Source organism: Polypterus senegalus, chromosome 4, assembly GCF_016835505.1.
Source record: "Polypterus senegalus isolate Bchr_013 chromosome 4, ASM1683550v1, whole genome shotgun sequence".
Classification (NCBI taxonomy): domain Eukaryota; kingdom Metazoa; phylum Chordata; class Cladistia; order Polypteriformes; family Polypteridae; genus Polypterus; species Polypterus senegalus.
Window position 1 is genome coordinate 141,536,228 of NC_053157.1, and position 144,179 is coordinate 141,680,406.

A 144,179-nucleotide genomic window follows, 5' to 3' on the forward strand; every position below is an offset into this window, starting at 1 on the left:
CCTTTGGGAAAACAAGTCTTGCTGTGCATCGAAAATCCATTTCTTGTCAAAAATATTGCAGAATTCTCAAATGAAGCCACAAAAGTCTTCCAATGGGCCAGTGCTGCTTCTCTGCAAACAGAGGTAATTGAGCTACAAGAAAACCTAGCACTGCAGGAATCTTACTGTGACCTTGTCACCTTCTGGACAAAGATGGTTACTGCGGCAGGTGTTCCTCTCCTGCAGAAGATGGCCCTTCAAATTCTTACAATGTTTCCCTCAACGTACTGCTGTGAATCTGCCTTTTCCACTATGAATATGGTGAAAACACATACCGCCACACCCTCACCAATGAACATTTACATCAGTGCCTCCGCCTTGCCCTCACACCTTCAAACAGCTGGTGGCACAAAGAAGGTGTCACCTTTCACACTAAAAGGCCTACCATGTCATTTTTTGTGTATAGTTCTAAAGTTTAGGGATTGCCTTTTTGGAGTTTTCTATTTGGAATTTGACCGTCACTTTTCCGGACCTCAGACTGAATGGAAATTTAGTAAGTGGACCTTTCAAATTTATATTTGAGTAGCCCTGGTATAGGCAATTCATTTACCTTTTCAACTGACAGCTTTCAAGTAAGTGGCTGATGCCAAAAAGTGTTGTCAAGCTGAACAGAACTGCAGTGTATCCTGGGAAATGTGAAAGGCAAAGCAGGATTCAGAGTAGCTAGAAAGTGTAGTTTTTGATTCCCTTGGGAACTGACCTTGACTAGTGTGATAAATACTGCCTGCTCTGCCAGCAGAAAGAAAACAAGATGTGTGCGCTTAAATTAGGCAGAAAAGAGAGGAGAGTGGTTGCCTTTAATTAGATTTTTTTCAAAAAGAGTTCCATCAGTTTTAATTCATTTCAGTTGGTGATATGTTTCAAAAATGGAGTGTTTAGTTCAGTAGTTTCTCTGACACTTTTGCAAAGAGTACAGTTCGACTGCAAATATGGACATTTAAGTGGAGCTTGCTATCTGCTTAGCTGTTGGACACATTCCAAAGAGTTCTGCCTCCAGCCATAAATCTTTCTTTTCATTTTTCGTCGTTTTCATCTGGGAAGTATCTTCTTGGATTGAATAAAGACTGCTTGAACCTACACTGTCCGCATAATTCTTTATACTGCTGATATTTGCTGCTATTGTTTTTTATGTAAATAAATATGATAATTAAATAAAAGCTCAGTCCATTTTTGTCTAATTTTTGATATTAGAAAGCCAAGAAACTAAGACTGCGATTTCATTAACTCCTCAAAAGGACACTTTTGGGAGGTCCTGTATTGGTGGTAGACTGGGTTGAAGTAAAGGAGTGAAAATAACAGACAGTCACAGACAGTGAGTAGCCTGCCATTTGAGGTCCAAAGATTACAAACTGCGGAGGCAGTGAGACAAGTAAGAGGTTACAGGTAAAAGTTGTACAGATGGTTTTGATGTTTCTTCCTATCTCCCCTTAAGAAAAGAACTTAAGAGGTTAGTTAGTACAATTCATCTTATGTCATCTTTATGATAAAGCACTGTGCTAATATTAAGCAAGCATATTAAGACTATGAAGAAAATAACCAATTAAAATTAAAAAAATAAACACACAAAAATATCATCACCATAAATGTACAGTACTGTGTGTACACATAATACATATGGTCAGAGTATTTTTAAGACATATTAGCAAGTTTTATTTCTATCAGTGTATTGATCTAATATAAGGTAGCTGGTATGAAAGTCCCTAAAACATATTTTGGTGTGGACTATCAACGGATCATGTCAGTATTTTTTTTTAAATATATGTAGACCTTATTTTGTGAGTTTTCTCTGGTTATTATGCATATTTACCTAATGTAGTACTTATCTTTTACACTTAAAAGGTTACAATCACTGCTGTAATTTTGACTTAATCATAACAAGTACACTTAATCTTGTTCAGTGTCACCAGCCTATAGCAGGCAAGCCCATCACCAATACACACATCCGTACATTCACAAAATCAGCGCTAAATATAAAATCACTAATTAACCTAACATGAACATTTTAGCAATGTGGAAGGACAAGCACAGTTCCCTGAAAAAAACAAAAAAGACTTGACAATTCTGAATCTGTGAGGCAGCAATATTAACCACTGTGCTTTTGTTTTTTATATTTATATAAAAAAGGTACTGGATAAAAAAATAACCTGATAAATTCCACCTAGAAGTGAAATAGACATTTTTTTAGAATTTACAAAGGCAATGATTAAGGTAAAAACACCTTTTTACGTTGCTGTACTAAACAATGATAGTAAACAACCCTTTTTATTAATATCTTAGCTCTCCCAAGTGTTTTTTTGAGAAAACATTTTTGAGAAACTCTCTTTATCTATAGTTGGTTTGTAATAGAAAATTCAAACACAATAAAACACATTGCTAAATAAGATTAAACCCACTGGTGAGCTTGGACCAAAGTATTTTACATCTGTTTACATGTTTCCTTGATGAGGTTGTTACAGAGATAATCTGTAAAATAACAGGTGAATAATTTTAAGGATCTGAAATAGTTCAATTGGTTTGTCTCCTCCTAAGCACATACCCTCATTAATATTGTTCAAGGAAAGTTTGTCAGTTGTTAGTTTCTTGGCAACTTAAGATATTCAAATAGCAAAAGAGCATGCATTAACTCCACAGTACACAATGGCAAGTGAATGACATTCATAAATGTAAACAATGATGCACGATTGATTATGACATAGGGATTGCGGCCCATCATCGCTAACTGATTAGGTCAGACTCTGTTTTATTGCAAGATTGAACATTTTCTTATCCTCATGTGCTTCAGCCAACATGTGCTAAAAAGTGTTGACAGAGTAATAACTAAAGTAAATTTTGCCATGTTTAAGTCATAGGTAATAGAATGACTTGCTTGAAAGTTCTTCACCATGTAATTTGGGAGTGTCCTCATGGTCATTAGGCACCAGGAGGTGTCCATCTCATTGCCACCATAAGGATCCGGTTGTCCTCCATGCGAAGGATGTGGACAGCTATGCAGAGTCTTTGGGGTGTGACAATGATATGGAGTTTGCATGAACCATTCCTTCAAAGTACTTCTTTTTGGGTGATGTGGTTGAAATATCAGATCTCTAGGATCCGATGGAGGCACCTTTGTTGAAAGACATCAAGCTTCTTGTTGATTTTTGCTGACGCCTTCCATGTCTCACTGGCATAGATGGCTGTAGGAATCACGATTGAGGCAAACAAATGGAGCTTCAACTTCAGCATTAGGGACAGTGAGGATCAGATCTTGTCCATCCTCCAGAAAATGACAGCCACCTTCCTGATGCGGTATCTGACATCCGCCTGCTCATCTCCATTTTGGGAGATCACACTGCCCAGGTACATGAGCCTCTCTACTTCCTCCAGCTGCCAGGGTCCGACTAAATAACTAAAACAGAAAAAAAAATCTGTCTCTACCACCTAATCAGACAACTTCACCAGCAGCTCCTGAACATTTAGGCATCTTATATTGTCATCCATATACTTTTTTTCCCAGATACTCTGGAAGTGATCATACTTTTTTGTCACATTCCTAATTTTCCTATAACCTTACTCGAAACAATAAAGGCTTCTTACCTCATCAGGCTTAGGTTCTTACAATGCTAATGTACTCATCACCTAAGGTGGGCAGATAATTTTCTTTTCATTTTGAAGGAAAATGACCTGGAGATGGAGGAATCAAAGAACACAAACAGAAATAAAATGTAATTAACAAGTAGGAGTCCAAATACCAAGAATACCAACCCAAATGTCAAAGCCAGAGTCCAAAATATTTGAAGTTGTAGAATAGCTTCTTTCTACAACTTCAACTATTTTGGACTTTGGCTTTGACATTTGGGTTGGTATTCTTGGTATTTGGACTCCTACTTGTTAATTCAATTTTTCTTAATCCTACCTACACTGTTCAGGTATTTTGTTTAGACTTCCAATTATGATAAAATGCTTGTATAACAAGTAGCTTTGTGTCACCTTTTTATAACGATACAGTAAATCACACAATCTATGTGTTCTGTGAGTGGAAATGGGTTTAGAAACTATAAAGAACAATGCCAAGGCCATGCAGAGTTTGTCAATAAAAGTAGGACATTGTAAAACATAAAATGGCATTATCAAAGTAACAGTAATGTTAATAATTCCATGAAATTTCATGTGCAAAAATGCCCAAAATGTAATTTCTTGAAACAGAAGGATCAAAAAACAAGATTCATGCAGCTGATCGAGCAAAGAGGAGGTTAAAAAAAAACTGCATTTGTTTCCTATTGTATCACCATTTAAGAGGGGTTTCTGAGGAGCGACCACATCTCCTTGGGATGCATTCAGCCCCCCTCTTCACAAAAGCGTGTAGCACAGGCAGGGGCGGGGTTGGCAAACAAAGCGAGCAGGGGGCAAAGCCCCTTAGTTTCTTATATTATTTTGTTACTATTAAATGTCAGTTTTCCATTACCATAAGAGGAAACTTTGTAGGCCTAGTCACATTTTCTGGCACTGTCATGGTGATATGCATTATACCTAATTTGCCTTATAACACAAAAATAAAGACATTTGTAGCACAATTCTTCTCTGAAAAATGATAATAGTACCGAAAGGAGTTCTGTTATTCTGACTACAATATGTTGTGTAAGTGCTGAGACACTATTATTTCAGTATGGGCAGGGACAACCCCAGTGGCCAGGGGGCTCCAAATGGTCACTTGGGTTGCTTAAGCCAGGAAACAGTTCTGTGTCTCCACATTCTGCTTGCCCTATGTGTTCTCTTCCTTGATGCCATGGATCTCCTCATCTTCAATTTCAGAATTAGTGTATTACTTCTAGAGATTAATCAATGCATGATTACCTTATGGGCCCAGTCCTTGAATCACCTTCAGTATCAAGAGTTTCCAGTACAATTTCAAGGTTTCCTGCTTACACTGCAGCCACATGGCCCATGGAGAAACTACTCTTGAGTAATTTCTTTTCTATTAATCATTTGTCTATATTCGTGTGTGGGCTATCTGCTTGCTAGGAGGAATATCTGCCCCAAATGGAATATCTGTCACCTGGTAGAGTGCAGGAGTGTGTGCCAGTCCTCCTTGGCCTTTTCTCACTTCTGCCTTAAAAAGTTCCTTCTTGGGAGACCTCATGCATAGACAGCCTTATTATATATTTTTCTGGACAGACTTGGAAACTTTTAGTATTGTACTCAGCTTTTAGTCATTTTCTTTTTTCAATACAAATAAAGATTTAAAATTGTAATACAGCCATTATAAACACAGAGAGAAGATTATTTTATGTCAAATAAAATGTCACTGTGTCAAAATAACAAAGTTTGTAGCATGTAACAGGAAAGGTATACTATGGCAGTCCATAATTTACAGAAACACAAAAAAGAGAAATACAAATGACTTTAACTGAACACACATTCTGCTGTCAGCTGTGCTTTTGAACTGACACAGTGCACATACAGAATTAATGCTGCTTTTTTTTCCTCTGTAGGTTTTCCATTTTCTTCTTGATCAATGTCCCAGGAGTGGTGTTTGTGCCAGAGTCTGGACTGAATCCCATAAAGATTCTTTGAAGACATTGCAAAACATGATGAAATGTCACTGACTTATTTGTCTAGTGGATAAGATTAACATAATTTCACATACATTTGGGAAAATACACTTCCAAAGTAACACTAAAAATGTATGAAATATTTTTATATAGCGGTGAATACACACCAGGGCCAATGGCGGTTCTTCTTGGCATTGTAGACTATAGTTACAGAAGCTGGCAAATACAGCAGTCCATCAAGACACTAAGTTTTGGCAATAATATCCAATTTAATTTAAATATTCAGTATTGTATTTTCAATTAGAAGCCAAGTTTGCTATAAATGCAAATACAATTAAATTAAAATACAAATATATATGCACATAGAAGCATTTATGAACAGAAAATTAGCATGCATTAGGTACTGTTATAGGAGGGGTCCTTGTGGCTGTCCTCCACACCCAAAAGAACATGCAGGAAGAGAAAGATACAGAAGTATGGACCATTTATTAGCAACAACATAACATGGGGGCAGGGTAATCATGGAATGATCACAAAATATGTAATTATGGGAAGAACACATGAAGATGTGTAGGAAGAATTAATTCTTAGGCAGATTCTGTAGAACTGGACAAAACCATGTGAATGTTAGGGTTGCTCCAGAAGCAACAGTTCCATTTTGTACCTATTTAAAATGAAGGGGACAAATGTATGCCATCATGTAGCTTGGTAAGTTTAATATTGCCAATAACTAATAGTAATAATGAATGTATTATTAAACAGATGTAAAATGCACAGTTTATTTTTTTTCTAAGTCTGTGAAAGTTATATGTTACATGATAAAGGAATTAAATTGTATCATTAATTACTTGTGAATACCCAAATATATTTCATCATATAAGGTGCTGTGGAATGAAGTGCACCATTTCAATGTTTAGTGTCCACAGGGACTGGACTAGAATTTGAAGCCAGGATTCTGGAACCATAACCAGTACACCATCAGCATTCCCTGAGTCAATCAGTTCATGGCTCATGTAAAACTTTACAAAATGGTTACATAGTAAATGTGGATTTAATGTTCAAGCAACACACTTTCTTGTACTATATGTTGTGTTTATTTATGCTGTTCATTGGCATTACAATGTCATAACAATGACTCTTCAATTACGTATTTTTGGTTGCACCATTTTAAATGGAAGATAACAGTATGTGCATTTTTCAACACTTTTAAAATGTATGACAGCCTACATGGACTGCATGGTTGACTTCAGCTATTTTTTTTCTGTTTTATTTTCTTTTTATTAAAGCTCTGCATATAATGAAATAGATTGTTCAGAATACAGATGGATGGTAGAAGTCATCAATGCGACTGTCAAGTTTTTTTATATCTGCCATAATACTTAAATTAACCTCTGATAACTTTAATTAATGAATGTAATGTAATGTTCACCAGCTCTGCTGCCCTTGTACCTGATAATGTATATTGTCCTGAATATGTGTGGAAATAAGGGAGCTTATGGGGAAGGTGTAATTTGGTCAGGGTAAGGTCATATGTCACCTTTTATCGTTGTTAAAAGAAACATGAATTGTTAAGATTTTCTATCAGTAGCAGATGTTCCAATTTCATGACCAAGTAGAATAGACTGTGTAAGAGATTCTCATAACATTTTCAAACCCTTTAAATTCTTGCTTTCCTACAAATTCTCATATATGTTTCTCAAGTAAAGTTTTACACACCAATTCTCACTGCATGCTGTATTTGTAAGGCTCAGTTGTTTATTTAATCTAACACACTGCATATAATACTATTCCTAAATTTTTACCAGCTCTTTATACAGTACCACTACACCTCCCAGAGGATCGGTAAGCTGGTTTCACCTGCTTGCCCAGTCAATGTCTGTTTGGGGTATGTCTTTTCTTTCACAATATTAGACTTTATTGGACTTTTCTAAGAGGTAGGGAGCAGGTTGAGGAGACCCTGGAGAGGTGGAGATATGCTCTAGAGAGCAAAGGAATGAAGGTCAATAGGGTCAAGACAGAATACATGTGTGTAAATGAGAGGGAGGTCAGTGGAATCGTGAGGATGCAAGGAGTAGAGTTGGTGAAGGTGGATGAGTTTAACTACTTGGGATCAACAGTACAGAGTATTGGGGATTGAGGAAGTGCAGGCAGGGTGGAATAGGTGGAGAAGAGTGTCAGGCGTAATTTTTGACAGACGGATATCAGCAAGAGTGAAAGGGAAGGTCTACAGGACGGTAGTGAGACCAGCTATGTTATATGGGTTGGAGACGGTGGCACTGACCAGATAGCAGGAGACAGAGCTGGAGGTGGCAGAGTTAAAGATGTTAAGATTTGCACTGGGTGTGACAAGGATGGATAGGATTAGAAATGAGTACATTAGAGGGTCAGCTCAAGTTGGACGATTGGGAGACAAAGTCAGAGAGGCGAGATTGCATTGGTTTAGAAATGTGAAGAGGAGAGATGCTGAGGAAAAGGAAGAGGAAAAGAGAAAGGCCTAAGCGAAGGTTTATGGATGTGGTGAGACAAGGGTGTAACAGAACAAGATGCAGAGGACAGAAAGATATGGAAGAAGATGATCCGCTGTGGCAACCCCTAACGGGAGCAGCCAAAAGAAGAAGAAGACTATGCATGTTCGCTCACTACCTGCATGCTCTGTGGGAGGTGTGTGTACAGCTTTTTAAATGAAATTACATTGTTGGCAAAGCATTCATAGTTTTGCTGAATGTGTATAATTCTACAGTATTGAGCACCATAATGCAAAAGGGTGACACCACACACAATTGTTATTTCTGTACTTTCAGTGCCCCAACCTCTGAACTGTTATGCAAATGCCTCAAAAAACAACAAATGTGAGTAAACAGTACTTTAAAGCTTTTCAACTGAAATAGTTTCTTCTCCTATTCTCACATTCTCTGCCTGCACAGCCTTCATCTAAAGGTCTTCTCAAAACATTTGCAACATAACATTCTCATCTTTGACATCTGTGATGAGCTCTCTAATTGCTCTTACAGGTTTTCTTGGAAATGCAGTAACGGGCATGAAGCAATGTATAACATCATAACATGATTTTAACATTTTGATTTTCAAGCTTTCAGGATGTCCAAAGTGTTAATTAGGTGGTACCACTCTACATGACTGGAAGGTGTTCACACTCTGAAATGCTGAAATGCTGTGGTGATGCTGCAGTAGATGCTGGACTTCAGAAAATTAATTTCAGCAGCAACTGAACCCAGCCATGCCAGTTTAGTTTTAAAGGTTAATAGTCATTATTGTCACATTCTTTATGTAAACTAATGCAAGTTCCTGATACTGAAATATATTATTAATAGAAGTTTTTTTAAATAAAAATAATAATGTCCCAAGCCTTTTAATTGAATTATAGTTAGGTAGCACTTAACAGTTTTATTTGTTTTCTTAAGTAGTGAATAAAAATTAATAATTTGTTTTTCATTTCAAAAGGTGTACTTATTCAGTCCTTAATATCTGACTGACCTACTTCTCCTTAGAGTCACGTAAAATCAGACAAATGATTTTGTGGTACTCTAATAAGATATACTAAAATAATTATATATATATACATTGTCTATAAATACAGGAATCCTTGGAACTGTAAGGTGAAAGTTCTGCATTTGATTGATACAAGGTTATGAAATTATAAGCTTTTAAATAATTATGTAAAAATTAATAGCAGGCATCTTCTGCCATGCATTTTAAAATTTTTGAAGGGCTTAATTCAAAATTCAGTTTTGGAAAGACTGATACCAATACATTGACAACCTAAGGAAATTAACTTAAGGTGTAACTTAGGGCAGAGGCTTCTGCAACCTGAACTCAAGAAATGAATGTAGTGATGGTTTAATGAAGATGTAATGTTTGTTGATACTATTGAGTTCATATGTGATTCCTGCAGGGAGAATGTCATAGCAGACAAAAAGTTTCTTTTCATTTTTTTTTACGCAGCAAAATCAAATGTTCAATTAAATAAATGCCTCAGAATGATAGAACAATTGACCTAGGACGACAAAATGTGCATAAAACTGGCCTTCCCATTTATGGTGCCTGGAGCATCTTGTAATTCATCAAACTTCTTTTAATGGAGTATAAATATACTCCAGGCACCAATTAAGTGTTCAATAATAGAAAGCTCACTGACCCGTTCTATTACATTTTGCCACAATTACATAAAAACATAGATGCAATTGTGCCACATTACTATTAAGCACAACTTAAGCATCACAAATACGTTTTGACATACCATAGCATAATTGATATGTTTGATTGACATATGTCAACAGGCATTGAACTGTAAGCGACAGAATATAACAATACAGGCAACCCTGAATGATGCCCATGCAACTTAAAAAACATTGTTTATTATGAGCATACACAAACACACTAACAATACATGCACATACTTCTGTAAAAGCATAATATAATACAAAGGTACAGTACCTTTAAACATTATTATGCAACTCATTCCACACAAAAAGTGAGGGAACAGATCTGCACCTGAGGATTTTCATAACACCTGCTACTGGTATAGACAAATTATCGGATTTAAAATGCTGACTACACGCTTTAGTGCGTTTCATGATATTAAAAATATCTCTCTGACTTTTGGCAAGCAATTTACCCTTTCCCTCCACCTTGCTTGGGAAAGAGTGCAAATTTAAAAAAGAGATGCAACATACAAAACTCACAAAGTGTTACACAGAGCCCAGATGTGATGACCTCAATTCAAGCTGCTCACTATAGAATTTGTACTTATTAAAACTCAATCATGAATCATGTGAAGATGTTACTATTGTAATTCTGCTGGACAAGATGTTAAGACTTTGGAACATCAAGATCTATTAATGATTTTACATGCTAGTAAGTATGCTCTGAAAGTCCCATGGATAAAGTCACTTAGAATGATTAACAGTTTTAATTATCCATTTTTAACTTTTTCCTACAGTAATAGCAGCTTATAAAACTGTCAGAAAGCTAGTCCTGGACACTGACATTTCTCCAAATTAAAATGATACTTCATTAAAGTCAGACAAACTGTGATGAACTGTTTACTTTTATAATTAAAAACTGTTGCTTTTAAATGGCTATTACTTGAAAGGATGATTAAACGTTTTCATGGACTTAAGCTTGAAACTGCAAGTTGATATCCTTTATACTTATTTAATGTTCTCGATTCAGGTGGCACAGTGGTAGCGCTGCTGCCTCACAGTAAGAAGACTAAGGTTTGTGTCCTGGGTCTTCCCTGTGTGGAGTTTGCATGTTCTTCCTCTGTCTGTGTGGATTACATCTGGGTGCTCCAATTACCACTCACTGTCCAAAGACATGCAGGTTAGGTGAATTGGCAACCCTAGATTGCACCCTGTTGTGTGTTTGGTGTGTAAATATGTGTTTGTGTTTGCCCTGTGGTGGACTGGGTTTGTTCCTGCCTTGCACTCTATGCTGGCTGGGATAAACTCCAGCCCCAGGACCCAGGTCTGGATTAAGCAAGTTAGAAAATGACGGGACAATTTTCTCAATTAATTTTATACTTCTCTTAACTGTATGCAGGCTAGATCACCTACACAACGTTAAAAATATAGAAACAACTATACATACAATATTACATTACAGCTTTTACAAACATACATACCCAGGTAAAGCAAAATCAGCTTATTTATATTAGTTAAATATAAAAAGTCATGCTGATACAAAGTCCAGTTTACCTAAGTGTTGAAATCTGGCCAGTTAACACAAGAAGGAAAAAATCCAGTTCATAGGATATAAGGAGAAATTAACTTCAGAGGCCTTCACAGCCCATGACAAGCAAAGTCACAGTTGTGTGTGTTAACTCACAGTATTCTGTCCTCTGGACATTCCACAATTTTATATGCATATGTTGAAGTCCATAACTGGTTAAACTGAGTTACAAGAAGATATTTGTTGCAGTGCCAAATCACTATGCTGGTGAATTGCACAAACAGGGAAAGAAGCTTTGTAAAGTAACTCTTGGCTACAAATGCCACAACAGGGCGGTGAAAAAAGAACAAATAACAAATAACTGATAAACATAGTTGCAGTAACAAAAACCTAATCAGCAGTTCTATTTAGATTAGACTAAAGTGGGGATTGTGCCAAGACAGATGTAGGCTTCCTTACTCTATCTGGCAGATTATTCCACAGATTTTTGACCTTGGAGATAAAGGCTTATCCTAAAGGTTCTACCATTACATCTCTATTATCTGCATTGCTACTTTCCACTCCTTTTCATATATATTAATTGAGAGATCTTTTTCCCAGTGTCCTCTTGGATCTTTGAAAGGGAGGGACTGTAAAATGATTTTATATATTGCAGAGATGGTGTCTGAATCCTTGAAATGAGCAATATTTTTTCCAGCATGGATGAGGGTGCAAGATGAGGAAAATCGGGAAGGTTCTGTTTAACAAAGTTCCTAATTTGAAGATAGTGAAAGAAATGTGTAGCTGGAATGTTAAATTTGGAATGTAATTGTTCATAGGATGCAAAGACACTGTCTATATAAAGATCTCTATGTAAGTTAATCCCAAATTTTTTCCAGATATTAAAAACTGCATATGTTTACAAAGGTTGAAAGAGGTGGTTCTCTTGCAGAGGTGCCACAGATAAAAGCTTCTCCATCTTAAAATGCTTTCTACTTTGGTTCCATATTCTAATTGAGTGAAGCACAATTGGGTTATTAGTATATTGCTGATAACTTGTATTTATTGGAGCACAGAGCAGGGAATATAAAGAAGTGCTTTTTATTTTTATTGCGGACCAAGCCTATGTTTGTTCTTCTATTTGTGTCCAGGTTTTTATAGCTTGTATGTTTGCTGCCCAGTAATAAAACTGGAAGTTAGGTAGAGCCATGCCACCTTCTGTCCTTTGTCTTTGTAGGGTCGTTCTTTGGATACGTGGATGTTTTGAGTTCCATTGTTGAATCTAATTGCTTAAAAATGATTTATTGATGTATATTGGGATGTTGTGAAATAAAAAAGGAGCTTAGGAAGAATATTCATCTTAACAGTGTTAATTCTTCCAGCTAGAGTCAGATGAAGAGTTGACCATCTACACAAGTCTTGCTTAATTTTTTCCATGCAGACGGTGAAATTTTGTTGATAAAGAGCTTTATGTTTACTTGTGATGTTTACCCCTAGGTATGTAAACTGTTCTACAATGATAAAAGGTAGGGTATCTAATCTAATATTATATGCTTGAGAATTCACTGGAAAGAGTACACATTTATTCAGATTAATTCTGAGACCAGAGATCTTTTGAAAATCTGTGAGTGCTGTTAAGACTGCAGGCACAGAATTTTGCTGGTCTGATATATACAGTACCATATCATCTGCATATACAGAAATTTTCTGTTCCAGTCTTTCTCTGATAATCCCCTTTATCTGATCAGTATTTAGACAGTGTATTGCCAGTGGTTCAATGGTGATTGCAAACAGTAGCGGTGACAAGGGGCATCTTTGTCTGGTACCACGTTCTAGTTTAAAGTAGTCTGAACAAATGTTTATATAAACTGAAGCTTCTGGATTGGTATACAGTAATTTGATCCATGCACAAATGTTCGGGCCAAACCCAAATTTCTCCAATGTAGTAAAAAGGTATTTCCATTCAATCATGTCAAATGCTTTTTCTGCATCCAATGATAATAATATTTTTGGGGTGTTTGATTTAGTTGGTGAGTATATTACATTAAACAGGCGTCGAAGATTTGAAGATAAGTGTCGGCCCTTGATAAATCCAGTTTGATCTTGTGATATTACCAAAGGGAGCACTTTCTCCATCCTTCTAGCTATGATTTTGGAGAGTATTTTAACATCATTGTTCAAAAGTGAAATTGGTCTGTATGATGCACATTGTAATAAGTCCTTATTTTGTTTTGTAAAAACGGTGATTAATGCTTGGCGAAAAGGTTGAGGAAGAGTTTAATTGTCTATGGCTTTTGTAAATGCTGCTAATAGGAGGGGAGTTAGCTGACCGGAGAATTTCTTATAAAATTCTGCAGGGTAGCCATCAGGGCCTGCTGCTTTCCCGCCTTGAAGTGACTTTATAGCATCTAGTAATTTTGATAGCGCTAGAGGTTTATCGAGTTCCTCCGCGCTAAAAGTGTCTATTTGTGGTATCTGTAATGTATCCAGAAATGCATTAGATTGTATATTGTCTTCTTTAAACTCAGTAGAATATATACTGAATATATATATAATTTATAGTAGTCTCTGAATGTGTGCATTATATTTTTGTGGTTGATGATTCTGTCTCCGTTCGTGTTGGTGATTACTGGGATTGCGTTGCAGACTTCTTGCTTGTGAATTTGTTGAGCTAAAAGCTTATTAGCTTTCTCTCCATGTTCATAGTAATGATGTCTGGATTTATAAATTAGTTGTTCAGTTTCTTTAGTTGTCAAGAGGTTTAATTCTGAATGCAGAGCCTGCCTTTTCCTATGTAGAGCCTCGCTTGGAAGACTGGCATGTTCTTCATCTAATCTAGTAATTTCGCTTTTTAGCTCTGCTATTGTTTTGATTTCTAATTTATTTCTGTGGGAAAGATATGAGATAATCTGTCCTCTTAAGAAGGCCTTAAGAGTTTCCCAGAGTATTCCTGCAGAAATCTCTGAGGATGAATTTGTCTCTAGGAAGAAACTGATTTGTTTCGATATAAATTCTATACAATTCTTGTCTGCTAATAGAAGCGGGTTGAGACGCCATCTGCGAGGTGAGTGTGTGGGTTATAGTAACTTTAGCTCCAAGATCAGAGGTGCATGGTCAGAAATAACAATAGCATCGTATTTGCAAAATGTAATCAAAGGCAAGAAATTATTATCTATAAAGATTGGATTTGTTTTAACCTCCACCAATTCACTTTTTATTGGTTTATTTATTTATTGAACATTGCACTGCACTTTTGAACACTGTTCTGATTTGAGGATTGTTTCAATAAAAGCACTTCTACACATTTACACCTGCCCCTTGCAATCTGTGAGTGTTCTCATTGGCTTGGCTCATTCCTTGGAAAAATTATTGGCAGGTTCAATGGCTCCCATAAGGATCCAGTAGCATGGAGCTGACCTGCACCATCACAGTCTTTCTTTCATTCTAAAGAGGGAGAAGGAGAGAAGACACTGGCACACAGCGGCACCTTTTGGTTTGGGGGATTACTATCACTACCAGTGTGCCCTTATACTGTACTGCCTCCCAAATTCACACACGTGACAAATACACCTTTATTTTAAAATTAAATGTACAGTGACAGAGTGACTTGGTTGATTTGTGTGCCTTCTATTTAACACGATTAAGAATAATAAAAAAAAACATCACATTTCTATAAACCTTATCAAATTGAAATGGTCAGGAATATTTTCTGTCACCACAGTAGACTTCTAGCTTGTCAGTGCATGTGGTCTGATTTCAACAAACAATAAAGCATCACTTTCATCACCACAATGGATATGTGGAGGCAGAATCTATGGCCTCATTCAGGACTAGAGACTTGGCTCTGCAAATGATGATGCTGGGAGAGGTTCTTGCCACCTGTAAACCTCAATTTGATTAAATGGGTTTATGGAAAGAATAAATAAGTAAGAAATATTGCATCATATGGACTGAAGAGAACAAATCATACACATTTTATTGTTGATCAGCTGGGTAATCAGGTTTTTGTGTAAAGCATTGAATGTTATATTTTTGCCTGAAGCAAGCAAAACATAAATCTTAGTTTGTGTATGTATGTAAATGCAGACAGAGGCTATTTATCTGTTCTCATCCTCTTAGATAAGAGTGTCACATTTGATACTATTGACCACAATATTCTTAGAAATCGCCTAGTCAATGGGCGGGTCTCTGGCAGTGTATTAAATTAGTTTGAGTCCTACCTGGCAGGTAGAAAATTCTTTAGATGTGGTAATTATACTTCAAAGACACATGATATTCTATATGGTATTGCACAAGGCTCTATCCTGGGTCCAAGGCTCTTTTCGATTTACATGCTTCTGTTAGGTCAGATTATCTCAAGGCATAAAGTAAGCTACCCCAGTTATGCTGATGACACACAACTGTATTTATCAATAGCGCCTGATGACCCCAACTCTCTTGATTCACTGACACAATGTCTTACTTGTGTTTCTGAATGGATGAGTAATAATTTTCTCAAACTAAATAAGGAGAAAACAGAGATTTTAGTGATTGGCAAATGAGGGTATTAGAAATAAACTTAATCCATTAGGATTAAAAGTCAAGATGGAGGTAAATAATTAAGGGGTAACTATTGACTCTGACCTGAATTTTAAATCACATATTAATCAAATTACTAGGACAGCATTTTTTCACTTAATTTCCAGTTTTGATGTCAGTACATTGGTTACCTGTGTCATTTAGAATTGACTTTGAAATACTGCTTATGGTTTACAAAGCCTTAAATAATCTCGCTCCATCTTATATATCGGAATGTCTGACACCTTACACTCCTAAAAGTGTCTGCTTATAATTCCAAGTGCTAAACTTAAAAGAAGTGGTGAGGCAGTCTTCTGCTGTTATGCACCTAAAATATGGAATAGCTTACCAATAGAAATTCGCCAGGCTAATACAGTGGAGCACTTTAAAAAACTGCTAAAAACACATTATTTTAACAGAGCTTTCTCATAGCTTTATTTTAGCTTAATCCTGATACTCTGTATATGCATTTAATTATCATTATCATTCATGGGGGCTCCGAAATCCCTACTAACCCATACTTTCTCTGCTGTTCTTTCTCCAGTTTTCTATGGTGGCTATCTGCACCACCACCACCTGATCAAAGCACAGTGATGTCCCTACATTGATGGATTAAAGGCCAGAAGTCCACATGAACATCCTCATCAAGTTCTTCCATGTGAACTCTGAATACCATGAGGACTGATTGAGGTCATTTATGTTAGGTAGAATGCCTAGAGGGGGCTGGGCGGCCTCGTGGCCTGGAGCCCTTGAAGATTTTATTTTTTTCTCCAGCTGTCTGGAGTTTTTTTTTTTTTTTTTTTTCTATGTTAATTAGTATTCCCTAATTTTATCTTTTTTCCCTTTTTCATCCTGTAAAGTACTTTGAGCTACATAATTTGTATGAAAATATGCTATATAAATAAATGTTGTTGTTGTTGTTGTTGTGTGTCAGCTTTCTTGAGTTTTTAGTTCTTCCTTGTGTATGAATCATATTTGCATCAGGGTGCTGCAATACCCCTTCTCTAAGACACCAGATTAATTTGAACTAAATGAAAGCTGAGCGGTTGTCAGAAGGTTGCTGGGGGGATTGGTTCAGTGTTCAAACTCTTACCTTGAAGTTGAGAGCGAGGACTCATTTTTGAGCAATGTTTATTAAGATTTTTCTCTGTATCTGACATTTTGGGGCTATGTTTTGAGCATATCACTTTTGGGAAAGGAGGAATCGATGTGATTTGCAAGTAATTAGCAATGCCTGCTGATAACGGCGCCAGGATGTGGTAATGTGTTGCATGATGCTCAGAAAAGTAAGTAAGGATTTCACTGTACCTTTGTATTCAGAGGATTCAAAAAGTATTCAGACCCTTTCACTTTCTGCACACTTTATTGTGTTGCAGATTTGATTTTGAATTGACAAATTTGCCATTTTGTCCATCAATCCACACTCAATAACCCATATTGACAAAGTGAAAACATGTTTTCATTCATTCATTGAAGTAGTCAGATCATTTGCTGTGGCAATCTAAATTGTCATCAGGTGTATCCTGTTTGCTTTAATTATTCTTGAGATGTGTCTAGAACTTGATTGGCGAACTAAATTGAATTGATTGGACATTGTTTATAAGGGGACTTTGTTGTGTATATAAGGCAGTTCACATTGCATGCCAGGATTAAAAAACAAACAAGTAAAGTAGTGAAAAAGAAAGTGGAAGTGGAAGTGAAAGTGATGCGGTCTGAATTCTTTCTGAATCCACTATATGTTACAATAAACTTGAAGGTAAAACTTGTCTGCACTTGACATTATGTACAGTAGTTAATGTATTATTTTTCCATCCATCCATCCATCCATTATCCAACCCGCTATATCCTAACTACAGGGTCACAGGGGTCTGCTGGAGCCAATCCCAGGGCGCAAGGCAGGAAACAAACCCCTGGCAGGGCACTAGAGTAGTATAATGTCAGGCGGCTTCTGTCAAAATTTAATCCGAGTTTGATTGATGAGATTAAACCACGCCCTTTTAATCGAAGACCGGAAGTCCCGCCCCACCCACCATCTGTTGTTAGTTGACCTTTGATGACCTTTCAGGAAGTCCCTCCCCACCACCGGTTGTTTTGTTGACCTTGGATGACCTTGATCAGGGCCCCCTGTTGATTGATGACAGGAAGTCCCCACCCCCAACCACCGGTTGTTTGTTGACCTTTAGCATGCCATCTGTTCCCAGGAAGCTGTCAAGGGCAATTTGATGGATGCCCCCACCCTCCTTGAACCCCCACCACCCCCCCCCTGCTTGGCCACCTGCCTTGCCCCATCTCACTAGGGCAAGTTCAGACATGCCCAAGGGCTGCCTAGGCCCCCCTTGAACCCATCACCAACCCCCACCACTTCCCAGCCACCACCCCTCTTCCAAAGACAAGTTCAGGCATGTTGCAGCCGGTCCCAGGACAAGTTCAGGCATGTTCCTATCCATACCCAGACTGAATGGCCTGCCTAAGCCTCACCGCAGCACATGATGTCTGGCCCCTCCACTTCCTGGGCCATTTTTCGAGGACATAACACACACACACACACACACACACACACACACACACATGCTCCGTTCCTGCCAATATTGCTTTGGGTAAGAATCCTTATATCTATGTAACAATTATTTTTAAAATATCTATCTATCTAATCGATGCTATATCATTTGTATGCCACTTTTTATTTTTTACCTAAGCCCACTTACAGATCAAGCCTTTTCACAGAACAACAGCCATCTCACAGACAGGCTCTGAGTTTAAAAAGCCTTTCAACATCGCACACAGAAAGACAAGCAGTCTCTGCGCAGCCCCGCAGGCACACTGAAATACAAGCTGTCCGGCTCTCAGATCAGACAGCCCCCCGCGCGCTCGCGAAATGGTCAGGGCCGAAGCTCTACGCAGCCTCCGAAAAGATACGTAGCTGTAAACTGCAGCCTGTATGTCCCTGCAGCGCTGACGAGGATTGATTCAGACCCTACTGAAGCGTGCGCGATTGTCTTAACACAGATGCCAAAACCCCACCTCCCCACGCCCGCTCAGCGCTGATTCAGTCCAGGAGCGTACATGCTTTTCATCAGCTGAACGTAAGCCCCCATCCCCATGCGCTTAGCACTCAGATACACAATTCAATCCCCCGACGCATGTTTCTTAAAAAGTTAAAGGCTTTCATGATAACGTGTAAAAAACGTGATAACTAGTTCGCTATAAGTCCTTTAAACATCACACAGTTAAATAAGATGCAGCAGTTCCCTTTTAAAGCACATTGGAGACGTCTAAATGCTAAATGAATTAATATATTTATAATTTGTATTAAAATCGATCTAAAACCAACCCTTTTTCTACCCCTGTTAATCCTCCCCTCATGAAGAAAGGCGTTTAGTTTTTTCTAAAAGTTTGAATGCCTTAATCAGAGCGGATATCTCGGGCTGTGGTCTTTGGGGAATCGGTGGCACTTCCGCATCATAAACGGCCTGAGCCGCTGATGACCTTTAACCTCGGAGCAAAACAGAATGCGTCTGTTTAATCAAATCTACCAGTTACAACGGAATCTATTAATCAAATTCCGGATAACCCTTAACTTTGTGACCGGAACAAAATTTTTGCAAAGGTGAAAAGGTCTTGCGGAGATACGTACAGATGTTTAAACAAATCTATTAACCAAATTCCTGACTTTTTTAGCGTCCGCCGAAAGTGGTGCCTAGACACCGGACAAAGGCCATTATACGGATGTCCGATTAAAATGATTGGGGCACATTCCAAAACACCCAGCTTTTTGGGTCTATAAAAGTGTTCAGACTGGTCCATTACTCAGCAGGCCGTTAATACTGAAAGAGGACACCGAATCTCGTCGGAAACATCAAGGATCACGGTATGGCATATTTTTGATTATTATATGCGCCAAACAAGTATGTTTTTAGAAAACGGATGGATGAACCCTTATATTTTATTCTTACTATGAATAATTTCCAAGTTTATTCTCAAGTGCGTGCGTGCGCGCGTGTAGTACGCATGAGCGCGTATAATATAAGATGTAGCATTTATATCCATCTATCTGCGTGTACGACGATTAATGTACAAATTCATAGGACTGAAGCAAACAATATTAGCTTTTTCATACCGAAAAGGGCTTTACAATCAAGTAGTTTTGTCTCGGCGTCTGAAAATTCAAACAGAGCCTCTTCTCTGAGAATACTCAGGCATGGTTTAAAAGCGCAGGCCGGTTGTGTATCAGCGCTGGCGTAGTAAGAGGTCAGTATTCTGAACTACGTACAGAAGGGTCCCGTTTGTGAAATGCGTACTCTTTCGAATCGGGCTTACTGTAGCAGGGGAATGTCTGCACCAGGGTCCGCATGTTTTAAAAGTCTGGGATATCGAAACATTTTAACTTTATAAACTCTCATTTGTTACAACCGGTTGGAGACAGCCTCCAATGATGAACGGGATCCAGGAGCATATATCGAATCGAATGCTTAATAGACATAAGGCAGCTGTGTTTTCATTCATTTCGCTAAATGAAAAGTAATTATTTTAATACGGAATAGTAGCCCCACAAAGGCCGGGTGATTTTAGACGTGCGAGTAATATAATTAAGTTATTTTTAAAAGTAATCCCACACTGCACAAGAGACAGATTCCACGTGTGTTTTAGGATTTGCTGCGGTCAGTGATGATTTTAATTTTTTCCTTAGCTCATTTCTATAACATAGGAGCCTTTTGACAAAGGAAAACTCTGTAAATACACTTGTGCATTAAAACGGAGATTTAAGAAAGCAGGTTTCTACCTTAAGACAGATTACTCACCTTAACCCAGTTTTGTACGTGCATGTAAAAGCACTCACTGTTGTTACACTAGCACAAAATTGATATTTTCTGTCTACTCAAAAACTAAAATTATTTCTATTAACACAGGTGATAACTGGAAAGCATTTTCACTATTTTTAATTAAAAGTTAAACAGAAAAGCTCAATTATGATTTTTGTTTTGTCATGCTAGGGTCCTAGGGTGACACTTGTGCCCTTTATACTCTCTTATGTAGACCTTAACACATATTCTTACCAAAATAGTTCATCACTTCCCAATTCCTGTAACTTCAGGTAATTAGACAGAGTGAGCTCCATAACAGGCAAGAGAAAAGTATTATAGGTCAGATACACAGAGCCATAAAACAAAAGCACTGAACGCACACAACCTGGTATTGCTAGATGTATTTTGTTACCTGGAGAAAGAAGAAAAAAAAGAAAAAACATTTTTAGTAGTCACGTAAAATGACCAGTTGCTTTAACATGAAAATAAAACATCTTTAGAAAATAAAGCATCTAAAAGCATCTTTGTAAAGGACCGATTTTAAAACATAAGAAAAATCCTTGTTTCCAAAAGAGTTCTGCCCATTTTTTCCAGCAGTTTTCTTGACTGATCTCATTTTAAATGATAATAGCCAGTATAAAGTCCGTAAAGGAACTGGGTAGGAACTGGAGACATCTGATATCTTCTAGCATATCTTTTTTGCGAACAGAGTTTTCATAACAGTTTTAATCGAGCCCTTAACGTTTTTTTGAAAGTAGACCACTATTACCAATATGTCCTTTTTAAAATTAATGATATACCATAGATGCATATTTTATTATAATTACTTAACTTTTATCAACTTTTATCTAACTCAATATTTATTTTTCTAGTATCAGAATGTAGTTCAAGTTATTTTGTTTTCGGTTCAATAGATGTATTTTTCATATTTGATTCTTTGTTTTTTCACATCTTTGCCTTTTTGTTACTTCCCCTAGGGGCCATCCCACAGTTTGAGAACTACGGTTGTAGGGGATTATTTGTAAAACGCTCTGTGGCACTTCAAGCTAAATTAGATTTCCTTGGTTATTCAGCCGTTCATCGGTGTTCCATTTTGTTATAAATTGTATTTAGTCTCTCTTTATTTACTAAACATTTTATATTTTGAATAGAAAACAGTTATTTTGTTCAGGCTTTAATTTAAAACCGCATTTTCATCAACAGGCTATAATCACTTTGGTACTTAGGATGCTTTGTATAATACAAAGTTTTAGAAATTCTGTTAATGCTTGGTAATAGCCTTCCATTTTACATCAGTTATGAACCCCTGAAAATAAGAATGGTTATAGTAGGTTATAGGAGCCTGTACACTACAGGGCCGATGATTAGGCTTATACTGGACACGTTAGGCAAATCAGGATGGACATTTTTTTAGTAAATAGTTACATAATATTATATGTGTTTTACAAGGATTAAAATTTTACTAAAACTTTGTGGTTTATTCTTTCTTTTAGTTAGTCCAGGTTACATAGGACAGCTATCATTGAAAACTGCTTTTCCCTCTGTTTGTGAAAAAGCACCCTTGGTTTTGGTAGCATTCAGGGTGAAGGGAATGTAAGTTTAAACTGTGATTCCAAGAGTCAACAAGTGTCTGCAAACGTCTTGAATACGAGTCAAAGGACCAGGGTTTGTGCAGGGATCATAGTCAGGGGCAGAGTTACGCTAGACATTATTATTCCAAAATGTAACATTGACTCGCCCATATCACAAATATAAGATAGTAAAAACTAAAATTTACAAATACTAAGTCACAGAGGAGATTAAAAACATAATTAAGACCGGATCAACAAGGGATCACCCCAAAATCACAGCACACTACAACAGAACCTACGTTTTCTGAGGTATATTATCAGCTAAACTGTCATCTGTTTACCAGTTCCACGGGTTGCAAAGAGTTAGGGAAAAACGTTATTTAACATCTGCTAGTATGAGGCTGATTAACATGAGCGGTTATTGTTAGAATCTTATCTGGAACTAAAAGTCAGGTTTGTGTTCCTCCTGATTCAGGAAGAATATTAAATATTGGAGTTTAGAATATGAACTAGACTGGTAAGGACATTTATGCCTAAATAAATAAATAAAGTTAATTATGAAATAAATAATTACATGAAAAAGTGGATTTATAAAGGAGTTATTACAATTTGAAAAACTGCTGTGATGTATAAAAAACATTGATAGGTGACAAAACCAGCACGAAAAGAAACCTTTTGAAATAAATAAGCTTTTTTGACATGCGTAGTCTGGAATAGTCTGAATATGTCTTAAAGAGTTCATTTTTTAATAAAACAAAAGGGAAATTAAAAATAATAAATAGTAAACCCGAATAAAACACAGAAGTATCATTTAATGATATCAATTAGTGTTAAGTATTATCAAGCACCGGGATCTATTTATAAGGATTATTTAATTTAGTTATAAACAAAATGATTGGTTGCATTTTGCTTTGAAATTAACAATAGTTTGATACCGCTTTAAGAATTAGAATGCAAGACAAACCTATACACTTAATAACAAATATTGGGATGCAATAGGAGTATCTCGGATCTCTGTTTTATTTTAACCTTTTGACAGGGAAGTATACCACCTATATTGAAAATGAACAGCCCGACATGCTAACGAAATAGATATAATCGAAGATGTTTTAGAATATGGACCTGGGCACTAACCCATGATTCTGACCAACTAAAGGGTCTTTACTTAATTGTCGAACTTCCTGTGGGTGCTATGGATCTCGTAATGGAGAGTGCAAAAGATTCTAGAATCTTTACTCTGTAATGGTCCATATGACGGAGATCTAGCCCTGTGTCCACAGTGTTAACCAGTCATAGGACATGATGTTCAAAATTCACCTAGGGTTTTTCAGAAGAGATAGGACAAGTGCGTGTGTGTTCTGTATTCTCTTTTCTGTATTAACTATTCACAATGACCATACTCCCGAGACCTTAGGTTTTTATGCAGAAGTACATTTCACAGACCCGAATAAGAGACATCCATCAAAATGTTCTTGACACAAAGGAGGCCCAATCAGGCCGGTGGGGTGGGAGTCTCTTTTCAAAGAGTCTTTGCCCCAAGCGCCTGGATTTGTTGGGCTATAAAAAATTTTTCAACGACCCTCCATCCTTGACGCGAAAGAAATTAGGGTTAGAATTTTAAAAATCAAATGGTACTTTATTGGTCATTTTCAAAAACAATATTAAAATTGAAAGTGGTTTTACCAACCATCTTCAAAACATATTACAACTTAACAGCGTGATTAAAAGCAGACAAAAACTGGTGATCTCACGGTACATTCAGTTCAGACACTTCATCTGATTTTCCAGGACGTATACCCATAAAACCTTAAAGGTCCATCAGACCTATTAGGTCCATAAAATGGCGTTTAGAGAAAGTCTCAGCTATTTCAGGTATTTTTGAGTAAGAGTCAGCATCCATGTTATGAAAGGCTTGTACAATCAACTCCTGAATAGACTGTTCATTTTTCCAATCATCGACAGCACTTTGTACAAAGGCGTGAATCTGGTGAAAAGTAGAAAGATGTTGAAGCAGCACAGAGTCTTTATGACTAGACTCCTGAGCCACGGTTTGTGGAAAACAGACAGCCGCTGTTGCTGAGCCGGTCAGTGTCAAACAGACACGTAGGCGTGTCTGGCTGGGTTGGTCTATTAAACATCCCTGCCCGGTACTTTTTAGGTGCCTATGCGTTATTATATCCGGCAGAACTGTAATCAAACTCTTGAACAGCTATTGAGCCTTCAAATGTCTCAATCAGGGTCCGTCAGTTTGTTCAGGGGCCAGGTCTGCATAATCCCATCCTTGGGTGATATGTTCCAAACGGCTGGTGCCTGTACCAGGTCATCCACGGCCTGAATGGCTATCTCCTCACCCTGCTAGGAGCCCTGGAACATCATTAGCAGATACAAAAATGTCAGGTACTGCGCGGTTCTCCAGGAAACGATCCGACCAATACATATCACCATGGGTAGGTACCTGAGGCTCAGGATCCTAGATCTGGTCAGTTCAAGGCATAAGAAGGTCTGGCCAAGAAGATTGGTCTGGAGGTTAGCTGTTAGTCGTAGAGTACTCGGAGTCGGGCACGATAGCCTCAGGTCAAAACAGGCCATCGTAGGTGGCCGTCTGGTCCTTAGACCATCATGCCTGATCAGGAGCATAGCCGGAGAGATGTTGATTGTTAACCGTTCAAAAACACGTTGTTGAAAAATTTTTATAGCCCAACAAATCCAGGCGCTTGGGGCAAAGACTCTTTGAAAAGAGACTCCCACCCCACCGCCTGATTGGGCCTCCTTTGTGTCAAGAACATTTTGATGGATGTCTCTTATTCGGTCTGTGAAATGTACTTCTGCATAAAAACCTAAGGTCTCGGGAGTATGGTCATTGTGAATAGTTAATACAGAAAAGAGAATACAGAACACACACCGCACTTGTCCTATCTCTTCTGAAAAACCCTAGGTGAATTTTGAACATCATGTCCTATGACTGGTTAACACTGTGGACACAGGCGCTAGATCTCCGTCATATGGACCATTACAGAGTAAAGATTCTAGAATCTTTTGCACTCTCCATTACGAGATCCATAGCACCCACAGGAAGTTCGACAATTAAGTAAAGACCCTTTAGTTGGTCAGAATCATGGGTTAGTGCCCAGGTCCATATTCTAAAACATCTTCGATTATATCTATTTCGTTAGCATGTCGGCTGTTCATTTTCAATATAGGTGGTATACTTCCCTGTCAAAAGGTTAAAATAAAACAGAGATCCGAGATACTCCTATTGCATCCGCAATATTTGTTATTAAGTGTATAGGTTTGTCTTGCATTCTAATTCTTAAAGCGGTATCAAACTATTGTTAATTTCAAAGCAAAATGCAACCAATCATTTTGTTTATAACTAAATTAAATAATCCTTATAAATAGATCCCGGTGCTTGATAATACTTAACACTAATTGATATCATTAAATGATACTTCTGTGTTTTATTCGGTTTACTATTTATTATTTTTAATTTGCCTTTTGTTTTATTAAAAATGAACTCTTTAAGACATATTCAGACTATTCCAGACTACGCATGTCAAAAAAGCTTATTTATTTCAAAAGGTTTCTTTTCGTGCTGGTTTTGTCACCTATCAATGTTTTTTATACATCACAGCAGTTTTCAAATTGTAATAACTCCTTTATAAATCCACTTTTTCATGTAATTATTTATTTCATAATTAACTTTATTTATTTATTTAGGCATAAATGTCCTTACCAGTCTAGTTCATATTCTAAACTCCAATATTTAATATTCTTCCTGAATCAGGAGGAACACAAACCTGACTTTTAGTTCCAGATAAGATTCTAACAATAACCGCTCATGTTAATCAGCCTCATACTAGCAGATGTTAAATAACGTTTTTCCCTAACTCTTTGCAACCCGTGGAACTGGTAAACAGATGACAGTTTAGCTGATAATATACCTCAGAAAACGTAGGTTCTGTTGTAGTGTGCTGTGATTTTGGGGTGATCCCTTGTTGATCCGGTCTTAATTATGTTTTTAATCTCCTCTGTGACTTAGTATTTGTAAATTTTAGTTTTACTATCTTATATTTGTGATATGGGCGAGTCAATGTTACATTTTGGAATAATAATGTCTAGCGTAACTCTGCCCCTGACTATGATCCCTGCACAAACCCTGGTCCTTTGACTCGTATTCAAGACGTTTGCAGACACTTGTTGACTCTTGGAATCACAGTTTAAACTTACATTCCCTTCACCCTGAATGCTACCAAAACCAAGGGTGCTTTTTCACAAACAGAGGGAAAAGCAGTTTTCAATGATAGCTGTCCTATGTAACCTGGACTAACTAAAAGAAAGAATAAACCACAAAGTTTTAGTAAAATTTTAATCCTTGTGCAAACACATATAATATTATGTAACTATTTACTAAAAAATGTCCATCCTGATTTGCCTAACGTGTCCAGTATAAGCCTAATCATCGGCCCTGTAGTGTACAGGCTCCTATAACCTACTATAACCATTCTTATTTTCAGGGGTTCATAACTGATGTAAAATGGAAGGCTATTACCAAGCATTAACAGAATTTCTAAAACTTTGTATTATACAAAGCATCCTAAGTACCAAAGTGATTATAGCCTGTTGATGAAAATGCGGTTTTAAATTAAAGCCTGAACAAAATAACTGTTTTCTATTCAAAATATAAAATGTTTAGTAAATAAAGAGAGACTAAATACAATTTATAACAAAAATGGAACACCGATGAACGGCTGAATAACCAAGGAAATCTAATTTAGCTTGAAGTGCCACAGAGCGTTTTACAAATAATCCCCTACAACCGTAGTTCTCAAACTGTGGGATGGCCCCTAGGCTAAGTAACAAAAAGGGGCAAAGATGTGAAAAAACAAAGAATCAAATATGAAAAATACATCTATTGAACCGAAAACAAAATAACTTGAACTACATTCTGATACTAGAAAAATAAATATTGAGTTAGATAAAAGTTGATAAAAGTTAAGTAATTATAATAAAATATGCATCTATGGTATATCATTAATTTTAAAAAAGGACATATTGGTAATAGTGGTCTACTTTCAAAAAAAACGTTAAGGGGCTCGATTAAAACTGTTATGAAAACTCTGTTCGCAAAAAAAGATATGCTAGAAGATATCAGATGTCTCCAGTTCCTACCCAGTTCCTTTACGGACTTTATACTGGCTATATCATTTAAAATTAGATCAGTCAAGAAAACTGCTGGAAAAATGGGCAGAACTCTTTTGGAAACAAGGATTTTTCTTATGTTTTAAAATCGGTCCTTTACAAAGATGCTTTTAGATGCTTTATTTTCTAAAGATGTTTTATTTTCATGTTAAAGCAACTGGTCATTTTACGTGACTACTAAAAATGTTTTTTTCTTTTTTTTTCTTCTTTCTCCAGGTAACAAAATACATCTAGCAATACCAGGTTGTGTGGCGTTCAGTGCTTTTGTTTTATGGCTCTGTGTATCTGACCTATAATACTTTTCTCTTGCCTGTTATGGAGCTCACTCTGTCTAATTACCTGAAGTTACAGGAATTGGGAAGTGATGAACTATTTTGGTAAGAATATGTGTTAAGGTCTACATAAGAGAGTATAAAGGGCACAAGTGTCACCCTAGGACCCTAGCATGACAAAACAAAAATCATAATTGAGCTTTTCTGTTTAACTTTTAATTAAAAATAGTGAAAATGCTTTCCAGTTATCACCTGTGTTAATAGAAATAATTTTAGTTTTTTTGAGTAGACAGAAAATATCAATTTTGTGCTAGTGTAACAACAGTGAGTGCTTTTACATGCACGTACAAAACTGGGTTAAGGTGAGTAATCTGTCTTAAGGTAGAAACCTGCTTTCTTAAATCTCCGTTTTAATGCACAAGTGTATTTACAGAGTTTTCCTTTGTCAAAAGGCTCCTATGTTATAGAAATGAGCTAAGGAAAAATTAAAATCATCACTGACCGCAGCAAATCCTAAAACACACGTGGAATCTGTCTCTTGTGCAGTGTGGGATTACTTTTAAAAATAACTTAATTATATTACTCGCACGTCTAAAATCACCCGGCCTTTGTGGGGCTACTATTCCGTATTAAAATAATTACTTTTCATTTAGCGAAATGAATGAAAACACAGCTGCCTTATGTCTATTAAGCATTCGATTCGATATATGCTCCTGGATCCCGTTCATCATTGGAGGCTGTCTCCAACCGGTTGTAACAAATGAGAGTTTATAAAGTTAAAATGTTTCGATATCCCAGACTTTTAAAACATGCGGACCCTGGTGCAGACATTCCCCTGCTACAGTAAGCCCGATTCGAAAGAGTACGCATTTCACAAACGGGACCCTTCTGTACGTAGTTCAGAATACTGACCTCTTACTACGCCAGCGCTGATACACAACCGGCCTGCGCTTTTAAACCATGCCTGAGTATTCTCAGAGAAGAGGCTCTGTTTGAATTTTCAGACGCCGAGACAAAAACTACTTGATTGTAAAGCCCTTTTCGGTATGAAAAAGCTAATATTGTTTGCTTCAGTCCTATGAATTTGTACATTAATCGTCGTACACGCAGATAGATGGATATAAATGCTACATCTTATATTATACGCGCTCATGCGTCTACACACGAGTGCGCGCACGCACGCACGCACTTGAGAATAAACTTGGAAATTATTCATAGTAAGAATAAAATATAAGGGTTCATCCATCCGTTTTCTAAAACATACTTGTTTGGCGCATATAATAATCAAAAATATGCCATACCGTGATCCTTGATGTTTCCGACGAGATTCGTGTCCTCTTTCAGTATTAACGGCCTGCTGAGTAATGGACCAGTCTGAACACTTTTATAGACCCAAAAAGCTGGGTGTTTTGGAATGTGCCCCAATCATTTTAATCGGACATCCGTATAATGGCCTTTGTCCGGTGTCTAGGCACCACTTTCGGCGGACGCTAAAAAAGTCAGGAATTTGGTTAATAGATTTGTTTAAACATCTGTACGTATCTCCGCAAGACCTTTTCACCTTTGCAAAAATTTTGTTCCGGTCACAAAGTTAAGGGTTATCCGAATTTGATTAATAGATTCCGTTGTAACTGGTAGATTTGATTAAACAGACGCATTCTGTTTTGCTCCGAGGTTAAAGGTCATCAGCGGCTCAGGCCGTTTATGATGCGGAAGTGCCACCGATTCCCCAAAGACCACAGCCCGAGATATCCGCTCTGATTAAGGCATTCAAACTTTTAGAAAAAACTAAACGCCTTTCTTCATGAGGGAGGATTAACAGGGGTAGAAAAAGGGTTGGTTTTAGATCGATTTTAATACAAATTATAAATATATTAATTCATTTAGCATTTAGACGTCTCCAATGTGCTTTAAAAGGGAACTGCTGCATCTTATTTAACTGTGTGATGTTTAAAGGACTTATAGCGAACTAGTTATCACGTTTTTTACACGTTATCATGAAAGCCTTTAACTTTTTAAGAAACATGCGTCGGGGGATTGAATTGTGTATCTGAGTGCTAAGCGCATGGGGATGGGGGCTTACGTTCAGCTGATGAAAAGCATGTACGCTCCTGGACTGAATCAGCGCTGAGCGGGCGTGGGGAGGTGGGGTTTTGGCATCTGTGTTAAGACAATCGCGCACGCTTCAGTAGGGTCTGAATCAATCCTCGTCAGCGCTGCAGGGACATACAGGCTGCAGTTTACAGCTACGTATCTTTTCGGAGGCTGCGTAGAGCTTCGGCCCTGACCATTTCGCGAGCGCGCGGGGGGCTGTCTGATCTGAGAGCCGGACAGCTTGTATTTCAGTGTGCCTGCGGGGCTGCGCAGAGACTGCTTGTCTTTCTGTGTGCGCTGTTGAAAGGCTTTGAAACTCAGAGCCTGTCTGTGAGATGGCTGTTGTTCTGTGAAAAGGCTTGATCTGTAAGTGGGCTTAGGTAAAAATAAAAGTGGCATACAAATGATATAGCATCGATTAGATAGATAGATATTTTAAAAATAATTGTTACATAGATATAAGGATTCTTACCCAAAGCAATATTGGCAGGAACGGAGCATGTGTGTGTGTGTGTGTGTGTGTGTGTGTGTGTGTGTGTGTGTGTGTGTGATGTCCTCGAAAAATGGCCCAGGAAGTGGAGGGGCCAGACATCATGTGCTGCGGTGAGGCTTAGGCAGGCCATTCAGTCTGGGTATGGATAGGAACATGCCTGAACTTGTCCTGGGACCGCTGCAACATGCCTGAACTTGTCTTTGGAAGAGGGGTGGTGGCTGGGAAGTGGTGGGGGTTGGTGATGGGTTCAAGGGGGGCCTAGGCAGCCCTTGGGCATGTCTGAACTTGCCCTAGTGAGATGGGGCTATGCAGGTGGCCAAGCAGGGGGGGGGTGGTGGGGGTTCAAGGAGGGTGGGGGCATCCATCAAATTGCCCTTGACAGCTTCCTGGGGAAAACAGATGGCATGCTAAAGGTCAACAAACAACCGGTGGTTGGGGTGGGACTTCCTGTCATTAATCAACAGGGGCCCTGATCAAGGTCATCCAAGGTCAACAAAACAACCGGTGGTGGGGAGGGACTTCCTGAAAGGTCATCAAAGGTCAACTAACAACAGATGGTGGGTGGGGCGGACTTCCGGTCTTCGATTAAAAGGGGGCGTGGTTTAATCTCATCAATCAAACTCGGATTAAATTTTGACAGAAGCCGCCTGACATTATACTACTCACTAGCCTGCCACAGTAATGTAGTATTATTCAAAGCAAATACTTTATTATATCAGTATGTCGTTATTTAGTATCTAATGTATTGCAGTGAAACAGAAGTTAGTGTGAGTAATTTTAGCCTTGGATTAAGTACAAGTGTAAAGTGTACAAGTACAAGTGTACAAGTGCCATCCATTCCATAATCACTAATTACACATTAAGGTGCATATCTGTCGTAATAATGATTATGTTAACATTGATTTTTTGTGTTAAGCTAAGTGATTGTAAGGCACTAGTCTTTAAACCGCAAGTTTGCCAGTTCAGTTCACCAATGTGCCTCACTTTGTCATCAAGTCACTACAATTGTAAAAAATATCCATCAACAGTTATGCTGTATCTTGTTTTTGAAAGTAACCTTGGACAAAGGTGTCTCCAAATACACAATAATAATAATAATACAAAAATGTTATTTTCATCTACACATAACACAAAGCCATAGAGTGGTACTATGTTTCAGTTTTCAGTATTCAGTAGAACTGAATAATGTTTATGAGAGATAAAAAAAATAAGGATTCCATTTATAGCATCTCAATGTGTTTATACTTCAGTAGCCTATTGGAAGTGTTGAACTGTATGCTGACACATCAAAACCTAATCAAATATATCTCAAAAGAGAATAATAATATATCACACTTATACTGTATAGGCCCTATATGCAGACCATGGACTTTTACAATAGTAAAGATGAGCTAAGAGCAATGTTAGGAATGGAAAAAAAACTGACAGCTCTCTGTATGTCTCACATTTCAATTTAAAAATCTGCAACATGAAGCAATCTAACAGTAACAATCCTACTCACACTCAGCCAACCCAAAAAGGATGCATACTACAAGAATTTACCTGGTTCTATTCCGTAACTAAATGAATGAATGAATGTATTCCATAATCGCTTAAGAACTGAGGGTTAAAATGTGATCCCTTATTTAAGGGCAAAGCAATAAATTGCATATTCAAGAAATGTATATACAGTGGGCACATGAAGAAATAAAATATATATTCCCTTGCATTATATGTGGTATTGGTATTGTGTTTTGGACTGAAATTATGATAAAGATCATCATATTCATAAAGATAAAGATTTTAAAAATATACTTATGACACACAGCTCAAATTTACTTTGCAAATAGCTAAGAGAATATTTATGCCAGCTTTCTGACAAAAAGAGAACAAAGCCATTTGTTTGTACTTTTGTCTCTTTCTAGTAACAAGATCCTATATATAGATATGAATCAGCTCTTTTGTTTTTAGGATTTATTCTTATACCTGTCACTATGTTTCCGGATGCATTCTGATTTTATAGTGTTTAGTCAAGTACCATATTATTACTTGGCAGATTTTTTTTTTAGTGAGTAGTTTTTTTGACTTGGCTAAAAATACAGATGGAGACAGATGGCTTTCTTTGTCACTATACAACCCCAGAGCTAATATCAGCCAAATCGTTTTTATTATGAATGATCAATGACGCTTTTAGAAGGAACAGTTTCTACCCTTAAATTATTCTTGCTTTATGTGATGGGCTTATGCTGAGGAACATTTGATTTCTTTATAATATTATTGTGTTATTATTACCATTGTAGGTTAACTAATTTATTTCAACAGTATGTACTGTATATAATAATTACCAGAGAAAGTTGGAGTCCAGGGGAATAGTTGGGGTGCCAACCAGACAACTTTATTTAATTCAAGGTAACAAAAACAAGTGCAAAGTGGCTCAACTAAAAAAAACAACAGCCATTTAAAGGTCATTTCAAAGCCTTAGTCTGTTAATGTAATGATCGTTCTCTGTGCAGGTCATTTTAGGAGCTGTGTCTTGTAGCAAGTTCTGGTCCAAATGAGACACCTTATTCAGAGGACATCTATTCTTATAAGGGTCTGATAAATAGCATATTTTTCTACATCCTGAAAGAAAATGTACCTGAAATTAGTGGATTCTCAAAATGAATACGACAGGTCTGACATTCACAACATGAGCTAGATGAAACCTTGACATAGGGGATGAAAAGTTATCATGAAGGGAGAGAGTTTCACTACAATGAGGTGCAGAGAGTTTTCTTTTAAAATGGCTGAATATTGCTAATAGTTTGTTTACTTTTTCAAACTCTGTTCTAAAGCAATGTGGATACATGTTTGTGCATATCTGAAAGCATTCTTGCCTTGAAAAAATTGACATATTTTGTAAGATTTCATACACGGACCTGGGTTACCATAAGCTGTATTGTAAGGTGCAAGAACAGACAAGGTATTAAAAAAAAGAAAAAGAAATAGCTTAATTTTGAAACATTAGAACACTATTTTATGTGACAAATTCAAATATACCATGACTGTGTGGAAATAACTTTGATTTGAAAAATACTGAACCCTTTAGACTCTCACCCTTTAAAGCTCTTTATTCCTTCTGGACTGAAATTAAAGACTGAGATTTACTGACATGCTGATGGAAGTAGAAGAATTGCTGAGTGTTTTGTGTTACTGGGGTGTGAGAGTAAATTAAGAGTTGACACATTTTGCTCCTATAAACATTATTTTTTTGGTTGCTGCTAAGAAGCCATGAAGGAATTTTTAAAACTTGTACCATTTAGAAGTTTTTTTTTGGTCCGCACAAGACCAAAAATAGCCGAGTGCTGAGGAAACATTTTGAAAAAGTTACTTATTACTTGTACTGTACTTGTTCTTTTTATTCAAAACTAGTGTTGGTGAGTCAGTAAGCCAAATCAAAAACTGGATAGTCTGTAAGTAAATAATTGCCACCATAGCAACAAATAGTTATATGTAACAGTGATTACTTAGTGGGAAAAAGTTAAAACATATAAAAAATAAATGGATAAAGAACAACCGGAGGCTCACTGTACGTAGACAGGTATCTAGCAAGGAAGCACTAATTAGGCACAAGCAGCACCAAAAACAAAAAAGAGAATATGTAAATAACTAGCAGTGGATATTCAGTAAGAGAGATTTCTTAGTAAGAAGGAAGAATTGTGTAAAAGTTTTTACCAGTCAGGAAAGTAGTGAAATTAAGAGTGTGACAGTTTAAGGGATCATTACTATGAAGGATTACAAATGGTGTGAGTGGAGAGCTTCAAAGTAAGAAAATAATAATAAGGGAACAAAGTTAGAAGAAAAGGCAGGGAAAAATAACATTAACCTCAAAGAAAGACAAACGGTAGTCTAGAGAGAGAATAGGTTCAGAAGGAGTAAAATAACGGTAGTAGTTTTTTAATTTGTTATTTTTTTACTTCATTCATTTAAGTTAAATAATTAAAATTTTGAGCAGTTTTACTAATCCAAAACCAAATTTTAATAATGAAGCCAGTGCCATGCAAGTCCTGTTGGATGTTGGACTTTTTGGAGAACAGCTTGGAGGAGCCAGTCTTCCTTGAATGCTATGACAACAGGTGTTTAAAGTCAATCCTGTACCTTGAGCTCAGAGTTGGCTGGCCTGCATCGTAGTAGAGAACTGGTGGACCTGGCCCAGGCATCCTTTTGAGAGATATTATGCACCCCAGGAGACTCCAGATCAGACTGGTAGCAATAGGTAAATCACGGTGACAAGGCAAAGGGTGCACACTGCCTGGAGGCATCAACACCTGAGTTGGAAAAGTCAAACTGTTCTCAAGTCCTTGCAGACCTGAACAGTGTCTTTGAACACTGTGAGGTGGTAAGCAGGTATGAGGACCCATAAGTGGCCACCTCAAAACCAGTCCCCAGAAAGAAAAATGTTGTGATAGTGGGGGGCGTAATCATTAGGAGGATTGAATCTCATGATTGCTCCACAGGCAGGTGCACAGGTAGGAGATCTCCCTGGAAGCGTAGATAGGCTCTTGACCACAGCGGGACTAAATCTAGTTGTCATTGTCCATGTTGGAATAAATGACATACATAAGGACAGGCTGGCAGTTCTGCAATCCAAATATAAAGAGTCAGGTGCTGGCCAGAGCAGCAGAACTGACGAAATAGTCTTCTCCAAAGTTCTGCCCATGCCACACACTAGTCCAGGTAAGATTGTGGAGATTAGAAGGCTTAATTCATGGCTCAAATCTTGGTGCACGATAGAAGAGTTTATGGACTCCTTTTGAAATAAATGAGACCTGTTCCATTGCGATGGGTTAAATTTGAACCAGAGGAGCACTAATGTATTGGGGAAGTAGATGAGTAGGTTAGTTGAGTATTGTTTAAACTAGGGAATGGGAGGGGGAACTTTAGGACAAGCTAGTTTTACGATGGTGCAGTGGTAGCGCTGCTGCCTCGCAGTTAGGAGACCTGGGTTCGCTTCCCGGGTTCTCCCTGCATGGAGTTTGCATGTTCTCCCCGTGTCTGAGTGGGTTTCCTCCGGGCACTCCGGTTTCCTCCCACAGTCCAAAGACATGGTGGATTGGCGATTCTAAATTGGCCCTAGTGTGTGTTAGGTGGATTGGCACCCTGCCCAGGATTGGTTCCTGCCTTGTGCTCTGTATTGGCTGGGATTGGCTCCAGCAGACCCCCGTGACCCTGTGTTCGGATTCAGCGGGTTGGAAAATGGATGGATGTAAATTGTGAAAAAGTAAAAATAGTAACACATTAAAAATAGCTTGCCTAAATACTAGAAGTATGAAAAGTAAAAAGTGAGTTACAGTTGTATGTATTTGAGCATAATTATGATATTATAGCAATAAGGGAAACCTGGCTAAATAACAAAGATGGTGATCTGTATAACATAGATGGGTACACATTTTTAGGAAGGATAGACAAAACAAAGTCTGTAATGCAAGTCTTCTTCAACTGTATGATGAGCCACATCTCAGTGAGGACATCTGTATTCGTCTTGGAAGCATAAAAAAAAGAGGCCTGATTTTAGAAGTGTGTTATAGACCCTCAATGCAGACTGTAATTTCAATACAAATCTTTTTTAAATAATATTAAAATGCAAGTTTAGAGGGTGATATTATAGTCATGGGGGAATTTACCTATATATTAACTGTGATAATCTTTCAAATGGTGGAGTACAAGAACAGGAACTTTTAGACATAGTCATTGACTGTTTTTAACACAATATATTAAAGCACCAAAAAGAGGGGAAGCCTGACTAGATTTAGTATTTTGTAATAATCAGGATAGAATCAAGGGCGTAGAGGTGATCGAACCACTAGGGTCAAATGACCATAATATAATTCAATTCTTTGTGTTTTGGAAGAATGCACATTTGGAATTAGTAGAAAAAAACGGGTTATTAAAGAGATGAAAAAGAAGCTGCAAAGGAAAACAAACAGTATAAGGTGTATAAGACTAATAACTCCAATGTGAATTGTAGGGCATATGAGAATACAAGGGCAACAATTAAGAAGGATATTAGGGAGGCTTAAAGGCAGTAAAAGAGGAATATAGCAGATAAGGCAAAAGATGACCCAGACATTATTGTAGTATTTTAGTAATTACAGAACAGTCAAGGAGGAGCTGAAATGTATCAAGAATTGCAAAGGGGAATTAAAATAGACAGTAAAATAGTGATTACTCTAAATTTGTATTTTTCTGAAGTCTTCACGTGTGAGAAAATGAATAACCTCCCAGCAGTAACAGGTACTACTAAGGAGGCACTGAGTGATCTGAAAATTATAGAGGGAATGAATTCCAAAGGACTGCAAATTGGCAACTATTATCCTGTTATACAGTATATAAAGGGTGCTAAGGAAGATGCAAGCAACTATAAGCCAGTAAGTTTAACATGCATCACAGGTAAATTAATGTTAGGAATTATTAAGGATAACATTAAGCAACACATGGCAAGAACAGGAGCTTTACTGAATTGTCAGCATCAGTTAATTGAGTTAAGACAAGGGTGGTTGTGTTTTACTAACGTGCTGGATTTCAATGAGGAAGCAACAAAACAATGTAATCAAAATGGTATACACAATATTATTCATCCTGACTTTTAGAAAGCATTTGATATGGTACCACATGAGAGGTTGGGCATCAAACTAAAAGAAGTGGGAGTTCAGGGGATATTATGTAGATGAGTGCAAAATTGGCTAAACACAAGAAGCAGAAGGTAATGGTGAGTAGTAGTTAACTAGACAGATAATGTCAAACAGATGATTGATGACCTTAAGCCCCACCCCAAATAGGATTGATGAATTTAAGCCCCGCCTCAAAATATGAAAATATGATTTATGAAAATATAATTTATTAAAATATGCTTTATGCAAATATGAAACTATAAAAGTATGAAAATATATTTATGTTAATATGATTTATAAGCTATAAACTTACGACACGTGGTTTTGTTTTATAAGCACTAGATTCAAAATTAATATTATGAAATCAAATATACACTTATCTTGCCGTTATAGTTATGCCTATGTGTAACTTTCTGAAAATATTCACACACCCGCACACCAAATGTGTCCGTGTCCTGTGAAAGAAAGTTTAGTTCCCAGCATTTAAAACTGGTGGACAAATGGTGAAGATACATATGGCCGGTGAGGCTTCCTGGGTCTCGATATGCCTATTGGCTGTGAAAGAAAGTTTATTTCCCCCAGTTTTTAAAAAGAGGCACACTTGCGTGGACTTGTCTTACGAGCAGAATAAGTGAATATTTCACTTTATAGAGTTTTTAGAAAGTTATGGCTATGCAGGACTATGCATGACTAAAAAGCATGATAAGTGTTTATAAAATGAGGTCATGTGTGTCGTGAGTTTATAACTTAGTGCAGGTGTGTGACTATTTTCAGAAAGTTAAACATAGGCATAGCTATGACGGCAAGACAAGTAAATATTTAATTTCTTAATATTAATTTTGAATCTAGTGTTTATAAAATTAGGCCGTGTATGGTGAGTTTATAACTTAGAGCGGAGGAGTGAATATTTTTAGAAAGTCACACATATGCATGGCTTTGCATGCAGGATAAGTGTATATTTAATTTCTTAATATTAGTTTTGAATCTAGTGTTTATAAAATGAGGTCGTGTGTGTCGTTAGTTTATAAGCGCGGTTGTGTGAATATTTTTAGAAAGTTACACATAGGCATAGCTATGACGGCAAGATAAGTGTATATTTAATTTCTTAATATTAATTTTGAATCTAGTGCTTATAAAACCTGCGGTGGGTTGGCATCCTGCCCAGGATTGGTTCCTGCCTTGTGCCCTGTGTTGGCTGGGATTGGCTCCAGCAGACCCCCGTGACCCTGTGTTCGGATTCAGCGGGTTGGAAAATGGATGGATGGATGGATGCTTATAAAACAAAACCACGTGTCGTAAGTTTATAACTTAGAGCGGGGGAGTGAATATTTTAGAAAGTTACTCATAGGCATGGCTATGAAAGCAAGACAAGTGTATATTTAATTTCTTAATATTAATTTTAAATCTAGTGTTTATAAAATAAAGCCACGTGTCAAGTTTATAGCTTATAAATCATATTAACATAAATATATTTTCATACTTTTATAGTTTCATATTTGCATAAGTCATATTTTGCATATTTTCATCAATCATATTTTCATATTTTTGGGACAGGGCTTAAAGTCATCAATCATATTTGGGGGTGGGGCTTAAAGTCATCAATCATCCGTTTGACAGTATCTGTCTATTTAACTACTACTATGGTGCTAAGGGACTTATCAGAACCAAATTATGTTTAAAGTGCTGTCCCACAGGGGTCAGTGCAATTTTTAATATATAAAAATGATTTGGATGTGAATATAAATAACAAGCTGGTTAAATTTGCAGATGATACCAAGCTAAGAGGATTGATAGATAATCTACAGTTCATTGAATCATTGCAGAGGAACTTAGCATACAGACTTAAGGAGATTTGTGGTAGAGGAAATTTAATATAAGTAAATTTAAGGTATTACACATAGGAAGAACATTTGTTAGGTTTGAAAAAACCGTGGAATGAATGAAAATTGAAAGTGTGGTGGACGGCTGGGACCCTTGCCAGGCTGGGACACCTGGAGAAAAAAAGTACCGGGAGAGAGGTAATATCTCCCACGGGATGCAAGAGGGCAGTCCCCTGGACTGTAGCTTGGGGTCTGTGGCCACCGTCAGGGGACGCCCAGATCATTCCGGAGCCAAAGACTACAGCACTTCCTCCAAACCAGGAAGTGCTGCCGGAAGAGGAATCGAATGCACCTGGAGTGCTTCCGGGTGCCCATGCAGCATTTCCTGCAACAAAGACTGCACGAGCTGAAGGACCATGCAGCCAACAACAGGTTAATATCCTCAACCAGCGGGGAACTCTGGTTTCTCTCATCCAGATCTGCTGGTTGGAATCCATTACGGCCGTACGCCTCCTGCGCAGGCTCTGTCGGGTGTTTCTCGGGAATAGGGTGGAGGTTCACTGTTTCCGCCTGGCAGCGAGATCTCAGCAACCACCCTTCACCCCCTTACCTGCTTCGTGGAGTGCTTCCTGGTGCTCCACCACCTGCTTCTTCGCCAGGGTAATCCTGTCAGGACAAGGCCCCAGGCACTCACCACGCTATTAGCCTTACAGGCCGATCGTTGTAAACATCCATCCATCCATCCATTTTCTAACCCGCTGAATCCGAATACAGGGTCACGGAGGTCTACTGGAGCCAATCCCAGCCAACACAGGGCACAAGGCAGGAACCAATCCTGAGCAGGGTGCCAACCCACCGCAGGACACACACAAACACACCCACACACCAAGCACACACTAGGGCCAATTTAGAATCGCCAATCCACCTAACCTGCATGTCTTTGGATTGTGTGAGGAAACCGGAGCGCCCGGAGGAAACCCACGCAGACACGGGGAGAACATGCAAACTCCACGCAGGGAGGACCCGGGAAGCAAACCCGGGTCTCCTAACTGCGAGGCAGCAGCGCTACCACTGCGCCACCGTGCCGCCCCTCGTTGTAAACACTTTTTTTAAAATAAATTGAAGCACAGCGGAAAAAAAGGAACATTAGAACAAATCCGAAATTTATTTAAAAATCAACCACAAGCAACCAAAAAAGTAACATTGCAACAATTCACGCTATGAACTGAAAAATTAACTTTTGAAAAATCCGTAATATAAAAACCACCAAGAAAACTAACCTTGCATGAGTCAAGTTCTGGCATGAAGTGAGGAGGAACTGGGTGGAGAGGAGGGAGAGTCTGGCTCCGCAATGGAGGGATGTTTTCCTTCAGGTGTTTTCTCTCTTGTGATTTTTTGGGTTTTTAGCTGTTTAGCTGGTGGGAGCGAAAGCCTCATGCAGCCATTCCAAAAACAAAATCCTTGTGACCCAACCCTTCGTGTTTGCCCTCCACATTACTGGCAGTCTGGCTTTGTTTACATTGTGCTGCATGAAAGCAGGAGGGTTCTCAAATTGGTAAATGAGTAAACTGGTAAAAAGTTTTTCCACCTCTTCCAGCACTTGAAGCCTCTGCCTGGTTAACGCTGTAACTCCTTTTGCAATATCAGCTGCTTTAATAGATTCTTTCTGCTTTAGAATAGTCGAAATTGTAGATAGACACATTAAATAAGTTAACAAGTAGTGTGGTAGATGGGTGGACTTTAGGAGCCTTCAAAACTATTTATTTGGATGAATTATGTGAAGAGGACTGGTGAGCTTTGTTGGGCTTAATGGCCTGTTCTTGTCTGGATTGTTTTAATTTTCTGATGTTCTTATCGTTTAAGCCAGTGATGCTCAACGTTACTCCTGGAGAGACACAGTGGCTGCAGGTTTTTTTCCAACCTAGTTGGCAATAACAGGTCATATTTAATTTCATGACTTGTTAGTGTTTTAACTTTGCAATGTCAGGTCATTCTTAAAATGTAGATTTTTTCCTTTCTAATGATATCATCTAAATGATTTGAAGCCTAAAATGGATGATTCATTTTCAGTTCTTCACTTTCTCTTCAGTTTCCTTCAGAGTACATTATTAAGCCATATAGTGGATGATGAATACACTCAGTTGTAAATGGAAATAATCTACATGGAGAACTGCTGGTCCCTTTGTCATTTGCAACTTTTTGCTAATAAGGAAAGTAAATGCTTTATGTAATGTTTAAGACTAAAATATGAAATTAAGGGTTTAAAATGTTAACAAGTGAGACAATTAAAATGAAGTCGAAAAATGTCACTTGAGCAAAGTGTCATCAGCAATAAATCACTTCTCATGAAGAAATTATGTTGGAACAAAATTTGCATCCACTGCGGCCCTCCTGGACCAATGCTGCTCATCCCTGCTTCAAGCAATGAAGCACACATTGCTCTGCCTGCCATTGTAATACATATAAAACATTGTCTGTTAAGAAGGCCCTGTCCAAACTTGAGACAACCTGTCTCAAACTCTAATGAAAGAAACAGAAACAAAATAAAAAATAATTGGAAATTTTCAACTTCATGTGAGAAATGAAACCGTTCTTAGATAGATAGATAGATAGATAGATAGATAGATAGATAGATAGATAGATAGATAGATAGATAGATAGATAGATAGATAGATACTTTATTAATCCCCAAGGGGAAATTCACCTACTCCAGCAACAGCATACTAATAAAAACAATATTAATTAAACATGAATAAAAAAAAGAAAAGCAGTGCAAGTTAAAAAATGCAAGGTGGAGAGTGAGAGGCAGGTATAACAGACAATATCATTGTATAATGTTAACGTTTATCCCCCCGGGTGGATTTGAAGTTTTGCATAGTGTAGGGGAGGAACGATCTCCTCAGTCTGTCATTGGAGCAAGGCAGTGACAGCAGTCTGTTGTTGAAGCTGCTCCTCTTTCTGGAGATGATACTGTTTAGTGGATGCAGTGGATTTGCCATGATTGACAGGAGCCTGCTCAGCGCCCTTCGCTCTGCCACAGATGTCAAACTGTCCAGCTCTGTGCCTACAATAGAGCCTGCCTTCCTCTCCAGTTTGTCCAGGTGTGAGACGTCCCTCTTCTTTATGCTGCCTCCCCAGCACACCACCGTGTAGAAGAAGGTGCTCGCCACAAGGTGCTCACAACCGTTTAAAAGAACAGACAGGATCTTATTGCAGATGTTGAAGGACGCCAGCCTTCTAAGGAAGTATAGTCGGCTCTGTCCTCTCTTGTACAGAGCATCAGTGTTGGCAGTCCAGTCCAATTTATCATCCACCTGCACTCCCAGGTATTTATAGGTCTGCACCCTCTGCACAGTCACCTCTGATGATCGCGAGGTCCATGAGGGGCCTGGGCCTTCTAAAATCCATCACCAGCTCGTTGGTTTTGCTGGTGTTCAGTTGTAGGTGGTTTGAGTCGCACCATTTAACAAAGTTCTTGGTTAGGTTCCTATACTCCTCCTCCTGCCCACTCCTGATGTAGCCCATGATAGCAGTGTCGTCAGCAAACTTTTGCACATGGCAGGACTCCAAGTTGTATTGGAAGTCCAATGTATATAGGCTGAAAGCACAGTCCCCTACGGTGCTCTTGTGCTGCTGACCACAATGTCAGACCTGCAGTTCCCGAGACGCACATACTGAGGTCTGTCTGTAAGATAGTAGGTATGAAATTACTCCCATCTCTGTCAGCTTGTCTCTAAGGAGCAGAGATTGAATGGTGTTGAAGGCGCTAGAGAAGTCCAGAAACATAATTCTTACTGCACCATTGCCTCTGTCCAAGTGGGAGAGGGATCGGTGTAGCATGTAGATGATGGCATCCTCCGCTCCCACCTTCTCCTTGGTATGCGAACTGCAGAGGGTCGAGGGCGTGGTGGACTTATGGCCTGAGGTGGTGAAGCAGCAGCCGCTCCATGGTCTTCATCACATGTGATGTCAGTGTGACAGGCCTGAAGTCATTCAGCTCACCAGGACGTGATACCTTTGGGACTGGGGTGGTGCAAGATGTTATCCAAATCCTCTTGAACATAAGATTGATGTGACTACGTAGCCTTTTTATATTTAATTACTCAGTGTAGGTCATATGAGGATCTAAGAGGACTGACATTGACTCTGTGGATGATGCATTTGAATTTTATACAGTTTTAACTGCATGAAGGAACATTCTTTTAGTGTGAAGTTCTTGTTAGTTGTGGTTTTATTTCTGCCTTTCTGAACATTAAAGTTTCAAATGCTTTTCCCACTCTCTAGTTTTAAATAAAGTGTGAAAGTGCAATCATTCAAAGTTAGAGTAGTTTGAAGTAATTTTGGCACTACAGAACTCAGTATACACAAAAAAGAATTTAAGAGTGCAGAGCAGGTTTTTGTCATATATCTGCAATGTGTAGGCTCTTCAACCATAAAACTCATCCCAGTGCTGGTAAATTCTCTTACAATCTTAAAAATGTGTCCAAAAACAACATTAGGGATTTTTAGAAGGTTTGGTCATTAAGTTTGTTCTCTGTCAGAAAGTATTCTCTCTGCTTTCCATTATAACAATAACATTACATAAAATATTTAAGCAGGAAATGTCACAGTTGGTGAATGACCTCATACATTTTGCAAAATATTACAGTGAAACCCATTTTCCTCAAATTGCTGGCTATCGTACTAAAGCTTATTTCTGACAAAATTGTGCATTTTTTAACAACTGAGGCACAGACTAGTTATGCAATTTTCTCATGGTCACAATGACACTTAAAGGCAGTGAGTAAACACAACACTCTGCTTTAACGCCCAATACCATAATAACTGGTGATAACTAGATTTACGTTTTAGATATCTTTAATTCAAAGACATGAAACAGACCTCTAATTCTTATCTTTACTTGTCAAATATATGCTTATAGTAGACCCCTTTACTTCTGTGCAGACTTGTGTGATTGAGTTCAGTAAACATAAAGGAAATAAGAAGGTAAGATCAGGCTTTATGATGAACAAAACAGTGGTTATTTTTTAAATAAGTAGGCATTGATGCATAATCTGGTATAGAACGGTGTGGTTATAAATGGCACTAACGACTCCTGCGAAAAGAATCATCATTTCGTCTGCAAAGAGCAATCTGTCATTTCACCTGTTCTTCTGTGGCAGTTATTGCACTGATTGCATACTATTATTTCTGGAATTCATTGAAGGCAAGAGCAGAGTAAATGCTGAAGATTACTTCTCAGACTTGCAGTTGTTTTTGAGCTTGCAAAGAATGTTTTGCATCGGGGTCCAGATCAAAGAATGTAATCTGCATAGTTAACTGGTTCTTACTCTGTAACTCGTAATGATGCATTGTTTTCACTTTTTTCAGGTTTTTTTTAGTGAATATGACACTATTTACAGTTTCCTTTTTCACTTCTATTTGTCTTTTTCTAACATAGGCTTGACAAACTACAGTATTAATGGATGTTAAGTAGGATGCTTTAAAATGGTCTTCTGCCTTTGACTATTTAAAAAAGAAAAAACTTTATGTAATTTTTTTTTTCACAAGAAATTCACATAGATCTTTCCCATCAGCTGGACTGGCACAAAGACTTGGGGGAGAGCAGCATTTTTAACTCATGGGTCTAGTGTCAGTGCTGGGGTTATTTTAAATCTGATGGAGGTTGTTAAGGGAAGGTTTAGAAAAATGAAAGCTTTTTTATGGGTGAAAGGGTGTTTCTTTATAAATGTGTATGTGCCTAATGTGGGCAGAGAGTATTTACAATTGTTTTCAGTTTTGAATGATTTGTTGCTACAGCTTAAGCAGGAGGAGTTTGTTTGTTTGTCGTGATCTTTATTAAACTGACAATGCAATGTCAGATTGGAATGGATTATACCCTCACCCAGTTCAAACATTATCTTACACTCAATTTTTGAAAAGGCTAACTTGGTTGAGATTCAGAGGGTCTTACATCCTGGTGTTAAGCAACAATCATGGATGAAGGGTTCTTCTAACTATATTTCAATAGGACGATTAGACAGGATTTATTCTTTAAATCATCTAAGGAATCTAGCAGACTACTCTGTTCTTTTTCTGTGTTCTCTGATCACAGTTTGTCTGCCTCAAAATTTCTTCTACATTTTTAACTTCGTTTTATTTCCACTGGCACTTCAACAAGAGTTTACCAAAGAATACACATTTTTTATATTTTTTAGAAGAGATGGAGATGACTAAGAGGCAGGCACCTTTTCCTCCCTGAGACAGTGGTGGAACATTTCAAAAGCTGAGCTTAAAATGCTTTGTCAGCAGTACACTGAGAATATTGTTCAAAATTTGAAACAGGGAATGGCAGAGCTTGAGACAGATCTTTCAAACCTTTCATCAGTACTGAATACCTCCTTTGACTGAAGTTTTCCTGAAATATTTAAAATAAAGCAACAGTCCTTAATTGATTTATTTAACAAGTGTGTTCATGGTGCTGTCATATAATTCACAATCAAATGGTCTTCCATACTCAGTATTTTTTTCTTTTTGCTTGGAGATAAAAAAAATGATCCCAAAGCAACGTAATTAATTATTTGAAAAGCAAGGTTGTGTGAGTTTTCAAAGATCCTGAAGCTGTATGGGCTCTGGCATTAAAATTGTGTCAAAAAACTGTGTTCAGCTGACACAGCAGAACACTTTCTGAAACCAGAAGCCTATTCGAAAATCTACCACTGATAAAAAACATCTCCACGGCCTGGAAGAACTGACATCTGCCCTCACCAGGGCCAGGGACTGACAGCTTGCTAATAGAATTCTTGAAAATGTTCTGGATATCCCTGGGTACTAATCAGTTGGCCGTGTTCGATAAAAGCCTAAAGGCTAATGAACTTTGGTTGTTTTGACCAAGAACTGTTGGTATACTAATACAGAATAAAAAGGAGGCTTGGAAGAACGCAGAAACTGGCAAACAGTTTTCCTTTTATGCATGGACTACAAAATCCTTCCCAGGACTCTGAGTAATTGCCTACAGACTGTAAAGACCTGCACTGTCAAACAGACCCTATGTACCATGTCCCCAATCAGTCCATCCATCCATCCATCCATTTTCTAACCTGCTGAATCCGAACACAGGGTCACGGGGGTCTGCTGGAGCTAATCCCAGCCAACACAGGGGACAAGGCAGGAACCAATCCTGGGTAGGGTGCCAACCCACCGCAGGACACACACAAACACACCCACACACCAAGCACATACTAGGGCCAATTTAGAATCGGCAATCCACCTAACCTGCATGTCTTTGGATTGTGGGAGGAAACCAGAGCGCCCGGAGGAAACCCACGCAGACACGGGAAGAACATGCAAACTCCACGCAGGGAGGACCCAATCAGTCTCTTTTTGATAATATATTTTTAGTGCTTAACCTGATTGCTACATACAGGCTTTTTGGTTTTCAGACATGGCTCATCTCTTTAGATCATGAAAAAATTTTTGATAGGGTAGATAATAAGTTTCCTCCAGGTACTCCAGTTTCCTCCCACAGTCCAAAGACATGCAGGTTAGGTGTATTGGCGATTCTAAATTGTCCCTAGTGTGTGCTTGGTATGTGTGGATGTGTGTGTATGCGCGCCCTGCCCGGGGTTTGTTTCCTGCCTTGTGCCCTGTGTTAGCTGGGATTGTCTCCAGCCGATCCCCGTGACCTTGTAGTTAGGATATCGCGGGTTGGATAATGGATGGATAGATAATGAGTACTTGTTGAATGTCCTGCAGGCTTTTGGCTTTCTTTATTAAATACCAGAATGAATTGCCAGAGTTCCTGTTTACATCTAAATACTGGTATGAACTAAACTCCAGCATGGAGAACATTTTTTAAAATCCCTTTGCAGAAATGGCTTGGAGACCTTCACTGGAGGATTATTTATGTTGCTGAAGTCATCAATTCTTTTATTACAGTTATTTTTTCTGGAGTATAAGATTCCATTTTGTCAACAGAGATAAAAAGTTTTTTCATCTGTTTCTGTATTGTGAACGACTGGGACCACTGTTTAACTTTCTTAGTGTCTTTTTATTAGAGTTGAATTATTATTGTGAGATGTTTCTTTTGTTTTCAGAGTAGGTCATAATCCTAGACATAAAAAGAAATGCATGCTGGGGAATTTTCTTCTAGGTCAAGCAATGCTGGCAATTCACAAGACGACAAAGAGAAGAACTTATTGACTTCTGACATGCTGCTGCTGTTTAAGATACTAGTGAAGTATACAGTAATCCCACCTCGATCGCGGGGGTTGCGTTCCAGAACCCCCTGCGATTGATGAAAATCCGCGAAGTAGAAACCATATGTTTGTATGGTTATTTTTATATATTTTAAGCCCTTATAAACTCTCCCACACTGTTAACATTATTAGAGCCCTCTAGACATGAAATAACACCCTTTAGTTAAAAGTTTAAACTGTGCTCCATGACAAGACAGAGATGACAGTTCTTTCTCACAATTAAAATAATGCAAACATATCTTCCTCTTCGAAGAATGCGTGTCAGAGCAGAGAATGTAAGAGAGAGAGAGCACGAGAGTAAAGCAAACAATCAAAAAATCAATACGTGCTTTTGTGCTTTTAAGTATGCCGAAGCACCGCGATAAAGCGGTATTTTGTAAAGGAGCGTCCGTATCCTCTAGGCAAACAGCCTCTGTGCAAACAGCCCCTCTGCTCACACACCCTCCAACAGGCGCAGAGATATGTCAGAGAGAGAGACAGGGAAAAGCAAACAATCAAGCACCGCGAGGGAAGCATATCGTATATCATTGAGGGGTTTTAGTTAATATGTAATACATGCTCTGATTGGGTAGCTTCTAAGCCATCCACCAATAGCGTCCCTTGTATGAAATCAACTGGGCAAACAAACTGAGGAAGCATGTACCATAAATTAAAAGACCCATTGTCCGCAGAAAGCCGTGAACCAGCAAAAAATCCATGATATATATTTAGACTAGCAAAATACCAGCTTGCGTAAGTACTGCCTTAAAATTTTTATTGAAAAGAAAATTAAACCTTTTTAAACTGAGGGAAAATATACCAATAATTATTTGTTAAGGATCTCTTTTTATACCACATTGTGAGTTCGGCCCTCTGGATGTAATATGACCAAGCTGTGCGCTGAGCTTACTCTTGAGCATGCAACGTACAGTTCGCCATGTGAACAATAATCTCGTTTCAAATCTCACAGCTTGGATTGCTGCTGTCATAATCGGTTTGAGTTTCATAGTTTGTTTCAATTACGACAGTATTTGTAGGACTTGTGTTGAAGAGACATTTGGCATCTGTCAAGTGTTGTAAGTATACAACCGGTTTCATCGATAACTTTACATCCATCTTTTGAGAGTTTAAACATTCATAAACATCAAAGTGTCCACTACTGAAATCGTCATCTGTCAATCTAAGATGTTTAAGAGGCATTGGCGGTTGTTGAAAGGTGTAAAATATTTGGCCATTTCGGTACACTTGAAAGCGACAACTGAACAATTCACCGGCTGCCATCAACTCACATGCAGATGCATAGGTGAAGTAAGTATTTCACTCTTATAGTGCTCCTGTGTAGTATAATTATCTCCTGTACCGTCATCAGTCCACACCTTGAACCTGTCCCAGTCATTCAATACATAAGACACAATGTTCCTCTGGATATCAAGAGTGAGCCTGATATGGCCGTGCAATATGTAACAAAGAGAATGGACAAAGTAGGTGCCATCTCCGGGCATGGAAACCACTCTGTAAGTGACAGTTCTTTGATCGATGGTGATCACCTCAGTAGACATGTTAAGGGGGTACGGTTGGAATGATAAAGGAAATGAGTACCTGAACAATGTAAAGTAAGTCTTAAATACCTACACAATAACTATAATCGTAATAAATGAACAATAAAACAGCGGAGAAGCCGTGGATTAAATAAAAAGGCTGTAGTTATAAGCAGGAAGACGTGAATCCCGTGGCGAAGCAAGGAAGGGAATGTAGAGACTGGAGCGACGGACGGCCTTATATAGGCAGGCAGCAAACAACGTGGGGGTCCCCCATCCCAACGCCGCCTCACACGGTGACCGAGCTGCAGGCCATGGACGTATATATGTACGTAAGTAGGATTCAGTTAGCGTTGGGAATCCGCGTACCAAATTTCTTGAAGATGGGCTCATAAGTAACAAACACCGTTGAAAAGTTCAATATGGCGGCCGACAGTGGCATCATACCACCGAAATAAGTACCAAATTTCAGCCTTCTACCTACACGGGAAGTTGGAGAATTAGTGACGTTGGAAAGTTCAATATGGCGGCTGACAGTGGCGTCATACCACCGAAATAAGTACGCACATTGGTTTCGGTTAGCGCAGGGAAGCCACCTACCAAATTTCATGAAGATGGGGCCATGAATAAGAAAGTTCAACATGGCGGACGTTGTTGACCGTTATGACCGTTACTCGTAGAATTTCGAAATGAAACCTGCTTAACTTTTGTAAGTAAGCTGTAAGGAATGAGCCTGCCAAATTTCAGACTCCTACCTACAGGGGAAGTTGGAAAATTAGTGACGTTGGAAAGTTCAATATGGCGGCCGACAGTGGCGTCATACCATCGAAATAAGTACGTACATCGGTTTCGGTTAGCGCAGGGAAGCCGCCTACCAAATTTCGTGAAGATGGGGCCATAAATAAGAAAGTTCAACATGGCGGATGTTGTCGACCGTTATGACCGTTACGTGTAGAATTTCGAAATGAAACCTACTTAACTTTTGTAAGTAAGCTGTAAGGAATAAGCCTGCCAAATTTCAGCCTTCTACCTACACGGGAAGTTGGAGAATTAGTGATGAGTCAGTGAGTGAGTCAGTCAGTGAGTGAGTGAGTCAGTGAGGGCTTTGCCTTTTATTAGTATAGATATGCTTACATTTAAAATCTGCGATGGAGTGAAGCCGCGAAAGTCGAAGTGCGATATAGCGAGGGATCACTGTAGATGAAAACTGGAGTCTGTAGATTATAATCAAATCAGAGACACTGGGTGTTTTTGTCACTTGTGGGAATTTGACAGGGGTCCTCCCTATGAAAGGAGACAAATTTATAATTAATTGGTGACTGTATTTATTAAAACAATTCTTTTGTAGTATGTGAGAAGTAGGAGGGGTATAATGTTGGAGTTAGAATGGTTATTTGTAATATTGCAAAAGACTGTGTAATTTTTTAAGAAAGTATTTGCAAGTTTGAGTTTAGTAGGAGGCATATATATTAAGATATTTCTCTGAATGTATGTGCAGAGTAGGAGGTGTGTACTGGGGTGAAGTAATTTATATACTACATCTGAATTTATGTGCGGAGCTGGAGGCATGTACTATATGTATATGTGAAGTATGTGTGGGGGTAAGAGGTGTGGTTTATGAAAGTCATTTGAAAAAGAATATATATGTATATTATTGAACATCAGTTTTCTTTATTTATTGATTAAATGTTAAGTGAATTTATTCAATTAAATTAAATTATCTATTTGACCCTTGAAGAGGATATGGTTTTTCATCTCCTTTCATCAAACAGAGGTTTTAATCCTTTTTTGCAGGTAAAACAGTAAGTCAAATATCTTCCATATATTTAACAAAAAAACCGAGATCCTTCTTATTTTCTTGTGGGTATTTTAAAATTCATTCTTGAACAAGCTAACAACAGTTTCTTAATTTCTATTTCATACTTGGTTTTTTTATTTTTGTTTATACTTTCTGCATAGTGCAGCTTGGTTTGTCAGGTCCCATTTCAGCACCCTGTTATTTTCACACTGTCATTGTAAATTCTGTTCTCCTGTCTCATCTAGACTATACTATAGCCAGAAATGCCCAAAAAATGAACACCTAATTTGAGGCTTACCTGCATTCCCTTACTTTATTTCAAATAATGTGGGTATCTATTAAATCCTGTGTGTTACTTTCAAAACACAAAGTAATATACTAATAGATTGTGCCACAAGAGTTTGCCATTCTTTTCAGAGGCTGAAAAATTGGTCTTAGCTTTCCATGTGGGTGTTACAAACAGCCACATAAATATAAATAGCATATGCAGCATTAAATTATAGAAGGTTAGTATTTAAATGTAAACTACATTGGATGCTTGAGGATTGGCAAAGCTACAAATATCATACACCCTTAGGAAATCGGCTTACATTGTGTTCTGCTGCAGATATCACATTAAAATGTATGAGAACAAGCCTGTCACCATGCATACAAAAACTATGTGTCCTACATATTAAGAGAAAAGGTTCATGAAAGAAATGAGTCCTGTCTTGTAAGAGATAGAAAAGAGAACGTATTTTTAAAATGATCTTCTAGAAGAGAGATGTCTGTAGTAATACATGTTTGAATTTTAGCTGACTTGATTATATACATCATGGTATAATGAGGGTTATTAAAACAAATTTAGATTTTCACAATTCGTTTTAATTTTTAATACTGATTATTCAATGGCTTACCTACAGTATATCATCAACTTGGCAATATGAAACCATTTAAAAGTTTTTCACTTGACCTTTTGACTCTATAGTAAAAAGCACTCAACCAACAAGTATTGCCTTTAATAATGTTGTTGACCTTCACTTCAGTCCATAGATACAACTACTTTGATTTTAAATAGGGAACGCTTCATTTTAATTCTCATTTACATTCATTGTTTTATTATCAGTAACCATCAAGGCATTGACTCATTATTATTAAGCTCTAGTCTGAAATTTATGTTTCTTATTAGGATGCAATGCATAAAAATACTAGTTCATTTTTGCATTAGTTTTTATTTATTGAACCATTTCTGTTTATACTCCTTCATATTTAAAACATAACTCTATTGAAACCTTTTACTTTGAAAGTTGACAGTTAATTCAGTTATGCATGCAAATGTATAAACTCATTTGTTTTGTCTTTCTTAATAATGCTTGCATTTTTGCCTTGGGTGGTTGATTATTCCTTGACTATAGACATTTTTCAGTTTCACTGTCTTTGAGTGCTTCCTTTAGTAAAAATTCCTACATTATTGAATTCAAACAAATACACATTTTTTGTACTTGTAAGACTGATAGGAAATTGGTATATAACACAAAATGCTTTTAGTTCATGGAAAGTATTTATTGTGATCAATTGTAATATGAAAATTGAACACAACTGAGACACAAAAGTTAACATAAAAGAATTATGGACAAAGATAGAATGAGTTATATGCAAGGAATAATAACACTAAACATTAAAGTGATACTGTCCACTTTGGGTGTCCACGCCCCACACTTGCCAGGTGCGCTCAGATGAAATGTCATTAGCAGACAGTGCCTCATCACACCAAGGGGAAAGGCATAATTGACAGGGCAGGACCCTGAGGCCTCAAAAGTTAGAGAATGGAGTATCAACAGCAAGCACACGCCACCACACTCCAGCCTAGATGAACCATAGTTTTCCCCTTGCAATATTGGTGTTGGATGACCTGTTAGTCCTTGCCAAGGAAAGTGCAAGAAGAGAATGATTAAAAGGAGAGGTTTTCCAAAAAGTGAAGAAAAGAGAGCCAACTGATTTCCAGTGACATGCTAGGGCTGTCTTTGTAGCAGTTATGCCCAGACTGATGAGCCTCTGATACATTAAAGGGAGAGAGACTAGAGCAAAAACAGGAGGAAGATTTGAGAGAGGATGGGAATGATGATACTATAGATAGATAGATAGAACAGTGGGGAGATGAGTGATGAGAGGAACAAAATTAGAAATTGAGGTTAAACTCCCAGAACATTTGAAGATGAAGGAGAAGAAGAAATAATAATAATGGGCCATGAGTGTTTGGTTCGTAACATTGGTAAATGTTATCTATGACCAACCTTTTGGCAAAGCACCTATGGGGAAGTAAGATAAATTAAATGAGTCAACTTTAATTGGATATTTTGAAGATCAGTGTTCTTAGAAGAGAAGGAGAAATTCGTGAAAATAGATTTTCATGAAAGAGGGGCTGTGGAAGGAAAGAAGATCCTGCTGCTAAACAGGAAGGAAGCATCTGGCTCTGAAGAAGTTAAAACATTGTAGGAAGGAAGTAAAGACAAGAAAGAATAGAGAGATGTTGCAAGTCTTAACAACAGATTTAAGTTAAAGGGAAAGAAAGAGGAAAGGACAGAAAAATTGGACCTCAGAAACTGGAAAGTTCAGAACCTGATATTATCAAAATTGTCCTCAAGAGTTGCAATGCCTTCCTAAGGTTCAAGGTGGTAAAGAAATGTCAGGTGAAAGCACAATGATATAATTCCAAATATGGTAAACAATTTCTAATCTGCCAGGGCTCAGGGTGGAGTAGTTAAGAAGGTGCTTAAAGAGGGTCTTTGTATTCCATACAAAGTCAGAAATCAAAGATTTATCATCTGGTCAACATTTAGCAGGAGAGACATATCAGTGACAAAGTTAAAACAAACGTCTATGCTCATGTTAACAACAGATAATTTATTATGGAATGACAAAAAAGACAGGACCTGAAAGTTAACAACTCCTTGGCACTTTTGAAAATCTGGTGATAGATGGCGGCTATAATGATCAGTGGTAAAAGTATTTGAAAGCTGGCCAGAGGAATTAACAAGTGGATATGCACTGGCTAACTTGGTTTTATGTTAGAAGGGCAGGTTTTAACTACTTGCATTTGTACCGTGACAGGTTCTCAAAGAATTTAAATTGCCTAAACACTTGAGGGAGACCTGAAAGAGAATCATTTATACCCAGGGTGTCAAACTCAAGGCCTGCAGGCCTAGACCCAGTCCTTGGACTTTTTTAAAGTGATCTGCTTCATCAGTATTCAAAATGCCTATTAGTTTACTCAAATACCTTTTAAGGAGCATTTCATATATACAGTAGATTGTATCTGTATATAGTATACACTTGCACCAGTATTAACGTGCATCTCCAATGCACACTTGCATCAATCTGAGCAGAACAGTGCAAATTAAGAAAAAATTAAAAGAAGGTGACATACCAAACTCTAATAAAGACCTCCCCACACACCTAAGCTCCCGGTCCGCTCACTTTTTAAAGCTGAACAGGTGTCAGGGCTGGCCACTCTTTTACAACTTACCTGACTTGCACAATTTTTTTTCCTCATGACTCAATTGTTGTATGTAGAAAGAAGATATATTGATTTTTAACATAACCCGCTATCCAGCTCCAAATGTGGTCTGTGTGTTCCATCATACTGTAGATGTGTTCATACCCAATTTTCTAATCACAATGCATGGTAATGCAGGTGTATATGGATGTAGTTTTCTTTAGCTACAGGTTTTTGCATATGTCCTGACTGCTGGTGGGGCATCTTTTTAATAAGATTATTTCTCATGTGATGCTGCAAAGTTCAGTTTCCCTTGTCACTTTGTTTAGCACAGTTACTAGCATTTGCCGTCTCACATAAAGATAATAGCTATGAGTTGGCATTATCTGGAGCTGTATTAAAGGACCAGAGGAGTATACACTGTTTAGGCCTGAAATAAAATTTTTGAATACTTTCCTGGAATATTAACTATGCAAGTACACTAGAGGTTTCTAGTTTACTCTGGAACTGAGGACTATTGATTATCCTTTTGTTTTGTCCAGTTTGGTAAGCCTATGCCATTCTTAGTCCTGTTGCCTCCAAAAGTAGTTTACTTTTACTGTACACACTCTGATTACAGTAAAAAGAGAATTTATACATTTCTATAAAAACGAAAATAAGCAACCTAAATCTTACCATATTCTTATAAATTAAACTTTTAAATATTAGAGACACCAAACAAGTATAAATATAATTATTTTTAAGAATATTTCTCAAGGAGAAAATATTGTTCCATATTGAAATCTAAAATACATCAGCCGGAAACTCCACTAAATTTACTCTGTTCTGTACATCATACAGCAAATAGTCCAAACTCCCAAAGCTCTTCCAGAATGCTTTAAAACTATCATACAAGGTTGCATGAACACCAACTGTTTTATGGAAATTATTACTCAAAATATTGAAAAATAAAGTATAGAAAATGCTCTCCTGAGGTGGCATGTCAGATATATTTACCATATTAGGTATTTCAATACTTACTCTCACCTAAAGTCTTCTATCAGCTAAAAAATTCCCTATTCACTCAAGCTTTTTTTCTTGTATACCCCATACTGTACGTGCATTTTTATCAGTTCACCCTCCTAGCATATCGTATGCTTTCTCTAAATCTAAAAATGCAGGGTAGGAAATTATTTTTAAGGAGCAATTCATGCCCTTAGTGACTGCAATCCTGGAGCATTTACAGATTTGGAAATAGTAATTTATTTAGTCTCATAAATAGCAGAAAGTAATAGAAATTAAGAATTGTACAGATTTAATTTCCATAATTTTTGTTCAATTGCCAAAACAGAAGCAATATACAGTATTAAAAAATTAAACATATTTTATATAAACTTAGATGAACTAAATTTAAATTTCAATATGGAATGATTTAGTTTAATTATAGAAAGGAATAAGGACAATGTGACAAAGGGAAAACAATATTACATCAGCAGCATAGTGGCCACCTTAAAGGCATTCCATAAAGAAAAGTTCATCATCATCATCATTACTATTATCATTATTTTAAGCCATAACAACACAATGTTTTACGTAACATTTTTTTTTGCTACCTTTCAAGAAATCACCAGTAAAACTGCAGCATATAACACTGACTCTTATTCTATAGCTACTTTGAGAGAAGCCTTAGAAACCTTTGCAGTATTTTCCTGGTATTTTATAATGATGCATTTTTATTTTGAGCCAATCTAACATCCATTATCCAATATCTGGCACATTGACTTGTTTAACAGTTACTGTATAGGCTATAGTGCTTTTTGTGGTGTATTGTCCTTCGAGTCTGCAACAAATTTTCAATAGTACAAAGAGAACTACTTTATGAATTACGATATTACCAGTAAGTCAGGCCAGTATTCATGCATTGATTACTAATATATTGCATAACTTTGGAATTAGTTTTTTAGCCCTTGCCTTTGTGTTTTATGAATTAATGTGTTGGGTTTTTTTTTTTTTTTTGTCCTTTGCCATCAATTATTTTAAGTGCTGGTACTACTATACCTCTAGCACAGTTGCCTTACAGTAAGGAGAGCATTGTTTCTCGTCCTGGGTCCTCCATGTGTGGAAGTGCTTTGAGTAGTGAGGAAAGCATTATGTAAATGTAAAGAATTATTATTATTATTAAAATCTCATCTCATACATGTATTGCTATATAACCTGTTGTAAAATGCAGGCATTAAATGGTTTTTCAAGATAAACAGGTAGCCTGGTTTTCATCCTCATCATTATATTGTGCATATGCTGTAAGCTGTCAGCTACTGAACAATATGATTTAGGGAGAGAAAAATCTCTTCCAAATCCAGAAATTGATTTAATTAAACCATGTTGACTGCCTATGTATATAAAGAATGCCTGCCACATAAGCTTTTGTTACTTTCAGGTAGTGCGTCAGGATCTTTAGAAATACACAACAGGAGTCAATAAGATGTATGTTAAGATGCAGTACTATGAAGACTCTTGTTTTCCAGATCCCACATCTGATTTTCTTTTATATTTCCACTTCATGCCATATCATTTTTCTAACCTGTTTAATCCAGACCATGGCCCAGGGAGTGCAAGAGCCTATCCCAGCTAGTATTGGGCACAAGGCAAGAACAGACTTTCGACAGGGCACCAGTCTATCCCAGGGTGAACACACACACACCCCAACAACACACTATGGCCAATTTAGTGTCACCAATTTATCTAACCCACATGTCTTTGGACAATGGAACGAAACCGGAGCACCTGGAGGACACAAGAAGAATACACAGGATGCAAGACCAGGTCTCCTTACTGCAAGGCAGCAACAGCACTACCACTCCACCAACATGCCACACTACTTCCATTTCAATTACCTCAAATGTTCTCGTGCAAGCCTTTACAAAGAAAAAAGAAACTTTTATGTGCATAAATAAGCCTCAAAACTTAATTAAGAATGGCACATAGGTAATACAAATCTGGAAACACAAAGTCTTCTTTTGTCTTCATCATAGTAAGGTCATTCACTTCTTGAAAAAACCCTGACAAAACCAAACAAGTGGAGAGAAGGGGTTGATGTTTTAAGGACAAGATCTAAAAGATGGCATACAAAGCAGTAGCAAAGACAAAGGTTGTGCAAAAACTGAAGGTTTAGGAATTTATTTGTATACAAGATAAATGTAGAAGAATGACAGAGAGGAAACGCAAAAGAAAGAAAATGTAAGCAAAAAAAAAATTAGTATGATTATTGCTAATCCACAATTATTTAGTTCTAATTCTTCTTTACTTCTATACTGTACAGCAACAAATAAAATATCATTTTTTAAAATGTAAGGACTGTTTCATGGGTTAAGTGACTGATTCAGTGTAAGCTAATGGAAGGATACCAGAAAATTGCACTTTGAAGGCCAACTTTTCTTGCGCAGTCTTAATGGAAGCAAGCTAAGTGTTGTTGGAGACTTTGAGTTTATCTATTTACCTTGTAGTTTCTTTATTTTTAGTTACAGCGAAAAGCATGCTATTTTTAACAGTCCTGTGTGTGTCTTTATGTGCTCCTAAAATCAGTCATATCGGAGAACAGCTGACAGACTATATTAGATTGCCAAAGGCTTGAAAGGTAGGGAGCGCCATCTAAGAGGCCCATTAATTGTAGCAGAGCAAAATGAGAATTGAAATGGACAGATTCTAAAGGTCTGATGAAGGCTCTACGTTTTTACTGTTTGGAGTTTCATAGTTAACGCTCTCAGAGGCAATGCCATGAAATAATAAACAAGGCAATATGGAAAATATAGTGAAGCTAAATTTATAGCTGAAAACAACATAAAGAAGCTCTAGATGACACTAGATAATGAAAGCATCAGGAATTGTTTGCAAATTTCCACTAAAGAACATGCTTTTGACCTGCATTTACTTTGTAGGATAAAGATAAAACAAGGCTCGTTGTTTTATAAATTTTGATTTCATGCAGTATGTGTATAAGGGAGCAGTTCAATCAATATTATTAGGATAGAATGACTGTGATTTAATGAGGCATGACATGAGGTGTGACAGGAAGCAACAGTGTTACTTCAGTAACTAGATTGAAAGGTAAATTGATCTTACACAGATTAAAGAAGCTTTATCATTGCTGATCATGTAGACAGCCATCTAACAGAGAGCTTAGCAGGCACGATTTGATATGATCTTCTGAATAAAACTGTTAACATATTGTAAGAATATATTTCCCTGGCAGTTGATCCTCTGACCACAATCAAGTAAATGGAAGGAAAGTAATTAGTTAACATAATGCAGGAAGGACATTGACATGTCAGTAAAATTAATGATGGCACAGTATATGGTTGGTGTGCATTTAAGTACATACATGTAAATAAAATGTTAACAGACTCTTAGATTGTCCTTTAATTAAAAGACACTAAAAATGTGTTAGTGCTGTAGTGTGGATACCAACATCAAGTTAAATAACTATATGTATATAAATAAAATTCAAGTCATTGACATTTTATAACACTTCAAACACTGTGTGATGTGAAATTTTGCATACAAGTTGATAAATATTTTTTATGCCTTTATTTGTAATTTAGTTACATTAGTGAGATGCATTTATGTTAACAATTCCCCTATGGACGGAGTCTCTTTGAATTTTATGGTAGGATTTGGGAGGAACTACCTGAAACAAGTTTTGTAAATGTTTCTCTGAAGTCTCTCATCCCCTACACAAAGCCAGACTGCCTAACTGCCAAGCTGCACCTTAACATATGGTTTTGGGGGATGGCAGGTGTTACAATGTTCTTTGTCCCATTGGTCTGAAGCATAGCTGGTTGGAATTGGCTTGTATCAAAAGCCTTTAAGTACCATGGTGCCCTATTGGCTGTAGGGATTGGACAGAAAACCCATAAATTTGCTTGCTTTATCTCACTCTCTCTCTCTTACTAACTGCTGATAATGAAGAAGTATCTCTCTTACTAACAACTGATGAAGACCATCACACTATGAACTGACAAGAACAACACAATGAAGAGCACAGCTCGGCAGCCATTTTGAACAGACATGTGGCTGAAAGCTGACTAGAAATGATACCTTAAATAGAGACATTAAGTAACAAACAAGTCTGTGTGCCGCCTGAACTACACATCACCATTTAATCAGGTTGTATGGTTGCCAATATTCAAATGTACTTTGCATATTGTTATTATTTATGAATATTACCAATAATACATTGTTTAAATTGTAACTTAACTCCTGCTTGTCTTTTACTATACCTAATTGCCCGAGGTTATAGATGTAGAAGGGAATGTGGGGAGAAGTTATATACTATAATACCTTATAAACAGTGGTAAGTCTGTGGGACCATCTAATTTGCCATGCATATCATTTTAAAGAGGACTTTTATTTTATTTTAGCTAGCCAGTTTTGGGGTTGTGTTATGAGTTATTTTAAAGTCATTACACAAAATCATGACTGTTTCTAGACAAAGCCATAAAACTTACGTATCAATGTGAAAAACTGAATAATGGATATATGTCTCTCTATTATAAAAAAAAATCTTGGAAGGCTTTGAAGGAGAAGAGACGTGAGTTCTCTGAGACACTTTAATGTCCCGCGAGACAAGGCAGTGAGACAAAACGACAGCTGTTGTACAGGCTTTTAAATGTTCGAAGCACTGCACAACATGCAGATCATGCACCACGGCAGCAGCTGATTAAGCAAAGAGGAGGTAAAAAAAATGTATTTGTTTCCCATTGTATCACCGTTTAAGAGGGGATTTAGGAGGAGCAACTGCATCTCCTTAGCATGCGTTCAGCCCCACTCTTCACAACCTGAGCGGCAGAGATGCGAAATGGCTGGCTGGCGTGCATGCACCTTGGGTGGGGTGGGGGGTTTACGGGGGGTCGGGGATTCAGTGAAGCAAGCAGGGGGCAAAGTATTTTAAAACAATGCAAAAAGAAATTCATTTTCATAGTGTATTTCATCATTTAATCGTTCAATGTACATTGCCCAGCAAAGTACTCTGACACATCGACAATTTTATAAAGGTTTTGCTTTCAAACATTCTTTAATGTGAATTTTATTTATAGTCTACAAAAAACATACAGTACTGAATAAAAAGAGGTGCAAAAAGTACTGTTGCTTAAAATGAAATGAAAAAATGTACACATTAATTTCTTACACTTTAAAAGTATATGATTATATGGTTAGGATAATTCAAAGAAAAATAATTCCTTTACAAGCTCTACAACATGCGTGTTTGCTATAAAATTATTGCAATTATTTAACAATCAGAACACTTGCAAGATCAGAATTTACAGTTGAAATGATCAAAATGCATGATTAAGACAAGAGAAAACATTGTAAGGTTTTTTAGTGAGTAAAGGCTGCTCAGTAATCAGACATTGCATCACACCACTCCAAATTCCATATTTTGAGACCCAACAAGAAACAGAAGGGATTGCAATACCTACATTTTCTAAGTGTAACAAAGGTCTATGCTGAATAGATGAGGCAAAAATTATTTAGTCAACAGTAAGAGCTGCCTGATTGACAAGTTTGCGAAATGTCATGTGAATAATCAAGCATATAGTCAGGGAAAATGTACTGGAGCCTGATAAAATTAAAACAGAGCTCATATTTGGAATTGCCATGCTATGGACATGCTTTTCAACTTCAGTAGAGAATGGTAAACCTGTCAGAGTATAAGAAAAATAAACTGAGCAAAGCACAAGGACATATGGGAACACAATGTGTTTTAATCCATTGAATGCTAAAGCCATGGTGAAATTTTCTTCTTTTGAAATATAAAATACAGAAGCAAACCTGCACTGATGTGCCCTGACAATAAAAAAGAAAGTTCTTGACATATGCAGTGACCTGAAGCCCATTGAGAATATCAGATGCAGTTTCAGACTTGTGGTACATAAGCAACCTGAAACAGCAGGAGTTAAAATGTACCTCCAAACAGTGAGTAAAGCTGACAGTCACCTCCTATGAAGGACTAAAGCTATCATCAAAAATAATGCAACAGATCTGAAGTTCATTCCAACACCCCAAAAAGGCAAATGTTAGGTTACATGGTGACTCAGCAATACATGGAACAGAAGCTCTAATTACCTTCTATGGCCTGCTTAAAAACTGTGCAGTCAATCAGTATTATTGTTCTGTACACATTTATCCAATAAACCCAATGTTTAGTGTGTATCATTGATATAAAACTTGAAAACCTGAATGGTTTTTCAGGGTGTACAAAGCATGGGCACATTTTAAGAAAACAAAACCAAAAGAGGAAAAACCAAATAATTAACCTTCCACTAAACCCACACAAAAGCTCTAGCGTCTTTCATTGTCTGTTAAATGGAGTCTTGTTCTGTATCATTTTACCCTTTCACCAGCTTTTCTCTGCCAGTGGACATTCTATTATAACTCACATTTTAACCATAGTCTCCCCAAAGCCTTCATCATTGCTTAATTTTTCTTGTTTAATCCAAACATCTTGAAGGCATGAAATCTTAATGCACAGTACCACCATTCAAAGGCCCATAATTGTCTGTGCTGGCTGTCCACTTTTTTGGACTTTTTTCTGGAGATAATGCTTAAATAATTAAAAGATTTTTTTCATGTAGTGATGGATGTGTTAGCTTAACTGTGCCTACTTTCTCCTAATAAGGAAAAAGCCCAAAAGAGATGTTTTTTTTTTCTCTTTCTTGGCTTTAAGAGAGACATACTGCAGCTCTCCATTGACTCACCCTGACTTACTACAGGAGGTTTTGTTCTACTGCTACTGGAAGAAGGAAATGGATCCTGAACAGTTTTTGTCAGTGATGCTCGTCATGCTGCTTTTATAACTTGCTATCAAACTAAACAGAAATACACATGAAAAATGTAAACTGGACCCAAATAGGCATTCCGATTGATATTTCAAATCTTCAAATGGACGACTTTACATACTGTACAATTCAACTATTCTATTTAGAGACATTTAAAAAGTTTTTGAACTGCAATTTCCATTAGGCAATTCTTTGATGTCTTAGAGTGTCTTCACCTGTGAGGATTATCTGTCTTCGTTTCACTGTGAAAGAGTGACTTAAATTCAATTAACAAGGTAGAAAAATATTTTATTACAGTCATCTGTTTAAACAGTCATCCATAAATCTTCCAAGTAAAAGTTTAACAATCCAAGTTATTTTTGCTTACTTTGCAGTGAATGTTCTACCTTTAAATACCTGTTACCACCAAATACAGCATGATTATGTTGTCACTTGTTTGTTTTTGTGGCCAATTTGGATTTAGCTATGCTCCCTGATATAAGCTGATTTTCTATCCAAATGTTCTATATTATAGATTGAGTTCAGAGGACTTAACCCACTTGTCTTTTCACTTGTCTCTGTTTGCTAAACCTTTCCTAATTCCTATTATTGCTATTTGGTTTTGATATTCTCATTCAATTGTTTGTATAATTTGTACATGTTTTGCAATTTACTGTCACTCCTGCCAATGTGCCCTTGCCTTTCCTTGAACTACTAGCTCCCAGTTTTGAGGTACTTACTTTAATATACCACTCTCAACTCGCAAAAGTCTTTGTGTCTACAGTATACACAATGTGAAGAGGTGATTTGGATAACTGATTGCTTGACAGAACTTTTTCAGAAATGGTATTTTTGTCTCTCCCGAGACTACTATTTGATTTCCATCTGTGCAATAAGTCTGTTCCAGAAGGATTGAGATCCATAAATCTTTGGGGGAAGCACCTCTGATAAATCTTTAAGCTACATTTTTTGATTCTCTAAATGAGATCCTTGAGATGGAAGAGCATTATGAAATTACTTAGCCCTTGAGGCAACAATTTTTCTTTCTGGCTGAGACATATGATGGGCATTTGAGAGCTGTTTCATCAACCATTAGCAATTCTTCCTCCAATTGTAATAAAATACGGCACTCTTCAATAAGATTAACCGCTGGATTTATTTTTAGTTTGAGTTGGATTACTGCTATGTAAGGCACAATAGGACTGTCAGCTTAGTTCACAAATATATAGTTAAAGTTTTTTTCTTTAAAATATTCAGAATGATGATTGAAGTGAAAATCTCCTGTTGTATACCTATTTTTGAATTTTACGTTACTAAATGAATACACAGCAAATGACACATCTCAGAAGTCAACTTCATGTGCTTCATACCCAAACAATGACTCTTTTTAACAACAGTTACACATAAGATTTCTTTATTTTAAATAAGTTTACATGCTTGTTGTGATGTAAGATTTTGCATATAACTTGATAAATGTTTTGTATGTCTTTATTTATAATGTAGGCAAAGCAATGTAATTTAGTGTTACTTTGGTGAGAGGCATTTGTGTTTGCCCCCCCTTTACGACTAAGTCTGTTTGTAATTTTACGACAGGATTTGGGGGATGTGTCTAAAACCAGTTTGGCAAGTATTTTTTTGCTAAAGTCTTTCTCTCACCCCCCACACAAAGCCAGGTTAGTTTAACATATGGTTTTGGGGGGTTTGCAGGTGTTAAGATGTATTATTTCCCCCCATTGGTCTGAGATATGGCTGTTTGGAATTGGCTTGTCTCAGAGGCCTTTAAGTACCATGAGGTCCTATTGGCTGTAGGGGTTGGACAGGAAACCTATAAATTTGCTTGCTCAACCACATTCTCTCTCTTACTAACATCTGAAAAGAAGCATCTCTTGCTAATCTGTGATGATGTAGGAGTATCTTTCTCTTGTTAACAACTGATGAAGACCATCACACCATGAACTGACAAGAATAGCACAATGAAGAGCACAGCTTCAGCCATATTGAGACAGGCTTGAGGCCTTTTCTGAAGAAAGCTTTTTTCTTCACACAGGAAGCACATCATTCTCTTTGTCCATGTGACTATGACATACTTCTTGGGCGTAAGGCAAATAGTCTCTGGGCCTCCCTGCAGCGACTCCTGGCTGCCCCCATGGTATCCAGCGAAGAACCCTGGTTCGAAGCGGCCAGCCCCGCGAGGGATGTCTTCCTCCAGGTAGGACTTCTGGGCAGACCTTGGTTGTGCCTTCCGAAGTGGTCTCTGGAGAACCTAGCGGGAATTTCAGAACGATAATCCACTTTATCCCCCGTCCTCCAGGGACAGTTGTACTAAATATGGCCCAGCCATCGGCATCCGTAACACCGCCTTTGTCCTCCCGGAATTTTCCCTCTGCAACGTTGGAAACACTCGGGGAACTCTGTCTCTGTCCCTTTTCTCGCTGAGGAGGGTTCCTCCGCTGCCTTTGTGCTATTTACGCCCCTCTCCTTCTTGTTAGGAGACCCCGTTTTATTTTTGGGATCTCCTGCTTACTCTGGGGTTTGTCGAAAGTCTGTGTCTCTCTATGAGAGAAAGAAAGTACCTTCCCTGTCTGTACCCCTTTGGATTTATTAATAACACGGGTCTCGTCCGATGCGAGAGATGGACGTCTGAAGTGGAGCTCCGCTAGCAGCGGTGTTATTTTTCATATTATTTGCTTATTATCCTGAGATATCTTGTATTTATTCAACCCGAGAGGGACTGCTACAGTATATGTAAGCATATACTGTATAAACATGGCCAACAAGAAGGGAGGTCCGAAAGAATCGAAAACTAAAGTTACACCCAAGCTACGATCAAGAAGCCCCAGTTCAAGATACGGCCTTTCAGAGACAGACCTGGATCAGATGGGCGAAAGTACAGACTCCTTGGGACCATGGTCCGCTACATCGTCGCTGGCTGAGAGCGAAAAGGGGAGCGAAGGTGCAATCGTGCGTGCAGATCGGGATAGCTCGCCGATCAGAGAAGATCAACTGAAAATGGAAAGGGCCTTGAAGTCTGCGGCTTCAATTACGCAATTACACGAGCCGGGAGCAGCGGGGACACCGGCTTCAGCAGAGTCTGCTGCTTCATCTACGGTGCAAGAAAGCACAATTGAAATGTCTAAACTGGAGGTGATGCGCGCTGAGCTCATGCAAGATATAAAGAAAAGCGAGAAGGCTAATAAAAAAGCAACGGCAAAGGCACATGAGAGACTGAACCAGGAATTGAAACAGGAGATGAAACAGGCCAATGAATGGCTGCGACAGGAATTCCAACAGGCAAATGAAAGGCTGCATCAAGAGGTGCAACTTGAGCTTCGACAGGTGCTGGGTAAAATTGAAGAGCGCATTCAGGAAAACTCGGTTAAACTGAGCACGCTTACTGATTAATTGGAGGATCTCAAGGAGACATTCACAAATAGGATTGAAATGGCCGAACATTTAGCTGCCAGTGCCCAGGAAAAAGCAGTAAATGCCAGCTCCGAATGCAAAAAACAAGGAGAAAAACTCTGAGACAGACTGGCTGCTTTGGAAGATGGGAGTAGAAGCTATAATGTCAGAATTGAAGGTCTGCCTGAGAATCGAGAAAGTTCAAACCCTGTGAAATTCGCAGGTGAACTTTTTCTAAAATAATCGGGGAGGACTTTAAAGCGTTTCCTCCCACAATCCAAAGACATGCAGGTTAGGTGGATTGCCGATTCTAAATTGGCCCTAGTGTGTGCTTGGTGTGTGGGTGTGTTTGTGTGTGTCCTGCGGTGGGTTGGCACCCTGCCCTGGATTGGTTCCTGCCTTGTGCCCTGTGTTGGCTGGGATTGGCTCCAGCAGACCCCCGTGACCCTATATTCAGATTCAGCGGGTTAGAAAATGGATGGATGGATGGACTTTGAAGCAGAATCTGAGATAGCAGCAGCTTACTGCGTACGCGGATCAAACACCGTTAGACCCCGACCAAGATCTTTTATAGTTCGTTTTGAACGATTATCATTTAAGCTAGAGGTGATGGCACTCCTCAGAAACAAGGAAGATATTATATATGAAAATAACCACATTCGTATCTTCCCTGACTTCTCTCCAGCAACAGCTACTAAACGCGTAGCCTTCTATAACATTAAACAGCGGTTACAGCAAGCCAGCGTCAAATACAGCCTCTTGTATCTGGCAAAACTGAAAGTGGAATGGCAGGGTCAATTCTATGTCTTCACTAGCAAGGAAGAAGCAGAAAAGGAATTACGAAAGCTGATCCCGGGACAATTCTGATACATAATAGTGAGTCATGGTGGTTAATGATAAAGTAAGGATTAACAATCTACTGTCTGATCTATTCGTTTTAAAATACGGGTTTTTATCAGCATATATTCTCATTATTACTTAGTATTACTAGGGCGCTATCTGTTTATGTTTTATTGTGCTTAATTATTCTTTTTTTTTTTTTTTCTTTTTCTTTTCTAATTATTTCACCCTAAACGAGACTGTTCAATATCATACCCTTGGTTTATTGTTATTGCTATTACTGAATTAAGACTTGTTATGCTTATTCTGAACACCATTCCCCGGGTTTATTATCTGGGTGTATCATCTTAATGCATTAAAATTGCTGTAGACTATATATATATTTTATGTGCAAAATTCTTTTTTTTTTTTTAAAGACTATATTTGTAACAGATATCTCTATCTTTAAACCTAAAGCGCCGCTGCATGGGGCTTGTTGTGCTTTGGACGTGCTCTGTCTCTGGGTATGTCAGAGGACTGGGACTGCGTGAAGTGGGTTTTAGCCTCACTTGGGGAGGCAAAAAGGGAGGGTGGGGGTTAAGGGGGGGAGAGAAAGAGAGCAGGCTTGATCTATACCTAATCTATCCTCTCAATCTTTATAATTATAGCTATCAACTTAATAATAAGCTGCATGGCAACAACTCTAGGGGAAATAGAAAATTAAAACCTAAACTGTCTCACTTCCAGTTAAGACTATAAAATGACATCAAAAACTCAGAATCAGTGTCTCCATGATGGGACAGTTAACTTCGTAAGCTGGAATGTTAAAGGCCTGAATCACGAATTAAAGAGAAAGAAAGTACTTTCTCACCTAACAGGTCTAAATGCTAAAATAGTATTTTTACAGGAAACCCACTTACTAAGTAAGGATCAGTTCCGCTGCAAAAGACTGGACTGGCCAAATGTTCCATTCTAGTTTTACGAAGAAAACTAGAGGTGTGGGAATTCTCATACATAGAACAGTACCATTTGTAGCATCAGATGTAGTATTGGATCCTGAAGGGAGATATGTAATGGTCATGGGAGACTTATCTAACTGTAAAATGATTTTGATAAATGTTTATGCACCTAATGTTGATGATAAGGAATTTATACAAAATTTATTTGCATCCATTCCCAATCTGAACACTCATAAAGTTATAATGGCTGGGGACTTTAATTGTGTTTTAAATCCACTTTTAGATAGGACTTCCTTCACAGGGGAAATGGCATCTAACACTGCAAAGATAATTACAAACTTTATAACTGATCACAACTTATCAGATCCCTGGAGGTTTTAAACCCAAATTCAAGAACATATTCTTTCTACTCACCAGTACATCATTGCTACTCAAGGATTGATTACTTCTTTATAGACAATAACTTCTTGCCTAAGATTAAATCTTGTAAATACGATGCTATTGTTATTTCGAACCATGCACCTATGATCTTGGAGCTGAAATTACTAAGCCCCATACACTCACCCCAGATGGCCTCAACCGCTTCTATTTGCTGAATTTATATCCAAACAAATCAAATTCTTTCTAGAGACAAATACATCCCTTGAGATCTCTGCAGGAATACTCTGGGAAACTCTTAAGGCCTTCTTAAGAGGACAGATTATCTCATATCTTTCCCACAGAAATAAATCCGCGAAGAAAGTAGCAGAGATAAAAAGCAAATTACTAAAATAGATGAAGAACATGCCAGACTACCAAGCGAGACTCTACATAGAGGAGGCAGGCTCTACATTCAGAATTAAACCTCTTGACAACTAAAGAAACTGAACAACTAATTTACAAATCCAGACATCATTACTATGAACATGGAGAGAAAGCTAATAAGCTTTTAGCTCAACAAATTCACAAGCAAGAAGTGCAACGCAATCTCGTAATCACTAACACGAACGGAGATAAAATCATCGAACACAAAAATATAATGCACACTTTCAGAGACTACTATAAATCCCTATATACTACTGAGTTTAAAGAAGACAATACACAATCTAATGCATTTCTGGATACATTACAGATACCACAAATAGACGCTTTTAGTGTGGAGGAACTTGATAAACCTCTGCATTATCAGAATTACTAGATGCTATAAAGTCACTCCAAGGTGGAAAAGCAGCAGGCCCTGATGGCTACCCTGCAGAGTTTTACAAGAAATTCTCCGCTCAGCTAGCTCCCTCCTATTAGCAACATTTACAGAAGCCAGAGATAACCAATCTCTTCCACAAACCTTTCGCCAAGCACTAATCACTGTCTTTCCAAAACAAAATAAGGACTTATTACAATGTGCATCATACAGACCAATTTCACTTCTGAATAACGACGTTAAAATACTCTAAAATCATAGCTAGAAGGATGGAGAAAGTGCTCCCTTGGTAATATCACAAGATCAAACTGGATTTATTAGGGGCCGACGCTTATCTTCAAATCTTCGACGCTGTTTAATGTAATATACTCACCAACTAAATCAAACACCCCAGAAATATTATTATCATTGGATGCAGAAAAGCATTCGACATGATTGAATGGAAATACCTTTTACTACATTGGAGAAGTTTGGGTTTGGCCCAACATTTGTGCATGGATTAAATTACTGTATACTAACCCAGAAGCTTCAGTTTGCATCAATAACATTTGCTCAGACTACTTTAAACTAGAACGTGGCACTAGACAAGGATGCCCTTGTCACCACTGCTGTTTGCATTGCCATTGAACCACTGGCAATACATTGTCGAAATACTGATCAGATAAAGGGGATTAGCAGAGAAGGACTGGAACAGAAAATCTCATTATATGCAGATGATATGGTACTGTATATATCGACCCAGAAAATTCTGTGCCTGCAGTCTTAGCAGCACTCACAGAATTTCAAAAGATCTCTGGTCTCAGAATTAATCTGAATAAAAGTGTACTCTTTCCAGTGAATTCTCAAGCATATAATATTAGATTAGACACCCTACCTTTTATCATTGCAGAACAGTTTAAATACCTCGGGTAAACATCACAAGTAAACATAAAGCTCTTATCAACAAAATTTCGCGTCTGCATGGAAAAAATTAAACAAGACTTGCATAGATGGTCAACCCTTCATCTCACACTAGCTGGAAGAATTAACACTGTTAAGATGAATATTCTTCCTAAGCTCCTTTTTATTTCAAAACATCCCAATATACATTAATAAATCATTCTTTAAGCAATTAGATTCAACAATAACCTCATTTATTTGGAATTCAAAACATCCACGCATCAAAAGAGCGACCCTACAAAGACAAAAGGCAGAAGGCGGCATGGCTCTACCTAACTTCCAGTTTTATTACTGGGCAGCAAATATACAGGCGATAAGAACCTGGACACAAATAGAAGAACATACACAGGCTTGGACCGCAATAGAAGTAAAATCCTGCAGTACTTCTTTGTATTCCTTGCTCTGTGCTCCAATAAACACACGCTATCGGCAATACACTAATAACCCAATTGTGCTCCACTCACTTAGAATCTGGAACCAATGTAGAAAGCATTTTAAGACGGAGAAGCTTCTATCTGTGGCACCCTGCAAGAGAACCACCTCTTTCAACCTTCACAAACATATGCAGTTTTAATATCTGGAAAAATTTGGAATTAACTTGCTTAGAGATCTTTATATAGACAACGTCTTTGCATCCTATGAACAATTACATTCCAAATTTAACATTCCAGCTACACATTTCTTTCACTATCTTCAAATCAGGAACTTTGTTAAACAGAACCTTCCAGATTTTCCTCATCTTGCACCCTCATCCATGCTGGAAAAATATTGCTCAATCTCAAGGACTTAGACTCCATCTCTACAATATATAAAATCATTTTACAATCCCTTCCTTTCAAAGATCCAAGAGGACACTGGGAAAAGATCTCTCAATTAATATATCAGAAAAGGAGTGGAAAGTAGCAATGCAGAGAATTCATTCGAGCTCCATATGTGCAACGCATACTATTATACAACTTAAAATTATATATCGAGCACATCTGTCTCACTAAAACTCTCCAAAATGTTTCCAGGGCATGATCCAACCTGCGAACGTTGCAACCAAGCCCCAGCCTCACTGGGTCACATGTTCTGGGCCTGCACCAAATTAACATTATTCTGGACAAAAATGTTTAATTACCTCTCAGACAGCCTTGGACTCACAATCCCTCCTAACCCATTAACAGCTGTGTTTGGGGTTCTTCGAGAGGGGCTTAAAGTGGAGAAAGACAAACAAATTGTGATTGTATTCACTACACTGTTGGCACGCAGACTTATTCTGATAAACTGGAAGAACCCAAACTCTCCTCTTTAAGTCAGTGGGAAACTGATGTGTTATATTATTTGAAATTGGAAAAATCAAATACTCAGTTAGAGGATCTGTACAGACTTTTTCAAAACATGGCAGGATCTAATCAGTAATATTTTAAAATAAGTTAATAAAGCACAGAGAATTTATTAATTTAGGTATGTTTACAAGCCTTAAATTTTACGCGCTTGGCTTGCTCTCTCTCTCAGGGTGGGGATCGATCTGTTTTTAACTCAGTTTTTCTTTTTGTAAAAACTTGATTGCTTTGTATGGATTGTAATAAAATAATAAAAAAAAAATATATAACACGGGTCGGGGTCTTTAGGATCGAATCGCTCCGAGAGACAGCACCATCCAGCTGCTCCGGCTCGATCGGCCCTTCCCCCAGCCGCTCTGTAAACGTTTCGGCCTCTCTTGTAGGGCACGCATCCACTTGGCACCCGCTATAGATTAAACGCGGGCCCGTGTCACTCTGCGTCACTATTTCATTATATACGGTACCGGCTTTACCTACCTGTACTGCCAAATCAATTAAGACAGGAGGCTCCCGAGACAATTGCCGCAGGTACTCATTTAATTTGTTCATAGGCTTTTCAGCCGCTCCTCTCAAGTCTGCAACGATCATCTGGATTGTTTGCACCACCTGTAAAAATCTGAAGCAACTTCTCCAGCTCCGTGTCCCTCGCCGGCACCCGTAATGCGGAAGTCCTTCGGGTTACTCGGTTGCCTGAACAAGAGCGCGCCATCGCCTTCGGGTTTGTCTTCTGCCTCCCGCAGAGTCTTCGGATGGACATCTGGGAGGTATGTACATGGGACATCATGTGTTAAATTAAAAAGATTGTAAAGTACATTCCCAGCACATACCTCGTCGGAGACGTCCTCCTCTGGAAATCTCCATGGCTCGTCTTGAGCGTAGGCAATGTCGAGCGCTAGACCTCCCCTGTTGCTGACACTCTGCTTTGTCTTCTTCTTCCCCATGACGGACTTGATAAAGGTGAGGTTTCTGGCGATTTCTTCTTCTTGGGGTATTCTGTCCACAATAAAATTTTTAAATTCAGGTCCTCTGCCAAACTGACGGCCAGAGAATCCTGCCGACTACGCCAATTGTGACAGTTTAGGGTTTTCTCGCACACTTGTACCCTCAGACCACTCGTCAGACACCAGATAAAAAGTCCAATTATTATTTATTATAATAATGTGCACAAAGCATGCTCCTCTCCACAATACTCAATAAACAATACAATAATCCAATCCTCCAAACTTCCAGACGCTTAGCCACCCTGCCTCCCAACTCAACTCGTCCGTCTGGGATTTCCCACAGTCCTTTATACTGCTCAACCCGGACGCGTTTCACCCTCTCTGTCCATGTGACCTGGAACACTTCCGGGTCAGATAAAAAATCCTTTTTTCTTCACACAGGAAGCACATCGTTCTCTTTGTCCATGTGACTATGACGTACTTCTTGGGCGTAAGGCAAATAGTCTCTGGGCCTCCCTGCAGTGATTCCTGGCTGCCCCCATGGTATCCAGCAGGGCTGTGAATAAAGACTCCAATGTCCATAATGCCCTGCTGGTCTTCGGGGCACCTCCATACTGCAGGGAGGGCTCCACCTGGCGGCGTGGGGGTATTGGCCAGAATGAACAGCTGGCCATACATCACAATATATTACTCTACCAAGATAAAACCGTCTCTTTCAAATTTTTGGAGTCTGGAGTGAAAATGTTTTGACAATTACCAATTAGTAGCAGAAAAAGGGTTACAAGTAGTTCTTCCTGAAAGATAAATCTCAATTTAGCATGACTTCAGATGACTGAATCACAGTAGGTTATTATACCACAGGAGTCTCATTCACAACATATATTGGCCAGACTCAAGAGGTTCATTTAGCTGGGATAAGCCCCACAAATATGTCAAGCACCCCCTGCGCCATCTATGCTGTCTGGTACAATGTTACTTGTTGAGTCTTTGGAATTTTATCATATCACACTCCCATAGTATTTCATATGCCCCTCCTTAATATTTTGATCTGAAGTCCCGGATGATCTTCCCTATGCCTAAAGCTCATTAAATGGAGTGGAAACCATTGTGCAATACCTGTATGATCAGTAATATTTCTTGTTAGTAGTACCGCATTTATTGCTTAGCAATATTGCAAAGTTACCTATTAATTAGTATTTTTTGTATTCTTTTTATTTACCAATTTTATATGTAGTACCTGTGGTGGGCTGGCGCCCTGCCCGGGGTATGTTTCCTGTCTTGTGCCCTGTGTTGGCTGGGATTGGCTCCAGCGGATCCCTGTGACCCTGTAGTTAAGATATAATGGGTTGGATAATGGATGGATATGTAGTACCTACTTGTAGTTATACTGTAAAAGTGAAAAATGTATAAGAAAAATCTAAGAAAATACAGGAATATAATTTTACTGCTGACTTTAATCCCCTGCTTTCAAAATTTTCATATAATATACAATTGTCAAAAAACAGTCCTAAATCATTCAAACAACTGACACAGAAGCCGTAATAAATGTATATATTATTTTGAAAATTGTCTGCATGACAGAATAAATATATTGTAAATGTATTGCTTTTTATGCGTATATATAGAACATACATTTTTCAGGTCCTTTTTCTTTACCTTACATTTTCTAATGAGCCAAGGCATCCTAAAGTGCACAGCCCCAAGTTAAACTCTTTACTGCAAATACATCTCCCATACATAGGTATAAATAGGGATGTTGATGGTGGAAGGCAGTCTAGAACTCAACTTTATAAATATTTTATGAGTGGTCAGACTGATTGGTCTTAGACAAAATTATAATTCATGTACTTTCTTATCCCCCTGAAATTCATTCCTGGAAATGTCCCTGCTCACATATTATGAACATATGTACAATGTCATGGAATTCCAAACTGTTAAAAAGAGAAAGTCTCCCTAAATACAGTGAAGTCACTCTGTTACTTTGGCATATGGCAAAGAGCCCCATGTAATCCCCTTGTATTAAGGACTGAACATTTTGGTACCATTGTGGTAGACCATCAACAAATGAGTTCCTACTCAGTAACATGAAAATGTCAACATCCCCTATTTACAGGATATTTGCAGAACATTTTCCGTTAGGCACTATGTTAGAGATATTTTAAGCTTTGCAACTCACAGATTTCTGGTAAAAGGCCAAAGCTTAAAAGTCTTGTTATGCTAAACAGTTGTGCAGTGTATTCTGGAAAAGCTAAAAGGCAAAAGAGGGATTCAGACTATTTTACATATAAAGTGAATGAAAACCTTAGAATGTTTTTGTATAGCCAGCCTGTTTCTAGCTTCAAACAGCTTTAGTTTCCCATTGCAATCAACTTTGAGCTTGTGTGTGATAAAAAATTACTACCATTTTCTGTGTTTTGAGAAAATGTCTGCTAGAATTCTGGTAGAAGAAAGAAGGCCAGATTTGTGCACTTAATTTATGTGAGAATGAGAGGTAGAGAGTGGCTGCATTTTATTAAACTTTTATTTTCAAAAAGAGCTTCTCTGTTCAGTTCAATCTCCACTTGCTTCTGACATGTTAGTAAAGAGTTCATTTTAGTTGCAAATATGGACACTTGTAAAGTACTTTTCTCTATCTGCTCAGCGCTGAAAATTAATGTTTTGGTGAAGTCCTCTATTGATGGTAAACTGGGTTGGAATAAAGAAGTGAAGGTAAAAGACAACCCCATTCAGCGACATGGCCTGCTGATACAAGTCATAGGGTTAAATATGTGGGGTGCAATAAGGACAGTGAAGCAGGTAAAAGGTTACAGTTAACAGTTGTGTAGTTGGAGTATAATAAATGTTAAAACCATTAAGAAAAAAAAACTAAGATGCTAGTTGCTAAATTTCGTGTTAGGTGAATGTTACAGTTAATATGATAACACTAAAAATGGGCACACAGGAGTAGTAATAGCTTGTGCAGTGTACCCAGTGGCCTTACAGTCCAATCTTTTTTGATAATAACAATGACTCCACTGTATATATAAGGGTAATTCTGGGTATAGCAGAATCGTTTGCTAGAAATCCAAGTTGGATGGTGAAGAAAAAACAATGAAGTTTAAGCTGTAGCTTGAATTTTGAAGCATTTCAAAAATGGCTTTGAAAGCAGTTACCTATTTGGATATCCAGATACTGCAGTTTTTCTAACACCTACTAAAGACATGAAGATTAGATTATTGTTTAGATGACATTAAACTGGCCTCACTTGAGTAAGTTTTGATTTGTAATAACATGACACCACTTTCCAGGGATGGGCCCTGCCAGTGCACCCAGCATAGTCACCTCTTCCCAATGATATAGAGCTGTATGTGCCATTTAGAAAATTAATGCATGGTTTGATGGACAATTTCAGCCATAATCATTGCATTCAGAGGATGAATGTGAAACTTTTTTAAAAAAAAACTGTATTAAAAAGGGATTAATGCTACAGGTAGGGAAGTTACTCTTTTTGCTCAAGCTGACAAGGAGGATGATACTGACGGCCATTAGAATCCCAGTGGTTCCAATTTGCATTTCGCTGTTGAAATTTACCACAGTGCAAATCTGCAAAATGAGAAGGCTTGTAGTGTGTGTGTGTGAGAGCCCATGAGAGAACATTGGCGTAGTCAGCAGTATTTGTACTGTGGTGGCGTAGAAGTGTAGTGTTGTTCTGGAGCCATGCTGTAGAGTAGGGGCTGGGTGAGAAAGAACTCAGCTGACATCACCAAGAAGCATTCCACTTACAGTCTATCCTTGCACATAGAGATAGTGGAGTTACTTCTTTTAGCTCACAGTGACAGGGAGGCTGATTCTGAGGGCCGTTAGAATCCAGAGGTTTCATGTTTACGACTGGTTGCCAGCAGTTCCTATAGTGTAAGTCTGAGAACTAAGAAGGCTTGTAATGTGTTTGCCTGACCACAACAGAACATGGGTATATAACTTTAAAAAAATGTTTTATCAAACTTAAATTAAACACAAACCCATTGCACTTGAGTCTGATTGGGTAGATCTAGAATCAATCAAGATAGGCTTGGTCCCACATAGGCCTTCCTGTGGCTACACCTGTCTTTGAGATAGTGAAATTAATTTATATTTGGATGAAAAATGTTTAAGAAGAGAAAACTACCTGTTAGATCTAAAAAGATGAAAATCGGCTTTTTGTTTTTCCCTGTTCATTGTAAAAATTGCTTGATTTTCTTTATTTCCTCCTTTGACATTATATTAGTTTATAAATATCCTGTTTTTCTCACCAGTATAATTTCTTGGGATTTATGTGTGTCCATATTAGTCCTTAAGGCACACATTAGGCTTTAGTATCATAACAGACTTTTCTTCTTTCTTTAGTACCTGACAAGAATTAAACATTACTAGTATTGTGTCTTCAATTACAATATAGATTTGAATATATCATTTACCTTGAATTATTTGATGTTTTAAGAGAGAAACCACAATAGAGCAGAATAGGATTTAAAGTTTTTTATTAAATTTAAAACATTCTATTTTCACTATAATAATTGGTTTGTTAATATAGGATGTTACACTAGATAATATACTGTATTGTTTTATTAGCCCATCTTTTTCTACTTTTTCTACAAGCTGCACAGTGTCTGTACATAAGGCTATCTTTGAATGTGTGTCTAGATTTTATATTATGATGGACTTACTGCAAGGATATTCATTTAACCCGTGAACTGTCTAGCTCTGTTATTTGCAGGAATATATGTCTCCTCTTCTGTAAAGTTTGGAATGTGTTGTAAACCTACTGTGAACGTGATTGCTTTGTGAAATAGGCACAAGCTAGTTCAAAGAAATTAGAAAGCCAGGCACATGGCACTACCATGTGAGTAGAGATTTATCTCTAAAAAGACAGAGTGCTCTAGCCAAGCCATCTCAGGAGACAACAATTGAGCTGAGAATGAGATGTGCTTCTGCACAATAAAACAAATCCTTCTACCGATTTCTTCTTAATTGTATACTGTCAGAACCTTAACTGACATTATTAAAATAAGAAACTGAAATGAATGCATATTTTTCAGAAACTATATAATGTATGTTGGAATATTTATCTTCTCTCTAAAATTTAAAAATAGCTCTGAATCAAAAAGTAATAAATTGTGACAGTTAAACCCCTTTTTATAGATGTTACTATGCACAGAATGTCGAAAAATGCTTCAGTGTGATTGAGTACTGTAAATTACTTCTGCCAGTTTCATAAATTAAAGAAAATAATGAATAAAACGACTAACAAATGAGTAGCAGCACAGAAAGGCTGGTCTGCACTAGAAATCCAAACAAATACAATTCCATTAATTACTGGGGCAATTTGGTACAAAGTAAAGCCTAAAAGTGGGTCCAATAAAGAAATGTAAATTTGGACTGAGCAGTATATTAAAGACCTTATCATCATCACTCACTGTTAGCACTGAAGCTAGCCACAAAATAAATTCCTGTTAGCCCTATATTATTGACGCTTAGATATATCAGTTAATAACTTAGTGTCTACCTTAATCAAGAGGAACCTCTATCTCTGACCTAGTGGTAAGCATAGCACTAATAGGAAAGGTCATCAATAAAAAAAACGTACAGCACGTGCGAAGACCAACAAGCAATGCATGTGTGATTAGTAATTACTCTGATTGGTAAAAAAAAATTGCTCTGATTACAGTGATTAGTAAAAACTCTGATCTCCACAGCAATCTCTGCAGTAACCCTCATTAAAAATATATCTGCAATAGCCTTCATATACATACATCAAATGTGGGAGCTTAGTGCAGAGACTGTGACACAGATAGTCATCCGCTTTCCCCTTCTGACCTCAGCCAGCAAGACCAGGATCTGGAAGAAGAAATAGCAATATCCTCTCTGACACCACCTTCAATTCTTCCTCTTCCATTACTGACACCATAAAACCAGGATATACTACCAAACTGCATGCTGATCATAGGAAAAGGCACACTGGTGTTACCAGAGTCATTTGTTTTTCTTGTTTTTTACCAACTGCCATAATGCAGCTGAAATTTCACCTCTGGTATCCAGTTTGTTATTATCCTTCTGTTCCTTTTATACCAGGTATCATAGACAAGCTAAAAATCTAATAAACATACATGCTTAAAATTTAAAACAGCCCAAAAAACTAATAAAAACAATAAAAATTACTTCAATATATTCAATCGCATTTTTTTTTGTTATAATGGAAGATTGTTTATTAATGTTGAAGTAATATGTGCATACTTTGACAGTTAAATACAATGAATTCTATTCCCCCACTAAAATCATCCTAAAACAGAGTGCATGTTTTGTCTGCTTTTTGTTTTCTCTCTCCACATTACAATGTGCAAGGCTTTTAGTCAAGAGACCCTCTCCTCGTAAACCTACAATGGCATCAGAATTAGCACCTGTGAACCAGACGATAAGAAAACGTGATACAAAGCATGAAGCAACATTCCCAATGTGGCGCACTGGTTGGACAACCTATGCAGATCCCACAAGGACAGCATTCAGTTAGATAAACAGTCTCTGCTGCATGTTGCTACAAAGAGTGTCTGGGATGTGCTGATTGTTTTACAAAAGAAACTGCTGGCATATTTTTGGTTACTAGTGTACATCATCTGAAAAAATAATGACTACCATATCAGCTGATCAGGGAGTTAGTAATGAAAGAGCTGAGGCAACAGCTCAACTTGTGGGATTATCGTTTAGAGGAGTCAGTCGCTATTTCTAACTTAAAATGGCACATGATGAGATTGTTAACTGATGGAACAGGCAAAAAGAAAGTGAGCTGCTCTTTAGCAGCTGTTTAGCCCAAACTGACCGTGTGTCCTTGCTGATGTTCCCGTGAAGTACATGAAAACAATCTAACAAAAGGGTAGTCTTAAGTAGGATCAAGTTACTGTTTAACTGGAGATGTTTGCAGATCCCAGATATATACAAAAGCATGATTCAACAGCAGGAGGTGTACCACTCAATACCTTGGGCAATGGAGCAGTCAGGAGAAATAGCAAGAGATACCATAAGCATTTGTGAAGCTAGTGAACCATTATTAAAGTTAGCAGTTAGCAGTTGTTCACTTTTGTTTTCAATCTGTGCTGTTTTAGCTAAAACAAGTAGAGGAGTAACTATACAGAAAAATCAATGGCTTATTGAATATGATTAGGAACATCCAGTGAGAAAAATTCTCCTAAGGAATACAGGAGTGTCCTGACAAATCTGTCATATTACTGTACAGCATGCAGGCAGCTGTAGGAGAGAGCAGAGTGGACTCACACCAAATTCTAATGTTGACACCTTATGCCCAGAGCAAAAAAAGAAGTTCAAAACTTGCCCATTTCAATAGATCTGCAACTGGCTTTGAAGAGTCCTGTGATATACTACTGGATACATTTAAAGATCAGATAAGCTGAATATTGGAAAAAGGGAATGTCGTAGGACTGTGGTTGAGTTGAGAAAGTGCCCATTGAGGAGAGAAAAAAACTGGAAGAAGTCGAGTTAGAACACTGACTCCACTTGGTCAACACTGCCATTCTTCTGCTGATAACACTATCACCACCCTGCTATATGAGGGATATGTAAGGGGTGGCCCATTAGTAAAAGGTTGTCGTGACAAAACCACCAGCAGGATAACCTTGGGCAAAGTTATTTCCCACAAATAGTCTCTTAAACAAGAAGGAGCACACTGGCAAAATAAGAAGCCCTATGTCTGCCAATGTAAGAATGTGGGTTACTGCTAGATGGCAGTAAGCCCAGCACACTACTGAACGCTCTAGAAAGGCAGTATACTAAAAGTCCTGCATGCCTACAGTGTGTCCAAGAAAGGTAATATCCCAGGGCACTGGCATATGTGGGAAGAGAAGAGTCTGGGTGGAAGGATGATGTGAAACTACAATCCAGGTGACCCTGTGGTTGCCAGGGTTACCTAAACCTCTTACAAGTGAGAAAGAGAGAGAGAGAGAAGCAAGTTACGGAATACATTGCAGAGGTCACAACACCAGTAAAGGACATGTTGTTTCAGAGGGCAATGTATGGGACTGAGTTTTTTTCTCAGTGTATACAGCTGGAGAATTGTCTTGAAGACCTGTGCATTTAAGGCAGAGGGACACTCTCAAATGTGTACAAACACCAGGAATGACTGAAGGGCAGTTGTGACCCTTTGTCCCTGGAGCAAAGGGAAGGTGTCTCCAACCCAGAAATTATAGTGAGATTTAAAACCACCTCAAAGACAGAGGCCTGCTCTCTACTCGGATGGAAGGGAGTGCCATAAACACTTAAATGGTTAGAGGTAGACAGAGACAAAGGTCTGGATAAAGAAAGACAGAAAGAGAGAAAGAGTGAGACAGAGGGTGATAAGGAGATGGCTTTTTTGTAGCACTGTGGATGTGTATGGATAATCCACAACACCAAACAGACAGGGGGCAAAGATGAATATTTTTTCTATTTCACTTTTGCACTTTTTTCCTACATCCTGTTTTAATCCATCTTTGTGGTTGTTATTGAAAATGATGCATTTTGTTTGTCCCATTATTTTTGGGTCACAACTTCTATGAGTGAGTTTCCATCCATCTATTATCCAACCCGCTATATCCTAACTACAGGGTCACGGGGTCTACTGGAGCCAATCCCAGCCAACACAGGGCGCAAGGCAGGAAACAAACCCTGAGCAGGGCGCCAGCCCACCACAGGGCGCACACACACACACACACACAGAGCCACACACTAGGGACAATTTAGGATCGCCAATACACCTAACCTGCATGTCTTTGGACTGTGGGAGGAAACCGGAGTACCCGGAGGAAACCCATACAGACACGGGGAGAACATGCAAAGTCCACGCTGGGAGGACCCAGGAAGTAAACCCGGGTCTCCTAACTGTGAGGCAGCAGCGATACCCACTGCTCCACCGTGCCGCCCATGAGTGAATTTTCCAGTCACAATATATAATATCTTGTACAACATATATTTCACAGGAAAAATGACAACATCAACAACTTCCTACAATAAAGAAATTTAGTGGTTATTTCAGTATTGACTTGTATATTACTGTCAAGAAAAGTCCAAGGCAGGATCACAAGTGCACTTTCCAGAGCTTCTCTAATCAAAGTTCAAAATAAGCCAGCATTCACAAGAACTGAGGAGAAATTCTACACCAATTTTTCAAGCAGTTGCCAAATCTCATACAGTAATAGAGGCAGGCAGAAGCAAACATGTTGGAGTGGTCTTGCAATAAGCCTGGTGTAGGGTCAGACTCTGTGTTATCAAGTTAGCTGTTGTCTCCAGGCAACAACAACAGTCGACAGTGCAATAACTAAAAGATAGGAGAGAACAGCCAGATGTGTAAATCGATGCTTGGGAATTCAAGCAAATTACATTTTCAGAAATGTAATATTAAGGTGTGTCTTTCTTTCACATTGAGTCCCTTACTTGGTGAAGTTCAGGGCCAAGCTGGATGAAGCACAGAGACTCTTAATTTGAGCACAGCACAAAGAACAAAGCACTTTTTCCAGCCTTAGCAAAGCCATTGCCTCATAGACTGCTGAGCAGCACATTCATTTTACCCGTTAATTTTACCAAACTAAAAAATGCAAAATTATTTTTAAAGTGATTAAAGTGATGGTAATGGGAAATTATTGTGAATCTCGATTTTAGGCTTACTGAGATTTTCCTTGTTCCATTTTTGGACCGTTTTTTGTTGTTTGTAATTTTTACAGTTCATCTAAAAAAATCTGTACAGTTTTTGCTACTTGTTTGCCCTATTTCCATGGGTGCAACTATGTTGTTTATGTTTGCCATGCATGTTGCTAATCACTTCACTCAAAAGCAACATGCCATATTTTGTTAAAGTACCCTGAGCTAGCAGTCAATGAAGAGCACTATACAAAAATAAACTGAATTCAAATTAATATTTTGTCTTCAGGTCCCAGCTGTTATAGGCATTGTTACCATACCATATCATAATATTTCCTAAGCTTGCTTAATCCTGACCAGGGTCATGGGGGCATGGAGCCTGTCCCAGCAAGCATAGGGCACAAGGCAGGAACAATCCCTTAGATAAGGTGCTAGTCCAAACAAGATGAACATGCACAGATGTACACACCACACACATACTAGGGCCAATTTAACAGTGCCAATTCACCTAAGCTGCATGGCTTTGGACTGTGGAAGAAAACTGGAGCACATTGTGAAACCCACCAGACACAGTGAGAACATACAAACTCTATGCAGAGAGAATACAGAATGCAAACCCTGGTCTCTTTACTGTAAGGCAGCAGTACAACCTCTGTACCATAGTGCCCTCCACTAATAGGCATTATTGTGAGGTAAAATATGAAGGTTGATAAACACTAGGCAAGATGTAGCCAAAAAAGCTAAAAACCATGAATACTCAAACAAAGCATGTCATATATGATCATAGGGCTAATAAAGATATGTCTGTAAAACACCAAATCAAGACTGAAAGCAAAAAACAATCATAACTCTATAGCCAACTTAGAATTTATCTAAATACAGAAAGAAACTAGAGAGCATAGAATCCACAGAGAGATGAAGACTTAATGGACTGCAGATGTATATATACATCACTCCCCAATGTTGTTGTGGTGTCATGACTATAGAAATAAAGACAGTAGCAGAAATTACTTTTTTAATCCATCTTGAATCCAAAAATAAAGCATGGGAAGTGACTCCTTGCAATTCATAACTAGCAGTAAACCTTAAAACACACAAACATGTACATAATAACATAAACATATAAATGGTCATCCTGTAAACACAGTACCAACATTACCTGTATACTGTATTATTACACCACCTATATATATATATATATATACATGTGGCATATGTAACTAATTTTACAAGCTTCAAGACCCACTTCTCTTTTCTAACCTATTTCTTTATAATAATTGAAGCTAAAAGGCTCTTCTGGAAATATTTTAGTGTCATAGTCTTTGCATCCTGGCTTTGACTTCTGTGTTTGTAGCTTTGACATACGCTTTTTACCAATATTATCACCCTTGTCTGTTTAAATATGATCTCTGCCTATCCATCTTCTGCTTTTTTCATTTCCATTTTTACCCCACTGTGCACAATTTTATATTGTTTGCATTGTTTGCAATCTGGGAGACCTGCAGGAATACCTGCTGTTTTTTTAATTTATATGAATCATTAAACATAATGTTTGCAATTATTTAGGCATCTATGCATCCATTTTTTACAATCCACTTCATCAAATTTTAGGGTTGTGGTACGCTGGATGGTAGCATAAAACCACTGAGTGCAAGTTACGAAGTAACCCGGAAGGTGTGAGCGTGAGTATGAGGGGGCATGTCTGGTGCTGCTAGAACAAAATCTGACCTTAAATTGGGTCGAGCAGGATCCAGAATGTTGTGGTAGTTGCTCTTTTGGTCAGTGGTTTGCTATTTAACCATAACAGTTTTACAGCATTATTTTCCTGGAGATAATGGACACTCTAGCAATATAGGGATTGTTCAGAAACCAGGATAGTTTTAGTGTAGTTCTTCTGTTTGTCTTTCTAATTTTTGTGTATGCTTAATTAGAAATCCATAAAATTGTCTTTTCAGTCATTATAATTACTTGAAATGCTGTTGCCTTTTATTAATTAAAAACTGATGTGTTATAGGTAAAATATAATCCAAGTAAAACATTATTGTTTGATATATCTGAAGCTGATGTACTTAAAACTCACATGATTACATGAAAAAGAACTGATTTCTTTCAAAAACCACACAATAATTATTAAAAGTATATTTTGATATAATAACATTCAGTTATCTCAGTGTCATATGCTAAAATAAGTAAAAGAGGTTAATGATGTAATTGTACCATTGTTCAAGTTTTAATGCAGATATTTCAATATTTTATTTTTATTTGAATAATGCCAACACTACTTATGTAGAACTACTTTTCCCAACACTTTGAAAATACATAATGATTGCATTATTGGGACACTTACACATTTTGATTTTTAGTTGAACTACCTAGTACAAGTTAGAACATTAAAAATTAGCAACAAGCACAGGAGCAAGAGAGAGAAACAGCATAACTTGTATAATAGTTTAAAATACAGTAGTTGGGCTACAGTATACAGTACAGTAGAGATGCTCTAATCAAAGGGAGGTCTGCAGTTAATTAATACTGAAAGTAAGCCATGAGCTGAAAAACTGTTTATTAATGTTAAACCTCCTTGTGAAACTAGCACTTTTGTGTCATTTGATATCTACTAATGAAATGAAATAATCACCATGCCAGTGAAAAGGAGAAATTCCATTAGTTTTTGAAATACAACACATTCTTTAAAGTTTATTTCCCAGAATATCTGACAATTTAATTCATGATTGCTTTTGGCCAATACCACTGTTATAGTAATAATATACAGAATTTTGCTAAATAACATTACTGCTGCCCATTGCCAGCATATTTTCTTTTCTTTTACCAAAAATCATTTCTTATTTGATACTGGCAGAGTAAACAATAGAACCTACCTGTCAACTTAATGAATCTAAGTAAGTTATGCTACTGTAATTCCCAGTATCAAAAAAGTAAAAACTTAATCTGATCAAAAGTTTGTATATCACAAAATGCCACCTATTAGAATTTCCCAGGTTTTAAAGCAAAACATTTAATATGACAATGCAACTACTTCAATAACAAATACTTTCTACAGTACATTAAACTGCCTGAAAATACAATTGCAGAAGTTGAAATGAATGAAAAAAATAAGAAGTAAATTTTTTTGAAGTAGAGTATAATTTACATATTGCATTTTTATGTATTATGTAAGTATGAGCATAGTGAATTCTGCAACCTTTTTTTATCTTAAACTCTTTCTTTCACCCATGACATATCAAAATGAGCAAAAATAACTTGTTTTACATTCCTCCAAGATCTACATTTCTTGCATGGTCAATTTACGCAAACAAAATCATTTTTAAAATGTTTCCAATCAATAAACTCCCCACAGATTTTCTGGACTACACTTTTAATTAAAAAGAGCTTTTCATAGCATTTTTATTTTCAATGCAATGCTACACACTAAACCTTTTTGGCTAGTTTCTCTGATGGAATTCACCCGAGACCCTTTTCCTTACTAAACCTTGGGAGTTTTCTACATTTTTTAAATTACTTCTTTGAGAGGAGTCTAAATAATAATGGAAAAAATATTAACAGTTTATTAGTTTTATGTTGTCTTTTTTATTTCCAGTTCCTTCAAGATTCTGCCTACCAAGAAAAGATCATCTTGCTAAATTAAGCTCATGTTCTGCCAGAAACATGCACAAAGTACTACCGACGAACGCCTGGTTAACATCAAATGATCTTAACACATCTCTTGACACAACTGATATTAAACTGCTAGAGTCAATTAACAGAAGGAAGATTTAAGAGCTTGGTGTTTACAGGAAGTTTCCAAAAAGGACTGAATGCACACATAAGCTCTGGCAGAGATCACCAGAATATAGAATAAGACTTCTGTACATTGTTTTCTGGAAAAATGAATTTATGAATTGACACACAGTATCTCTTGTATAATTCCATGCTTCTGTTTCTCTGACTAAAAAATACACTTTCATAATATCATAAATATTCAAAGAGCACTACACATGGGCATTTTCAGCATTTTTTTCTTCTAAAACTTTAGCATTTAATGTAATCATTATGATGATGAAATCAAATAAATTTAATTAGGAAAAGAACAGCAATCATCACTTCTGGATAATCTATCAAAATATATATGTAAATTGCTAACAAAAATTAGGTATTATAAAATAATACTGAATAATGTATTATTTATTGTGCATTTTTTTTTTAATTCTCCATATTTTATTTTATTACAGTGATGTTATTGCTAAACTCAGTTCTGGTTGTTCATACACAAGAATGATCAAGTTGTGCCTATTTTGTCATAAAAAGCAATGTTGACTCCGATTATCAATTTCTAATCAAAGTGACATTCAAATCTTTCCATGCTACCATTGGGAATGAGCCTATGTAGCATGTACTGACATTAAAAAATATGTGCTATACAGTAGAAGAACACTTTATATGAAATTTCCTTATATTTATTACATTTTTATTTTTATTAACCTTAAGTTTTTATTCCCGTATTCCAAATTTTGAACATTTTAGCAAGTTCATACTGAGCCTTTAACTCGTTGCTTTAAATTTATAAATAGCACAGATAATATATCCATTCATTCATTTTCTAACCCGCTGAATCTGAACACGGGGGTTCATCCTGCAGTGTTCCTACCCAACCTTGACTCCAGTTATGTACACATCCAGCCTCAACTTTTCAGTTCCACCTTGGGGCTTAAAGGCTGTAATCATTTTAAAAGATCCACTTCTTGAGTTTTGTGAATTTAAAGGGTGCATGAAGGTGCAAATCTTGCCATTTTGAAGTAGGTGTTCTCATTATCATTAATCTAACCAATTACTTATGTTTGATATGATTTAGCACTTTGCCCACTGAGGAAAAACTGTAAATTTCTGAACATCCATCCATCTTCCAACCCGCTGAATCCGAACACAGGGTCACGGGGGTCTGCTGGAGCCAATCCCATCCAACACAGGAACCAATCCAGGGCAGGGTGCTAACCCACCATAGGACACACACAAACACACCAGGGCCAATTTAGAATCACCAATCCACCATGTCTTTGGACTGTGGGAGGAAACCGGAGCACCCAGAGGAAACCCACGCAGACATGAGGAGAACATGCAAACTCCACACAGGGAGGTCCCGGGAAGCGAACCTGGGTCTCCTAACTGCGAGGCAGCAGCGCTACCACTGCGCCACCACTGCGCCACCATGATTTCTGAACATCCATTTTGCATTTATGCTGTTGGTATTGAGTATTTCATTTTAATGCTGAGGTATCTTTTAATACTGTCATCTGCTGGTTGTAGATTATGATAATATGTTGACATATCTTTATTTTGCATGGTTTTATTGAATTATTCAGCTTTCTTTTTATTGTCACTGGTGTTAGTAGGCTAATACATTGTGATGCACGGTATCTCTCTGCAGCTTCCTCATGTGAGGTTTACTGGAGTCCATCTCCTTGACTGACCACCTTTAACACCTCTGCTCTGATCTTCCACAGCTCCTTCCATGTGGTTCCATTGCAATGATCTTTGCTCTGCCATCTTTTTTGTACAGCTTGCACATCCATGCCATCAAGCCTGCATGCACACTGTTCACCTGTGGTCAGAGGCAACACCATCAGCACTCACTTCACCTATCCCAGTAGGCTATTCCAAGCCAGGGTCCTTCTTGACAGTATGGGAAGCCATGTATCCAATCCAATAGATTTAAGAAAAGGTAATGTGTCTCATAAGTGCTGTTTTTAAAGTGTTTTATCATATCTCAATCACACATGCTCTGCACAACAGGAGGGCTATGCCTCTTATGACATTGCCTCTCTCCCACGTGCCTGTGGCCCACTTGAATTTTGATTCCAATAAACCCCACTGTAGAACAGAAAAATACACTAAAAAGCGAATATTGGTAGCAGTTATTTTAAATAATTATTTCTAATTGATCTGACCCTTATCAGTTACTTTCATTGATATGACCTAATATAGTAATGTTTATTCAGCATGAAATAAGATTATATTGGTCTCACCAAATGCATTTATTTTGAACAAACAAAAAATTTCCATATTCTCACTCTCGTTTGTCACACAGCTACAGATATCATCAAAGTGTCATTTGGGATGGATTTCTGGATATATTTTGATTCTCCACCGGTTTATTAAAAGAATCCAGGAGAATGCAACAGATTGCTTAAAACGTGGAAAGATATGGAAAATAATCTTTAGATTTACAAATGAATCACAAGTACGTGTTGATATGAAATTATTATGTCAAGCTTCTACAAAATGTTTGCTGCACCACATTGTGGTTTGTAGTTAGGTACTCACAATATTTTGTGTTCAGCAATATATTACCATTTGATGAATTATCAGATACCACTGTGATATGTTCAAATTCTAGATAAATGTGTTGACTGGAAAAATCTCCTTGTTTGAGATATTAACTACAAACAAGCTGGCTGGCTAGGTAAGTTTCAATTACCAATTTCTAGATCCATGTTAGTGAAAGAAGACCACCTAGCTACACAGCTTTCCATTTTTTTGAACGCATGCTGGTTAAATCAGTGCTACATATAGTGCTGTTTCTTTGTTAAAACCAGAAACAAAGAGCAGCCATCATTGTAATGTACAAGTGGATCAGAGACCTTTTGTTTTGTCAGAAGATGCAGAGATCACTATTGAACATGCTGAGGTAATGAATCAACTGAGACCAATTGCATCAACTATTACTATGATGTTTAGCCTAATGTAAAATCTAAAGCTGAGCTATAGTACCCTCGTAATCTGAAAATCACCTTTGTTGTCTTACAAAAAAAAAAAATCATTGAGGAACTTGATGGACAAAAGTAGTGCTGCAAAATACAGACTCTTAAGTACAAAGTTGCTTTACACTAATTAAGTGACTGAAAAGTGAATTGAAAACATGTTCTGCATTGTAACTGACGGTTTATATTGGGACTTTTTTGACAAGTCACAATAATCTTAAGGAAGCAACTTATAGTTAGACTTAATCACTGAAACTCCTGTACTCTTAGCATTCAGTACTGTTATGGAATGGGAAGGTTCAAGATTTTGTGCCTGGCCGGGAGGCTGGTCTAATGCAAGTATTGGGGAAATCAATTGTATGGACCATTTGCTCCCGCAATACAATAGATAGTAGTCTTCCTGGGCTATGGATACTCGCAGGACTGGCTGGGAATTGCAGTCCTATGAATAGCCCTGCTATGCTCCATGGGTTCTGCAGGAACAGACCATCCCCACTATGATGAACTTCCACCTGATCCAGAAGAGCTTCCTGCAAGAAATGTGGTGGCACTGGAAGTACTCCCTCATCCGGCATAAAACATGGGGTCAGAATTGGAAGGTCAGATGAGACTACATGGTAAATGTGAAAAGAGAAAGAAGATTTGTATTAGTGGAATGAGATGCAAAGATTGTGTATTGTAATATTGTAGAAAACATTTACTGTACTGTACTGTAAAATAAAACATTATATTCTGTTTGAACCTAGGACTGTGTTGTGAAGTTGTGTTTGGGGGTTTGGTGCACTGCTATGCTGCTGCTATGCAGTTCTGGTCACAGTACTTGCAGTTTTGAATGTAAGGTTGAAGTTTTCTGGGTGTGCTCTTTGTTTTTGTTTTGAAACACAAACATTATCTGGAAATATTAAACATTTTTCCTAATGGACACAAGTTGGAATATAAAGTTTTGCATATGTTATGTTTTTTAAATCTCAGATGACAAAAATGCATCTACAGATTTATCATGTAATACTGTAATACATTCCTTAACATTAGTACAGTAACATGATTTATATGTAAATTATTTATATTGTATTGTTTTGGAATTTAATTTTGTTACATGCCAAAAAATTAAAACACATTTTGTTAATACCAAAAGTGGTATGCAGTAATAACATGACATTGACTTGAAAGCAAAGCATTTTCAATTTTGCTGTTTTTCAATGCAACCCAAATTTGTACTTTACAATTACTTAATTTAATTGGATGTTGCCATTGAAGTAAAATATTTGGGCGCATCCACTCTATAGTTTTCATTTGGATATAATTATATGTTAATCAAATTAAAACTTACCACATGAAGTATATTTTATACACTAAACTGACTAAACAATTTTACAGTGTAATTCAAAATGATATTCTTTATTATACTAAAACTAATTTCAGTTTTGCTTTATGACTTTAGAATGTTTGTTAAACTCCTTTTTTGAAACTTAAGTAATATATATTTTTTCGTTTTTGTTGATCGTATTTTCTCAATTTTGCTCTGTTGTATAATTGTGTCACTAAAGCACATATACATTTTATAATTGTTCTTTAAATATGAGATAGTGAATGACTGAATTGCTAAATTATTCACTCCTAAAGTCATCCATGCCACTCCAATCAGCTAACAACTAAAAACTATCTCTTAAAAATTAATTTTAACAGAAATTAAATGTCTCGCAGTAAGTAGCCTTCTAATTGGTTCATAGCATCATCAGTTCTATCTATCTATCTATCTATCTATCTATCTATCTATCTATCAGATATTTTTTTTCTATATTATCTGACAATAGCTGACTTGAGCCATGTGACAGCAAGACACTGGGGCAGAAATCAGATAACTAAGTGAGCAGATGACTATGAAGTAAATGACTGCTTCTGCAGCCAGCACTCATTGTCATGAATTAAACTACTCTTCAGGAGAGTGAAATAAGCCTCCAGACTGTGGACCACTGCTTTCTGCCAACTTACACCTCTGCATCTCAAACCTGCAGCTTTCAGCCAACTGTAGTCCCCTGCCCACATGGTGAAAAGCATAGAGATGTAAATTAGATTCATTCTTCATAAGTTACATTTTCTCCCCTTTTGTGATGTGCCTTGCAGACTGCATAGATTAATTTCTCATGGCAACATTACAGATGATTTTACTTGTGCAGAATATTTAATCAACTTACAAATGATGGAAAAGATCCATGTATCGGAAAACTACATTAGAATATTAATAGCTTTTAAGCAAGTTAAAAAAATAGATCAATTCAGTTATTTGTTAATAAGTAGCCAGAATCAGAAACACCAATTTGGCCTTAGAGGGTTAAACACAAATAAATGATCATCAGACATATCAGACCCTAGGGTCATCAGATTAAACCCCCCAAAAAAATACTATAAAAGTAAAGTATTCATCATTGGCTGTTCCCTAAGTCATATTATTGCAATTCCTAGCTACAGTATATAAACCATCCATCCATCCATTATCCAACCCGCTATATCCTAACTATAGGGTCACAGGGGTCCGCTGGAGCCAATCCCAGCCAAAACAGGGCGCAAGGCAGGAAACAAACCCCAGACAGGCTATATAAACCCTGAAACTCAAATTAAATACTTTAGTGTCATACAATTTTCTAAGATTGAGGCCACGTTGTGCATTCTGGCTGAAGTTGGAGTTGCTATCTTAATGGTGCATATTGGCCCTAGTAGTATTTGTTTTCAACAATCTGAATACCACTAGTGCTGGATAAGTGGGTTAGGAAGATGGATTTATGGATGGATGGACAATTTGTTACTTCATATGTTTTTCCCTGTTACTCCCCGCAGGTGCTATGGTAATTAAAAATGGAATCATGGTTCTGGTTAAAGTCTCTCGTATTAGGACCCCTCCTCATTTTGAGTAGGTCATAGGCTTCCCTAAAATTATTACTGGCTAGATTTACATGTTTTCAATTTTTCTCAATTTAGTTTTTTTATATTTATGTTTTTTAGATGTTTTTAATTTTGTTAAAAAACAATTATGTTGCTGAGTTTTGAGTTTTGTTTATTTACATTTTTTTAATTTTATTTATCATGTCCAATTGTTATATAGTTCCTCTGTACGTTGTAATTATTTGGTAATTTCTGCATGTTTCCTGGATTTTTAATTTTGTTGATTAGATTTATGTCTTTTGTTTAACATTCATTCTGTAATGTTAAATCTCTGCCATTTTCGGAATAAATGTGGTCTATTCAGACAGCTCTTTAGATCGAAGTAAGCACAGCATGAAGCCAATGCCAACACAATCATCTAGTTGCAGGGTGCTACCATCCCAGGATGATCCTGTGCTGACAAGATATTAAAATGTATTAAGTTAACATAACTAACTTTTGGGTTTAACACCACAGAGCTGTAGACTAGCAGCAGACCAAGTCTAAGAATAAGTGCAGTTGCAATGTTCTTCTTGGGGTTAAAGAAGGAGAACAAAGTTGTGTTCTAAATTAGATCGCCTCATAAACAGGTTTAATGGACTAAGTACAGTGGGTAATATTACAAAATGAATTCTGAATGCATCAGCCAGACTGTTGCAGACATGAAAAAGCTAAAATATTCCTTTAAAAATATGAAAACCATAGCAAGATAAGGGTCCTCACTAGCCTCTACTTCTTTTTTCAGTAGTCGTTTTATAATCTGTACCCCTTTCTCAACTATTCCATTGGAGTGACGGTATAATGGGCAGAGGTTACATGATCAAATCCATACAGTTCTGCAAAGTCTTTAAACTATTAGCGATCAAATTCCTTTATATCTCACTAGAGTAACTGGAATACCATGCCTTATCAAGATAATTTTGGAATGTAAAAGTATCTGCTGTGCTATGGTATTTAACAATGATGCATATTCTAAGTATTTTATGTGGTAGTCAATTATGATTAAATAGTCTTTCTCGATTGTCACACATGTGCGCTTAGGAGGCAGTCAAAAAGCCTAAAGGTGAGTGAAACATTGCAAGACAAGGGGTTATCATATGGTACTAACCTGAATCTCCTGTTCTTCTCAGCAGGAAATCCAAAGAAAAATAAACAACATATTTTCGGGTATGAAAATGGCCTCTGAGACATCACGTGCACGTCATGACGAAACTTCCGATACTCCCTGATGACATCACTTCCGGTCCTCTGTTGATGACGTCATTTGCGTCCCACAGCATCAACATCATATCCCGCCAACCGTTTCCTGTCCCCATTTTGTTTTCTGTATATAAATGCCATCTTGTCATGTACCATTTATCAACTGCTATATACACTTGCTTTTGATCAACCAAAAGTCTTTTTTTGTGTTTTTTTCCTTGTCCACAGGCAATATACAGAAACGGTCCCAAAAAATTTGTTTTTTGTGATGCTTCTTTTTAGTTCAAGAAGACAGTTCATTACACCATTAAATGAAACAAGTTTGTTCCCACATTTTTCCATAGCTTATTTGGTTTGTTATGAGCCAAAAGTGGTGTTGCTGTTGGAAAATGTGATACAGTTGTATCCAATGTCTCCAATCCAAAATGGCCAAAACATAATATCACATACATACTGTATGTGTTACATTTTTCAATCCCTAAATGGCCTTCATGTACAAGCTTAGCTATTTGTGGTAGGTACTATTATTTTGTTATCTTTCGTGGAACTACATCATTTATTGATAGTTTGTCTCAGAAGTGTTGGAACAGGTTAGGCAGCTTCACATCTGATGAACAAATTATCTGACCGACATTTTGCAATTCTTTTTCACTCTCTGCTGCCTTTGAAACCTGTATCCATTTCTCTATAGACATACGGAACTTGGCTTTTACACAGTTTACATTAATCTGTACCTGATATGTTTCTTCTGATGAATGTTCTATGCTTTCTGTTCAAGTTCCTTTTTATGCCTTTGTTGTTTAAGCTGTTCAAGTTCCTTTTTATGCCTTTGTTGTTTAAGCTCTCCTCCTTGAACCGTCACCTTATCATGGTGGAGGGGTTTGCGTGTCCCAATGATCCTAGGAGCTATGTTGTCCGGGGCTTTATGCCCCTGGTAGGGCCACCCAAGGCAAACTGGTCCTGGGTGAGGGATGAGACAAAGAGCGGTTCAATAAACCTCCAATGAAAATAAAACTTGGACAACGCTTTCCCTTGCCCGACGCTGGTCACCGGGGCCCCTCTGGAGCCAGGCCTGGAGGTGGGGCTCGATGGCGAGCGCCTGGTGGCCGGGCCTGCACCCATGGGGCTCGGCCGGGCACAGCCCGAAGAGGTAACGTGGGTCCTCCTCCCCATGGGCTCACCACCTATGGGAGGGGCCAAGGAGGTTGGGTGCAGTGTGAGTTGGGTGGTGGCGAGGCGGGACCTTGGCGGTCTGATCCTCGGCTACAGAAACTGGCTCTTGGGACGTGGAATGTCACCTCTCTGAAGGGAAGGAGCCTGAGCTAGTGCGCGAGGTCGAGAGGTTCCGCTAGATATAGTCGGACTCACCTCGACGCACAGCTTGGACTCTGGAACCAATCTCCTTGAGAGGGGCTGGACTCTCTACCACTCTGGAGTTGCCCCGTGAGAGGCGCGAGCAGGTGTGGGCATACTTATTGCCCCCCCGACTGGAGCCTGTGCATTGGGGTTTACCCCGGTGGACGAGAGGGTGGCCTCCCTCCGCCTTCGGGTGGGGGGAAGGGTCCTGACTGTTGTTTGTGCGTATGCCAACAGCAGTTTGGAGTATCCACCCTTTTGGAGTCTCTGGAGGGGTTGCTAGAGGGCATACTTTCTTGGGATTCCCTCGTTTTGCTGGGAGACTTCAATGCTCACGTGGGCAATGACAGTGAGACCTGGAAGGGCGTGATTGGGAGGAATGGCCCCGATCTGAACCCGAGCGGTGTTTTGTTATTGGACTTCTGTGCTCGTCACGGATTGTCCATAACGAACACCATGTTCAAGCATAAGGGTGTTCATATGTGCACTTGGCACCAGGACACCCTAGGCCTCAGGTCGATGATCGACTTTGTGGTCGTGTCGCCGGACTTGCGCCATATGTCTTGGACACTCGGGTGAAGAGAGGGGCGAGCTGTCAACTGATCACCACCTGGTGGTGAGTTGGCTTCGATGGTGGGGAAAGATGCCGGTCAGACCTGGTAGGCCCAAACGTGTTGTGAGGGTCTGCTGGGATCGGCTGGCAGAGTCCCCTGTCAGAAGTAGCTTCAACTCCCACCTCCGCAGAACTTCAACCACGCCCCGAGGGAGGTGGGGACATTGAGTCCAATGGGCCATGTTCCGTGCCTCTATTGTTGAGGCGGCTGACCGGAGCTGTGGCCGCAAGGTGGTCGGTGCCTGTCGTGGCGGCAATCCCCAACCCGTTGGTGGACACCGCGTGAGGGATGCCGTCGAGCTGAAGAAGGAGTCCTATAGGACTTTTTTGTCCTGTGGGTCTCTGGAGGCAGCTGATAGGTACCGCAGGCCAAGCGAACGCGCTTCGTTGTTGCTGAGGCAAAACTCGGGCATGGGAGGAGTTTGGAGAGGCCATGGAGAACGACTTTGGACGGCTTCGAGGAGATTCTGGTCCACCGTCCGCGTCTCAGGAGGGGAAGCAGTGCAGTGTCAACACCGTATATGGTGGGGATGGTGCGCTGCTGACCTCACTTCGACGTTGGTCGGTGGGAGGAGTACTTCAAGACCTCCTCAATCCCACTAACATGCCTTCCAATGAGGAAGCAGAGCCTGGGGACTCTGAGGTGGGCTCTCCCATCTCTGGGACTGAAGTCACCGAGGTGGTCAAAAACTCCTTGGTGGCAGGGCCCCGGGTGGATGAGATACCGAGTTCCTTAAGGCTCTGGATGTTGTAGGACTGTCTTGGTTGACACGTCTCTGCAACATCGCATGGACATCGGGACAGTGCCTCTGGATTGGCAGACCGGGGTGGTGGTCCCCCTCTTTAAAAAGGGGGACCGGAGGGTGTGTTCCAACTATAGAGGGATCACACTCCTCAGCCTCCCTGGAAAAGTCTATTCGGGGTTCTGGAGAGGAGGGTCCGCCGGATAGTCAACCTCGGATTCAGGAGGAACAGTGTGGTTTTCGTCCTGGTCGCGGAACAGTGGACCAGCTCTTCACCCTTAGCAGAGTCCTGGAGGGTGCATGGGAGTTTGCCCGACCGGTCTACATGTGTTTTGTGGACTTGGAAAAGGCATTCGACCGTGTCCCTCGGGAATCCTGTGGGGGTGCTCGGGAGTATGGGGTACCGGACCCCTGATAAGAGCTGTTCGGTCTCTGTACAACCGTGTCAGAGCTTGGTCCGCATTGCCGGCAGTAAGTCGAGCCCGTTTCCAGTGAGAGTTGGACTCCGCCAGGGCTGCCCTTTGTCACCGATTCTGTTCATAACTTTTATGGACAGAATTTCTAGGCGCAGCCAGGGTGTTGAAGGGGTCGGTTTGGTGGACTCAGGATTGGGTCACTGCTTTTGCAGATGATGTTGTCCTGTTTGCTTCATCAGGCCGTGATCTTCAGCTCTCTGGATCGGTTCGCAGCTGAGTGTGAAGCGGCTGGGATGAGAATCAGCACCTCCAAATCCGAGCATGGTCCTCAGCCGAAAAGGGTGGAGTGCCCTCTCAGGGTTGGGGGAGAGATCCTGCCCCAAGTGGAGGAGTTCAAGTATCTCGGGGTCTTGTTCACGAGTGAGGGAAGAATGGAGCGTGAAATCGACAGGCGGATCGGTGCGGCATCCGCAGTGATGCGGGCTCTGCATCGGTCTGTCGTGGTGAAAAAGGAGCTGAGCCGTAAGGCAAAGCTCTCAATTTACCAGTCGATCTACCTCCTACCCTCACCTATGGTCATGAGCTATGGGTAGTGACCAAAGAACGAGATCGCGAATACAAGCGGCTGAAATGAGTTTCCTCCGCAGGGTGTCTGGGCTTTCCCTTAAAGATAGGGTGAGAAGCTCAGTCATCCGGGAGGGGCTCAGAGTAGAGCCGCTGCTCCTCCGCATCGAGAGGAGTCAGATGAGGTGGCTCGGCATCTGATCCGGATGCCTCCTGGACGCCTCCCTGGTGAGGTGTTCGGGCACGCCCAACCGGGAGGAGGCCCGGGAAGACCCAGGACACGCTGGAGGGACTATGTCTCCGGCTGGCCTGGGAACGCCTTGGGATTCTCCCGGAAGAGCTGGAAGAAGTGGCCGGGGAGAGGGAAGTCTGGGCCTCTCTGCTTAAGCTGCTGCCCCCGCGACCCGACCTCGGATAAGCGGAAGAGAATGGATGGATGGATGGATGGATGTTTAAGCTTAAGAATTGTTAATATGTTTATGTTCATTTACGTTTTCAGTAACATGTGTCATCATGTTTTGTTATGTTCCTTGTACTTTGTGGATACCCCAAGAGGCAGGCACACCCTGATATCATTGCTGTAGGACCACCTTCTGCATTTATCTTTAGAGGTTGAGAGCAAATCCTTCATTTGTCCATTTTCTGGTATTAGTATTTTTTGCTTCTTTTGTATGTTTTTGATATTTGGATTGATAATTGGGACTTGTTCCCCTAGGATTGCCTTTTAAAAAAACTCCTTTTGGCATTTTGTTCCTCCTAAGATTTTCCAAATTAATATTCTCATTTATTTAGAACCTACTCTGAGACGTATCCTTTCTAGACAAAGGATTTAAGGTTCCTTTTCTTAGAATTAGGTATTTCGCATTTTATATATTTTTAGACTTTAAAGAGGTTGTTTTGAACTTTATAATCAGTTTCTTATTTTGGGCATAGTAGACCATATTCTGCCTGTGGAGTGGGGAGGTCAAACTACTAAGGACAAAGCCAATTCTAGGGAAGGCCTGGCTTGACTTTAGGAGGCATCACACCCTCTATGCTATGGAGGGTCACTCAAATCAGAACAGAATGGACCACCGCTACAAAAAACGCTGAGCTAAAATGTTTGAAAAGATCTCTGAGGGAGGTAAACACAATTTCTCAAAAATGTTTTGTAGCTCATTAATGGTCTTCTACCTCCCAATCATAATTATTTTCAGTAATTACCAATGCTTGCAAGAGGTAGTGAAGAAACTTTTGGAAGCATCCTCCTTTACAGCCAGTATCACTAATTTTGAGAAAGAGATTAATTCTTTTGATGTTGAGGATTTTATATGTATAAGTCAGTGTCTACTGAATCAGCACACCCAGGAAGTAAGTTTTATTTCTCAACCACCCTCACTGAAATCTAAGTCCATGTGTCCATTTTTGTTACTGCTTCTTTTGAACCTTTAACTCCATTGCTGTTTGCTGAAACCTTTGAATCTCCATCTCCAGTTTGTGCTGCCTTCTATGTGGAGCTACCCTTTCTGTCTATGCATCTGGAATTAAAGATCAATCTATTCCAGTATCTTTTGCCCTTTTTCTGAACTATAATGCCCTGTACCTGCTTTTGTCTGCATGATTTAGCCACCTACTTCAGTTTCTGCTACCACCACTCTGCATGCTAATTCCATGGAATTTTAGCCTCCAGTTTTTTCCTGTGCTGTGTTGTTTGGGGCATCCAGACCTGCCTATCCTGCTTAGCCTGGGCCTTTATTTTCTGCCTCTGCTTCTCAATGTGGGCTTAGTGTCTCTGCCTTTTTTTCTCACCTAAGTATTTTGCATCCAATGGAGGGGATTTTAGTGAGTTAGTGCCAGAGTGCTAACAGGAGGTCATTGCCATGTCATTGCTGCCAGAGGATTTTCCAGTTGTTGGTGCTACTGCCAAAGAGTGGCCAGGAGGTCATCTTTGCCCTGCTGCTGCCAGAGTGTATCAAGATAGCATCACCACCTTTGGACCATGACAGTCATGCAGTTAGTAGTAATTTAAAAATATTACCTCTTAACTTTGTTCCCACAGTCCAATTGTTCTTGTCAAGAGGTGTCTTGTCTAATGTACGGTCATTCCAGCACACAGCCAGGTCATTCCCACCAGCCAAAAAGTCTATGCGCCAGGTCAGCCCTAACAGCAGACCAGTGTCTGCTTGCTTTTATGCTTTGGCATTTATGTGCCAAAGTTGTCTGAGTCAGTCACCCCAGCCAAAAACTGATTTTTTTTTTTTTTGTATGGAGTTTTTGTTTACTTTTTTGGGGAAGTTGTTCAGGAGGTTCTCAAGATGTATCTGAAATCCACCCCTTAATGGGGAGGTTATGTTATGTTTCTGCTTGTGCATGCTGTTGGTTTTCTGTTCAAGTTCCTTTTTTTATGACTTTGTTGTTTAAATTCAAGAATTTTTCATGTGCTTATTGTGTCCATTTATGTTATAATATTTAATCAGTATGCAGTTAAGTTTCTATGTGAGGTGACATGTTTTGTTATGCTTTGTGCAACCTGATGTCACTGCTGAAGGTTACCTGCAGCCTTTATCATCAGAGGCTGAGAGCAAATCTCTTAATGGTCCATTGAAGTGCTTTCAAGTTCATTACTGCGTGTTGGATTTTCTGTTTTTAGCTTATTCATTGGGATTTGTTTACCAATGATTGCCTTTAAGACAACTCCTTTTTGCATTTTTTGCTGTTTTTGTCCTTTTTGACATTTTATAATAAATATTCTTATTTATGAATGTTTTGTTCTTTAACTTGTCCTTTCCAGCCAAAGGTTTTATGATCCCTTTCTCTAGAAGAACCATTTTGAGTATTTTATGGATTTTTGGACTTTAAAGAGATTGTTTTGAACTGTGAAGTCAGTTCCTTATGGTGTGCCTAGTAGAACAAATTCTCACTGTATAGTGAGGGGGTCAAACTGTTTTGGATGAGGACAGATCTGGTAAGGTAAGGCCAGGCCTAGCCTGGCCTGGCCTGGCCTGGCTTGTTGAACCTTTAGGCCTCTTTGTTATAGAAGGGCACTCAGATCAGAACAGTGCCTCTTAGTTTCCTGCCGCACGGCCCTGTGTCACACAAACTTACTGTACTTAAGGTATCTTTGATGATCAAATGTTTGCCTGGAGTCAGATAATATTTTTGAGAATATAGTAAAAGGTGCTGAATGTGAGGTGGTGAATATCCATGGACCTTCTTCAAAGTGACTATTAGTGGTGTCATGATAAGGCTCAAGTATAATTTCTCCACCATAAACATATTTATAAATGTTGTTAAAGCCAAAAACTGCACCCAGTGTCTCTTATTTGATTTGTGTTGATATATACTGCTCAAAAGAATTAAAGGAACACTTTTTAATCAGAGTATAGCATAAAGTCAATGAAACTTATGGGATATTAATCTGGTCAGTTAAGTAGCAGAGGGGGTTGTTAATCAGTTTCAGCTGCTGTGGTGTTAATGAAATTAACAACAGATGCACTAGAGGGGCAGCAATGAGATGACCCCCAAAACAGGAATGGTTTAACAGGTGGAGGCCACTGACATTTTTCCCTCCTCATCTTTTCTGACTGTTTCTTCACTAGTTTTGCATTTTGCTACAGTCAGTGTCACTACTGGTAGCATGAGGCGATACCTGGACCCTACAGAGGTTGCACAGGTAGTCCAATTTCTCCAGGATGGCACATCAATACATGTCATTGCCAGAAGGTTTGCTGTGTCTCCCTGCACAGTCTCAAGGGCATGGAGGAGATTCTATGAGACAAGCAGTTACTCTAGGAGAGCTGGAGAGGGCCATAGAAGATCCATAACCCATCAGCAGGACCAGTATCTGCTCCTTTGGGCAAGGAGGAACAGGATGAGCACTGCCAGAGCCCTACAAAATGACCTCCAGCAGGCCACTTGTGTGAATGTCTCTGACCAAACAACCAGAAAGACTTCATGAGGGTGACCCAAGGGCCCCATGTCCTCTAATGGGCCCTGAGCTCACTGCCCAGCAGCATGCAGCTCGATTGGCATTCGCCATAGAATACCAGAATTGGCAGATGCACCACTGGTGCCCTGTGCTTTTACAGATGAGAGCAGGTTCACCCTGAGCACGTGACAGAAGTGAAAGGGTCTGGAGAAGCCATGGAGAACATTATGCTGCCTGTAACATCATTCAGCATGAGCAGTTTGGTGGTGGGTTAATGATTGTCTGGGGAGGCATATCCATGGAGGGTCACACAGACCGCTACAGGCTTGACAAAGGCACCTTGGCTGCCATTAGGTATCAGGATGAAATCCTTGGACCCATTGTCAGACCCTATGCTGGTACAGTGGCTCCTGGTGCACGACAATTCCTGGCCTCATGTGGTGAGAGTATGCAGGCAGTTCCTGGAGGATGAAGGAATTGATACCATTGACTGGCCACCACACTTTCCTGACCTAAATCCAATAGAACACCTCTGAGACATTATGTTTTGGTCCATCCAATGCCACCAGGTTGCACCTCAGACTGTCCAGGAGCTCAGTGATGCCCTGGTCCAGATCTGGGAGGAGATCCCCCACAACACCATCTGTCATCTCATTAGAAGCATGCACCGATGTTGTCAGGCATTTATACAAGAACACAGGGGCCATACAATGTGCTGCGTACAATTTTGAGTTGCTGCAATTAAATTTTGGCAAAATGGACTAGCCTGCCACATAATTTTTTCACTCTGATTTTTGGGGCGTCTTTGAATTCAGGGCTCTGTAGGTTGATCATTTTCATTTCCATCAAACGATGTGGCATCCTTTCGTTCCTAACACATTACCCAGTCTATATCAGTATAGATATCCAGGAGGATTTCTTTTTCCCAATGAGATCTGATGTGTTTTCAAAGTGTTCCTTTAATTTTTTTGAGCAGTTTATTTCAGCTGTCATCATTCATGAAGTATAAACTACAGAAAACCACTCTGTGCCATGTTGTTTAAGTAATATGTCTCCTAATCCACCCCTAAATGTGTCCCTTGATAATTTTACTGGCTTATCTGTATCATACAATTTTAGCTGTCTCTTTGATCAGACAGGTTTTTAGCAATCCCCATTCTTGAGCATGTTCAGGTTTGCACTGCCATTCATGATTGCTTCCCAATAAGCTATGCAAAGCCTTTGCGATGGCTGAAAGATTTGTAATATACTTTCTCATGTAATTCATTAAACCTGAAGCCCTTTGCTATTCAACTTTATATCTATGCACTGGCAGTTCAGATACTGCTCCCCGTCTTTTCAGGATCAGGCTGAATACCTGCTGCTGACAATTTATCACCAAAGAAAGTGATCTCAGTTATGACAAAGTCACACTTTTGCTTGTTTAGTTTCAGTCCTTATTTTTGTGCTTGTGCTAATAACATTCTCTACCAGGTGTGAGCAATGTCGGTCATGGTGGGCCGAAGTGGCAGCATCTTTTTGTTCTGATCTAGGTGTTTAATTAAAAAACAATCACTGTAAAACAGATCTTAATTTAGTTTTTCGGATTGTTAGTGTTTTAACTCTGTAATGTCAGGTTATTCATATATCATACAGTACATTTGTTCTAAGGTTATTATCCAAATGATTTGAAGCCTAAAACAGATGAGTAATTTTCAATCCTTTGCTTTTTCTCTCTCCAGTTTCCTTCTAAGTATTTTATTAAACCAAATCATGTACGATGAATACACACAGGTGTAAAAGGAAACAAGATAGATGGAGAACTGCTGGTTTCTTTGTCATTTGCAAATACAGAGTATTTAAAAATAGCGAGTACAGCTGTTTTAGACTCAAATAAGCAATGAGACAATAACAAGTGAGACAACTAATCTGAAGCATACAAATGTCACTCGAGCAATAAGTGCTTCATCAGCAATAATTGACTTCTTATTGAGTAATCAGATTAGAACAGAAACATGTAGCCACTATGGCCGTCAAGGACTGATGTTGCTCACCACTGCTCTACACAGCCTTTGGTCATGTTCTGTTTGAGTTTTCCCCACATACCACTATGAAGTCAATGAAGGATTCTACATCCTCCATACCTTTAAAGAGCTGCTGCACTGTTCTGTGAAAACAATCTGGAGCTGAGCAAATTCCAAAAGGTAAACTCAGGAATACATGTCTCCAGAATGGTTTGTGAAAAGTACGCAATTTGGCACTGTCTTCATTCAGGACAATTTCGTAGAATCCTGATGATGTATCTGTGTTTAGACAATAAACAAGCACCTGTCATAGCACTTGTAATGTTTGCTGTTGTCAACAATCTGTGGCATTTCTTCTGACTCATTTGTTTAAGTCTCTTGGGTCTATGCAGAGTCTTATACCACCATTCTTTTTCTACACTGTTACAAGAGAATTAACCCACTGAGTTGATTCCCCCTATTTTTCTCCCTATGCTTTTCTTGATTAAGGACTGTAACTTTGACTTCAGGCATGCTTTAAAAGCTGCTGGCACTTTTCTTGCAGTTGAGTTACTCGAACTGCATTATCCTTTAGATGAATTTTGCACTGACTAGGTAAGCGGCCATTGCCTTTAAATACTTCACTGTATTTCCTCACTGGCTCTTGTATTTCTGCTACTCTTCAATCACTCTGTTTTTATATTTAAGTCTGTAGGTGTAAATTGAATGTTATCATTTACACTGACCCTTTTGGCTAGCCCCTGTTTCTTATAAGCTTTCAGGCCAAGTATTGCCTGACTATTGACTTTCAACCAGTACGAAAACAGCTATGACTACATTTTAATTTCTCGACAGAGTAATGCTACCTACAGTACTCCTTTAGTAGGAATCAGCTCATTGTTGTAAGTCCTCAAATGTATCTTTTTTACTTTGATTTTAATATTTATACACAGTCTCTTATTGGCAGTATTTTCACCTGTGTTTATGTTTAAATTTGCTATCCACTCATCATTTTTGCTGCTCTTGTTAGTCACAGCCTCTACAAAGAAAAAGTTGCCCTCATCGCTGGTGTGGTTGCTTTGTTCAACCACTTGTATTTTTCTCTGGGAGAACCATAACATTGAAAAGTGCTTTTTCTTTCCACACTCTCAACAGTGTTTGCCACAAGCTGGGCATTTCTTTGGTGCACATTTTGTTCTGCAGTTGTATGCTTTCTGGTTGATTTTGTTAGACTTTTCCTTGCTAACCCCCTTTATACATTATTGCACAGCATCTACTGCTGCACACATCTTGTCATGATTCAGTGCCTTTAGCTGCATTTGCAAGCTTTCTGAGGCCTGGCAAATTTTAATTCCCTTTTCAAGACTCAGTTTGGTTTCTCCGAGTAACTGCATTTTCAATAGTTTATATAAAATGCTCAAGACGATCAGATCTCTTTATCATTGAATCACACAATGTGCCAAAGTTATCTGACTGACTTTTTAAGCGTAATTCTGTTATGTACTATTCTATGGATTCTGTTTCTTTTTTAATTCTTTTGCAGAAAACATACCTTTAATTTTTTTCTTGGTGTACAATATTGCTTAAATTTTGCCATAACTGCTCTGTATTTATGTCTGTCGTTCTCAGGAAATTCAAATGCGTTGTAGATGTCCCCTGCAGCCAGGCCCACAATCATAAGAAGCAATGCAATCTGTTGGTGTTTTTTTCTTTCAGGTCAGATGTTTGCTTAGAAGATTTTCCATTTTCAGGAATGTTTCCACTTATTTTTAAATGGTTTGGCTGTCGGATACAAGTTGCACTCACTTTGCTGATTAGTTTTTAATTCCTGGTACCATGTACTGTTATGCACATTCACACTTCTTTCAGATGCAACAAAAAATCTTTATTGAAACAACATTTCATTACATGCATGTCAGTTAGTGTGCCTTCTACTGTATCTACATGATGTATGCAAAATTACTGAGGACACCATTGCAGTCTTTATAAGACAACCTCAACATTAAAGTTGTAGTCCAAATTTTCTAACAATATAAAAATTAAGATTTCATCAAAAGACATTTCTGAGCACTCTTCTTGTTAGCAAATATGTGATTATAACTCTCTTTTGTTTTGAATTTGAATTTAGCATAATCAGTTTACCTAGAATGTTAATCTTTCTAATCTAATCTGATCTCTACTACTCATTAAGTAAATGGGGTTATTTAGGACTATGTGGAAAAATCCTGACAGTCCTCAGGGATGTTACTGAAAAGAAGTCAGACATTACCGAGGGCACAACACAATTTGACAAGAGATTAATCAGATTCAAGGGAGATCACAAAATTTAGATTGAATACCAAAATTAAAGTTAATATCAGGATTTTCTAAGATAGGAGATTGTTTTTGAGAAGTCTTTCATTTGTTTTCTAAGAAGGTTCAGATGCATTTTATATGATGCTTTAATTTATAAATTATGATTATCATGACCTCCTGTGTTATGTAGCATATGCACACATGGTTAGGCAAATGGAAGCTCTCATGAAAAGCAGTAGTATATAGAAATGTAGTAACAATGTGAAATCAACAAAATAACTGTACATTACTAAGAAATAGTAAAACAAATGAATGGAGCATTAATTGTTACGGTCCTCCCTGCGTGGAGTTTGCATGTTCTCCCCATGTCTGCGTGGGTTTCCTCCGGGTACTCCGGTTTCCTTCCACAGTCCAAAGACATGCAGGTTAGGTGGATTGGCGATTCTAAATTGTCCCTAGTGTGTGCTTGGTGTGTGGGTGTGTGTGTCCTGCGGTGGGTTGGCGCCCTGCCCGGGATTGGTTCCTGCCTTGCGCCCTGTGTTGGCTGGGATTGGCTCCAGCAGATCCCCATGACCTTGTGTTCGGATTCAACGGGTTGGAAAATGGATGGATGGATTAATTGTGACTCCTGACAAACTGAAGAGTGCTTTGGAATGAACTGGTGGATTTTGAGAGCAGTTTTTTTCTAATATGAATATTTCTCATTTTAAGTTTTTTTTTTTATTTTACATTTAGGTGCTTGCATTGTTTCACAGCGATCACTTCATTGAGTTCCTTTAAATAGCCTAATGCAATGCTGTAGGCATCAAGAAATACAGACATACATGTGGATTCCAGCATGATGGCTTGGGAACTATTAAAAAAAAAAAAAAACAAATGGGGCCCCATTTATAAAGCTTTCGTTTACACAAAAAGAGGCTAAAAATGTGTGTACACAACCTCCCATGCAAATGTCAGGGTTTATAAAGAAAAATTTGCAGGGGAATTTGTGTACGCAACATTTCAGAGAAACTGGGAAATACAGCCAAACCAACTAAATGATGACTCACACACATAATAACACTTCTATCGTAGGCTGCATCAGGAATGGGCAGGAGGAGGAGTATAGGAACCTAATCAAGGACTTTGTTAAAGGGTGCGACTCAAACCACTTACACCTGAACACCAGCAAGACCAAGGAACTGGTGGTGGATTTTAGGAGGCCCAAGCCCCTCATGGACCCCGTGATCATCAGAGGTGACTGTGTGCAGAGGGTACAGACCTATAAATACTTGGGAGTGCAGCTGGATGATAAACTGGACTGGACTGCCAATACTGATGCTCTGTGCAAGAAAGGTCAGAGCAGACTATACTTCATTAGAAGGCTGGCGTCTTTCAACATCTGCAATAAGATGCTACAGATGTTCTATCAGACGGTTGTGACGAGCGCCCTCTTCTATGCGGTGGTGTGCTGGGGAGGCAGCATAAAGAAGAGGGACATCTCATGCCTTGACAACCTGGCGAGGAAGGCAGGCTCTATTGTAGGCACAGAGCTGGACAGTTTGACATCCGTGGCAGAGCAATGGGCGCTGAGCAGGCTACTGTCAGTCATGGAGAATCCACTGCATCCACTGAGCAGTATCATCTCCAGACAGAAGAGCAGCTTCAGCGACAGACTACAGTCACTGTCCTGCCCCACTGATAGACTGAGGAGATCATTCCTCCCCGACACTATGCGACTCTTCAATTCCCCTCGGGGGGGTAATGTTAACATTATACAAAGTTATTGTCTGTTATACCTGCATTTTTATCACTCTTTAATTTAATATTGTTTTTTATCAGTATGCTGCTGCTGGAGTATGTGAATTTCCCCTTGGGATTAATAAAGTATCTATCTATCTATCTATCTATCTATCTATCTATCTATCTATCTATCTATCTATCTATCTATCTATCTATCTATCTAGTTCATAGTACCAATCCCTTAATAAGTGTGCTGGGGTGATAAACACATTAAAGCTCAAATGTGATGAATATGATGAACCTTTTCTTTTTTTTGTCAGTTTAGACTACTTGTTGTCACTTCTCAGGCAACTGACCGACACGTTAGGAATATCTTAGCTAAGCTTCACTCTGTAATTGCCATAAGCCTTTAACTGATATATGAAATGTTACATCCAGTCTTTGTATGATATAGGTTCATATACATCTAATATAGCATGTTGTTACCAGCATGAAAAGGCAATTTTCAGCAGTGTCTGGTTTTCTTGCTCTCATATTGCTAGTAAGGATGAAGCTGCTTTTTTAACCATAAACTGTGACATTCCATTAACGCACAAGTCATCTGTAATGTCAAGAAGAGACTGACGATAGTCAGGACTGCTCTGGCATAATACCACATAAAAAGGCATCTGTAATTATCGATGCCATTCACAGATCAAAATTAGAGAGCATAGATGTGTTTTTTTTTCTTCTCCCATTACATGCACACTCTGTCAGTGAGTGGCGATCTGCTTTGTTGCTAAAGATGGGACCTTTTTAATTTTTTTATTTCAGAGTTCATGTCATGGCATTTACAGAGCAGCAGTACTTAGGCCATGCTTAGGCCACCAAATAAAGGTCCTTAATGATGGAAGAAACAGGCCAGAAATCATATTTTTGTGTGTAATGCATTGGTTTACATGTGAACGCATTGGTTTTTGAATATTTACTATTGGTTTGTGTGCTTACTTAATTGGTTTATACAATACTAGTTTCATTCATATGAACTATATTGCTCATGTCCTTATACTATCAGTTTGTGTGTGAACTATATTGGTTTGCATATGCACTATATTGATTTGTACATGTATATCACTAGTCGAAATGCATTATTGGTTTGTGAGTGAACTGCATCAGTTTACATTTACATGCTATCGGATTACATATGAACTATATTAGCTTGCTTTCATATACTACTTGTGTGATAGTTTAGCAATGGATTTGTGTATGCACTGTATTGGTTTCATGCAAGTCTTATACTGGTGGGTAACATGTCAGTTTGTAACATGTCAGTTTTGGGCTTGAACTCTATTAGTTTTTATGTGTGTACTATGCTAATTTTACAATACGAAACATGCTGGATATGTGTATGCTCCCTATTGCAGCTTTGTGTATGAACTATATTGATTCTGTGTGCAAAATATATTACTTGTTCGTGTGATCTTCAGCGTCAATGTTAGGGGCAAGAAACAGGAACTCAAGGGCTGGTAGAGTCCAGTGATGTGCAAAACAATTCTTTTTAGATAGATAGATAGATAGATAGATAGATAGATAGATAGATAGATAGATAGATAGATAGATAGATAGATAGATACTTTATTAATCCCAAGGGGAAATTCACATAATCCAGCAGCAGTATACTGATACAAAAAAAAAATTAAATTAAAGAGTAATAAAAATGCTTGTAAAAACAGACAATAACTTTGAATAACGTTAGTGTTTACCCCCCGGGGTGGAATTGAAGAGTCGCATAGTGTGGGGGAGGAACGATCTCCTCAGTCTGTCAGTGGAGCAGGACAGTGACAGCAGTCTGTCACTGAAGCTACTCTTCTGTCTGGAGATGACACTGTTCAGTGGATTCAGTGGATTCTCCATGATTGAAGGGAGCTTGTTTAGCTCCCGTCGCTCTGCCACAGATGTTAAACTGTCCAGCTTCATTCCTACAATAGAGCCTGCCTTCCTAACAAGTTTTTCCAACAAGTTTTACTGATTTCATTTATTTTGTTCAGTTCACCAAATTATTTGAGCCTGATTGTTTTGGTGAACTAGTTCAATGTTCTGTAGTTCTAGTCTCTTGTCTGAGGTTTATGAACAAACTTGCAATGCTTTCATTCAATCAGTCAGTGTTCTGAAACGGTCATAGTCACTCAGTCAGAGTCAATAGGACGTGCTTGGTGTTACCTACCAAGTCGATCTTTGGCTAGTTGTCATCATGACTGTTTTGCTGAACAGTTTACTAATAGCCATTTTTGTGTTATTTTGTGAGCATTTGCTTTGTTTCTCTTTTATCCACATTTTAAGCAGCACTAGTCTTATTTTACTCCTGTCTACATAGTCAGCCAGTCATGATGATTTATAACTGTTATGTCAATTCTCAATTATTCTTCTGTTTCCAGTAACTCATCTTTTTCTCTTTTGTAAGGAATTTATGATTTAGATTTAGTTACTTTAGCTTTTGAATTTAAATAGTATTTTAAATGTTACTACAATACTATGTTTTAAAATATTTTTAAATCACCAGTATAAGCTGTATTTTATACACCATTGCCGTACTTTTTCACATGGTTGATTACAGTCATCGAAATAATGTTCCCTTCCACTTACCTGAATTTGGCTGTAGAATTGTTCACTTCACATTACTTTTGTCCCATTAGTAACTTTCTCTGCTGATAATAATTTATACTAATAAAAGGCTAAGCCCTCACTGACTGACTGACTGACTGACTGACTGACTCACTCACTAATTCTCCAACTCACAGTGTAGGTAGAAGGCTGAAATTTGGCAGGCTCATTCCTTACAGGTTACTTACAAAAGTTAAGCAGGTTTCATTTCGAAATTCTACGCGTAATGGTCATAACTGAATCCTACTTACGTACATGTATATGTCCATAGCCTGCAGCTCGGTCACCGTTTGAGGCGGAGTTGCGTCCCCCATCACCACGCCTCCGACATAGTTGGCTGCCTGATTATATTGCGTCCCCCATTCCCACGCCTCCCACGTAATTGACGACCTGCCCATATGAGGCCATCCATCAGCAGCAATCCAAGCTGTGAGAAAACAGTAAAAAGGAGGTGTGTCAGACATCGTGGTACATTTTCTGATGCAGCTAGATGGAAACAACTTTGAGACGCTGCCACTAAATACTCGCAGGCAAATCCACAACTTCATAGAGATGCTGTCGCTAAATACTCGCAGGCGATTCCACAAATTCAGACACGCTGCCACTAAATATTCACAGGCAAATCCACAACTTAATACCGGGATTGCCTGTTTAACATCTTAGATTTCTGTTATCTTTACAACTGTTGACAAACCCGGAATGTAACTTGGACACAACATGTCCTCCAAATACGAACCTGATTGAAAGAAATAATGATAATCATATCCTTGATGACAGCAACACTCGTAACAGTGACAAAACAATTACATTGACAATCATCTTATGTTATTTTTTAAATGTTTCCTTTTCTTTTTCATAACTTCTTTAACACACTACTTCTCCGCTGCGAAGCGCGGGTATTTTGCTAGTATTATAATATTCTTTACACCAATGTCATTACTCCTCTGTTGTCATTCAGGGCACTTTAGTCATATGGGAATTTTCAGAGTCATGTGACACATTTCAGAAGCTTGGAGATTGATGGACACCCATGGTGAGGACTATAAAACATGCCTCATGAAAGGTGACATTGCTTTGCCAACCATGTTCAGTCATCTTAGATGTAGAAATACCAGAGTCTCAGTATCCCTTGATAACTCAAAATTATCCACATCACATCTGTGTTGTGATTGTGGCTTGTGACTTCAGTTTCAAGTACTCCAGAGCTTTTTTGGATAACCTCTGTCATAATCAGAGAAGAGTTCATTTTTTGGTCATCAGGAACAGTCATTTGCCATCACCATCAAGAATGGCTTATATTTCCATGTAGTTTTCAGTCTTTTCTTTTGAGGAGATGTTAATATATCTAGTAAAAATAATAATAGAATGTAATCTACATATATAATAGTATCACCTGAAGACAAATTCTGTCCAATTGATAGAACCTATTCATATCCTCTTCATAATGTTTCAGAGCACAAGAGACATTACTCTAAAGTCTTAATGGGAAGATGCTTGTGACAAAATGTAATTCTTTACCACTTCAAAATGGTTCAAGACAGTCTGTGTGATGCGAAGAACAATTTGAACACAATATTCTTTGTATTCCGGGATTCAGTAACTTCGCACTATTCTACAATATATATACCACTATGTGCGCTAAAGTGAGCATAACAGCCACATCCATAAAGATGCACAGATAGAACTTCAAGGAATATTTCATGGAATGTATGAATGAAATCCATGGCTGTCTGAGTGTCACAGTTTGGATTCTATTTTCTGCTACTTCGTCAATGTGTTTTTCATAATTCTTATCTTGTTCTCAGTTGCCAGTTGTGAGACAGATCCCTTACAATTAAAGGTTCTTTACACTTTTTGTCAGTTTCTTTACACCATTAACATCACCTCACTCTACACAGTTAGGCCACAAGCATATGTGCATCTGCAATTTACAGGTATTTATATGTACACCTGTAGCAAACAATCAGCTTTTTACTGTGCATATTTTGTTTTTCTATATCTTTTATACTGCCTATAACCATTATTACTACATTTTACGTTTCCTGCTTAAATTTCAAACACATGATATGCTAATAATGTGTTAGTTTATCAGAAAATTTTTAGAAATGCCATAAATGAAACAGGTAATAATTTCTTTAACAATGTTTAAAAATCTTTGATTTTCACATAAATTTCACATTTATTTTGCTTTATGTGTTACAGGCTGTCTTTTCTTTCAAATCTACAAAGAAATATACTTTTATTTGTACTCTCCGAACTGAGTTTTAAGGTATAAATTATTTATCATAAAGCTGCTGTTTTAGCTTGGTGACAACGCTTGATGGCAAGTATTACTTCTACATTGTGGCCGTGTTTAAATAGTTAGTTGATGGATATTATTATTTTTTCTTTTATGTAAATTAGTTTCTAATTTCTTGTTGATGTATTGGAACAAATTTGTATCCTTAGATAGGATAGTTCTGTATTTAATATTTTTACATTTTGCCTTGAGAGTTGTCATTGCCTGCACCTGCACTTGGTGAGGAATGCTGTGGAAGAATAAAGTACTTTGTACCGTTGTATATATCGAGGTGATGATAATAGATTGGCCATCTAGATCTATGAAGAGGATTACTTGTGTTCTTCTTTGTGTGTTGCAATTTAATGTCAAAAAATGTTGTAAATACTTTTATCAAAATTTTTTCCTTTTTTTTTAATGGAGGTTTCTTGTCTTTTTAGGGATTCAAGGCTAGAGGGTTGTCAAAAAACGAGGCCAGTTAAAGACCAGTGAGGCATTCCTTGTATGACTTTGGATTATAAAAGAAATAAATTGCTGTCATTTCACCAACTCGCAAATATCAGGTAACAAAATAGAATAATCAATTGATTATACAATACTGTCTAGTAGAAGCCAAACATTAGTGTTATGTAGATTTTCCTGCCTTTATAAAGCAACACATTTATGGTGTATATATATCCATGTCTGCTATAGAAAAGGATTATAGATGTATTTATTTTGTAGACTGTCATCAACATACGAGGTATATGGTTCGGTTTTGATCCCACCGAAAATATGGCTATGTATCATCATTTTTTTTAATTTCCCATTCATATCCCAGTCCTAGCTTTCAAAATGTAATGGGTGACCTGAATTTTGCTGCTTTAGCTTCTTATCTTGACTACACTCTCATTTCAGTCTAACTGTTAAATATACCTTGCTCTCATACCTATTCACTAACAACCAAGTAGTCTGTGTTCAGATCTTTATCCAACATTTTATCATCTCATGCCATTTAAATATAATTAGAATAATATTAATAAGATTAATTATTGTTCCTTTTGAAAATTTTTGTAAATTGTGTTATGTGAGGACTTAGTCATATTAAACAGTGAGCATCTGTATGCTTCTGTAATTATGTAATTGTGAAAAATTAAACTTTTCATAGGCCAACAACCATAGGCCATTGCTTAATTCCTTTCTAATATGAACAGTTTGCAGTTGTCATCATAAATGTGATTGCCAGCATCTGATACGCCTTCAAGAGCCACTTGACCCTAAAAACCTGCAGGTACACATTTTAATGGCAGCAGACTTAACCTGTACTTGGAGTTGAGCTCTCTGTGAAAGACTTGATTGCAAAAAGAAAGATCGATGCAAGCAATGCCAGTACATCACAGGGCACAATTCTAGAGTCATACTAACTTGCTCAGGACAACTAGTGTGGAGATTGATTAACCTAACATGGAAATCTTTGGAATATGGGAGGAAACTGGAGTATCCAGAGAAAATCCACATGTAAGTAGTGAGAATGTGTGCACTCCACAATGACAGTGACTGGAATCCGCTTAAAACTCTGCCCCTCTGACGCTGTGAGGCAGTGCATCATTGTACTGCCTTTTAGGATTAGCTTCAGACTAAATAGAGACAAAGTGGAATTGTTGATATTCAAGCATATTTATTATACTAGTACTAAGAGTTTGATATTTAGGGAATATGCCACTAGAATTGTATCCAAGAATGCAAAGGAATAGGTCTATTACACAAGGGTATAAAATTGTTAAAATGGCAAAAATGAGGTGCTGAAATTGATTTCAAATTCTAATAAAACAATCTTGCTCATGCATTTGCTTTTATACAGATGATGATCAATGAACCTGAGGTCACAACAGGCAGCTGTTGCCTAGAGACACCATTAAAAATCTTACTATTGAGCTCCAGCTCCTAGGCCATTGATTCTATCATAATTAAATCTTAATTAAATTGATCTCCGGATTACACAGTAGAAATGCTATGTAGAAATGGTTTGTGTCAAATGCCTTCTGCAGGCACCCTAATCAAAGGCCCTATGTCATAAATGTTACATCAAAAAAAACTCCTTGTAGTCCTTTAAAATTGTTGTCATGAAATTTAAGAACTTTGAGCAGTTAATAAGCTCTCCAGTTTACTGAAATTTCTCATCTTTTACATATGGCATGAGTGATGCACTGTCTTCCTCCACTTTTTCTAGTATTTTTAATACACCATCAGGTTCCAGTGCTTTATTTATTATAGTCAGCAATGTAAATAGCCATTTGGGACATTTTTATAGTGTCCAAAAACTTCATTAAAAACTCAACTGCTATTACAGTAGTATAAGAAAACACAAGCAGCCTCTGAACTCAAAATAGAATGTGTGACCAGAGAAGGAAATGTAGCACCAAAAACCACAAACATCACCACACAAGTCCTAGGTTTAAATAAAGTATTATTAACAATAATACTTTAACAGTGCTTCCTTCCCACACACACACAACTCGTCTTTGTTTCGCTTTTTACAATACAATACAATACAATACAGTTTATTTTTGTATAGCCCAAAATCACACAGGAAGTGCCGCAATGGGCTTTAACAGGCTCTGCCTCTTGACAGCCCCCCAGCCTTGACTCTCTGAGAAGACAAGGAAAAACTCCCAAAAAAAACCTTGTAGGGAAAAATGGAAGAAACCTTGGCAAAGGCAGTTCAAAGAGAGACTCCTTTCCAGGTAGGTTGGGCGTGCAGTGGGTGTCAAAAGTAGGGGGTCAATACAATACAATACACAGAACAGAACAATTCCTTAATACAGCATAATAATAAAAATTTTAGAAGTACGGTTTAACAGTAGATGATATGACATAATTAGGTTTGGATATTTTTAGAGTCCTGGAGACCTCATCCATCTAGCTGCCTCCCCATTTGGCCATGCCACGGCTGAAACGTTGCTCCAATGAAAGGACCCCTCTTTCCCATAATTCATGTGATCCTCCATCAGGGATGACTTTACCATAGGCAGGCAAACAACTTGGCAGGTGGGCCGTGGCACCAATTGCCACATTTGGGTACCGAGAAAAGAAACAGAATAGGTGAGGGTTAGTATTCAAATATAATTATCATGTTACTTATGTTTTAGTGCTAATGACTAACAACAGAGATGCAGTATGTACAGTTAATCAGCAGCTCTAGTCAGGATATGCTAAACTGAAGTAGTGAGTCTTCAGCCGGGATTTAAAGGCTGAGACTGAAGGGGCATCTCTTATGGAAGCAGGAAGACCATTCCACAGTTTAGGGGCCCTGTAACTAAAAGCTCGACCTCCCACTGTTATTTTATTAATCCTTGGAATCCTAAGCAGACCAGCATCTTGAGATCTTAATGTGCTCAGGTTTGTAAGTCATGATAAGTTCAGACAAGTAAGCGGACCTTGGCCATTTAATGCTTTATATGTTAAAAGGAGGATTTTGAAATCTGCCCTAAACTTAACTGGGAGCCAGTGTAAAGATTTAAGAACTGGAGTTATGTGTTCATATTTTCTTGTTCTTGTAATAATTCTTGCAGCGCATTTTGGATTAACTGGAGGCTGTATAGAGAACAGTTTGAACAGCCAGTGAACACCGCATTGCAGTAGTCAATCCTACTAGAGATAAATGCATGAATTAATTTCTCACAATCCTGTTTATTTAGAAAGCGCCTTAATTTCCTAACATTTTTAAGATGGAAAAAACATGTTTTGGACGACTTTGTAATATGTGCTTTAAATGACATGCTAGAGTCAAAGATAACTCCTAGATTGCGGGCTGATTCAGTAAAATTAATTGGGATTCCAACTGAGTTAAATGACGACAAAATATTGCTGTGATCAGCATCATTCCCTCCAACAATTAACATCTCTGTTTTATCTGTATTTAAAGACAAGTAGTTCTCATTCATCCATTCCTTTAATTCACTAACACAACTAATTAAAGACAACATCGGAGAAACTTCATTTGATTTAAATGAAAGGTATAACTGGGTGTCATCTGCATACGAGTGAAAATTAACATTATGTTTCCTAATGAGAGATCCCAGTGGAAGCATGTAAAGTGAAAACAGTAAAGGTCCCAGTACTGAGCCCTGCGGGACACCATATTGAACTTCTGTGTATAATGATGGAGTACTGTCTGCACATTTCTGTACATACTGGAATCGATTTGATAAATAAGAACTGAACCAAGCGAGCACGGGGCCTGTAAGCCCAACATCGTTTTCTAGCCTGTGCAGTAAAATAGAATGGTCAATGGTGTCAAATGCTGCACTTAAGTCCAACAACATAATTACAGTGGAGTTTCCTTCATCAGAGGATATCAGAATGTCATTTACAACCCGTGTTAGTGCGTTTCTGTACTATGACCAGTCGAAAGCCAGACTGGAATTTCTCAAATAAATTGTAATGCGTAAGGTGTGACTGAAGCTGACTGGCGACTACTTTTCTAGTATTTTAGAGAGAAATGGTAAATTTGAAATAGGCCTATAATTATTTAGTATGTGTGGGTCTAGGTCTGACTTTTTAAGTAAAGGTTTAATGACTGACACTTTTAGTGCATCAGGTACTGTGCCATGCAGTAATGAACTATTGATAATGGTTAGAATAGGCGCTGCAAGAACATCCATTGCACTTTTTACTAATTTTGTTGGCACTGGATCATTTTAGTAATTAAAGTTAAGACTTCCACAACAGGGATTATGGGTAACAGCTTCAGGAAAATAACAGGTGGGATAAAGAACAGCCTGTGATTTAAGATCACATGACTGCGGCCTGGATGGTGCTCTAATCAGTCAACCAGGCAGTTTTGCTGCCATATTTTGGGATAATACATAAGATCCCTCCAGTTAGGATGAAGACCATCTCTTCTGAAAAATCCAGGCCTTTCCCAAAAATCATCCCAATTGTTCACAAATGCTATGCTTTTATTTGCACACCAGGTTTCTAGCCAGCAGTGAAAGGAATGCAATCTGCTATAAATCACATCCCCTCTATATAATCTTGGTAAGGGAACAGATACAATTAAATTCCAACATTTTGTTTTAGCTTTGGTGCATAGAGAGATGAAGTTCCGCTTTAATACCTCAGATTGCTGTAAATAAATATCATTAGTGCCGACATACAGCAATAAGGTAGATACTTCATCGTCGGCAACATGGTCCAATGTGGCCTTTATTCCAGAAATCTTGGCCCCTGCAAGGCACTTAACAATAACTGCTGGTTTAACATAGTTTGGAATTCTAACATTCCGCACTATGGAATCGCCAATTATGAGCACTTTATTATTCTCAGTTTCCACAGGTGCGCTGCGGAGAGCTGAGAACCTGTTCTGGGTCCGAATTGGTGACCTGGGTGCTGGGGGACTAAATTTTGGATTCTTAGACCCCCGTCTTACTGTTACCCACTCGCCCTGTGGCTGAATTGGTGCTGCTGATTTCGGCCTCGCACTGACTACAGTGGGACCTGGAGAGACTGAAGCCGAATCAGAAGTAGCCGAATTGTCTAAACAAACCGAGTCGATACAATTTTCGGTTTGCCTAATCGCTTTTAGATTCCTAACGCGGTCCTCCAATTCACGTATTTTCCCGACCAACTCTAAATTAACTAAACATTTTTGGCAGGTGAAGCTATCTACACTGTCGGACGGAAAACCTGAGCTGTACATACTGCAGGAAACACAACATATAAACGTGCCCTCAATGTGCAGAGAGCAGATAGAACTTACATTAAGTGTTGAAGTCATCTTTGCCGTTTTTATATGTGCTTCGGCGCTTTCCGTGTTCAGCTGAATCACCGTCGCTTTAAGTTTCCACCACCCGCTGAGCGATCGACTTTAATTTCTCACTGCCGGTTATTTCTACTGGTCAGCTGCCGGCTTTACCTCAGGTGAACTTGCTCGGGTGCTTTCGAAGGGCTACGTGCCTGTGGGAGACGCCGCCGCTCGCTGACCTGCTCTCTGCTTCCGCTCGCTGATCCGCTCTCTGCTTCCGCTCGCTGATCCGCTCTCTGCTTTCGCTTGCTGATCCGCTCTCTGCTTCCTCTGCTACTCTGAGCTGAGTGCTCTCATTAAACTGAGTGAATGTTTGTTGTGTTCTGATTCTTTCCTCCACACCTCCAGAGGCCTCATACATAATGGCGTGTGTAGAATTCACACTAAAACATGGCGTACGGACTAAAGCGGAAATGTACGTATGCACAAAAATATCCAGATCCATTAATCTGTGTGTTTGCCAACTTCCACGTGCTGCCACTCCCCAACTCCTCCCATTACGCCTCTTTGAATATGCAAATCAATATAATTATCCTTTAAGCTCAGCGTTCTGTCAAAAGGCAATGGCAAAAGCACAGGAGAAAATAGAAGAATTTCAGTGAATACCAAGTGGACGCAAGGAAAAACGTACTATTTGTTGGTTTAAACAGTAGTATAAACAAAAGGAAGTTGATCGAGTAACATAGAGTGTTGGGGAAACTCGAAAGCTCAAGTTCACAAAGTCGTACAGTGCCTGAAATAAAAAAGAAGTTGTCAGATATCAAAGTCGCCGTGAAAAGGCGAGTCGTAGCCTACCATCTGAGTGTCATGTGAAAGCTTATTAGTGTACAGATAAAAGAAAAAAAAAATAAGGACAGTGGGAAAAAAGCTTGAAATGTCAAATTTAATCTCGAAATTCCCACTTCCACATTAAAGTAGAACATCATAAACTTCATCTTAAAATCTTTTAATTTACTAGTTTCTCAAATACCAGCGTAACTAAAGTAGCACATTAAATGCTTTGTTTTGTATTTGATCTTCTATGTGCTCTATGTGTGTGAATCACTATGTGCTTCTTAAACGGGCTTTCTCTTCCTCCAACAGGACACAGAATTCATTACATTTGTGATATTACAGCTCTCTGAATAATTTGAATACTGAGATGTATACTTGATATCATTTTCATGATGCTAGGAATTAAAGCATGTATTAAACATGGGAACACAATAGCGCAATGATAGTGATGAGCTGGTGCCCCATCCAGATATTGTTCTTCTTGCCTCCTGCAAGATGCTTGCTGCACTGTGCACGATCTTCGATGAAATAATTTATTGCAGCAGTACTGTCTCTTTCAAACATACTAACCAATTCCGGTCTTTCTTTTTCTTTCTCCAAGTACCCAATCGCCAAACATTCAACTCAGTAATAGACGTTAAGCCATCTGTAAGCTTAGAACTCCAATTCTTCAAAACGTTTAAAGAACATTGAAATATATTCGTAGTACATGTTTAATTATTCTATCCATCTATCCTTCCAGTGTCACGCCAGCCCCAGCAGAATACAGCGCAAAGCAGGAACAATCCTTGAACAGGGCGCCAGCTCCTTGCAAGCGCTGCAACACCATGTCCTCACATATTTAATTATTAACAATATAGATTATTTGAATGATGTTAACATTTTATTTGTATAATGTAATAAACATATTTTGCTGCATTTCATCTTAAAAATTATATCGTCATCATATGTAAATATGTGCTAAAGTTGCTCAGGTTGTGCAATATTATAACTGTATCGCAAGTTTACAGTGAGGTAATTGTACTTATAAGTACAAACAGTCCTACAATGAGCACTTGATGAACTGATTGATTGCGTTTATAGTTCTTGGGATGAAACTGTTTCTGAACCACAATGTCAGTACAGGAAAGGCTTTGAAGCGTTTGCCGTATTGGAACAGTTCAAATAGGCAGCATGGCTGAGGCAGCGTGTGCTAGATGCTGTATACCGATTAATTCTCTTTCCAATAAGCTGCTGTAGAGCTGTAATTCCACACTCAGGTACAGTGATATAAATACTCCAAGTGATGCAGTGAGAGTAATATGGAAAAAGATGATCCGCTGTGGCAACTCCTAACAGGAGGAGCTGAAAGAAGAAGAAGGTGCAGTGAGAGTAACAACGTTAAAGCAGCTATGGTATTTGGAATAGTTTGGCCATTCTGTGGACCATTATATTATTATGGGTTATTAACAATCAGGTGCCTTAAACCAATAAACAATATGCAGTAAATTTCAGCGTATATAATAAAGCCGAGTCAGGGACGTAGATTTAAAAAACAAAGGGAAACCACACTGGAAAAAAAGCACTGCTTTGATGTTGGGTGCTGCCAGTTTGCAAAATCGAGCGGAGAACTTGCATATGCTAGGGTTTGAGGTAGCATGAAAATGTGTGTGGCTTTACGCCAAGTTTAGGTTTTGTACATCGCGATTTGAGTGTGGAAATTGCCGTACGCACCATTTATACATAAGGCCCTAGGTGAGCTTTGTCCTCCTTCCACCCGACTCCAACTCACCTGGATGAAGTTGAGTGCCTCCATTTATCTTGGACATGGGAGTACTTCCGGCGCCATAGCATAGCCTGATGGAAGTACTTCTGGGTCAATCAGAAGTCCTAAAAACCAAGGAGCACAGTTCCTCGTATCACCCAGGAACCCCAAGAGGGTTGCTCTACGGCAATACACCTCCCAACATGACCTGCGGGTGTCCCACCCCCATTTCCCTGGATTGGCCCAAAAAATTCTGGTCACCTTAATTTAGCTCATTCTGCCCTTCCTTCAAGATATCCTCCCGGGTAGGAAATTATTATTGACAACTATTGAGTTTGTTAAACCCAACTCCTCCTTTAAAGTTGTAAGGAATCAGTGGGTGTTAATTCTTTGCAATTATTTTTTTAACTGGAAAGATAGGAAAGATAAAAATAATATGGGCCTCAGGAACAGAGTTAGTTAAATTTATTTCACTTGAACACACCAAGTTGTATTCATTTAGCAAAATAAATGTACTTCATGGAATAATTAGCCAGTTCCACTTTTTACAGGGCTTTTTGAGGACTTCTCAGATAACTTAATGAGCAACATTCTCAGCATAGGTAACTTGTCAATATTTTCCCACATTCATAAAAACCTTTCAGCAGCCAAACCCCTGCTTAATAACAATAAACATGTTTTGGACAGTTTAAGACCTACTGTAACTTTAACCCATATTTGTTTCAGCACAATTCTGGAAGAAGTGGTTTTTCAACAATTACATGATTATGTGAACAAAAATTTTACTTTTGAAAAAGTATCAGTCAAGTTTTAGATCTAATCATAGTATAAAAACTGCATTGGGTACAGGTTCTACACCTTCATTCTAATGTCAAAAAACATATCAGTCCTTGTTCTTTTAGATATAGCAACTGCATTTGATGCTATAGATCACAGTATTCTCGTTAACAGCTTAGACAGTGTGTGTTGGCCTTGCTGGTAATGATTTAAAAAGGAAGTATGTGAATCAAACTGTAACTTAACTTACAGTATGTTCATTTCTATTAGGAAACTGCCTTTTTTTCATTTTTATTGTAATTTTTAATTGTACTACAGTATTTGTAAATCATTTTTGCTTGAAAATGTGCTATATAAATAAATGTTCTAATATAAAAAATAAGATGGAATTTTATAATGGTAAAATAGAAGTAGCTGAGAACTTTGATTGAGGTCCCAACAGGTAGATTTTGCTAAAACAGAGCATGTGTTGTAAAATCACAAAACGTCCCTCTAAATATTGTGAACGATAGGGGGCGTTCTCGCTCCCTTGAACCCCTGTCCATGACTCCAGACACCAGGTACAAGTCCTCAAGTTGACTTTATTTTGTCGCCACAGTGCACAAAGCACACTCTCCACCACAATACTCATATAAATCACCAATACAATCAATAAACAATCCTCCAGCTCCCAGACGCGTTGCCACCCTTCCACCCAGCTCAGCTCATTGTCTGTGAGTTCCCAAAGTCCTTTTATACTCCCTGACCCGGAGGTGTTTCTGCCCAACAGTCCACAAGTCCTTATTCCTTCCGGGTCAGGGTAAATAGTCCTTTTCTTCAACCCGGAAGTCCGTCACTCTTCCTATGACGAACCTCCGGGTCACAGGGCACGAAGAAGCCCTCGGTCCTCCCTGCAGCTCCCTCCTGTGGCCCCCACGGCATCCAGCAGGGCTTTGCATAAAAACTCCATTGTCCATGATGCCCTGCTGGTCTTCTGGGGACCTCCATGCTGCAAGGAGGGCTCCACCTGGCGGCTTGGGGGTATTGGCCGGGATAAATGTCCGGCCATCATTCACAATATATAGCTAGGAGAAGTGGCCTTAGGGTAAAGCTCAGAAGCTCTTACTTTGCTTACAGGATCATACAGTATGTGGACAGGAGTGAGTGCCTGCCTAGACCATTTCTCTAAATCTAGCCCAAAAGAGATCACAAATATGTTGTAATACTTGGAAAAGGAATTAAGTCAGTAAATAAGATTTCCAACAAAAATCGTCAAAGACACTAAACAAAATGCACAGAAAAAATAGGTATTAGTAATAGCAAGTAGGCTAGTAACGTCAAATTGATGGTGTTATGATTTATTTAATTTTTCTCATGTCTAATTTTGTATTTATTTATTTTAATAACCTTCTTTAGTTTTGAATTATGCAAAATTATTTTTTTATATTGGTTTATTTGTATTATTGTTATTACTTTTTCATATTATTTTGCTTTGACATGCCATTATAATTTTTATCTGTGAGTGCCAGCATTTTATGGGTTCTCTGTTGTTGGCAATGCTACTGATCACTAGCGCATCACTTATGGTACTCAGGATGCCATCTTCTGCTCCACTCTGTAATATAACACACTATTACTTGGATGCACACATGATATTAATCATTATAAATCTGTAACAATAGAAGAAATATGTTGAAAGTAGTAAACAAAAGAATGCCTCCAGTAAAAATATAAAGAAACAAAAATGAAATAAGAAGTAAAAACACATAAAACTTTCAACCTTGCAGCTAAATATTATTTTGTGTCCAAACCAATTAAAATTCAATGTTCTAGTGTATGGCAATGGAGTCAAATAATTATGTTCAAACCATAAGCTGGATAAATTATATAATTTCATATTTAACAAATAATTAATAACATTGTCCATTGCTTTAAAATGTATCACTGCATATGGTACTTTTTTATTTTATTTTTTTTCATTTTCTTCAGCATTTACATACATTACATCTAGGTATTATGTGCCTTATTTCAAACTTATTTCTGTCACTAAACATTAAGCCCGTTACAATAATGGGCACTAGAACAGTAGTGTATAAACATTAGTAGGAACAGTCTATATAAAATGGCAGGGGACCTTGTATGTGGCTGTAATATGCGTTACTGTATTGTGTGCCTTTAATTTTCTCTCTCAGTAATACTGGTTTGTATTTCTGTAAAATGCCTGTAATTTTGTCTGACAGTAATACAGTGGAACCTCGATTCACAACCATAATTCGTTCCAAAACTCTGCTTGCAACCCGATTTGGTCGTGAACTGAAGTAATTTCCCCCAAAGGATTGTGTGTAAATACATTTAATCCATTCCAGACTGTATGAACTGTATGTAAATATATATTTTTTTAAGCACCGATATAGTTATTGATACCATTGAATGCACAGTGTAATAGTAAACTAAATGTAAAAACATTGAATAACACTAAGAAAACCTTGAACAACAGAGAAAACTAACACTGCAAAAGTTTGCGCTATAGCCTTACAACCAGCTCGCTAAAAACACTTTTTTTTTTTGAGTTTTAAGCACAGGCCAAAAAATGAACATTTGAAAAATCCGTAATTTAATAAACAGCCAAGAAAAGTAACATTGCAGCAATGCATGCGCGCGCCTGTGTGTGTGTGTGTGTGTGTGTGTGTCTGTGTCTGTCTCTCGCGCAAGTGTGTATCTCTCTTAAGCGCGTGACTCTGTGTGCGTGTGACTGTCGCGCGCGCACTTGTGTGTGTGTGTGTCTGTCTCGCTCACGCCTGTTTGCGTGTGTCTGTCTCGTGCGCGCCTATGTGTCTGTCTTTGTTTGTGTGTGTGTGTGTCTGTGTCTGGCCTGTGTGTGTGTGTGTGTCTCGTGTGTGTGCATGTGTGTCTCGCGCATGCCTCTATGTCTGTCTTTGTATGTGTGTGTCTGTCTCGCGCGCGCCTGTGTGTGTGTGTGTCTCTCTCTGCACAGGGAATGAACAGGAAGAGACTGAACACATGCTGTGTGGCCCTATGCATGCGCACTTCACCACACACACGGACACCTGGACGCACACAGGGGTTTTATTAAATAGGGTAGTTGATATTTTATAATTTCTAAATGAATGTTGATCCGTGAGATGTTATGCTTGCTGTGGGCAAAGCATGTTATCGTTGCAGTCTTTGTAACATGACTGTCTGATGTGTACCATCTATCTGTCTATATATATGTGTGTGCATTCCATTTCCCCATTCTCATTATATTGTGACATATGTGCTATGAAAATATTGTTGAATTGGTAGTTATGGCAATTACTTCTTTGCTTTGGGCCAGGCAGACACATCACTCAGTCCAATTAATGTACATTACAGAGTAACTGCGCACACCAGCAATCCACTAATTATATATGCCTCCTGTTCATTTTAATTATTGCCCTTGTCAATGTACAGGCAGCTCCACTGTAACCAAAAGTACGTAATCATGGGGAAGTACATGCCACTGTGTGGCCAGTGAAGTGGAGAAATTGAAAGTGAGAAACGAGTTTATTTTGGACAGCTATTTCAGGATCAGTGGATGGGTTAACCCAACAAGATAGTCAGGGCTACCGTCATTGTAAAACTTGGCATATTGAAGCACATAGGATTTTATTGATGTGTACTTGAAACATTTTGTTTTTACATCACATTTTCATCCTTCAGTTATATTTTCTTAGTAAAGCTTTTATTTCTATATGCAGTGCTCTCGTCAGCTATATAAATATTTATAAAATGTAACATTTAATAGACTCTGTGCAAATTAAAATTAGTAACAATCAGGTATTAATTTTATGTGTGTTCCACAACTTATGATGTCAAGCAAATTTTCTGCAGCATTCTAAGACAATGACAGTAACATGCTCTACAAAATCCTTTATGTTGACCAAGCTAAATACAGGCATAAATCTTTCATTACCCTCCAGCATATCATATCCTAAACAACACATACCTTTCATATTAAAATGAAACACAAAGGCCAACATTATTAATAAAACAAGGTTCAATATGTTTCCTCCTCACAGGCTAGGTAATGAAACTGTACGGCTCAAGAGCATATCAATGTCCAACCAATCGTGCTTCTGATCTTTCATCATGTCCTTTGTGCATCTGTTTGCCTATCTTCTTGAATCTATCCCTTCATTAACTCACTTCTTGATGTATTCTGCCTGTCCCCCTACATTCCAAATCATAACCTTAGATCTTCTAAGAGCAGCACACTTATAATTCCAAGACCCAAGCTTAAATGAAGTGGTGAGGCGTCATTTTATGTAATTTGGAATAGTTTACCAATAGAGATATGCCAGGGTAATACAAGGAACATTTTAGGAAAATGTACTATAGAAATAAATATTGTTGTGGTTGTATTTATTGAACCAAATTTCTTGACTTTTGCCTACCTTAAACCGCATTTATATAGTGATATCAAAACTACTTAATATGGGTGCTATATTAAATACAGTGGAACCTCGGTTCACGACCATAATTCGTCCCAAAACTCTAGTCGTTAACCAATTTGGTCGTGAAGCAAATCAATTTTCACTATATGATTGTATGTAAATACAATTGATCCGTTCCAGACCGTACAAACTGTATGTAAATATATATTTTTTAGTTTTTAAGCACAAATATAGTTAATTATACCACAGAATGCACAACATAATAGTAAACTAAATGTAAAAACATTGAATAACACTGAGAAAACCTTGAACAACAGAGAAAACTAACACTGCAATAGTTTGCGCTATAGTGCTAGGAACCACTCGCTAAAAACACTTTTTTTATTAATGAGTTTTAAGCACAGGGAAAAAAATTAACATTTGAAAAATCCGTAATTTAATAAACCACCAAGAAAAGTAACATTGCCACAATGCACACTATGAACCATTCGCTGTAAACAGAAGTGAAAACAAAAACAAGCCTTTTCTACCTTATGCATCAAGCCCTTCCTCTCTCACTCGCTTTCTCTTTCGTGAGCCTGGCGCGCCTGTGTGTGTGTCTCTCTAGTGCACTCCTGTGTGTGTGTGTGCCTCTCTCTTGCGCGCACCTGTGTGTGTGTGTGTGTGCCTCTCTCTCACGCGCCTGTGTGTGTGTGTGCCTCTCTCTCACGCGCCTGTGTGTGTGTGTGTGTGTGCCTCTCTCTCTGGCGCACCTGTGTGTGTGTGTGTCGCGCTCTCTCTCTCTTGCACGCTCGCTGCACAGGAAATGCACAGGGAGAGACTGAACATGTACAAACCGAAAGGGAAACTGGCTTTTTCGTATACCGAGTGTGTGGTCATGAACCGAGGCAAAAGTTTAGCGAACTTTTTGGTCATAAACCGATTTGTACATGAACCGAGGTTCCACTGTAGTTCAAAAAGTCTTATGTCTGCCCAATTAACATTTAACACTAGAATTACCAGAGCCTACGAAAAAACGTGTAAATCCGTCCCACCTTAAATCGCTTCTTAAAATTGTTCACAGCTCTCCACCAGCGTCTTTTGTCATCTAAATGTGCTGATAAAATCAGGCTGCAAGCAGCCCGCTATTCCATCCCCCCACTTGTTCCAGCTCGTGCCTTGATTTATTTTCTGGGAGTGAAGTGGAGTTTTATAGTGGAAATAATAGATTGTTGTTTGGAACACACGCATTTCATGTCAGTTCTGTTTCTACAGTAATCTGTGTAAACACATTGTTAAAACAGAAACGTTTTTTATATTCTAGTAGTAGATGCCAAAATGTAGGCATAAACTATATAATGTATGAAGCCTGAAGTCCAAATATCAAAGAAATACTTTCACAGAAGATACAAATCTAACACAACAATTGCGCTTTTATTCAAAAATATAACTGCAGAAACAAAAAGCCACCTTAACATGTGAAATTGACATCCATTTATTATGACTGCCTTGGTGGCGCAATAGATCAGCTGCTGACTGGGAATCAAAAGGTGGAAAGTTCAATCCCTCACCACTCTGTTTTGAGAAATAAACTGCCCTTAGTCTTACTATTTCAGAATAAAAACTTACATTTGATTTCAGTCTGTAACAGCCGGTGTAATTTATGATACTTGTAAAGGTTAGCTTTGGTTTTTTTTTAGTCAGTTTTATTATCTCAGCCGCGTTCATGAGCCCAAACACACCCTACCCCCGCATCTGACACTGCTGTTTTCACATAGACGCGCTATAACAGAGGTAAGAATACACATACCATTGCTTGCATACTAAAGTGTCAGCAGGCACTTTTTGTGGCATTACACATATTTTTGAGCATGCCCTCTGCACACTACTTGTGACTTTAGGCTTTAGGAAGTAAGTAAATAAATAAAGGTAAATCGTGTCATAAAATGAATTCTTTAAAACGTCACATAAATTTGTCTCTTTCTTTTTTTAAAATGTGCGTTTATCTCCGCCAGCATGTTGTAGCACACAGCATCTGGCCACCTGCATGTTCTTGCGCACACTGAATAAGAGACAAATATACAGTCTGACTGAGAGAATCAGACTGAAAAAAAGCAAACATTTAGAAATGCAATTCTTTTACAGCTGATCGGACTCTGTTCATTTTCAAATAATATTGCATTTGTGCAATGATGTTTTCACATATATTGTCTCTTTCTTTCAGGTGTGTAATAGAAACCACAGCATAGAGAGAAGTGTGTACAACAGTTCTTACAGGAAAAGGCGATGGAAAAAGAAAAGATGATGCAGCATCAACAAGCTTCAGTTCTTTATTTACCTTTAGTTACCTTTATTTATTTACTCACTTCCTACAGCATAAAGGCACATGTAAAATGCAGAGCTTCCCATATACATATACAAAGTACAGCGATGGCAAAAGTGTGATGTGCATTCTTGCTCTGACGCTAGATTTATTTGGCACGGACATGCTCAAAAAATACATGTGTAATGCCACAAAAAGTGCACGCAGACACTTCATTTCGCTACCATTGGTGAGAGAATGTATTGTGATACACTGCAGAGCTATAGCGCGTCTTTATGTGAAAACAGCAGTATCAGATGGGGGAGGCGGGGGGGTGCTTAGGGAAGGATCCTGAACGTGACTGAGAGAATGAAAAGTGAATAAAAAAAACCAAAGCTAACCTTTTCAAGTATCATAAATTACACCGGCTGTTACAGACTGAAATCAAATATATGTTTTTATTCTAAAATAGTAAGAATAAGATCAGTTTACTTCTGAAAATGGAGTCGCGAGGGATCAAACTCATGACCTTTTGATTCCCAGTCAGCAGCTGATATCATTACGCCACCGCGCCAGTTGTAACGAATATGCGTCAGTATGGCTTGCTAAGGCGGCTTTTCTTTCTGCAGTTACACTTTAGAATAAAAGCACATTTGTTCTGTTATATTTGTACCTTTTGTGAAAGTGTTTCTTTGATATTTGCACTTCAGGCTTCATACATTATATAGTTTATATGTCTACCTTTTGTCATTTACTACTACTTTTCTGTTTTAACAATGTGTTTACACAGATTAGTGTTGAAATGTAACACACATGAAATGCATGTGTTCCAAATAAGGATCTAATATTTCCACTCTAAAACTCCACTTCACTCCCAGAAAATCAATCAAGGCATGAGCTTGGAGAAGTTTGTAGTGAAAGTTTTGAGTAGTGAATCAGCAAATAAGGGGAATTACAGGGAATTTACAGAAACATTAGCTAAATATGACTCTGTCTTGGCCACACAATTTCAGTCATCAGCTGTGTTTTCTGGTATGTCCCACTCAATCCAAAATGACTTGATCTCTGCTCTCGCAGCCACTGTTTCTGATCATATAAAAGGTGAAATTTAGACTGCTTCTTTTTTTGCATGGCAGGTGGATGAAGCAACTGACATATCTTGCCATGCCCAACTGTCTGTCATTGTTAGATATGTGGATAGTGCAGGTAAAATTCAAAAATTCAAAAATTCAGTGCTTCATTGGATTTTTGGATGTGTCAGGGGGTCGAGATGCTCAGTCTGTGTTTGAAGTTTTAAACGAGAACATGCAGGGCTTCAGTTTTAGAGAAAAACTTGTGGCACAAACCTATGATGGGACTGCTGTCTTTGCTTCATCTGTCAATGGCCTACAGGCCAAAGTTAAATTAATAGCCCCTAGTGCAGTGTTTGTGCATTGCTATGCACACAGACTGAAACTGGTGTTGTCCCAGGGTGCTAAATGCTTGCCTGAGTCAAGTATATTTTGTGCATCTCTCTCAGGGTTCACCACATTTTTTTCAAAGTCCACAAAAAGGATGTCTTTTCTTGAGTCTGCAGGGTCTTCAGGATTGCCCAGAAACACTCCTACTCGATGGAATTTCACATCATGGATAGTGAGCACTGTGGCAACCAATTATGATGGCCTCCTGCAGACTTTTGACAAGATTACCCAGGATGAGAGCATGGATGATGACACATTAGATGGTGCCAAAGGCTTCATAATGAAACTGGAGGATTTTGAGTTTGTGTTCATGTTGTACACTGTGGTAAATAAGTTGAACAACAACTCAAAAAAGTGTTGGGGAATTGCCCCGTATATTGCTTGCTTGCAAAGCTGGTCAAAATAAATGAAAAAAACATCCAAATATTCTACAAACAAGTGGGTGAACTGGTGGCTTTTTATATGGGACATAAAATGGCTGCAGAAAGTGATGAAAAAGGAAGTGGCGTCATTATGGAGGGACCGGAAGTGACATCATCACGGAGGGCCCAGAAGTGATGTCATCTCCAGGAGCTGGACGTGATGTGACTGATGAAGTGGTGGATGTCCCAGTCTCTGAATTATTGTTTATGCTGTGAGTATTTGCTTTAATTGTCTTCTTTGGTTCTATAAGGTCAGAGAGAGAGACATTAGTACCCTGAAACAAATCCTTATCAATTGTTATATCACTCACTTTAGGACTTGTTGACTGCTTCCAAAGCGCACGTGTGTGACAAAACATATGAATAAATATTCTCTGAGACAGATGTTGTCTTTGATATTGTCCAGCAAAGGGCTATGGATGTTCTTTACTGCAAAAAAAGAATTGGGTCTCTCCTTGCTTTTGTCAAGGAGAAGAGGTCAGAGGAGGCTTATCAAACAGTTTATGCAAAAGCAGCAAATCTCACATCAGACCCACGAGATGAACCTATTAGAAAGCGCCGTCTGTCACAATTACAGGATCCCCAGGGCCACTACAGAAATTTGTACATGGCCATCCTAGACAATCTCATGGAGCAGATTTCTCAACATTTTTCAAATTTGGAAAGCATGAGCTTCTTAGAATTAGTCAATCCAGGGAAATTTAATGAAATGAGACAAGTGTTTCCAGAGGAGGCATTTGAAAGTGTGCTGAAAAGTTATGGCCATTTCTTTGACTCAGGAGACTGAGATCTGAACTTCAAGTACTATATTCAGATCATGACTTACAGGGGAGCAGGGGTAAGCTGTGTGATTTCTTGGTGTTTTTTAAAGACATGGAGTTGGATAGTGCAATGCCTCAGCTATACAAGCTGTTGTCGTTAGTGGCAACAATTGGTGTTACATCAGCAGGTGTAGAGAGGAGCTTCTCCTGTTTAAAACGGGTCAAGTCATAAACCTGCAACACAATGGGCCAAGATCATTTGAGCAACCTTGGTCTCCTGGCCATTGAGAGGAAACTGGTTAAGTACCTGGAAAAGACGGCCAATTGGTACGACAGGGTCACAGACCATTTTCTGCAAAAGGAACGGAGGGCAGAATTTACATACAAATAACATAATGAATTTTATGATGAAGGCCTAATATGAGCTTCCCCTGTTTCAAAAACTAGCAGCCGCCACTGTTTTAAACATATTTGATACAGCTGCACTTTGTTACCTGAACAGATAGTATAATTTAAAGATGTTACTATTTGGTTTTTAAGCTGTCTTGTCTAGTCCCATTTCTAACATAAGCTTTAAAAATTTGACACTCTCAAAAATGTCTTTTTTCATATTTTTAGCCAAGCCCTCTCCATACCTATTAGTTTTGGTCAGACTTCTCACATGCTGTTCACTGTAAACAATACTCCCCATTGCTTAGTCATTCAGTCAGTCAGACATTTTCCAACCTGCTATATCCTATCACAGGGTCATGGGGGTCTGCTGGAGCCAATCCAAGCCAACACAGGTTGCAAGGCAGGAACAAACCCTGGGCAGGGTGCCAGCCCACCGCAGGACACACACACACACACACACCAAGCACACACTAGGAACAATTTAGGATCACCAATGCACCTAACCTACATGTCTTTGGGAGGAAACCGGAGCACCTGGAGGAAACCCACGCTGACACGGGGAGAACATTCAAACTCCGCGCAGGGAGGGCCAGGGAAGCGAACCCAGTTCTCCTTACTGCAAGGCACCAGCGATACCACTGCTGCACCGTGCTCCCCCCATTGTTTAGCAGTATTTAGTTTTTATGTTATCATCAATCAAACAAGCATTTAATCTTATTACCCATTGGAATGCACCATCTCTTTCTTTTTAAACTCTTGGATTTTTGCCATTAGTTTCTGTTCTACATTTTTATCTATATAAATACCTTCTACTCCTATTTTAACTGTGGTTGTGCAAATGTTAACTCTTGGCCTTGTTTTCCCTCTCCAGGCACATGTATAACCTTGAGGAGTGGCTTCAGAAAGAGGGGGAGAGAGGAATAGCCATAAACTTTGTCATCAACCAACTAGTCGCCACTTCAGAAGAAGCAAAGTCTTCAGTGCTAAGTAAAGGTTATCCAATCAAAGAGTGCTTGGCAACAAGTGTTGAGGAGAAGGTGAAGTATAGTTGTGAAAAAGGCAGAGCCAGAAACAATATGTACTGACAGTTCAAAATAGTGGTTAAGGTAGAACGCGATATAATAAGGCATGATGCTTTACATTTTATACTTTTTCTTTAATTTGGAAAGGAATATTTTAATTAGTCAGCATGCACTTGACTCTAAAGCACAGATTAGTAGCAAACAAGCTGCCTACCACCATGCCAAACATAAATTCTTAATGCAATTAATGATTTACACTTTCTGAGGAGTATTTTATATGATTAAATGGAAATTCAAAATTTGTGAAATCTAGTAAAGCTGGTTTTGTAGTTTCTACTGTTCACATCACAGGCTTGCAGCTTAAAAGCAGATAATAACCGCAATTGAAAAAATGATTTATCCTTTTGAAGCTGGGTAATCCTGGAATCAGATCAAAAAAAGATCATTCCATATTTAGTATAAGACAGCTGCATGTGAGTGATGATATCAGTAGTATACAGCAAAGGTAAAATTAGAAAAAAGTCAAATATTGTGCAGAATTGTCAGTTCAACAGAACTCCGAATACTATTAATTTATCACTCAAAAAAGCATAATTATCTTATTTCTTTGCAATAAAAAGACAGAAATAAATGCTGGGAGAAAAAAGTATGATTTATAATAATTGAGCAAGAGGGAAATAATAGAAAATACAAAAATAAAAATTCTGAACCTACTTACAATGGAGTCATGAGCCCAAGGTATCTTATGAACAGCTTGACATCTTTCCCATACTTTCTCTGTCTCCTCGCTTGTCTCCTTCACTTTTTGTTGGTGCCCTTTCTCCTGTTTTTATTGCTCTGCCGTATATACAAACAACTCTATTGGTATTTTGAACTCTACAATCGCTTTACTTCCAAGCTATCCCCCAAATAAATTATGGGTCTGAAGAAACCCAATCCAAGATGCAGAGCCTCATGTTTCTTGTGGTAGTGCCTTGCTTCACTGCAACTTTTTCTAATACTGAAGGTAGCAGTGCTGTAGATTAGCACATGAGCTAGGAAATTGATCTAAGCAGAAATTTAAAGCCAGTGAAAAAAGCAAATCAGAGAAGTTGCTACATGATACTTAGAAGTTGATTTGACAGTTTCTATTAGTGGAGTGTTGCAATAGTCTAACCTACACAGAATGGGAGATCTTGAGCACAGTTACTAGGCTTAGTTTGTAATGAACGGATGGATTTTGTGGACATCTTTAAGAAATTTGCAAGAAGACTGGGAAGTCACGATTTTAAAATTTGTATTTTAAAAAAATAAGTGCCCAAAGCAAAATATGCAAAAGATTTTGATTCATAAGAATAAAATTTGTGTGAGCACCCTGGAATTATGAGGATTGATTGCTATACATAGCCATATAATAGAAAAATGTTAACTTGGTGCTCAAATGAGAGTAACATGGTGGAATTCCCATGGAAGTGGTTACTGAAACATATACAAAACAATTTAAAATAAAGTTTATTGATATGTGGAGTTTGTGCTCTTTAATTTATTCGTCACAATATATGTTTATATCACGAATATAATTTGCATTTGTATTTGCATTCTTTGATTTGGATAATAACTCTGATCAGGGGAAGGGAAAACATTACAGGCCAAAAAGAAGTTTGTTAGCAGGATGGGTTCATAAAAGAGAGGTATTTTTACTAAAAAAATAGTAACTGCATTGCTTATTTTTGATGTACTGACATTAGCAATTTATTCACCTGAATGAAAGAAAAATAAAGTGACTTTAATTTGCCTCAAAAATCATGTTTATCTTATTTATCTTAATAAATTTAGTGGCAACATGTGTTTTCATCTGGAAAGCATTAGGGAAATAGGCCTTATTTTAGGAGGGTGTTATAGACCACTAAACACAGACAATATTTTCAATGCACATCTTTTTGGTAACATTAAAATGGTATGTTTTTTTTTTGTTCTTTATTTCACCTTATACAATTTGTCATATTAGGAATTTGTTAGTTTTTGCATACCCCTTGGGGTCAGAGTGCAGGGTTGGCCATTGTACAGCACCTCTGGAGCAATTGAAGGTTAAGGGTCTTGCTCAAGGGCCCAGCAAGTAGAATCTCTTTTGGCAGTGATGGGGATTCGAACCGGCAACCTTTGGGAGACCACCACTCCACCCCAAGTTTACAGGGGGGATACTATAGTCATGGGGAGCTTCAACTACCCAAATATTAACTGGGATTATCTTGCAAATAATGGAGGACAAGAGGAGTTTTCAGATGTAATCAGAAACTGTGTTTTTTTTTTGTTTTGTTTTTTTATATCAAAGTATGCTAAAGGACGACTGCAGAGTGAAGCCTAGCTAGATTTAGTATTTTGTAATAATCAGGATAGAACTGAGTGTGTACGGGTGATTGGACCACTAGGGACAACAGACCATAATATAATACAATTCTCAGTGTTTTGGAAGAGTGCAGCTGCTAAGACAAAAGTTTAACTTTTGTAGGGCAAATTTTGAGAAGATGCGGCAAAGTCTAATGAGGATAGACTGGGATAAGCTTATCCCAGATCCAAGCAACTATATGCCTGTAAGCTTAATGTGCTTCACGGGTAAATTAATGAAAGGAATTACTAAGGATATGATTGAGCAACACATGGCAAGAACAGGAGGTTTACTGAATAGTCAGCATGGGTTCAGAAGACAGAGGTCATGGTTTACCAACATGCTGTCATTCTATGAGGAAATAACAAAAGAATATATTCAAAGTGGAGCATATGATATTATTTATTTGGACTTTCAGAAAGCATTTGATAAAGTCCCATATTAGAGGTTGGGCATCAAACTGAGAAATGGTAGTTCAGGGTGTGGTGTGTAGATGGGTGTAGAATTGGCTCAGACAGAGGAAGCATAGGGTGATGGTGTGAAGAACCCTATCAGCATTGATGTTCAGAGTGGTGTCCCTCAGGGGTCAGTGCTAGGGATGCTGCTTTTTTTAATATATATAAATTATTTGGATAGGAATATAAGTAACAAGCAGGTTAAGTTAGCAGATGATACCAAGCTGGGTGGATTGGCAGATAATCTTGAATCTATTCAATTATTACAGAGGGAACTGGACAGCATACAGGCTTGAGTAGATTTGGCAGTCAGTCAGTCAGTTATTATCCAACCCGCTATATCCTAACACAGGGTCACGGGGGTCTGCTGGAGCCAATCCCAGCCAGGAAAGGGTGCAAGGCAGGACCAAATCCCAGGCAGGGCGCCAGCCCATCGCAAGGCACATGCACACACACACACACCAAGCACACACTAGGGACAATTTAGGATTGCCAATGCACCTAACCGGCATGTCTTTGGACTGTGGGAGGAACCTGGAGCACCCGGAGGAAACCCATGCAGACACGGGGAGAACGTGCAAACTCCACGCAGGGAGGACCCAGGAAGGCTAGGTCTCCTTACTGCTAAGCAGCAGCGCAAACACTGTGTCACCGTACTGCCCCTGAGTAGATTTATTCCAGGTGAAATTTAATGTAAGTAAATGTAAAGAATTATATGTAGGTACTAAAAATGTTAGGTTTGAATACACAATGGGAGGTCTGAAAATTGAAATTACACCTTATGAGATTTAGGATTTGTAGTGGGCTCAACGCTATCAACTGCCAGACAGTGTTCAGAAGCCATTAAGAAGGCAAACAGAATGTTAGGTTATATAGCACGATGTGTGGAGTACAAATCCAAGGAAGTTATGCTCAGGCTTTATAATGCATTGGTGAGGCCTCATCTTGAGTACTGTATGCAGTTTGGCTATAAAAAGGACATAGCAGTGCTAGAAAAAGTCCAGAGAAGAGCAACTAGGCTGTTTCCACAGCTAAAGGCGATGAATTATGAGAAAAACTGAGCCGTTTCAGTTTAAGCAAAAGAAGATTTAAGGGGAGACATTACTTAAGTGTTTAAAATTATGAAGGGAATTAGTACAGTTGATCAAGACTGTTATTTTAAAATGAGCTAGTTAAGAACATGGGGACATAGTTGGAAACTTAACGGTAAATTTTACACAAACACTAAGAAGTTTTTAAACAGAAAATCATAGAAACATGGAATAAGCTATGAAGTAGTGGGGAAGACAGTAGGACTTTAGGGACTAGACTTGATGTTATTTTAGAAGAATTAAGTGAATAGGAACAGCAAACTTTGTTTGGCTGAATGGCCTGTTCTTGTCTAGATTCAGTCAGAAATATTCTGGTTTCTATTTCATTGGCCTAGTTCAGATTTGCTGATAGATTTTAGAGTAAAGTCACCAAAATTTAGATCAAGAATCAAAATAAACATGACACATGGGGGGTAAAATAAACAGATGTTGAAGGCTTTCTAATTTAGGTGTGATGAAGGAGCTACATAACATGGTTTTGTAAGGATATGCAAACATTAACAGTGAAATAGTGTGCAGAGGATCCTGGAGAAAATGTGTTCTATTTTAAATTTATACTTAGCAGAAATGTGGGAAATTGGTGTGGGTGAATTTAGGTTAAAAGGTCACAGTCTGGAATCAAAAAAGGATGTAAGCCTTGTGTGGCAGTATTGCTACATACAACACCACACCAATTCTTTCTAATATCTGTTTTGTTGAGGTAGGGTCCAAGGAGACCCTGTTCTCCCCTTTTTCTAATGTAGACCTTATACCCCCAAATCTTGGTTATAGCCCTCATATGTTAATCAATTTTTTATAAACATGTTACAATTTATTTATGTATTATAGATAACATACACAAAATAAATAACACAGTACAAATAAAGGTTGGCAAAATAATACATTCTGATAGTAAGCTACAATGTGGCTCACTGTCTAATTTATCTAGATATTGTAATCATTTTTTTCCACTACAATATTTTAAAAATGTAAAACTGAATGTGTAAAAATTAATAGTATGCCTCACTGTGACTGTGAAAACCAAGTCAGAACTTTTCTTTCTTTTGAATTTTCTTGTTTTATAGTCATTCCGGTGTATCTTCAGACCAAAACGTGTGTGTGCATTTATTTTTATTTATATATGTACTTATCTACCTATTTATGTACTTATTTATTTAAAGAGCTTATATAAAAGCCAAATGTGTTACTGGGGAAAAATAAAGTTCTATCAAATTATCTATCCATGTCATATAAGTTTTATTTATAATATGTTTCATAATGGAGTCAAAGCGTGGTGGTAAAAATGTGAATACAGTATTTCTGTATTTACAGATGTCATAATAGAATATGTAGCTTAATGATAGCTCTGACTTGAGAAACATATCATAGTGACTAAATCTGCTAACATTTCCAGAGGTCTTCTGTCTCCAAACAGTTATAAGCAACAGTGATGAATATTTTAATTGACTGCATTCATAGGGAAATTGCTGCAGAAACTGTTAGTTGGAGCCCCTTGGTTAGTTTTAAATGTAGTGCATTAAGCACACCTTAGCATGTGCTGTCGAAGTAAAAATAATGCAATGCATAATACATGTGTTTGAAAGTGTTAGCAAAAACCTAATGAGCTGACAATTAAATCATACACCTGCTACCAGTTCCCAATATGCTAAAAAAGCTTACTCGTACAATGGTAGGGTTCTGGATTTTAGCCTGGGAAAATGTCTGGAGGTTTCAGTTACTTGAAAGTAAATGAATGTAAATCTGAAGAGCGGTAGTAAAATTACTTCATTTTCACATGGGATGTTAAAGAACAACTTAAACATATGCAGTATGTGCATTTTTTAAATTGGAGGGCACATTAATGAAACATGTACTGTAACTATATTATTTATTTATAATATATAATGGCTTGAGCAATTTTGGCATAATTATGTCTTATGAGAATTTATGCACTTAATACATTTTTTGCTTGTTTTGTTGTGGTACATTATCTAATTTATCAAAAAAAATATGTCTACCAATCCATTTTCTGAACGCCACTATACCATTTCAGAGGCCTAGTTTTCTATTTGAATATTTGCACTACAATTATGATTGTAATGATCACTTCAGCACCCTTTCAAGTACAGACAGTCTCACTGTAATCCTGAATGTAAAACTAAAGACACATTTGTGTTTACGGAACAATAAAAATTTAAGCAGAACGTCCAAGTGTGTCAAGCCAAGAGAATTTTGCAGCACATTATAAGAGAGCTAAATATTCAGAAGTTAGAACTTCCATTGTTGAAATATACACATTTGAATCATAGTGAAAATTTGAAGGATAAAAAGGCATTTAGTGTGGAATACAAAAACTTACAATAGAAAAAGAGGAGGAGAAGGGTAGTTGTAGCTGCGTTTTCCCAAAATTATCAAAGTTCAGCAGCTCTCGTATAGAAAATGGGATTCGGCAAAAGCCTTGCACATTGAAATATTCCACAAAGCATCTTTGTTTTTAAAAGCTTTAGTAAAAATTCAAAGTAAAACAGTTCACACAAAAAAAGAGAAAATTGACATAGCAAAAAAAAAGTTCTTGTTAAGAAAAGTTCTGTTTAAAGCTTAAAATTCTTCTTTCATTTCTTTAAGTTAGCTTATTCAGTTAAACCATTTCTAAACGTAACTGAACCATTTCAAAACGATCAGAAAACTGTATGCCTACTTATTTCTACGCTGAAAATGGGTCTTTTAAGTCCCTTTGAATAGGGACATATTCTAAACAACAATTTACTCAATTAATACACTGTATCTTAGTTAAAGCAAGAAATTGTATCTCATACTAACATACATGGGGAAAAGACTTACACCATTGTCTATGACTAGGAACAAAATTTATATTCCATTCAAATTAAGCAAACACTATCTCAAAGCTTTAACTTTTTTAAGATATATTCAGCCTTTGTTATGATTTTGAGGTTTTTGACCATACTCAATCCAATTCTGAACTTATTTTCTAGTTTTGTTTTGATTTTGATATTATTATTTTATTGCTACTATTTTGTATTGTTTTGATCATGGGTTACACCATTTTTTGTATTTTAAAAATATTTTCAGTAGCAGTGGTGCTCTGTTGCTATGATATGATGGCTGGAAGATGAAAAATGTGTGTTCATTGGTGTGGAGGCTGGCCCGGACACAGACAGGCAGACACGTTCATGTCACCCACAAACACGTTTATTTGCAATATACTGTATATAACAGTCAAGTGCACCACAAAACCCCCAAAGTCCTGGCCACACAATGCCTTACTTTCTCTTCAGGCCGCCTCCTTGCCTTCTCCAGCAAGCTCAGTCCTCTCCACTCCCGACTCTCGCACCGAATGAAGGGAGACGGCCCCTTTTATCCACACCCGGATGTGCTCCAGGTGCTCCCTGGCAATCTCCCACCGACACACCCCCGTGTGGCGGAAGTGCCGGCTGTATCCCCCGAAGCACTCCGGGTGTCCCTGCTCCTCTTCCCCCCCAGTACTTCCTGGTGTGGCGGAAGTGCTGAGGTCCAGGGCTCCAAAGGCATGGGGGCCAAAGGAACCAGGGCGGTCACCCCCAGATGGTCTGGGGAAGGCGCAAGTCCTCCTCTGGTCCTCCTGGACGTCCCGGCCGGGTCGCCACCCCAGCCACCTCTGACATTTGGGCAGATGATTTTTAAAGATGGAGGCACACTCCTCCTGGCGTCAAAGTTTTTGTAAATTGTATTAAACTGTGTGTAATTAGCTAGCATTCCAATTTTTTTGGGTGCCAGAACTTTTGCCTGGTTTTTGGACTAGATTTTCTGGTTAGTGTTTTTGTTTATTCAGTTTTATTATTTCTCTGGATTTTTGACCCCTGCTAATTTTGACAACGATTAGTCTTGTCTTCATTTCCTGGTCCAGTATATCTCTCACTTGATTTTCTTTAGGACTGCCTCTTTATCACCTGGCAGAACTGTGGATATCATGAAGATATTTTACACAGTTAAGGATAGTTTTTTCTGTTTAGACTATGTGCTTCTTAAAATATCAATTTTAAAATTATATCCTTTTTCTTCTGAGTAATAGACAAATTTGTATTACTAAAATATGAATAAAATGCAGGGATCTAAAACTGCTTAAGGAAATGTCAAAAAATTCATTTTGTTTATGTGGTTGTTAATTTATTTTGCTCCAGTTAATTTACAAAAATCCACATCATGAGTGTACATTTGTGAGCCATTAAAAAGTAGTTGTTGTTAAACAATAACAAGTCACCTTTGTGTTTATGATTTCAGAAATCTCAATATTTTAGCTGACAAAGCTAGTAGCATCTGTAAAGACTTTTTTGAAGAAATTGAAAAGGATTTAACAAATGGAAGATTCTTTTTGCTTCTTACATATGACACTATTAGGTGTTTAACTTTGGAGTTTGTTAACTGAATGGATTAGAGTACAAGTCCTTGAACAGGCTCATCTTTTATGATTACTTGGAAGAAATAATGATTAATTTCCTTACCAATGCAAATTGTCAGTTTCATTAATTGGAGATTTTTGAGCTTTTATTTGAAGACTGTCCTATGAATAATGTTAGTGAGCTTGTGTAGGATTTAGTTGGAGTTTGTAATGGTCTAATGCTTTGTTCAAGTCTGTTTCACTCTCCTGAGTAGCAGGGGTTAGAAGTCACTCTCTTTATCTCTGTTAGACAATTTGGCTCATTACATCAAACTACAGCTTTCACACTTTCTTTCTTTTGGAATACTTAGCTACTTACCAATCTGTTCTTATTACACTGTACCGTACAGCTGGTAGTATTGAATATACCATAGTTTGTTTCTAATACTAAGTTGCCATCATTAAAACATTTAACAAAGACCAAAAAACTTATCTGCTGTATTTCTCTTTAAATTTTGCTTTTTTCCTCCTTTCTCAGTAAAGTTTTTACAGCATTTTATCATTTAACCCAGTATATATTTAACTGCTTTATACTTCGATAATTCTAGAAAGTTTTAATAATAATATTGTAAATCATACATACCTCATATATTGGAAAGAAGATTTCCATTTCTGTATAGTTTTATTGTACCACAACACTGTTTATTTGCCACCACTTGAGAACTTTAATAAAGAGTGTTAAGAGTTAAGAGTAGTGTTCCACAGGGGTCAGTGCTAGGGCCATTGCTATTTTTAATATATATAAATGATTTAGATAGGAATATAAGTAACAAGCTGGTTAAGTTTGCAGATGATACCAAGATAGGTGGATTAGCAGATAATTTGGAATCCGTTATATCATTACAGAAGGACTTGGATAGCATACAGGCTTGGGCAGATTTGTGGCAGATGAAATTTAATGTCAGTAAATGTAAAGTATTACACATAGAAAGTAAAAATATTAGGTTTGAATACACAATGGGCGGTCAGAAAATCGAGAGTACACCTTATGAGAAGGATTTAGGAGTCATAGTGGACTCCAAGCTATCAACTTCCCAACAGTGATCAGAAGCCATTAAGAAGGCTAACAGAATGTTAGGTTATATAGCACAATCTGTGGAGTACAAGTCCAAGGAGGTTATGCTCAACTTTTATAATGCACTGGTGAGGCCTCATCTTGAGTACTGTGTGCAGTTTTGGTCTCCAGGCTACAAAAAGGACATAGCAGCACTAGAAAAGGTCCAGAGAAGAGCGACTAGGCTGATTCCAGGTCTACAGGGGTTGAATTATGAGGAAAGATTAAAAGAGCTGAGCCTTTACAGTTTAAGCAAAAGAAGATTAAGAGATGACATGATTGAAGTGTTTAAAATTCTGAAGGGAATTAGTACAGTGGATCGAGACTTGTATTTTAAAATGAGTTCATCAAGAACACGGGGACACAGTTGGAAACTTGTTAAGGGTAAATTTCGCACAAACGTTAGGAAGTTTTTCTTTACACAAAGAACGATAGACACTTGGAATAAGCTACCAAGTAGTGTGGTAGACAGTAAGATGTTAGGGACTTTCAAAACTCGACTTGATGTTTTCTTGAAGGAAACAAGTGGATAGGGCTGGCGAGCTTTGTTGGGCTGAATGGCCTGTTCTCGTCTAGATTGTTCTAATGTTCTAAAGTTCTAATTCATGAGCAATGTGGCCAGTTGCCTAAGGCACTGGATTTAAACCATCAGAATTGACAGTTGAATCTCCACTTTTGACTCATTGTGCCAGTTAATCTTCCTTTGCAACAAAGAAAAAATGCAGAGCAAGCCAGCTGTGTTATGGCTGTCTAATTGTACAGTGCCTTATGATTTTTTTTATTACAGAAATCTGGTAAATTAAATGTTGTTTGTTCATGATTGATTGTTGAACATGGAACATGCACACGTGGTTAGGATTTAAAGGGCTTTATGCTCATGATAGGTAGAGTTACATTTTTCTATTTTTTGATCATTTTGCTCTGATTATTGGGTTCTGATTCTGGATTAGCATTTTGAAAGTTATTTACATGTGGATTGACCTTTAGGCAACTCCTTTTTGCGTCATTTTTGCTCTTTTTAATATATATATATATATATATATATATATATATATTGTCCCTTCCCCGGCGGATACTTCCGGGTCAGAGGATGTCGCTCGGGAATCCACTCCCGACACGCCTGCGCCATCTTGGCTTGCCCTGTGCATGGCGTGGAGATCGCGGGAAGGGCACCTCGTCCCCTCATGGCTAGACCCAAGGAGGCTCTGGGAGCGGTGTTCATCCTACCGCTGCTAATTTTGGACCAGTCTTGCCCCAAGATTACCGGATAGGGGGGTTCAGGCAACACCGCGACCATCAAATTGGACACCTGCCCCTTCCAGGTAACGTAACACTGGGCGGATCGATATGATCTGGTCTCCCCGTGTACACAGGTGACTTGTAAATGTTTCGTGAGCCACTGTCGCGGTAAGACAAAACGGCGAGCAACAATGGTAATGTTACTGCCGGAGTCAAACAAAGCCACCACCGAGTGCCCATTTAACAACACCACTCCCGTATTCGGACTTGCCAGCGGGTGAGACGGAGTACAGTACCTCTCTTTAGTAGCCCAGGTGCAGTCCATCGGCTCCGATGATGTGTTGAGGGGGCAGGTTGGCAGTAGATGACCGGTCTCTCCACACTTGTAACAGCGTGGGGAGGCCGGCTTCTCTTTGAATTTCTGCGGCGCTTCCGCAGCGCGTCGAGAGGGCTCGGGGTGGGCCACCCATCCCTGTCGGTTCCCACGCGCTTGCCATTCCGATCCCCCGGAACTGCCAGGTTCTCCATTCCGCCGCCTGCTGGCCCGGTGGCGTAGCCGTAGCGGGCCAGTATCTCCTTCTTTAGGACGTCGTATTTGGCGGCCTCCTCCTCGGGGAGGTCGTAATAAGTGCGCTGCGCGGGACCCTTCAGGTAGGGCACCAAGATGGACGCCCACTCGGACCGCTGCCACTCGTTCCGGGTGGCCGTCCTTTCAAAGATCCCTAGGTAGGACTCGACATCATCGGCCTCCGTCATAGGTACCAGGGGTGGCGGTGTATGGCGCGGATGATCTGCTATCGCTCTCCGGGCTTCGGCCAGCTGGGCCCTTGTTAATTCCAACTCCCGGTTGGTCGCGGCCTGGGATTGCTGCAGTGCCGCGATTTGGGCGCTCATCCCCTGTAGCACTGAATTCAGGTCCTGTCCTTCCGACATTTCTCTCGGACAACGATCCTGCCGACTACGCCAATGTAACAAATTCAATAGGAGACAACAAAAAGGTTTGGGGTTTTCCGGCCCCTTATATTGTCGACACTCCAGTATTTCAAAAAACAAACAGTTCGGTCAAACATAAACAATTCATGCGCGACGCCATACTAGGCGCCCGGCCATTTTTATATGGGAGGAGCCGGAAGTGCAGGAATGCTGGAAAGGAGTGATGGATGATGGGAGAAAATGACGTCATCAAAGATGGCGGAGGGAGGGCGGAAGTAATCGTACTGCGGGCAGGTCTTATGGCGGAGTGTCTTTGGGTCTGGAAAACAAAGAAACAAGGTTAGTACCCGCCATTCCCCGCTGGCGAACATCCTTTGATGTGTTTTAAGATCCGTCCGCGATCTCCTACTCGCACATGCGTGACAATATATATATATATATATATATATATATATAAATATATATATACAGTATATATATATATATATTAATAAACTCTTCCTTAGTAAAAATAATTTCTTTTTCTCTCAAGCCAGAGGTTAATGGTCAGCTTTTCTCTTGTGGGCATTTTGATATATTTTGGGACTTTTCAATTTATTTTTCCAGCTTTCCATATTTGGAGCCTGCTAGGCCTGAAGCCAGCAGATACTAGTTCTGAGTAAGCTGGACTGTTTGAGCTTCTACTTGTATAAAAATACCTGCTAAATTACAGTAGAATTTAAGTGAATGTGGGTCAATCTTTGAAAGATGTTTAAGGTTTTACATGTGGTGAGTGTGAATACTTGCCACCATCAATGGGAGGAATTGTTGAAAGGAACAAATCAAGACACAGAAATCATCCAGTTGATTTACTTTTAAAGAGGAATTTATTTGACTTGCCTTCATTTAAAATGATACAATTTACTTACATAAACTGGCCCCGTACCAGTACCGTAAAAGCCTAATGAACCTATACATCTGTAAGTGGTACAGAGTGTCAGGAGTGCTGGGCTTTGAAAGTAGTTAGAATAAAAACTGACAACCATAGTGGTACCCCAGAATTGATCCTGAGAATTGGTGATCTAGTTAACACCATCTTAATTTTTAAGCTGTAATATGTAACTAACTCTCATCAGTGGGATCAGAAAAAGTCGAAAATGGAACAAAGTCAGTTTAAAAATATTCTGCATCAGTTGTGAATAATTAAAATGGCATGAATAGCACTTTAAAGCTCTGTCTTGTCTTTTTCCTTTAGTCTCTCCATGATCTTTATAATGTCTAATTTATTTTTCACACTTTTTTTACAAAATGAATGAATCGCTTTTGCTAATGAATTAATTTTGCTCTGCCACATGAACACTGTGTAACCTATTGACTCTGAATTACAAAAACGTAAATTTGCTGGTCCATCTCCTAATTCTGACCACCTGTCTGACCATTAGGAAGTCTTCCACTGTGCTCATGCCTTAATTTGGAGGAGTGAATTTTACAATAATAGAACAATTTAGATGAGAAAATAAATGAGAAAATGCAATTTAGCTTGACAAGCTCTTCTGTCTATTCGCCTAATTTCTTCAGAATTGTATCAGGTAGAGTTTTGAAGGGCACTAAACTTTTTCTGTCTACACACTGCTTGTTAGCCTATTCCAAGTGTCCATGGTTCTTTGTACAAAGAAAAACTTTTTATATTCGCAAATACGTCACACTCAATAGGCTGCTGCCTGTGTCCCCATACTTTTGTTGAAGAACTTATTTTAAAATAACAGCTTACATCCACTATAGTAATTCCTTCCCACTGTGTCTTCAAAAATAGTATTTTCACTTCCTGTGTGTAGTACCATACAATTACTTAAATTACATTGCATTTTCCACATATTTTTGCACATATGAATTTTATCTAGGTCCACCTGTAATGATATGGTTCATTCTGTTTCTTCTGCCCTTCCATCCAGGTTGGTCATCTGCATTCTTAACCAACTTGCTATTTATATTCTTGTAAAGATCATTAATGATCAGTGGGCCCCAGCACTGTTCCCTTGTAGACACCTAACACCACCTCATTCTGAAAAAGTTCTTGCACTGTAATCCTTTGCTTCTAGTGTTTTAGCCAATTTTGCTTTCATCTACACAGTGCACCCTGAATTCTTACTGCTTTTAGTTTCATGTAGGACCTTATCAAAAAGCTTTCTAAAAATCAAGATCTAAAATATCACATGAGCCTCTCTGATCTTGTGAATTTCTACATATTAGTGAAATATCTCCCCAATTTACACCCATACTGACTGCTCATTTATGTACATGTTCTTGACATGTTTTACTGATTTTTTTCATGAATAATTTCTTCCATTAACTTACCTATGATACAAGTTAACCTGATTGTATTGTTGTTATATTGTTTTTAAGTTACAACATTTGCTATCTTCCAGTCTTTAGGAAGTGACCTGTGTGTAGTGAATTTTTGAAAAATATCATCAAGGTTTCAGCTGCCCCAGGGCCCTGCCCTGGATTAACAAGTCATGAAAATTGATAGATGGATGGGTTTATAGTCACAGTAAGCAGTAGGGTATGCCGCTGAGCCCCAAACCCCAGACACAATTACACCCCAACCAGTCATATGTTCAAATATAGTCCTATTTTATTAACAAAGGTTATCAAATCAGACAAAATAAAGATAACCAAAGTAAACAGCATGTTACAGTAGGTTGATCGATGAGCGACTGACTGACATCCCATTCTGGC